Below are 140000 nucleotides of genomic sequence, written 5' to 3'. Positions count from 1 at the left end.
ACATTCAAGTACTTCAAGCACCTTGTAGGAATCCCACAGAATCTCAAAGACGATCACAATCTGTCCAACTAAAAACAGCTCGAGGATTTAAAGAGACAGACGACAAAACCGCAGAACATATTTACAATAAAAAGAACTACAAACATGATCCACATGAAGTTATTGTCAAAGTGATGGTTATTATCATCATTAGTTATAGTTATCATTGATTATCGTTGTTTGTGAACAAGCTTTACTCTGATGTGGAAATGAAAGTATGACACAGTGATGAAAGAATCCTCTTTTAATGTCCATAAAGTATCAAACATGTAAAGCACAAACACACGGGTGGAGTCTGACGGTCATCAGTCCTGATTGCGCTCGTTCCGACCCGTTCGTTTGCGTCTCTGTCTGATGGTGGTTCTTCCCTTCCGTAACTTTGTGTTGTGAGTGAACGATGACGGCTTCTCCTCGCTGTCTCTGTTTCTCTGCCTCATGTCCTGGTTAGGCTTCCAGTTCCTGTTCCTGTTCTTCTTCTGTTTAGTGAATCTGTTCAGTGACGCCGTGAGCTTCTGGATCCTACACACAGATAATGAGCAGATATGACTCCAGGTTTCCACAGATATGAACAACTGAAATTTAAGTCCTTTTATTAGGACAACATTAAGACATTTTAAGACTTTTTAAGGCCTTTTATTAGGAAAAGACATTAAGACTTTTTTATTAGGAAAACTTTATTGAAGACATTTTAATTAGGAAAATGTTATTTAAGACATTTTAAGGCCTTTTATTAGGAAAATGTTATTTAAGACATTTTAAAACTCTTTAATGCCTTTTATTAGGAAAACATTAATACATTAAGGCGTTTTGAGGCCTTTAATTAAGAAAACATTATTTTAAACTTAAGACTTTTTAGGGCCTTTTATAAAGAAAACATTAAGACATTTTAAGACTTTTTAAGGCCTTCTATTAGGAAAACATTATTTTAAACTTTTTAAGACTTTTAAGCCTTTTATTAGGAAACAGTTATTTAAGACATTTTAAAACTCTTTAATGCCGTTTATTAGGAAACATTTAAGACATTTTAAGGCCCTTTATTAGGAAAAGGTTATTAAAGACATTAAGACTTTTTAATTAAGAAACGTCATTAAAGACATTTTAAGGCCATTAATTAGAAAACGTTAAGACATTTTAATGCCTTTTATTAGGAAAACGTTATTGAAGAAATTTTAAAACTCTTTAATGCCTTTTATTAGGGAACATTTAAGACATTAAGCCTTTTAAGGCCCTTTATTAGGAAAATGTTATTTAAGACATTTTAAGGCCTTTAATTAGGAAAATGTTATTTAAGGCATTTTGAGGTCTTTCATTAAGAAAACGTTACTTTAAACTTAAGACTTTTTAGGGCCTTTTATAAAGAAAACATTAAGACATTTTAAGACTTTTTAAGGCCTTCTATTAGGAAAACATTATTTTAAACTTTTTAAGACTTTTAAGCCTTTTATTAGGAAACAGTTATTTAAGACATTTTAAAACTCTTTAATGCTGTTTATTAGGAAACATTTAAGACATTTTAAGGCCCTTTATTAGGAAAAGGTTATTAAAGACATTAAGACTTTTTAATTAAGAAACGTCATTAAAGACATTTTAAGGCCATTAATTAGAAAACGTTAAGACATTTTAATGCCTTTTATTAGGAAAACGTTATTGAAGAAATTTTAAAACTCTTTAATGCCTTTTATTAGGGAACATTTAAGACATTAAGCCTTTTAAGGCCCTTTATTAGGAAAATGTTATTTAAGACATTTTAAGGCCTTTAATTAGGAAAATGTTATTTAAGGCATTTTGAGGTCTTTCATTAAGAAAACGTTACTTTAAACTTAAGACTTTTTAGGGCCTTTTATAAAGAAAACATTAAGACATTTTAAGACTTTTTAAGGCCTTCTATTAGGAAAACATTATTTTAAACTTTTTAAGACTTTTAAGCCTTTTATTAGGAAACAGTTATTTAAGACATTTTAAAACTCTTTAATGCTGTTTATTAGGAAACATTTAAGACATTTTAAGGCCCTTTATTAGGAAAAGGTTATTAAAGACATTAAGACTTTTTAATTAAGAAACGTCATTAAAGACATTTTAAGGCCATTAATTAGAAAACGTTAAGACATTTTAATGCCTTTTATTAGGAAAACGTTATTGAAGAAATTTTAAAACTCTTTAATGCCTTTTATTAGGGAACATTTAAGACATTAAGCCTTTTAAGGCCCTTTATTAGGAAAATGTTATTTAAGACATTTTAAGGCCTTTTATTAGGAAAATGTTATTTAAGACATTTTATGGCCTTTTATTAGGAAAACATTAATACATTAAGGCATTTTGAGGCCTTTATTTAAGAAAACATTATTTTAAACTTAAGACTTTTAAGAGCCTTTTATAAAGAAAATTTATTTAAGACATTTTAAGACTTAAGGCCTTTTTTTAGGAAAACATTATTTTAAACTTAAGACTTTTTAGGGCCTTTTATAAAGAAAACATTAAGACATTAAGACTTTTTAATTAATAAAATGTTATTCAGGACATTTTAAGGCCTTTAATTAGAAAAATGTTAGGACATTAAGAATTTTAAGGCCTTTTATTAGAAATGTTAAGACATTTTAATATTTTTTAGTGCCTTTTATAAAGAAAACATTATTTAAGACATTAAGATTTTTTAAGGCCTTTTATTAGGAAAACGTTATTGAAGACATTTTAAAACTCTTTAATGCCTTTTATTAGGGAACATTTAAGACATTTCAAGCCTTTTAAGGCCCTTTATTAGGAAAACATTAATACATTAAGGCATTTTGAGGCCTTTAATTAAAAAAAACGTTATTGTAAACTTAAGACTTTTTAGGGCCTTTTATAAAGAAAACATTACAAGTCATTTTAAGACTTTTTAATTAATAAAACGTTACTGAAGACATTTTAAGGCCTTTAATTAGGAAAATGTTATTTAAGGCATTTTGAGGCCTTTATTTAAGAAAACATTATTTTAAACTTAAGACTTTTAAGAGCCTTTTATAAAGAAAAATTATTTAAGACTTTTTAAGGCCTTTTTTTAGGAAAACATTATTTTAAACTTAAGACTTTTTAGGGCCTTTTATAAAGAAAAATTATTTAAGACATTTTAAGACTTTTTAAGGCCTTTTTTTAGGAAAACATTATTTTAAACTTAAGACTTTTAAGGGCCTTTTATAAAGAAAACTTTAAGACATTTTAAGGCCTTTTATTAGGAAAATATTAATACATTAAGGCGTTTTGAGGCCTTTAATTAAGAAAACCTTATTTTAAACCTTTTAAGACTTTTAGGGCCTTTTATGAAGAAAACATTAAGACATTTTAAGGCCTTTAATTAGGAAATGTTATTGAAGACATTTTAAAACTCTTTAAACCCTTTTATTAGGAAAATGTTATTTAAGACATTTTAAGACTTTTTAATCAATAAAACGTTATTTAATACATTTCAAGGCCTTTAATTAGAAAAATGTTAGGACATTAAGAATTTTAAGGCCTTTTATTAGAAATGTTATTTAAGACATTTTAAGGCCTTTAATTAGGAAATGTTATTTAAGACATTTTAATATTTTTTAAGGAGCCGCGGCCACCCTGGACTCCTTCAGGAGTCAAATAACATGCTAATTCAACACAAATCAATCCGTACTTTTTGGACTTGAGAGGGTTTCCAGCTTTCCTCGGAAGGGCTGTCTTTTTTTCAGCATCCTCCTCCTCTTCCTGACGCTCTTCACCTCTCTGTAGAAACCACACACACACACACACAGTTAATGCATCTAACTCCTCGTTCATTAGCGAGCAGCTGATTGGTCAGTGGAGGTCACCTGATCTGGCTCCAGCAGTCTGTCCGCTGATAGGTCGAGGTCGCTGATGGTCGTCACGGTGACGGTGTGGTTGGGATGGTCGTACTGAACGCTCTCTGTAGTGGCTGTGATGGCGTCCACCAGCTCGTCTGCTTCATCTACACACAAACACACACGTCACATGACCTCTGACCTCAGCCACACACGCGTGTCACATGACCCACGAGCCGCACACTCACCCAGAGCCTGGCGCCGCTCCTCCAGCATCTTCAGATACTCTGTGTGTCTCTGGAGGAAGATGAGAGCCGTCAGCTCCTGCTTCATCATCATCATCATCACCTTCATCACGCTCACACTCACCTCGTCTCTGACGCGCTTCTGCTCCTCCTTCAGCTTGTTCCTCATCTCCTGCAGCGCTGCTTTCCGCCGCTCCTGCTTTCGCTTGTGGAAACCCGTCAGGAAGTCCCTAAATTAAACAGACATCAGAACTCAGGAAAACATCCACAAACAATGACGCTTCAGAAATAATGCAGAAAAGATCACACACACTCCGGTCAAATGTTTTTGAACTGCGAGATGTTTCATGTTTTCCAAAGAAGTCTCTTTTGTTTGATCCAAAATATTGAAAAAATTATTTATTTTATGCACGGCACGCAAAGTTCTGATCTGAATCAAATGATTTGTGAACTCACTCCACAGTCCTGATTTGACTCAAATGATTCACGATACACAAAGTTCCAATTTGAATCAATTCACGCACCTGCTCCAAATTCCTGATATGAATTAAATGTTTCACGAACCTGCTCCAAATGAATCAAATGATTCACGAACCTGCTTCAAATGATTCGCGATACGCAAAGTTCAAATCTGAATTAAATGATTTGCGAAATCACTCCAAAGTCCTGATTCGAATCAAATGATCCACAATACACAAAGTTCCAATCTGAATCAAATGATTTGCGAACCTGCTCCAAAATCTTGATTTGAATCAAATGATTCATGAACCTTCTCCAAATGATTCGCGATACGCAAAGTTGCAATCTGAATCAAATGATTTGTGAACTCCAAAATCCTGATTTGAATCAAATGATTTGTAATACACAAAGTTCCAGTTTGAATCAAATTATTCGCGAACCTGTTCCAAAATCCTGATTTGAATCAATTGTTTCACGATACACAAAGTTCAAATCTGAATTACATGATTTGCGAACTCAATCCAAAGTTCTGATTTGAATCAAATGATTCACGAACCTGCTCCAAATGATTCGCGATACGCAAAGTTCAAATCTGAATTAAATGATTCGCGAAATCACTCCAAAGTCCTTATTTGAATCAAATGATCCACAATACACAAAGTTCCAATCTGAACCAAATGATTTGCGAACCTGTTCCAAAATCTTGATTTGAATCAAATGATTCACGAACCTGATCCAAATGATTTGCGATATGCAAAGTTCAAATCTGAATCAAATGATTAACTCCAAAATCCTAATTCGACTCAAAAGATTCATGAACCTGCTCCAAAGTCCCGATTTGAATTAAAAGAATTACGAACCTGCTCCAAATGATTCGCATTACGCAAAGTTCAAATCTGAATTAAATGATTCGCGAAATCACTCCAAAGTCCTTATTTAAATCAAATGATCCACAATACACAAAGTTCCAATTTGAACCAAATAATTTGCGAACCTGCTCCAAAATCCTGATTCGACTCAAATGATTCATGAACCTGCTCCAAAATCTTGATTTGAATCAAATGATTCACGAACCTGCTCCAAATGATTCGCAATATGCAAAGTTCAAATCTGAATCAAATGATTTGTGAACTCCAAAATCTTAATTTGACTCAAATGATTCATAAACCTGCTCCAAAATCCCGATTTGAATTAAATGATAGGGATGTCCCGATCCGATATTGATATCGGAAATAGGTCCGATATCAGCCCAAAAAAACTCTATCGGATTATATCGGACTGCGTTAAAAATCTCCGATATAAGATGTCAGTTCCGCTCTAAACTCCGTTACAGCTATTCTATCCAGCAGCGTCCAGAGCCAGCGTGCAAAGCCCACGTGATCACAACACTGCTTGCTAGCGAAGTAGCAAAGAAAAAGAGCGATGTCGGCCGTGTGGCAGTATTTTTCATTAAAGTGGCTCAGTGCAACACTTGTCATGCACAAGTTTCCCGTGGTGAAACAGAACCGGGAAAGTTTAATACGTCCAACCTCATTGCGCATTTGAAGCAGCATCACAAAACTCTGCACTGAGTCTCCGCGCGCAGCCGTCTTGCCAGTCAAGAGGTGTCGCTCTCCAAATGCGAGATTCTTATATATTAATGTTTCTTATATGAGGCTCTTTTTACAACTAGAAGGTTAATATTGTTTTTAACTTGCGACAAAACAACGAATTAGCCGTGCATTTATATGGAAATATGCTTTAGGAGCTATCCATCTTCACTCCCCTCAGTATTACGTCGCATTCGGAGATCGATACCTCTTGACTGGAGAGACGGCCGCGCGCGGAGACTCAAACAGTGAAAGTGAGTTGTTCAAAAACGTTCTTTTTAGTAAACTCTGTGAACACAAACAATGTTCTCAATGCTGGAGTTCATGTGTAGAGACCCAGACAATACTTCGAGCAAAGTTTCATGGTGTGTCGAGTCTTCTCAGTGTTGTAAAAATATGGATTTTGATGCGCTCAAAAACTTGCCCCTAATTCTCCCATTCACCGGCCACTGACCACAAAAAGAAATCACTGTCAATCTCAAAAACGGCTTGTTTGTCGTAAGTATGCTTTTAGATATAAGTTTGTCTCGTTTACAGTAAAAACAAAAACAGCCCAGGTTGCATTTTGACAATAGTTATCCTTTAAAGAAACAATCCTCTGGCAACTTCAAGCAACCAACGCTGCCTGAAACCCTCGCAAAGCGTGCCAATAATAACAATAATGATCAATTATTTTTGAGGAGCATAGGAGCAGACTCACTGCTCAGCATGCAGACATGCTTATCTTCTTAAAAATAAAATCTCCACATCATGCTCGGACTGCAGAAAGTTGAGTTGGAGGAGTAGGAAGTGTAGTCATCCTTTTAGTTAAATATTTGTTTTCTGCCCTGTATTAGAGTTATATTTATTTTGTTTTCACTATTTTTTGTGGATAGCAAATGCAACGATCTCATTCTTTCAGGCAGTGTGTGTAAAATTGAAACTTTGGACACTCAACCTTTAGCAGTTGGTCAATTAACAATATTTTTTTTTTCTTATGTTCCTGCTCTCAGCTGTTCTTACCATTTGCTGACGGTAAAAAATAAATAACTGAAGTGACGTTTAATTAGTATTTTGCACTTTAAAAAATATATTTTTGTTTATTCAATTAAGATATTTTTCAGGGTCTTAATATTTATTCTTTAATTCTTTTTTTATATATTCTTATGTAAAAGGTTCACATTTATGCAACCAATAGTTAATAAATTGGTCGTTTTTTTCCATACTTACTGTTGCTGACTTTTGTTCTCAGTTTGATCTAGCCGTTCATACATTCCACACAAAAAAATAGGTAAAAGTATTCATGATTTGTGCTGATTACTGTATCGGATTTGTATCGGTATCGGTTAGTACTGAAGGCTGCAATATCGGTATCGTATCGGAAGTTAAAACGTTGTATCGGGACATCCCTATTAAATGATTCGCGATTTACAAAGTTCCAATCTGGATCAAATGATTCGTGAACTCACTCTGAAGTCCCAATGATTAGCGATACGCGATCCGATCGGTGAATCATTTTGCAACGCAATGGTTAAACTGATTCAGAGTTTTAAAAAGCTCCATTTGACCAATCACTATGTGCTTTTTTAAACCATTACAAGCAATGTTAAATACGAAAATGAATGGCTCTTTTAACTTGATCTGGTTTTTGCTAGTGAATCGCTTGAACTGAACGATCAAAGTCAGGAGTTTGAATCAATCGGAGCGGTTCCAGCATAAATGACTCACTCAGTTGATTTGGTTCATTGTTCCTCCAGTCACAAGTTTTTGAACAGTGAGATTTATGTTTCTTAAATCAGTCTCTTTTGCTCAACAAGCAGCATTTATTTGATCCAAAACAGAAAACTATTTAAAATGTGTGAACATGCATCATTACTTCAGTCTTCAGTGTCACATGATCCTTCAGAAGTCATTCTAATATTATTATTGTTATTAGTACGATCAATATTCAATATTTAAAACAGTTATTATACACTATACCATTCAGAAGCTTGAAATCAGTATAATTATATATATATATATATATATTTTTTTTTTTTTCTAAATTGATTTTAGGAACAGAAATGATAGAAATTCATAGTTTTATTTACCAAGGATGCTTTAAATTGAGACATTTATAATTTGTTTCAGATAATGCTGTTCTTATGAACTTTCTAATAATCAAAGAAATGTTGCTGAGCAGCAAATCAGTATATTAGAACGATTTCTGACGGATCACGTGACACTTTACATTTTATACATAATATAAACAGAAAGCGGTTATTTTAAACAGCAAAAAGATTTCACAATTTTGCTGTTTCTGCAGTACTTTGAATCAAATTAAGAAGAGACAAAATCATTAAAAATCCTACTATGGTAGAAGGTGTCTAATTTCAGTTTCTACAAATTCTAGTATGAACAATACATAAACTCATGATCACAGGCGGTTTTTAATAACTACATTGATGTTTTAATCACGTTTGTCCTATAAATTCCATTGGTTTTAAATAATATATAATAGTTTATCATCAAAAAACTGAATATGTTCACTATATTACATTTTCTGTTTTCAGCAACTTTAATTAAATACATTGCTAAACTATAAGAAAAATGTCCGCTTGGCAACTAGCTAAATACATTTTATTTATTTTATATCTATTTTATTTAATATTTTAAGTAATGAAACAAAAGGGGAAAATGTAAAGGAAGTCGAAAACACATATTCTGAAGTATATACTCTTGTAATTACAGACGATTCTTATTATTTTATGAGTATTAACGCATATGTGGGTGTGTAATTCAGTATGTTTATACATCAATGTTGCCGTGTTTAATCCCGTATAACGCGACTTACTGTCTGTCTTTGTCGTCGAACACCAGCACACACTTCCCACGCTTCTTCTTCTGCTTCCCGTCGCTCTTAGACTTAGATTTCTGATTAAATTTGCCGTTTTTCGCCATTTTTCTGTCTGAGTTTCAATCCACACGTGTGGCACACTGCAAAACTTCCGCTCCTCTGAGCTACTACCGGAAGCGCCAAAATAAAAGTCCTCCAGCGAACACTGAATAAAATCGGAGTCCTCTTCTTGTTTTCAGTTTATCTGCGGGTTGGCATCCAGCTTATTGCTGTAAAATTAAATTCCTCGTGAACAAAAGCTTCTATAATGCCTGCTAGCTTTGAGTTAATTTATAAATGAAAGCGTATTTATAAAAATAAATAAATAAATAAATAAAAAACACTATTGTTCGGATTTTTTTGACCAATAAAATGCTCTCTGTAGTCTGAATGTCAGCAGGTTTGATTATTCCAGTAATTTCTGTGAGACACAATTTCATTTTCAAAAGGAGGTCTGTTTTAGATTGATACTGAATATGTAATATTTAACTTTATGAATTAATTCAGTTCGATTCTCTGGCAAAGATATATTTTTGATGCATAAAAATAAGAGTTTGGAGCAAAACTGTGTGGTTAATTTAATGCTTATGTTTGGGAAATACCATATACAGAAATAAAAACATAACGTGATTTAAAGTTGCAGTAAACTTATTTACAAAAACGAACACTTGAACTTGTATCCGCATGATAAAAACTACATACAATGTGAAAAACATTTTTGAAGTCTAATTTATTTAGTTTGTCTCACGTCCCTTTAAATTAGATGGAGGGGGCGGGGCGATTGCTTTGTGCGCATGCGCGAGTGAGGAGGAGCTGTTCGGTGAGTGTGAGTCCTGTTTTCTTCCCTTTCTCCTCTATTATTTGCGTTTTGATGTCCTGCATATGTTGCAGTTTGCAAATGTTGTCGAGCATAATGTCAGTTTCTCGTGTGAATAGTGCTGTACTAGTCATTTTATAGATAACGCTGGCTGTTCGTCAAACTGAAGGCTGCATATTTAAACTTGGTCAAATTTATAACAAAATATGTGGTTGTGGCTCTTGAAAAGGTTTTCCATTTCTTTATTTTATGTGCAAAACTGCCTTAAATCTCCATTGTTCTCCTATTTTTCTTGTTGGATTTCTCTCGTTTCATCCCCGAGGCTTGTAAATGATTAAAAACAACATGCAAATTTTAATGCGTTATGTATGGCAAGCCGTTTTAGCCTAAAATATACCAAGCGTTACTCGTCGTAAACGCATTTTTACAAGTAATTAAAGTAATTAAATTAGAGAGCTCTCTAATCTGAATTGTTATTAGTAAAAACTGAATTAGAGAGATCTGTAATTGGAATTATTCCAATAAAAATTGATTTAGAGAGCTCTCTAATTGTAATTGTTACTAGTAAGAATTCAATTGTAGAGCTCCGTAATTAAAAATTAATGGAAGTCAATGGAGACATATGACTAGTAAAAATTAATTTGTAGAGCTCTGTAATTGAATTGTTACTAGTAAAAATGCAATTACGACAAGTAACACTTAGTATATTTTAGGCTGAAACGGCTTGCCATAATTATGACTATATGAATATTAACCCTACCTAGTACTTTCCCTCTTTGTTTGCAATATCCGTACAAAGAATGCATTGCTATACAACACCAACGCTTATTAATAATAATACTGATAAATGCTAACCACTAATTAATTGTATTTTTAGTAAAATAATCTACATGTATTTTTTTTTTATATGACGTATGCATGACAGTCACGTGAATACATCTCAATCCTCAGTCAAGTAATGAATTATTGCTATATTTTATTAACTGACAACAACAGAAAACATGAATAAATTGGTAAAGGAGTGAATAAAAAGTAACTTTTAATTTACCCTGATCTTCAAATTCCAAAAGTTTTCACCCCCCGGCTCTTAATTTGTGTTTTATTTCCTCTGGAGCATCAGTAATAAATAGTAATGTAACGATTCACAAAGACACAGCACTTAATGCCTCTTTGGTTTATTGTTGATTTTTGCAAATCTGCTTTTCCACACAGGAATTCATGTTTGGTGAATTCAGCAATAAATGTTGGAATATGTCCATCAGTTTACAAGAGAAGACGAGCAACAAATCATCAGGAAGAGCTGAAATCTGCAAATCTGAGTTTATGAAAGAGGACAGAGAGAAGATGAGAGATCCAGAACACACTGAAGATACTGAACAACAAACAGGTTGGTTTTATTCATTTTTTCCCATTAATAATGCTGACGGTTATAAAGTTTGTTGTAACGGGAACAATCTCTAGAGCTGTTAAATATAATTTTTCTGAAGCATCAAATAATAAGAGACACTTCCTATGTCCTGGGAACTTTATTTATTTTTAGTCTGCTAGATGTCTGTATAAATAAGAGATAAAAATGAAATATTAATGGGATGTTGTTGTGAATTAGTTTGGTCTCACATCCCATTTATTTGTGCCCATATATGGTTATCCTGTTCCTGTCCAGACTAGACTTGATGGGTTTTGATGGGTTAATGGTTTTGGGTATCAACAACCCTGTTGACTATTTATCCCGATACCAGACAAAATAGATGTTTTCTTAGAGGATCTGGCATCCCTCAGATCCTTCATGCTGTTGGTCAAACATATTTAATAGTTCTCCCTATAGAAACATGAGATTTGTATAATGTTTTAAACATATCTAGGGCTGCAGCGAATGATTATTCTGATAATTAGTTGGTCGATTATTTTTGTGATTTATCAGCTCAAAAAATCACTATAAGGCATTTTTACGTAGATAATTATAGCATTAAAAATAGCCTACTTTTACTGAAAAGCTATTGCATATTGGAGGACTATCAAATACAGAAATACATTTTGACTCTCCTGCAGCATCTCTTTCTGTTTCCTCCACTATTTAGGGGTTCGAGCACAAAGTGCTGAAACACTCTTGTAATTGTTAGGATTTTTATTATTATTCTTCTCCGGTAAAACTGAATGGGCAGCCCAAACCGTAAGGCCTTGAAAGCTGAAACTCGGTCAGATCGTAGTAGTATCTGATCCAAAGGCTCGAAACCTACTTTTGCGAACTAGTCCTAGGTTTTTCGCCCAATCAGAACCAATCCAGTGCAGGATTATTCTCTGGATATCAATATTTATCAAAAAAAAGTTGAACTTTTGACTCACGGTCGCAAAGGACCGCCAAAACGTTCAAAAACAGCGGGGCCACTTTTACTAAAATGGCTTTAACTTTTGAACGGAATGAGATATCTTCACCAAACTTGGTACACATGTGTATAAGCTTAATCTTTGGTTAAATCAAAAAAATTGCGGAGCTTGACCGCTTGGTGGCGCTATAAGACGGAAAAAAACATATAAACGGCTATAAATACGCAACCGTTGGTCCGATCGACTTGAAAATTGGTATGCAGTATCTTGGTCCAATATGGCACAAGTGTCTATGAGGACATTGGCGTATCTCAAAAAGCCAATGAAGTTTGAGCACCTATTAGACAAGGTTAATGGAGGTCGATCGGAACCAAACTTGGTGGGCATGTTTGACTCATTGCCCTAAAGGTCTGTAAGAATTTTGAAAGAAATCGGCCACTAGTTGGCGCTAACGAGTTTTATGGCTCTGTAATCACGTGGTGTTTCACACATCCACACAATATGCATATCATCGGATAGATCTCCTCATGGTAAACAACTTTGCCTCAAGAACATTGCTGTCAATCAAATCATTCATGAACTATTCTCAATTATGTTAAAAACTTACTTTTGCGAACTAGTCCTAGGTTTTTCACCCAATCTCGATCAAACCACTGTAGTGCAGTTCTCTGAAATCTCTAGATCAATAATTATCAAAACTTTTTTGAATTTTGTTCTTTGGTTTGCTATGACGGGGTCATTTTAAAAAGGGGCGTGGTCGCATATACCCAAAAGCCTATAGAACCTAAACAGAAACTCAAAACTTTATGTAAATTGGTGAAAACATGTACAAGATGACTCTTTACAAGCATGCAAAGTTTCATGACGATCGGACAATAGGTGGCGCTATAACAATTAAATAAGTGTCAAAAACATGATATTTCTACAGTAAGAGTACTAAAATTGCAAAAAAAATGTTGAATATTCATATATGCACTATATCTTTATATCATATGATAGATCTCCTCATTCTGAACAGATTTGCTTCTAGAACCATTGCTGTCAATCAAATTGTTCATTTAATATTTGCAATTATGTTAAAAACCTAGCTTTGCGAACTAGTCCTAGGTTTTTCACTCAATCTTGATCAAACCACTGCAGCACAATTCTCTGAAATCTCTAGATCAATAATTATCAAAACTTTTTTGAATTTTGTTCTTTGGTTTGCTATAACGGGGTCATTATAAAAAGGGGCGTGGTCGCATATACCCAAAAGCCTATAGAACCTAAACAGAAACTCAAAACTTTATGTAAATTGGTGAAAACATGTACAAGATGACTCTTTACAAGCATGCAAAGTTTCATGACGATCGGACAATAGGTGGCGCTATAACAATTAAATAAGTGTCAAAAAACATGATATTTCTACAGTAAAAGTACTAAAATTGCAAAAAAATGTTGAATATTCATATATGCACTATATCTTTATATCATACGATAGATCTCCTCATTCTGAACAGATTTGCCTCTAGAACCATTGCTGTCAATCAAATTGTTAATTAAATATTTGCAATTATGTTAAAAACCTAGTTTTGCGAACTAGTCCTAGGTTTTTCACTCAATCTTGATCAAACCACTGCAGCGCAATTCTCTGGACTCTCTAGATCAATAATTATACAAAAAAAAAAATTTATTTTGTCCTTTGGTTGGCTGTAACAGAGTCATTTAGAAAGGGACGTGGCAATATATACCCAAAAGCGTATAAAACCTAAACAAAAACTCAAAAATGTACAAAAATTTGTGAAAACATGTGTCAGATGGCTCTTAACAAGTAAGCAAAGTTTCATGGAAATTGAACCATAGGTGGCGCTATAACAGTTAAAAAATGAAAAGAGGATGGACATTTCAGCTAGACAAAGATCCCAAACAGAAGGCCAAGGAAACAATGAAGTGTTTTCAAAGAAAGAAAATCAAGTTGCTTGAATGGCCCAGTCAATCACCTGACCCAAATCCCATAGAAAATCTATGGAGAGAACTGAAAGTTCATAAAAGAGGCCCAAGGAACCTTCAAGATTTAGAGAGCGTTTGTGTGGAAGAATGGGCCAGAATCACTCCTGAGCAATGCAGACGACTGGCCTCTCCATACAAGAGGCAATAGGTGGCGCTACTGCCTTGAATTCATATTCCAAAAATATTGAATATGAATTCAATATTTGGCTTGATGGCTACATCTGGTGGGAATTTTGTGTCAATGGCCCACTTAGAAATACCCTTACTGATTAAAAAAAAAGCTGATGTGTCAAATACTTATTTTCCCCGCTGTATATTAAAGTCTTCTCACTTTACGTCTTTTCTGTTTTTGACACATTTGCTGTTTTCACTTTTGTTTCAGAGTTGATTGAAGACAATGAGGAGAAAGATTTAAAGAAAAGCAGAGACAAGACATCTTTGACCTGCACTCAGTGTGGAAATAGCTTCAGATACAAATGTCAACTTGATATTCACATGAGAGTTCACACTGGAGAAAAACCGTTCTCTTGTGATCATTGCGGGAAGAGTTTCAGACAAGCGGCCGACTGTAAGAGACACATGAACATCCACACCAGAGAGAAACTGTACACATGTGATCAATGCGGGAAGACATTTCTGACAAATTCAAACCTGACGCAACACCTGAAAGTTCATTCCAAGGAGAAGCCGTATTCATGCAAGTTTTGTGGAAAGAGTTTTTCATGTTTGGAATATTTAAAAGTTCATCAGAAAATACACAGTCCTGTGAGAGAGTACATGTGCTTTGAGTGTGAGAGGACTTTTATTACAGCAAGCCATTTGAAATTTCATGAGAGGATGCACACCGGAGAGAAACCTTACAAGTGTTCACACTGCGACAAGAGATTCAGACTGACAGGAGACATGAAAGCACACGAGAGGATGCACACCGGAGAGAAACCGTACGCATGTGATCAATGCGAGAAGCGTTTCAGACATAGAAGAAGCCTAAGATCACACATGAAAGTTCACGCTGGAGCGAATCCGTTCACATGCGATCGGTGCGGAAAGAGTTTCTCACAATCCGCACATCTTAAGGAACACATGAACATCCACGCTGGAGAGAAGCTGTACGCATGTGATCAATGCGATAAAGCATTTTCATGGCCTTCAGAACTGAAGAAACACCTGAGAGCGCATTCAAAGGAGAAGCCACATCCGTGTCATTTGTGTGGAAAGATTTTTTCAATACCATACCGTTTGAAAATGCATCAGAAAACACACTCTGGTGTGAGAGATTACATGTGTCTTGAGTGTGGGAAGGCTTTTAGTACATCGAGCAATTTAAGACTACACCAGAGGATCCACACTGGAGAGAAACCGTACAAGTGTTCACACTGCGACAAGAGATTCAGACGGTATGAAAATCAGAAAACACACGAGAGGATCCACACTGGAGAGAAACCGTTTCACTGCACTGAATGTGGGATACCTTTCAAACATGTAGCTTCTCTACGCAGACATATAAAAACCGATCACTGTAAGTAGATCCTCTTCAGATCTGATGATGAGACAATAATGAATCAAGCAATACAATATCTGCAAGCGACAAAGACAACAAAACGTTTTCACAGTGAATAAGGTTCTTCTTCAAAACCTGCAGATTCAACTGAGATTGAGATCAACTCAGAGACGGAGTTCCTCCCCAAAGAACAATTCCTGTACATCATAGTGATTTCTTAGGAGTTTCATATCATGTTTAATAGGTTTAATAAGCAGGATTGTATGAATAGTGAAACCATTAAAACTATCTTGAGCCACAAATAAACAAAAAAATTGGAATGATATCTTGATTTTATGTTAGTGTGACAAAAAAATTCAGGTTTGTGGTCTTTGGGGTCTCTGGAGCGGCTCACTGTAGCATCCCAAAAGCGGCTGTCCATAATACATGGCTAAAGTTAGGCGAATTGAATTTCAGAGGCGGGACTAACGTTGTGACATAATAGCCTCCGGAAAACAAACGCTGTAGTCACAAATGAGCCGTTCGTTGTAGTTCTTGAAAAGGGATTTTTTAAAAACTAAATATCTCGCTTTTGAGTGGACTTTGAGATTTGTAACTTTGTAGATGTTTTTTATGCCCAAACATACACACCACACACTGGCTGAAATTCAAAAAGTGAAAAAGCATAATAGCACACCTTTAAACTAAAGGGTCCGCGAACTGCTCCGGTAGCCACGCCATTCATGTGTGTTGTACAGAGGGTCCAAACACACGCAGATCCGCGGCTGCTGTAAACACCACAGACTGTAAAAAAATATGCGATTTTGAAGCCTATACTGCCCTCCAAAGGCAAAGTGCAGTAACTACACGAACACTCAAACTGAGAAAAATGCCTTTAAGGTTTTTGACAGCTAGTCAAACACTCTCGTTTCTCTGAAACGGGACAAAATTGAACCAGGAGACTTTGCCACGAGACAAAACAGTTGTCGCAAAGTCCACTTTAAGCCTTAACTCAATTTTGACCAAAATGTGTAGTTACTGCGCTTTGCCTTTGGAGGGCAGTATGGTGGGTGGGATTCAGCCATCGGCATCTTGAAATCACGCCATCACGCGTCACTCCCGGATAATCGGAAATGGGCAAAGAGGCGTGACGTGGGTGGAGCTGGGTGCTGAAACCACGCCCACCTAGCACAAAAGTGGTTACAATCCCCTGTCACTCAAGTGGCCACGCCCTTAATCATGCTGAACTTTACGGCTTAATATAACTTAAACGGATGAGTTATAAAAAAAAAATCACCCCCCTCACAGTTGACATGAACTATATGACCAAAACCACTTTTTGAACCAGGCTGTAAACATGTTTTTTCTGCTGTAAAGTTGGGCATTTTAACACGGGGCGTCTATGGGACTGACTCTCTCTAGCGGCCAGTCGATGAATTGCAGTTTAAGCCACTTCCTTGTTGGTTTCAATAGAGAGAGCGGGAGGTTGCCGCTTGGTAAACACCAACATTAACTTGTGATCATCTGTGGACGCGTCGTAGACGTGCAGTGTGTGGTTGGAGATTTATATTTATCATACAGTTGAGGACTCTCCTGCGCCTTAAGGTGACCTTGGGGGTCAAAAGAGGCCTAAAATATAGGCAGAGGATGTCTAAAGGGTGTCTGTCATGACTCTGGGTTGCGATCCTTTCCCTCCTCCTCCAGAGAGCGCTGTTTTCCCTTCCTCCCGCACTTCACTCCCCTGATTGTGTTCACCTGTACTGTGATCATGACACTCGTCTCACCCACACCTGTTCCGTGTTGGCCTTTTGTTTGTGTTTTGTTTTATTAAATATGTACTTACCTGCATTTGGACCCAGACATCATCTCTGAGCCCTGCAAACGTGACAGTGTCACATTTATGTCTGTTTTGGTACTTGGTTTCTCCCATTGTCTCCCCCCATTGATCTTTGTACTTTGGTTTAGCCCTCGTTTGTCTGAATTCCCTTCACCTGTGTGTAAGCAGTAGTTTAAGATTAATATTAAATATCTTGTTTGTTTATATATTGTCTATCGTCTCGTCTCGTTCAGCACGAATTACAACAAAGGGATGATGTATAGAGATGTCTTCCTATCCTTACATGAAAACACCAGCTGTTTTTAGTTTGCAACCTTGAGTTTGTCACATTCAGCAGGGCACTGGAACTGTTTTGACTGTGAAGTTTGAACCTTTCTTGCAAGAAATAAACCTTTAAAAGGCAATTGCTCGATTTGTCTTTATTGACGGAGAGTCTTGAACCAACACCAACAATACTGTAGCGTTTTATTTACTGCATCCTAGCTGTATGTGACTTCCTTCTTTCAGACGAATGCAATCGGAGTTATATTCAATCAATTCTGGCAGAACAGCATATTTACATGGCTACTCCGATGCCCCATTTGACTCTCACATTTCTTTTTTGAATTTCTTTATTTTGATGTAGCAGCTTAAACAACAGTACATTATTTCAAAACAGACGTAATGACATTGTTCTCTGCTAATCAAATTAGTTTTTTAACATAATACAAAACTAAATAAACAAAATTAAACAAAATTAACAACAAAAATAACTTGTATTATTCGGGGGAGGTCAGATATAAACTCAATATTCATACTCTGCACTGAATAATGTGAAGTGTTTGTTCTATGATTGGGGAATTATAGGAGAAAATCCCCTAGTTTCCGGTGTGGGAAAGGTATACAATAGAGATAACAACGACGTTTCCCATTCAAAAAAGGCAAAATCAATTGATTTATACCTCCACAAAGTCCAGTCGTAATGGCTTCATATATTTGACCCACTTAAACACATTCTTCTGAAAGAGAAGAGAAAAAGTAATCTTTTCCATAAAATAAATATCATTTACTATATCCATCCACTCTTGTATTGTGGCGGGTTCAGGAAGCAAGTTAGTACACTTCCATGGGAATTTACATACATTAAGCCAATCCTCATTTGATATAAAAAAGTTACCCTCTTTTTCCCATTTTTCTTTAATGTATTCTGTAGAATGATTTTTATTTTTTTTATCCTAAGACCTTTATAAAATTTAGATATGACACCCTTATTTAAATCACCTTGATACGCACATATAAATATCTTGACAACTGGGTCATCGAAGTCTGTTTTTACTTTTGATGTTGTTTTCATAATGATTGCGTAACTGAAGATATCTATAAAAATCACATTTCTTCAGACTTTCAAAGTCCTTCAAATCTCCCTTTTCCGTAAGAGAGTAGAATGTTGTTATTCCTTTTGAGACCCAAGATTTGAATCTATAATCCATTCGATTTGGCTTAAATTCAGGGTCGTAAGCACACCATTGAAGTATTTGTAATTTACAATCCAATTTATACTCTACTTTTATTGTATTCCAGATTTTTTGTTGGGTTTTAATCCATGTATTTTGCACCGTATCTATAAATCTTCCCAAGTTTTCAATGTGCAAATACTGCTTGAATTGGAGGATCATTCATTATTGAAAGGTCAATATCTGTCCACCTATAGCCTTGTACGTTGGATTACACATGTTAATTAAATATTTAGTCTGGGCCGCTTAAAAATAATCCCTAAAACTGGGTAATGCCATACCTCCTTCCTCCGTTGACAGCCGTAATGTTTTGAATTTAATCCTAGGTTTCTTCCCTTGCCAAACAAACCTGGAAATGATCTTATCTAATTCAGACCAGTGTTTTGAGTTAATTTCTACAGGGAGCGCTTGAAACAGATAGAGATACCGCGGAAGGATGTTGATTTTTATTGAGTCAATTCTATGACTAAGGCTAAGGAAAGATTTGTGGCGTTATTTAGTTCTGTCTCAGTTATCGCAGCTATTAATGTTTGATTTTGTTCCTCTGTTATAACTGGTAAGTTGAGGGAATCAAAGAATTGTCCAATCTGTTGCTCATCCTCTAGGGCGTGGTTGTGTATACAATAACTTGTAGTATTTTTTAAATGTTTTTAGTATTTCCTTTGGTTTATATTGTATATTTTTGGAATTTAAGTCCCTTATTTTATATATTGTATTATCCGTTTGTTGTTTCTGTAACTTCCTTGCCAAAAGTCTAGTTGATTTAGAGCCTGATTCGTAGTATTTCTGTTTCGTAAATGCCATCTTTCTTTCAATTTCTTGAGAGCACATTATATTTATTTCATTTCTAATTTTGAGTAAGTGCTTATTCATAGTCTTTTTTTTTGTTGGATAACAAGCTTAACTTCTCCCGGTGTTGCTATTGGTATTCATTTCACACATTACCAGTACCTCTCCCAAATTACAAGCAGTAAACAAGAACCAAACTAGAACAATTTCAAGCAACAAAACGCCACCATAACAAACAGGAACATGAATAAACATTTAAAAATATTCCTTTATACAATAGTTTCATTTTCGAAGTAGGCTACTCTAAACTATGTCAGTGATTCTCCGATGTTAAATATGATCAATCATTATCTTATTTCGATCTACAGTGTAATAAAAGTTAAGAAAAAGATTAGCCTATAGCCCTAAATATTAGAGACTAAAGCTCATTTTTTTCTTAACTTGTATTCTTCTGAAAAATTATCAAGAATATTCAATCAACTTAATAGGCTAGGTTAACGACTTTTCTTATACAAACATAACGAATGCACTTCAAAACGAAGTTTTCATATATAAAATCAGGAATCACGAATATGATATTATATATATATATATATATATATTAATTGTGTAGCTATAATAGTTGTTAATAATAGGAAATTATAGTGCCTTTAATTATTAAGTAATGTTTAATTTCGTTCGTTTCGCTCTCTGGAAATGTAAAGAAAAAATACAGTTTTTATTCGGAATTCGTTTTTAATCCCTGGTTTAAAACAAGCATATACATGAGATAATTTATATATTGTTACTTGAATAAACGTAAAAAAAAAAAAATAGTGCTGAATTTTATAATTAAGGAAATTAAACAGACCTAGGCATTTGAAAAGACAGTGAAATGTGTCTAATAATTCCAAAAAGAAAGAGAAGCATTGGACATAATCAAACTATTCGAGACATTTATTAGGAATATTTTCTTAACAATTAAGATGCTGCATGTGTTTATCCAGTCTAATCGAAGTGTGCGTCTTCCCAACAAAAATCCCACCCCCTTCTCAGAAAATACATAAAGCTGACATTACTGAGCTATATGCGTTTAGAAGTGGCCTATTAAAATGGTACAATGGCTTTGCTCGGTTCAACGTGTTGGAAATCGGGCATTTTGTCCCGCCTCAGCTTTTATTCAACAGTTAATAACGCTCAACTATCAAAAGGTAAATATTATTCAGCCAATAAAGTGTAGGTCTGTGTATTTCATAGAAAAGTGTGTCTAGTAGGCTACTATATAAATTACAAAGGTTTAATTGGCATCTTTATTTCAAACGACCCGACCGACAGCGACCCGAATATCATTAGAAATATTTTTGGATGACTGGTAACCGCGGGCACGCGCTCATTTCGGATCAACCCGCGCATCACTGATACCCACGACGGTGTAATTTTAGGATCAGTCAAATGAAATACAATAAATGTACAAATAAATATTACAAATTGAAAAACGATCGGAAAATAGTATTTTCTAATATTATTTGATGACAACAATACATTTGGAAAACAAAATACAGCCATTTCTGCTTTTTTTTCTTTTAAACAAAAAAACCAAGCTGCACCCTTTTTTAAATTTCATCTTTCATTCCAAAAAAGAATAATGAATGAACGAAAAAGTACACGGACCATTACCGTTCAGCGTTTTCTTACTCAAAAAAAAAAAAAAAAAAAAAAAGAAAGAAAAAAAGAATAAAGTCTTGATCTGGTAACCTACCTTGTTAGTCATAGCCAAGACAGCATCATCTTTTCTAGATTTTGGCCAAAAATGCTTTAAAGGGTTACGAAACCCCCCTGTTTCAGCACTGGCTACTCTCACCACAGTTTTGAAAAATGCTGCAGAAGTGGGCGTGGCGCGCTCACAGCGCTGCGTGGAGTAGAGGGGAGATCGGGGAGAGAGACCACACAGACAACTTTGGGTTCAGACAGTTTCATTTCGCTCCCCACGAGTTTAAAACACAAATAAATGTTCATTCTTTTGCACTATGCATCGAAAACCTATATATGAACACACTGTTGAACCACTAATAACTGTTAAGGCTTATTTTGGCGCGTTTATATAAGCCTTTTGATGGGTTGCGTCAAAGAAAAACCGCTTACACTTACTTTGTGAATGAATCGCGTGTGCCGGACTCTCACTCATGAACGTTCCTCTCAGTTAATGTAAGCGATCTCAGAGCCATAGAGAAACAAACGGCTCTGGGCGATCTCATAGACTGAGACTGAAGCGCCTGCCACAGCAAATCAGCAAGCGCTGTCGTGAATAATTAAGCGAATCGACTTCGCATAGGATAAGAACACGCAGCGGCATGAATATTTATGAGACACCGACGCGTCATCGATGTACTATAGTCCATCGCCACGTCACAAAAGCTGACGTCAGGACAATGTAGATTTTAAACCCGGAAGATGAAAATAGCGCAAAAAAGCTCAAAATTAACCAATTATCTCTAACAATTAATATTAGCAGATGCCAACGTTGCTTTCTATGATGTGCAACACAAACACTTCTGCTTAAATCTCAGAAAAAGTTGCCTGGGGTTTCATAACCCTTTAAAGACATTAAAGTATTTTTTCAATATATTTAGTTATTTTGAAAAAAAAAAAAAAACATACGTCGCATTTAATTATTACATTCAGAAATAGCCAATGTAGCCTAAATCAAAATGCACAAGCATTATAAACACCTAGGTTATTTTATTCCCTTCTCTCCACAACATTATCCTTCACAAAGACTATAACAGCACACTGTGAGGCGCAGCTTGCGCGAATGGACTATTAAAATTAAGAAACCTTTATATTTTTCTTAAAATGTATTTTATTTTGATAATCAACAAGCTGCAATGTTAATTAAGGTAGCAAAAATGCGTGTGTGCGTGGATCGTGTCACAATGAATCAAAACCCAGCACATTTTTCTCCTTTCCTTTTGTTAATCTGTTAATGGTTTAAGTGAAATATATTTATGTTTTGGGCTCTGGTCCGCTTCTGCGCTTCTGTGCTGTTCACTGGCGACTTGTCACCAGACTTTTCTATCCGATTTATCGTTCGTTCTCGAAACTGAAATGATCAAGACATTTCTCCGGAGCACAATAATGTTACAAGAAAGACTGTCCAGTTTAGCTCTTCGAAGTATTGAGAATGCCAGCGCTCGCAACATCCACATAAAATCTGTAGCCAAAGTCTTTGCACACCAAAACGCTCGCGATAGACTATTTATTCCTGCATGGATTTCAGTCTGATTGAAAAGCAATCAAATACGGACATTACAGGCTATGCTATATGCTAATAACGTCAAAAGCATCAATACAATGATAATTCACCACATTCATTACTGAGAGACAGTCTCAGGTGCACAATACATTTTCATGCATGACATCACAGCTGGTGGGAGGGGCCCCGTCTCGTTCTTTGCGGGGGCCTCTAAGACTATATAGTAGAGAAGTAGGCGATTTCGGACGCAGCCGGTGAGTCCTCTTCTCCTCTATTATTTGCTGTTTGCTGTCCTGCAAGTCTTGTTTTGTTTAATTAAATCTGATGATAACGAATTTGAGATTAAAGCCAGCTCTTCTGAATATGAATAGTGCTGTAGTAGGGCGTTTCTTCAACTAGGTGCACTTTTAGCCTTGAGAATTTGAAGAAAAAAAAAATGTTCAAAAGTCACATAACACAGTCTCATAAGTTTAAATAATTTGTCTAGTTTTAAGGTCTGTAAGAGGACAAACTTATATTACAAGAGAAATAGTTAATATTTTCTTTTTATTTTTGACCTGCAATGAACAAATGTGCGTCTCAATATACAGCTGTTATTTAAAAAATAGAATAACTTTGGTTTTTATATTAAGTAGAGCATGGTTCATAAATTGTGGATATTTTTTTTTTATGTGTGATGAGAACCTTTTAAATATTTTTTAAAGATGTGTGTGTGGTGGAAATGACAGCGTATTGTGGAAATGACAAGAAATTAAGGTAAATTTAAGGAAGCTTCGTCCCAATGCTGGAACATGACTGTTTCTGGATTGAAACATTTGCAGTCATGCAAATCTATTCTCACAACCCATGTAAATTGTACTTTGTAACCATAAATGTCATTTCCACCACATAGGGCAGTGTGGTGGAAATGACTGTGGTGGAAATGACATTTCTGTAGTTTTTTGTGAAAAAATGGAAGACAGCTTCACTGACTGGCTTTGAATTAGTACTTAGCATTTTGTGTATGTAAAATACTCTTATTTAACTTAACATTTTTAGCTTTTTAATAACACCCTTGATGGTACAGTACGTGGTGGAAATGACATAGAATAAATATATTCACTGATCAAGCAATATTTACTTTGATTTTTCTTCATTTGTTGTTGATGAAAATTTAAATTCTCTCCATGTCCAACATGTCCTCTGATGTCCCTGAACATTTCCATTGAAACCACCTAAAAAATCTTTCACACAAACTTTTTAAAGATACATTACAGTGTTGTGGTGGAAATGACACTAATACTGTGCGACAGCTATATTTTGTATAAAAAGTAATATTGATAGAGGTCTCACATTAAATACTATAATGTATTTTAATTATTTTACTAGTGCTTAGTTCAAGTACATTAATAGTTACCAGATAAGTCATATTTTTAAACTGTATTTTCATTGTTGAAGTTTAAAAGTCTGGGTGTGCGACAAGGAGAAAACAGTGATTTTGACACCTATAAGACGGTTGAAAAGTATGAAAAAATCATAATAGAAAGGTAGTAATTTTTTTTTAGATTGGTTTTATTGTTAGCTTGACAAAGAAAGAGAAATTTGTCCAAAATTGTATGTATTTTAAAAAATATGACCAAGGTACATAAAAGTGCCCATAGTCTAAGAATCACCCAGTAATGTTATAGATAGCGTGTGTTCAGTGCAGAAAGGAAACTTTTACTCCAGAAACGCCCTTCATTCAACCGGCAAAAACTATCACATTGTGTCTAATGTTTATTCCGTTCATAGAAGATGAGTTGAATACGGAATTGTTCAGGACAAATAGAATTAATAAATTCCAGCCATTGTGCAAAAAAAAAAAAAAAAAAACTATGTCCAATGATTCATTCAAATGGATGATTTTTTCAATGTTGTTGTAAACACTAGTGGCCAGACTGACTTACTGTTAGATTATGTGTGAATAAGTCGTGAGAATGAGTTTTCCTCTCTCCCTGCTGTTTAATGTATTTCACACTTGTTTCTGTTTGTTTAATACATAGTTGGTTGGAATAACAGGAAGAGCTCATTGTTCACCCAGATCTATTTCTGAGATTTCATTGTACACCCAATATTGTTTTTGTTCCATATGACGCACATAGATATTTTGGTTAGATGCGTAACATCCGTTAATATTCCTATATATATACTCTTGTATTAAACCAATAAACTTGAAGTAGGAAATACAGAACTTGTATCTATGTCTTGCTTCCTGGCCGTATCACATTGGGAGACTCAGAGTATAAGTTTGTAATTTGGGACCTACCTTCAATTTCTGAATGTTTTTGCATATCATTTGGGGCTGTGAGATTAGTGGTCCAGCTGTGAAATTACAGAGCACCAAGTCATAGATTGGTGGAAATGTGACGTCACTTTGTAGGTCGATCGGCTGTTGGCATGACACTGGTTTCCTCTATTCATTGTTATTTTGGCTTTTCCACACAGAGATTCATGTTGAGTGAAGCTCCTCCCACAGCAATCACACATTCAGCAATAAATGCTGGAATATTCCCATCAGTTTACAAGACGAGCATCAAATCATCAGGAAGAGCTGAAATCTGCAAATCTGAGTTTATTAAAGAGGACAGAGAGAAGATGAGAGATCCAGAACACACTGAAGATACTGAACAACAAACAGGTTGGTGTTGATTCTTCATTAATAATGCTGATGTTATAAAGCTTCAGGCAGGCTTAGATGGTGTTTGTTGTAACAGGAATGATCTCTAGAGCTGTTGAATAATATTGATGAAGCATCAAATGTTTGGGCCATATGTAAAACGCCAATCAGAGTAAAATTTTAGTCTTAAGTGTGTCAAAATTGCAAGAATGCTATAATTTGAGTCTTATTCCTAGACTTGTGATTCATAAAGGTTCCTAGGTGTTAAGACTAGGAGTAACAATAGATAAATAAGATAAGTAACAATAGTTACTTCATCAAGCAAGTTTTTGTTTGTAACTGGCCAAGTAAGAAAATTATTAACCTTTTATGTATATTAATAAATTATTCCACCCATGTGTTAAATGTTAGGTTACTTTCTGGGAAATGAGACTATTGTTATCACATGCATTTACTCCAGTCTATCCAAGTAGGGCATTGTTTTACATTCAGGTATGCCAAAATCAGTAAAAAAAATCCAATATATGCCAGAGTTTAAGAGGTTAAATAAGGTTCCAAAAGCAAATTAAAGCTGCAAGCAGCAATGAAAGGGCCCTCGCACCCGGGCTCACCACTGACCGATGGCTTAGGAAAACAGTGAACGGTGGGCAGTGTGCTTTTAATACAGTAAATATAGGAGAAATATGTCAAAGTCATTTAAATGTGCCAAACTTCCTGCTGCCAGCTGGTGGCGCTATGCCTATAACTGATTATTGGCATGTAGATTTGTTCAGACCAGCACTTTTATCAAACAAATGAAGTCTGGTGCAGATTGACTTTGGTATGCTTGAGTTATTGAAAGATATGATATATCCTGCTGCCAACAGGTGGCACTATGATAATATCTGAATATTGGCCTTTAGGTGTCTTCAGGCCAGGACTCTTACCAAACCTGTGAACTTTGTCAGGCTGCCATGGACACGCCCTATAAAGAAAACTCAAGATCTTCGCAATTTAATGTTGCAAAGGCCTTTAGATTTGACCTACCAAATATAATGTCGATATCATTAAATCTCTAGGAGGTGTTTGCTACAAGCCATTTCCTGTTGCCAACAGGTGGTGCTATGATTATGAGAGAATATTGGAGTTCAGATGTGTTCAGGCCTAGATTCTTATCGAACATGTGAAGTTTGAGGATGATTGGACAATTTATGGCAATTAAGTTATAACAACTTCTATTTCCATGGCGAAACTTGGTCAGGCCGCGACAGACATGCCCTTTACCGAAAACTCAAGATCTTCGCAATTTAATGTCACAAAGGGCTTTAGATTAGATTCACCAAATTTGGAGTTGATCGGAATAAATCTCTAGGAGGAGTTCGTTCAAATACGAGTGTTGCAATCTAAATAAGGTTTGTCCAAGTAACGTCTAGGTTACGTAGGTAACCCTCGTTCCCTGAAGGAGGGAATGGAGACGTTACATATTGGAACTCACAAAAAAAAGCCCAATGAAAATTGGCGAGTGGTATTTCCATGCCAGACCACTCCCCCGTACATACGGGTATATAAGATGGTGGCATGCAGCCACTCATTCAGGTTTTCGCTGAGGAGGCGAGCTGTAGCGCGGCGTCAGCGTGATGTAGGGTTGTGTTAGGGGATGTAACGTTCACTACGACGTTACATATGGGAACAGGCCCATGGAACAGGCCACGACTCAGACGCCGCGTTACACACAAACCCACGTGCTGACAAGCGGACATGTGAGCAGACAGATATGAACGTCACCTTAGGAACTACTCTGCATCTAGGTCTGCGGGGCATGGAGGACCCAAGGTTCACCGAAGGGAACAAATGAGGGATATAGCGCATGGATCCCGTAGGAATGGCGCAGCAAGCCAACACCAGCCGTGTGGAGTGGGCATGAACACCTAAGGGGCATGGCATGGCCAATGGGCCAACCTCTGTTTGGAGACAGCATTCCCTTTCTGCTGACCTCCAAAGCAGACAAAGAGCTGCTCGGTGCGTCTGAAGTGCCAAGTGCGGTCCACGTATATACGTAAGGCGCGGACTGGACACAGCAGCGCAAAGGCTGGATCTGCCTCCATGCCAGTGGCTCGAATGGGCATCCAACAAGCCCTGGAGGATGACGGAGAGATCCCAAGAGGGTACGAGGTGCGGTCTGGGGGGGATTAACCCTTCTCTTGCTTACCAAGGGATGTTCAGTTGGTGCTTACTAGTTGGTGCTTACCAAGCACTACTGCTATCGGATTCTCTTTGGGTCCTGTCCTCGAGAGGAGCACCAGTCGACAAACAGACCCCACCTCAGTGCATAAGCCTGCCTTGTAGAGGGAGGTCTGAAGTGAATGATAGTTTCTATCACGGCTTGTGGAAGGCCTGAGAGGTCTGACGCGTCCCGTCCAGGAGCCAGACGTGCAGGTTCCGTAGGTTGGGGTGCAGGTGCCAAATTGTGCCTCAATTGTGCCTTTCCTCAAGGGGATTTTCCAGGGAGGGGCTGCCGCGAGGGAAATGAGATCTGGAAACCAGGTCCGGATGGGCCAATATGGCGCAACCAGCAGAACCTACTCCTCATCCTCCCTAATCTTGCACAGTGTCTGTGTAAGGAGGCTCACTGGGGGAAAGGTTTACTTGGGCCCCGGAGGCCAGCTGTGTGCGATTGCATTCCTGCTGAGGGGAGCCTCGTTGAGGGAGTAAAACAGCTGGCAGTGGGAGGATTCGGAGGAGGCAAACATCTGGGCCTCGCCGAAATGGCTCCAAATCAGTTGGACTACCTAGCCCACAACTGTTTTTGGGCACGATGAAGTAGGGACTGTAGAACCCTGACTTCATCTCAGCTGGAGGGACAGGCTCGATTGCATCCTTCGCCATTAGGACTGCAACCTCGGCATGCAGGAAAGCGGCATGTGTGTCGGAGTGGACAGTAGTGTATAGAACGCCTCTGTACCTGGGCGGACGCCTGGCGAACTGAATCGCATAGCCCAGACGTACCGTCCGAATCAACCACTGCGAGGGGCTGGGAAGCTGAAGCCAGGCTTGAGGGGGAAGGGGAAGGGGACTGGTCCCAGAAGGATAAACGTCCTTGAAAAAAGTCTGACTACACTGGGCACCACTTACCTTCTTCCCTGTTTCCCGCGCTGGTGGTATCAGGCTCCGAGTCCAATTCTCAGGAACTTTTAGGGCGTTGCTCGAGAAGGGAGCTCGGGGCCGAGACCCCAGAGGTGAGGAAATTGGCTCTTTCTGTAAAATTGTGGGTACCGCCAACCCGTAGGTCGACGGCGGCATTTGAGTACACAGCAGTTCCCGTGCCTCTACCGGATTGGGGACGTGGGTGTTGTCGTCCCCCAAAGAGCAATCTCCTCCACCTCTGGGTTGCCCGTGTCAGGGATGCTCCGCAGCTCTTGTGTTTCTGGCCGGTCCCTGAGACAACAAGCTACCAGTCTGGCATCGTGAGCCTCGGCAGGGGACAGAGCTGGTTTTCTGGAGGCCGCAGGGGGGCGCCCTCGGCGACGAGCATGCGGAGGTTGAGGCCCCAGAGATGGTAGATGGTAGCTTTGCGGTGGGGCAAGATGTGTTTAATCGCCTGAGTCTGCTTCTGAACTGCCGAGAACTGCTGGGCAGCTGTTCGCTGGTAATGCAAAGACTTTCTTGTTGCTGTGAGAATGGCAGCCTACAGGATCTCGCTGGCGGCTGCCAAAAGCTCTTTTTTTTTAAATTGCTCTTTTAGATTGGCAGCACGCCAGCAGAGAGAGTGTGAACTCTCAATCAGGAACTCTTTTCTATATTCGTCTGTTTGTAGACAGGCTCGGCTCATGAGGCTCCGAAGCGAAAATCTGAATGAGTGGCTGCATGCCACCATCTTATATACCCGTATGTACGGGGGAGTGGCCTGGCATGCAAATACCACTCGCCAATTTTCATCAGCCTTTTGAATAAGGCTCGGAGATGATTGGTCTCTCAGGAGGGTTCCCATATGTAACGTCGTAGTGAAACGACTGAAGGGGAACTGATTTTGTTGCTAGGCTTTTGAATAAAGCCTCAAAAGGGGTCAGGAAGTCACTAAATTGGCAACATTGACATTGTCTGTGGTGTTTAGTATTGCTCTTATTCACACAGACAAAACCGTTAATGAAACCTCACAATTATTAGATTAAACAATGAAAAAACATAAGCAAGGAAAATAATAAGAAAAATAAAAACATGACATAATACAAATAAACATATAAATGGTAAATGATAAAACAGTCGAGCAGCAAATTATATAATCATTAAACGACTAATGATTATAAATGATTATATACATAAATAATTGTAAATGAATAAAAATGAGATAAATGTATGGTTGCTCTCTTGATGCAACACACACAATATAGTATTTGAGGATCCTCAGATCCTTCATGTTGTTGATCAAACTCATTTAATAGCTCTCCCTATTGAAACATGAGATTTGTGCCTATAATGCTTTAAAAATGTAAGATCAATGTAAACGTTTCAGGAACTTCGGGAATTAATAAAACTGCATCAAAATGATCAGAATTTTCTAATGCAATTGTCTACTTTCCGTTGTTATATCTTAATTTTTATGTCCTCTCACTTTGCGTCCTTTCATTTAAATTATTATTATTAGTATTATTTTTTTTTTTTACAAATTTACTGTATTAACTCTTGTTTCAGAGTGGATTGAAGACAATGAGGTGAAAGAAGAACTGAGTGAAGTTGAGGAGAAAGATGTCAGTAGTGGAGAAAAACCCAAACAGAAAGATTTAAAGAAAAGAAGAGACAAGAAGTCTTTCACCTGCACTCAGTGTGGAAAGAGTTTCACATGCAAACGTCATCTTGAGCTTCACATGAGAATTCACACTGGAGAAAAACCGTTCTCTTGTGATCAGTGCGGGAAGAGTTTTGTAAATAAAGGAAACCTTAAATCACACATTAGAGTTCACACTGGAGAGAAACCGTTCACTTGTGATCAGTGCGGGAAGAGTTTCTCACAATCATCAGCCCTTAAGAACCACATGTACATCCACACTGGAGAGAAACCACATACATGTGATCAATGCGGGAAAATATTTCTGAGAGCTTCATACCTGAAGAATCACCTGAGAGTTCATTCAAAGGAGAAACCACATTCATGTCATTTGTGTGGAAAGAGCTTTTCATGTTTACAATATTTAGAAAGACATCAGAAAAGACACACTGGTGTGAAAGAGTACATGTGCTTTGAGTGTGAGAAGACTTTTACTACAGCTGCAATTCTGAAAGCACATGAAAGGATTCACACTGGAGAGAAACCTTACAAGTGTTCACACTGCGACAAGAGATTCAGGCAGTCAACAGGTCTGAAAGAACATAAAAGGATCCACACTGGAGAAAAACCGTACGCATGTGATCAATGCGGGAAGAGTTTTACAAAAAAAGGACACCTTACATCACACATGAGAGTTCACACTGGAGAGAAACCGTATCACTGCACTGAATGTGGGATGTGTTTCAATCGTTCATCTTCTCTACACAAACATACAAATAACAATCACAGTAAATAGATCATCTTCAGATCCAGCACTTTCAGATCTGATGCTGCGTCCTCACCAAATGTGACACAATAATGCATCAAACAATAGAATATAATCTGGATCAATCTGTCATTACAAGAGCCATGAGAAAGAAACATGATCTAAAGTTTTCACAGTGAATAAAGTTCATCTTCATCTTCAGATTCAACTCAGATCAGATCAACTCAAAGATGGAGTTCCTCCCCAAAGAACAATGTTTTTTGTTTGTTTTATTCCTGTTTATCATTGTGCTTCATGTTTTAAACTAGATAAAAAGTTTGTTAGCAAACTTTAAGTTGGCTTGAGAAAGCCTAGCCAGTAAGTTTTAAGTAGTTTTAAAAGCTTTTAGTTTAAAGAAAGTTTAAAGGTTTTCAATATGAAATAGTTTTAGATTGATTGATAAAGTTTGAAGCTAGATAGGCTAGATAGATATAAATAGTTTGAAAATAGAAAGATTTATAGATATAAATAGTTAGAAGATATAGTTTGAATGTGAATAGATAGATATGAGGTTACTAGGGTACCCAGGGTGGTAGCATGATTAGCTAGTTGCTAGCATGATTTTAGTAAGACTAGCAAGTCGCTAGCATGATTTTAGCATGACTAGCAAGTCGCTAGCATGATTTACCATGATTAGCAAGTCGCTAACATGATTTTACCATGACTAGCAAGTCCCTAGCATGATTATAACATGACTAGCAAGTCGTTAGCATGATTCTAGCAGGACCAGCAAGTCACAAGCATGATTATAGCATGACTAGCAAGTCGCTAGCATGATTTTAACAAGACTAGCAAGTCGCTAGCATGATTTTAGCATGACTAGCAATTTGCTAGCATGATTTTAGAATGACTAGCAAGTCGCTAGCATGATTATAACATGACTAGCAAGTCGCTAGTATGATTTTTAGCATTACTAGCAAGTCGCTAGCATGATTTTAGCATTACTAGCAAGTCGCTAGCATGATTATAACATGACTAGCAAGTCGCTAGTATGATTTTTAGCATTACTAGCAAGTCGCTAGCATTATTTTAGCATGACTAGCAAGTCGCTAGCATTATTTTAGCATTATTATAGCATGACTAGCAAGTCGCTATCTTTATTTTAGCATGACTAGCAAGTTGCTAGCATTATTCTAGCATGACTAGCAAATCCCTAGCATGATTTTAGCATTACTAGCAAGTCACTAGCATGGTTTTAGCAAGACTAGCAAGTCGCTAGCATGATTTTAGCATTATTTTACCATGACTAGCAAGTCGCTAGCATGATTTTAGCATTTTTTAGCATGACTAGCAAGTCGCTAGCATGATTCTAGCATGATTAGCAAGTTGCTAGCATGATTTTAGCAAAACTAGCAAGTCGCTAGCATTATTGTAGTATGACTAGCAAGTCGCTAGCATGATTTTAGCATTACTAGCAAGTCGCTAGCATGATTTTAACATTACTAACAAGTCGCTAGCATGTTTTTAGCACAACTAGCAAGTTGCTAGCATGATTTTAGCAAGACTAGCAAGTCGCTAGCATGATTTTAGCAAGACTAGCAAGTCGTTAGCATGATTTTTCGCATGACTAGCAAGTCGCTAGCATGATTTTAGCACGACTAGCAAGTCGCTAGCATGATTTTAGCATTACTAGCAAGTCGCTAGCATGATTTTAGCACGACTAGCAAGTCGCTAGCATGATTTTAGCACGACTAGCAAGTCGCTAGCATGATTTTAGCATTATTTAACATGACTAGCAAGTCGCTAGCATGAATTTAGCATGACTAGCAAGTCGCTAGCATGATTTTAGCATTATTTAGCAATGACTAGCAAGTCGCTAGCATGAATTTAGCATGACTAGCAAGTCGCTAGCATGATTTTAGCATTATTTAGCAATGACTAGCAAGTCGCTAGCATGATTTTAACATTACTAGCAAGTCGCTAGCATGATTTTAGCATTATTTAGCATGACTAGCAAGTCGCTAGCATGATTTTAGCATGACTAGCAAGTCGCTAGCATGATTTTAGCAGATAGATAGATAAGGTTTGAAGATAGATAGATAGATAGATAGATAGATAGATAGATAGATAGATAGATAGATAGATAGATAGATAGATAGATAAGGTTTGAAGATAGATAGATAGATAGATAGATAGATAGATAGATAGATAAGGTTTGAAGATAGATAGATAGATAGATAGATAGATAGATAGATAGATAGATAGATAGATAGATAGATAAGGTTTGAAGATAGATAGATAGATGATAGATAGATAGATAGATAGATAGATAGATAAGGTTTGAAGATAGATAGATAGATAGATAGATAGATAGATAGATAGATAGATAGATAGATAGATAGATAGATAAGGTTTGAAGATAGATAGATAGATAGATAGATAGATAGATAGATAGATAGATAGATAGATAAGGTTTGAAGATAGATAGATAGATAGATAGATAGATAGATAGATAGATAAGGTTTGAAGATAGATAGATAGATAGATAGATAGATAGATAGATAGATAGATAGATAGATAGATAGATAAGGTTTGAAGATAGATAGATAGATAGATAGATAGATAGATAGATAGATAGATAGATAGATAGATAGATAGATAGATAAGGTTTGAAGATAGATAGATAGATAGATAGATAGATAGATAGATAGATAGATAGATAAGGTTTGAAGATAGATAGATAGATAGATAGATAGATAGATAGATAGATAGATAGATAAGGTTTATAGATAGATAGATAGATAGATAGATAGATAGATAAGGTTTATAGATAGATAGATAGATAGATAGATAGATAGATAGATAAGGTTTATAGATAGATAGATAGATAGATAGATAGATAGATAAGGTTTATAGATAGATAGATAGATAGATAGATAGATAAGGTTTATAGATAGATAGATAGATAGATAGATAGATAAGGTTTATAGATAGATAGATAGATAGATAGATAGATAAGGTTTATAGATAGATAGATAGATAGATAGATAGATAGATAGATAGATAGATAGATAGATAGATAAGGTTTGAAGATAGATAGATAGATAGATAGATAGATAGATAGATAGATAGATAGATAGATAGATAGATAGATAAGGTTTATAGATAGATAGATAGATAGATAGATAGATAGATAAGGTTTATAGATAGATAGATAGATAGATAGATAGATAAGGTTTATAGATAGATAGATAGATAGATAGATAAGGTTTATAGATAGATAGATAGATAGATAGATAGATAAGGTTTATAGATAGATAGATAGATAGATAGATAGATAGATAGATAGATAGATAGATAGATAGATAGATAGATAGATAAGGTTTGAAGATAGATAGATAGATAGATAGATAGATAGATAGATAGATAGATAGATAGATAGATAGATAGATAGATAGATAAGGTTTATAGATAGATAGATAGATAGATAGATAGATAGATAGATAGATAGATAAGGTTTATAGATAGATAGATAGATAGATAGATAGATAGATAGATAGATAGATAGATAAGGTTTATAGATAGATAGATAGATAGATAGATAGATAGATAGATAGATAGATAGATAGATAGATAGATAGATAGATAGTTTAAAGCTTAATTGAGTATCAATGGCTTCTAGCAGTTTACATTAAACATAGTTCAAACAGACATGGACTTTTGGTCAATGAAAGTCTATGGGACCTTTTTATGATTTTTAATATTAATTTTTAAGAAAACCATAACTCAAAACAGTCTGAAAAGATATAGCAACCTAAGTCTGAACAGTATGAAGATCTGACCCGAGTTTGGAGTATGTAGCTTGAACGGTCTAGGAGGAGTAGGTGTCTAAATATTTTCCGCTCAGAAAAATAAGAAGAAGAAGAAGAAGAAGAAGAAGAAGAAGAAGAAGAAGAAGAAGAAGAAGAAGAAGAAGAAGATGAAGAAGAAGAAGAAGAAGAAGAAGAAGAAGAAGTTTAAATAGGATTTCAGTAAGTTGGCTTTCCCAAGCCAACTTAATTATATCACCATTACCCATATACCCTTCTCTATTTGTAAGTCAGTAGGAGAGAGAGATCCAGCTCGTCTTTGGATTTGCTTTGAGTAATTATTGATCAAATGTTACCATTTTTATTAATACATTATCTTATATTTTGATTTTTAATTTTACAATTGTAATATTAATATCTAAGTTGGTTTCAGCTGAGTGTTTATTGTCCGATCTCAAGGTTATGTACTTGTGTGTTTTTTCTGCCCTTCATGTCTGGATTTACCGACTGAAGACTTGCCTTTGTGTTGTGCCTTTCTTACTCACCAATAAAGTTAAAGAAGTTACGTATGAAGTTATTTGTTTGATTTACCCAGTGACACAAGTAGTTGCAAATTATGTTGGAGACATGGAGACTGCATGCGTCTTTAGTTACTTAGAGGAAGAATCCATAAAACGCTTCTTTTAAAGGATTGCACATTAGCCCAAATGTTTTGAATTGATACTGAACATCTGATATTTTAATCTGTAAAATTAATGATTAAATGCTCTGGTAAAGATGTATTTTGTTGCATTTGGTGACTAATACCATATACACAAACAAAACCAAAAAAATAACAAGAACAAACTAAAACTAAAAATGATTACAGATCGACTAAGGTATAATATGGAGAAAAATAATTTTTTCTCTCCATATCAAAGTGGATTTCGACGTGAAAGAGGAACAATGGATTCAATCATTAACTTGGAATCAGGTATTAGGAAAGCCTTGATTAATAAAGAAACAGTTGTAGCAGTTTTCTTTGATGTTGAGAAAGCTTATGATATGTTATGGAAAGAAGGTTTGTTGATTAAATTAGGTGGTAGGTTATATAATTGGATTAAAGAGTTTCTAATAGAAGGAAATATGTGACCCTGGACCACAAAACCAGTCTTAAGTCGCTGGGGTATATTTGTAGCAATAGCCAAAAATACATTGCATGGGTCAAAATTATTGATTTTTCTTTTATGCCAAAAATCATTAGGAAATTAAGTAAAGATCATGTTCCATGAAGATTTTTTGTAAAATTCCTACTGTAAATATATCAAAATGTAATTTTTGATTAGTAAAATGCATTGTTAAGAACTTAATTTGGACAACTTTAAAGGTGATTTTCTCAGTGTTTTGATTTATTTGCACCCTCAGATTTCAGATTTTCAAAAGACATTAAAGTATTTTTCAAGATATTTAAAATATTTTGCTATATAGTTATAACACGCTACTTGTGTAAAATGTTTGAGAGGAAAAAACATACGTCGCATTTAATTATTACATTCAGAAATAGCCAATGTAGCCTAAATCAAAATGCACAAGCATTATAAACACCTAGGTTATTTTATTCCCTTCTCTCCACAACATTATCCTTCACAAAGACTATAACAGCACACTGTGAGGCACAGCTTGCGCTAAAGGACTATTAAAATTAAGAAACCTTTATATTTTTCTTAAAATGTATTTTATGTTGATAATCAACAAGCTGCAATGTTAATTAAGGTAGCAAAAATGCGTGTGTGCGTGGATCGTGTCACGATGAATCAAAACCCAGCACATTTTTCTCCTTTCCTTTTGTTAATCTGTCAATGGTTTAAGTGAAATATATTTATGTTTTTGGCGCTTCTGTGCTGTTCACTGACGACTTGTCACCAGACTTTTCTATCCGATTTATCGTTCGTTCTCGAAACTGAAATGATCAAGACATTTCTCCGGAGCAGTGCCGGCCCTCCCTATAGGCGAACTAAGCGGCTGCTTAGGGCCCCGCCGCCACTAGGGGGCCCCCACTAGTGGTCTGAGTCATTATGTTGCAAAGCGCGTGGCTGTCACTAGCCAAGTTTCCATCCAGTTTTTGCACTCGACAAAGAGACTATGTGTAAAAAAATGAACTGTCGCATAAGTTTTGGTGTATCGCAAAAAAAAAAAAAACTGCCCTTGAGCTGTTTCCATACATCATTTCATCTATATTGCGTAAAATATAGGCTAGTAGCCTGTTCTTTATCCATTTGAAACAAAACCTAATATTAAATTGTATGTTAGCTAATTTTTTATTAACAAGTGTCTTGGGGTTTTTTTTTTTTTTTTTTTTTTTTTTTTTTTTTGTACTTTGTTATAGACTATTTGCTTGATCATCAACAATAATCATAAACAGAAGCAGTTGTATGATCATCATCAGCGGGGGAGATCAAGTGATCGTGTCGGCGCCTCCTGCACGCAGTTAAGCATTACTAACTTGACAGATTTTTGCAACATTTGAAGTATGGATTTAGAATTTATGCGCTAAAGTTAAACGGAAAAAGATTATGACGACACATGAGAAATTTTATCGATAATGCATTTCCATCAGCTATATCTGTAAAAATTCCAAAGCGCTAAATTGTTTTGTGTTTTTGGTAACACTTTCTATGAAGCCCCTATTTATAATACATTATAAGGGTATTTCTAAGGCATTATAATGAATGCATAATGCATTATAATAAACCTTATAATATGTTATATCATGTCATAAATAATCATAACAACAATTATAATACATTATAATACTTGAGTATTTGAGGTTATAACTTTTAAGATTATGATTATTGACGGCATATTAAATCTACTTAATTTATAATGGATTATATCATATTACATTTATTTTTTTACATTATATTACGTTTCATTTTGATGGTCCACTTAGTCCATTTACTATATGCTTAAACTTTCCACCTACATGTCTCCTTAGAGTATTAGTAGACTTAGTTTATGGTTAGGTAGAAGGTTCATGTACTTGCAAAGTTACTTAATATAATATAATATAATATAATATAATATAATATAATATAATATAACATAATATAATATAATATAATATAATATAATATAATATAATATAATATAATAGTTTGTCTTTTGGTGAAACATCAAAATTCAGTGTTAGCATATATTTAGCATACTACTAATAATAATTACTGCTAGCTGACATGCAGTTGCAGAGTTACCAATCAAAAGCTGTCTAAAGGGTACTATCAAAATAATCAAACTGATAATACAAATGTGTCATATTACACATTCATCTGATCTGATGCATGATCTTAAGGTTCTTTGGGAAATATTATTATAATTATTATAAAGTGGTCTTTGTATGCTTTAAGTAAAGTGACATGAGAAAGATGACAAGATATGAGACTTATAATTCGTTATAACTACGAGGAGGAAATCATACTCTTAAAAGCTATAATCACAAAAAAGTAAAAATTATAATACATTAAAACTGTTCTTATGAATACTCCTGAGATGATATAACATATTATAAGGTTTTTTATAATGCATTATGCATTCTTTATAATGCCTTAAGAATACCCTTATAATGTATTATAAATCCAGGCTTCATAGAAAGTGTTACCGTGTTTTTTTTCCACAAACAAAATCTTTGGATGGAAACCTGGCTACTGGCAATACTCCACTAGTATTCACTGCAAGGCAGGGCCCCAAAATTATCCTGTTTAGGGCCCCCAGATGTACAGGGCCGGCCCTGCTCCGGAGCACAATAATGTTACAAGAAAGACTGTCCAGTTTGTCCAGTTTAGCTCTTCGAAGTATTGAGAATGCCAGCGCTCGCAACATCCACATAAAATCTGTAGTCAAAGTCTTTGCACGCCAAAACGCTCGCGATAGACTATTTATTCCTGCTTGGATTTCAGTCTGATTGAAAAGCAATCAAATACGCACATTATATGATAAATGCTATTAATAATAACGTCAAATGCATCAATACAATGATAATTCACCACATTCATTACTGAGAGACAGACTCAGGTGCACAATACATTTTCCTGCATGACATCACAGCTGGTGGGAGGGGCCCCGTCTCGTTCTTTGCGGGGGCCTCTAAGACTATATAGTAGAGAAGTAGGCGATTTCGGAGCTGGTGAGTCCTCTTCTCCTCTATTATTTGCTGTTTGCTGTCCTGCAAGTCTTGTTTTGTTTAATTAAATCTGATGATAACGAATTTGAGATTAAAGCCAGCTCTTCTGAATATGAATAGTGCTGTAGTAATGTTATAGATAATGTGTGTTCAGTTAAGAAAGGAAACTTTTACTCCAGATACGCCCTTCGTTCAACCGGCAAAAACGATCACATTGTGTCTAATGTTCCTTCCGTTCATAGAAGATGAGTTGAATACGGAATTGTTCAGGACAAATAGAATTAATAAATTCCAGCCAATGTGCAAAAAAAAAAAAAAAACACTATGTCCAATGATTCATTCAAATGGATGATTTTTACAATGTTGTTGTAAACACTAGTGGCCAGGCTGACTTACTGTTAGATTATGTGTGAATAAGTCGTGAGAATAAGTTTTCCTCTGTCCCTGCTGTTTAATGTATTTCACACTTGTTTCTGTTTGTTTAATACATAGTTGGTTGGAATAACAGGAAGAGCTCATTGTTCACCCAGATCTATTTCTGAGATTTCATTGTACACCCAATATTGTTTTTGTTCCATATGACGCACATAGATATTTTGGTTAGATGCGTAACATCCGTTAATATTCCTATATATATACTCTTGTATTAAACCAATAAACTTGAAGTAGGAAAATACAGAACATGTGTCTATGTCTTGCTTCCTGGCCGTATCACATTGGGAGACTGAGAGTATAAGTTTGTAATTTGGGACCTACCTTCAATTTCTGAATGTTTTTGCCTATCATTTGTGGGTCTGTGAGATTAGTGGTCCAGCTGTGAAATTACAGAGCTCCAAGTCATAGATTGGTGGAAATGTGACGTCACTTTGTAGGTCGATCGGCTGTTGGCATGACACTGGTTTCCTCTATTCATTGTTATTTTGGCTTTTCCACACAGAGATTCATGTTGAGTGAAGCTCCTCCCACAGCAATCACACATTCAGCAATAAATGCTGGAATATTCCCATCAGTTTACAAGACGAGCATCAAATCATCAGGAAGAGCTGAAATCTGCAAATCTGAGTTTATTGAAGAGGACAGAGAGAAGATGAGAGATCCAGAACACACTGAAGATACTGAACAACAAACAGGTTGGTGTTGATTCTTCATTCTTCATTAATAATGCTGACGGTTATAAAGCTTCAGGCTGTTTTAGATTGTGTTTGTTGTAACAGGAATGATCTCTAGAGCTGTTGAATAATATTGCTGAAGCATCAAATGTTTGGGCCATATGTAAAACGCCAATCAGAGTAAAATTTTAGTCTTAAGTGTGTCAAAATTGCAAGAATGATATAATTTGAGTCTTATTCCTAGACTTGTGATTCATAAAGGTTCCTAGGTGTTAAGACTAGGAGTAACATTAGATAAATAAGATAAGTAACAATAGTTACTTCATCAAGCAAGTTTTTGTTTGTAACTGGCCAAGTAAGAAAATTATTAACCTATTATATATATATTAATAAATTATTCCACCCATGTGTTAAATTTTAGGTAACTTTCTGGGAAATGAGACCATTTTTATGACATGCATTTACTCCAATCCATCCAAGTAGGGCATTGTTTTACATTCAGGTATGCCAAAATCAGTAAAAAAATCCAATATATGCCAGAGTTTCAGAGGTTAAATAAGGTTCCAAAAGCAAATTAAAGCTGCAAGCAGCAATGAAAGGGCCCTCGCACCCGGGCTCACCACTGACCGATGGCTTAGGAAAACAGTGAACGGTGGGCAGTGTGCTTTTAATACAGTAAATATAGGAGAAATATGTCAAAGTCATTTAAATGTGCCAAACTTCCTGCTGCCAGCTGGTGGCGCTATGCCTGTAACTGATTATTGGCATGTAGATTTGTTCAGACCAGCACTTTTATCAAACAAATGAAGTCTGGTGCAGATTGACTTTGGTATGTTTGAGTTAGTGAAAGATATGATATATCCTGCTGCCAACAGGTGGCGCTATGATAATATCTGAATATTGGCCTTTAGGTGTCTTCAGGCCAGGACTCTTACCAAACCTGTGAACTTTGTCAGGCTGCCATGGACACGCCCTATAAAGAAAACTCAAGATCTTCGCAATTTAATGTTGCAAAGGCCTTTAGATTTGACCTACCAAATATAATGTCGATATCATTAAATCTCTAGGAGGTGTTTGCTACAAGCCATTTCCTGTTGCCAACAGGTGGTGCTATGATTATGAGAGAATACTGGAGTTCAGATGTGTTCAGGCCTAGATTCTTATCGAACATGTGAAGTTTGAGGATGATTGGACAATTTATGGCAATTAAGTTATAACAACTTCTATTTCCATGGCGAAACTTGGTCAGGCCGCGACAGACATGCCCTTTGCCGAAAACTCAAGATCTTCGCAATTTAATGTCACAAAGGGCTTTAGATTAGATTCACCAAATTTGGAGTTGATCGGAATAAATCTCTAGGAGGAGTTGGTTCAAATACGAGTGTTGCAATCTAAATAAGGTTTGTCCAAGTAACGTCTAGGTTACGTAGGTAACCCTCGTTCCCTGAAGGAGGGAATGGAGACGTTACATATTGGAACTCACAAATAAAGCCCAATGAAAATTGGCGAGTGGTATTTCCATGCCAGACCACTCCCCCGTACATACGGGTATATAAGATGGTCTGACGCATCCCGTCCAGGAGCCAGACGTGCAGGTTCCGTAGGTTGGGGTGCAGGTGCCAAATTGTGCCTCAATTGTGCCTTTCCTCAAGGTGATTTTCCAGGGAGCGGCTGCCGCGAGGGAAATGAGGTCTGGAAACCAGGTCCGGATGGGCCAATATGGCGCAACCAGCAGAACCTACTCCTCGTCCTCCCTAATCTTGCACAGTGTCTGTGTAAGGAGGCTCACTGGGGGAAAGGTTTACTTGGGCCCCGGAGGCCAGCTGTGTGCGATTGCATTCCTGCTGAGGGGAGCCTCGTTGAGGGAGTAAAACAGCTGGCAGTGGGAGGATTCGGAGGAGGCAAACATCTGGGCCTCGCCGAAATGGCTCCAAATCAGTTGGATTACCTGGGGGTGGAGTCGCCATTCTCTAGGATGGGTGGACTGCCGTGAGAGCTGGTCGGCTGCATGGTTGAGTTCTCCTGGAATGTGCATAGCGATTTCACCCACGTCTGACAAATACAACAACAAATCTCGCGAGCCATGAGAAGCCAGTCGTCGAGATAGTTGAGGGTGCGAATGCCCTTCCGCCAGACGGGGGAGAGGGCAGCCTCCGTGACTTTCGTGAAGACACAGGGAGAGAGGGACAGGCCAAATGGTAGCACTTTGTATTGATACGCTCGACCCTAGAAAGCAAACCATAGGAAGGGTCTGTGTCGAGGTAGGATCGAGATCGAGGTTGATGGCTGCAAACCAATCCTGGCGACAAATGCATGTTAGCATGCGCTTCAGTTGTGAGCTTCTTGAATGGCAGCCTGAGAAGGGAGCGATTCAGGGCTCGAAGATCCAGGATGGGTCTTAGCCCACAACTGTTTTTGGGCACGATGAAGTAGGGACTGTAGAACCCTGACTTCATCTCGGCTGGAGGGACAGGCTCGATTGCATCCTTCGCCATTAGGACTGCAACCTCCGCACGCAGGAAAGCGGCATGTGTGTCCGAGTGGACAGTAGTGTATAGAATGCCTCTGTACCTGGGCGGACGCCTGGCGAACTGAATCGCATAGCCCAGACCTACCGTCCGAATCAACCACTGCGAGGGGCTGGGAAGCTGAAGCTAGGCTTGAGGGGGAAGGGGAAGGGGACTGGTCCCAGAAGGATAAACGTCCTTGAAAAAAGTCTGACTACACTGGGCACCACTTACCTTCTTCCCTGTTTCCCGCGCTGGTGGTATCAGGCTCCGAGTCCAATTCTGAGGAACTTTTAGGGCGTTGCTCGAGAAGGGAGCTCGGGGCCGAGACCCCAGAGGTGAGGAATTTGGCTCTTTCTGTAAAATTGTGGGTACCGCTGACCCGTAGGTCGACGGCGGCATTTGAGTACACAGCAGCTCCCGGGCCTCTACCGGATTGGGGACGTGGGTGTTGTCGGCCCCCAAAGAGCAATCTCCTCCACCTCTGGGTTGCCCGTGTCAGGGACGCTCCGCAGCTCTTGTGTTTCTGGCCGGTCCCTGAGACAACAAGCTACCATTCTGGCATCGTGAGCCTCGGCAGGGGACAGAGCTGGTTTTCTGGAGGCCACAGAGGCGGGATGGTAGATGGTAGCTTTGCGGTGGGGCAAGATGTGTTTAATCGACTCCGTCTGCTTCTGAACTGCCGAGAACTGCTGGGCAGCTGTTCGCTGGTAATGCAAAGGCTTTCTTGTTGCTGTGAGAATGGCAGCCCGCAGGATCTCGCCAGCAGAGGTAGTGTGAACTCTCAATCAGGAACTCTTTTCTATATTCGTCTGTTTGTAGACAGGCTTGGCTCATGAGGCTCCGAAGCGAAAATCTGAATGAGTGGCTGCATGCCACCATCTTATATACCCGTATGTACGGGGGAGTGGCCTGGCATGCAAATACCACTCGCCAATTTTCATCAGCCTTTTGAATAAGGCTCGGAGATGATTGGTCTCTCAGGAGAGTTCCCATATGTAACGTCGTAGTGAAACGACTGAAGGGGAACTGATTTTGTTGCTAGGCTTTTGAATAAAGCCTCAAAAGGGGTGAGGAAGTCACTAAATTGGCAACATTGACATTGTCTGTGGTGTTTAGTATTGCTCTTATTCACAGACAAAACCGTTAATGAAACCTCACAATCATAAGATTAAACAATGAAAAAACATAAGCAAGGAAAATAATAAGAAATATAAAAACATGACATAATACAAATAAACATAAATGGTAAATGATAAAACAGTCGAGCAGCAAATTATATAATCATTAAACGACTAATGATTATAAATGATTATATACATAAATAATTGTAAATGAATAAAAATGAGATAAATGTATGGTCGCTCTCTTGATGCAACACACACAATACAGTATTTGAGGATCCTCAGATCTGTCATGTTGTTGATCAAACTCATTTAATAGCTCTCCCTATAGAAACATGTGATTTGTGCCTATAATGCTTTAAAAATGTAAGATCAATGTAAACGTTTCAGGAACTTCAGGAATTTGTAAAACTGCATCAAAATGTTCAGAATTTTCTAATGCAATTCTCTGCTTTCCGTTGTTATATCAGAGTTAATTTTTATGTCCTCTCACTTTGCGTCCTTTCTTTTTTTTTTTGACAAATTTACTGTATTAACTTTTGTTTCAGAGTTGATTGAAGACAATGAGGTGAAAGAAGAACTGAGTAAAGTTGAGGAGAAAGATCATGTCAGCAGTGGAGAAAAACCCGAACAGAAAGATTTAAAGAAAAGAAGAGACAAGAAATCTTTCACCTGCACTCAGTGTGGAAATAGTTTCAGATACAAATGTCAACTTGATGTTCACATGAGAGTTCACACTGGAGAAAAACCGTTCTCTTGTGATCAATGCGGGAAGAGTTTCTCACAATCAGCAACCCTTAAGGGTCACATGAACATCCACACTGGAGGGAAACCGTTCAGTTGTGATCAGTGCGGGAAGAGTTTCTCACAATCATCACATCTTAAGAAACACATGAAGATCCACACTAGAGAGAAAATGTACACATGTGATCAATGCGGGAAAACATTTATGTGTGCTTCATACCTGAAGAATCACCTGGGAGTTCATTCAAAGGAGAAACCACATGTGTGTCATTTGTGTGGAAAGAGCTTTTCATGTTTACAATATTTAGAAAGACATCAGAAAAGACATACTGGTGTGAAAGAGTACATGTGCTTTGAGTGTGAGAAGACTTTTACTACAGCTGGAATTCTGAAAGCACATGAAAGGATCCACACTGGAGAGAAACCTTACAAGTGTTCACACTGCGACAAGAGATTCAGGCAGTCAACAGGTCTGAAAGAACATAAAAGGATCCACACTGGAGAGAAACCGTACGCATGTGATCAATGCGGGAAGAGTTTTACAAAAAAAGGACACCTTACATCACACATGAGAGTTCACACTGGAGAGAAACCGTATCACTGCACTGAATGTGGGATGTGTTTCAATCGTTCATCTTCTCTACACAAACATACAAATAACAATCACAGTAAATAGATCATCTTCAGATCCAGCACTTTCAGATCTGATGCTGCGTCCTCACCAAATGTGACACAATAATGCATCAAACAATAGAATACAATCTGGAGCAATCTGTCATTACAAGAGCCATGAGAAAGAAACATGATCTAAAGTTTTCACAGTGAATAAAGTTCATCTTCATCTTCAGATTCAACTCAGATCAGATCAACTCAAAGATGGAGTTCCTCCCCAAAGAACAATGTTTTTTGTTTGTTTTATTCCTGTTTATCATTGTGCTTCATGTTTTAAACTAGATAAAAAGTTTGTTAGCAAACTTTAAGTTGGCTTGAGAAAGCCTAGCCAGTAAGTTTTAAGTAGTTTTAAAAGCTTTTAGTTTAAAGAAAGTTTAAAGGTTTTCAGTTTGAAATAGTTTTAGTTTGATTGATAAAGTTTGAAGATAGATAGGCTAGATAGATATAAATAGTTTGAAAATAGAAAGATTTATAGATATAAATAGTTAGAAGATATAGTTTGAATGTGAATAGATAGATATGAGGTTACTAGGGTACCCAGGGTGGTAGCATGATTAGCTAGTTGCTAGCATGATTTTAGTAAGACTAGCAAGTCGCTAGCATGATTTTAGCATGACTAGCAAGTCGCTAGCATGATTTACCATGATTAGCAAGTCGCTAACATGATTTTAGCATGACTAGCAAGTCCCTAGCATGATTATAACATGACTAGCAAGTCGTTAGCATGATTCTAGCAGGACTAGCAAGTCACAAGCATGATTATAGCATGACTAGCAAGTCGCTAGCATGATTTTAACAAGACTAGCAAGTCGCTAGCATGATTTTAGCATGACTAGCAATTTGCTAGCATGATTTTAGAATGACTAGCAAGTCGCTAACATGATTATAACATGACTAGCAAGTCGCTAGTATGATTTTTAGCATTACTAGCAAGTCGCTAGCATGATTTTAGCATTACTAGCAAGTCGCTAGCATGATTATAACATGACTAGCAAGTCGCTAGTATGATTTTTAGCATTACTAGCAAGTCGCTAGCATGATTTTAGCACGACTAGCAAGTCGCTAGCATTATTTTAGCATTATTATAGCATGACTAGCAAGTCGCTATCTTTATTTTAGCATGACTAGCAAGTTGCTAGCATTATTCTAGCATGACTAGCAAATCCCTAGCATGATTTTAGCAAGACTAGCAAGTCGTTAGCATGATTGTAGTATGACTAGCAAATCGCTAGCATGATTTTTAGCACGACTACCAAGTCGCTAACATGATTATAACATGACTAGCAAGTCGCTAGTATGATTTTTAGCATTACTAGCAAGTCGCTAGCATGATTTTAGCACGACTAGCAAGTCGCTAGCATTATTTTAGCATTATTATAGCATGACTAGCAAGTCGCTATCTTTATTTTAGCATGACTAGCAAGTTGCTAGCATTATTCTAGCATGACTAGCAAATCCCTAGCATGATTTTAGCAAGACTAGCAAGTCGTTAGCATGATTGTAGTATGACTAGCAAATCGCTAGCATGATTTTTAGCACGACTACCAAGTCGCTAACATGATTTTAGCACGACTAGCAAGTCGCTAGCATGATTTTAGCATGACTAGCAAGTCGCTAGCATGATTTTAGCATTATTTTACCATGACTAGCAAGTCGCTAGCATGATTTTAGCATTATTTAACATGACTAGCAAGTCGCTAGCATGAATTTAGCATGACTAGCAAGTCGCTAGCATGATTTTAGCATTATTTAGCAATGACTAGCAAGTCGCTAGCATGATTTTAACATTACTAGCAAGTCGCTAGCATGATTTTAGCATTATTTAGCATGACTAGCAAGTCGCTAGCATGATTTTAGCATGACTAGCAAGTCGCTAGCATGATTTTAGCATTACTAGCAAGTCGCTAGCATGATTTTAGCAGATAGATAGATATGTAGATAAGGTTTGAAGATAGATAGATAGATAGATAGATAGATAGATAGATAGATAGATAGATAGATAGATAGATAGATAGATAGATAGATAGATAGATAGAAGAAGTTTAAATAGGATTTCAGTAAGTTGGCTTTCCCAAGCCAACTTAATTATATCACTATTACACATATACCCTTCTCCACTTGTAAGTCAGTAGGAGAGAGAGATCCAGCTCATCTTTGGATTTGCTTTGAGTAATTATTGATCAAATGTTACCATTTTTATTAATACATTATCTTATATTTTGATTTTTAATTTTACAATTGTAATATTAATATCTAAGTTGGTTTCAGTTGAGTGTTTATTGTCCGATCTCAAGGTTATGCACTTGTGTGTTTTTTCTGCCCTTCATGTCTGGATTTACCGACTGAAGACTTGCCTTTGTGTTGTGCCTTTCTTACTCACCAATAAAGTTAAAGAAGTTACGTATGAAGTTATTTGTTTGATTTACCCAGGGACACAAGTAGTTGCAAATTATTTTGGAGACATGGACACTGCATGCATCTTTAGTTACTTAGAGGAAGAATCCAAGAAACGCTTCTTTTAAATGATTGCACATTAACCAAAATGTTTTGAATTGATACTGAACATCTGATATTTTAATCTATAAAATTACTGATTAAATGCTCTGGCAAAGATGTATTTTGTTGCATTTGGTGACTAATACCATATACACAAACAAAACCAAAAAAATAACAAGAACAAACTAAAACTAAAAATGATTACAGATCGACTAAGGTATAATATGGAGAAAAATATTTTTTTCTCTCCATATCAAAGTGGATTTCGACGTGAAAGAGGAACAATGGATTCAATCGTTAACTTGGAATCAGATATTAGGAAAGCCTTGATTAATAAAGAAACAGTTGTAGCAGTTTTCTCTGATGTTGAGAAAGCTTATGATATGTTATGGAAAGAAGGTTTGTTGATTAAATTAGGTGGTAGGTTATATAATTGGATTAAAGAGTTTCTAATAGAAGGAAATATGTGACCCTGGACCACAAAACCAGTCTTAAGTCGCTGGGGTATATTTGTAGCAATAGCCAAAAATACATTGCATGGGTCAAAATTATTGATTTTTCTTTTATGCCAAAAATCATTAGGAAATTAAGTAAAGATCATGTCCCATGAAGATTTTTTTGTAAAATTCCTACTATAAACATATCAAAATGTAATTTTTGATTAGTAATATGCATTGTTAAGAACCTAATTTGGACAACTTTAAAGGTGATTTTCTCAGTATTTCGATTTTTTTGCATCCTCAGATTCCAGATTTTCAAACAGATGTATCTCGACCAAATATTGTCCTATCCTAACAAACCATACATCAATAGAAAGCTTATTTATTGAGCTTTCATATATTGTATACATCTCAGTTTAGTAAAATTTAACCTTATGACTGGTTTTGTGGTCCATGGTCACATATTAGAGTAAAGGTTGGGGAAATATATATCAAGGAAAGGAATTATTGATAACGGAACACCACAGGGTAGTGTCATCCGCCCTTTGTTATTTATAATTATGATTAATGATGCATTTGCTACTATAGAGAGACATATTAATAAGTCACTGTCCGCAGATGATGGAGCTCTGTGGCTGAGAGGTTGTCAGTATTTTGTCCTGTTCTGTTTTCCCAGTGTTTTCCCCCTCTGTTTCTAGTTTATATGGTTTAGTTCATTGCCTTTGGTTCAGCATCTAAGACACAATTAGGAAGACTGGAAAAGATTCATTCACAAGTTTTGAGAATCTGTCGCGGGGCTTTTTCTTCCTCTGCAGTAAAATCATGCTAGCGACTTGCTAGTCATGCTAAAAATCATGTTAGCGACTTGCTAGTCTTGCTTAAATAATGCTAGCGACTTGCTAGTCTTGTTAAAATCATGCTAGTGACTTGCTAGTCATGCTAATATCATGCTAACAACTTGCTAGTCATGCTAGAATCATGCTAGCGACTTTGCTAGTCATGCTAAAATCATGCTAGCGACTTGCTAGTCGTGCTAAAATCATGCTAGCGACTTGCTAGTCATGCTAGAATAATGCTAGCGACTTGCTAGTTGTGCTAAAATAATGTTAAAATCATGCTAGCGACTTGCTAGTCATGCTAAAATCATGCTAGCGACTTGCTAGTCATGCTAAAATCATGCTAGCGACTTGCTAGTCATGCTAAAATCATGCTAGCGAATTGGTAGTCATGCTAAAATCATGCTAGCGACTTGCTAGTCATGCTAAAATCATGCTAGCGACTTGTTAATCATGGTAAAATCATGCTAGCGACTTGCTAGTCATGCTAAAATTATGCTAAAATCATGCTAGCGACTTGCTAGTCGTGCTAAAATCATGCTAGCGACTTGCTAGTCGTGCTAAAATCATGCTAGCGACTTGCTAGTGGTGCTAAAATCATGCTAGCGACTTGCTAGTCATGCTAAAAATCATGTTAACAACTTGCTAGTCTTGCTTAAATAATGCTAGCAACCGCATAGCAACACCTTAGCAACCACCCTGGGTACCTTAGCAACCGCATAGCAACACCTTAGCATCTATTCACATTCAAACTATTTATATCTTCTAACTATTTATATCTATAAATCTATTTTCAAACTATTTATATCTATCTAGCCTATCTATCTTCAAACTTTATTAATCAAACTAAAACTATTTCAAACTGAAAACCTTTAAAATTTATTTAAACTAAAAGCTTTTAAAACTACTTAAAACTTACTGGCTAGGCTTTCTCAAGCCAACTTAAAGTTTGCTAACAAACTTTTTATCTAGTTTATAATTATGATTAATGATGTATTTGCTACCATAGAGAGAAATATTAATAAGTCACTGTCCTCAGATGATGGAGCTCTGTGGCTGAGAGGTTGTCAGTATTTTTGTCCTGTCTTGTTCTGTTTTCCCAGTGTTTTCCCCCTCTGTTTCTAGTTTATATGGTTTAGTTCATTGCCTTTGGTTCAGCATCTAAGACACAATTAGGAAGACTGGAAAAGATTCATTCACAAGCTTTGAGAATCTGTCGCTGGGCTTTTCCTTCCTCTCCAGTTCCAGTATTGCAGGTTGAAATGGGGGCGTTGCCAGTTCATCTAAGAAGGATGCAACTGTTATTGACTTATTTAATAGGACAAAAAGACAATCATCCAATAAAAAGATTGCTTGAGGCAAGTTGGGAGCATGGGAAAAAGCTTAATAGCTTTGGTTGGATCATCATGGAAGTAGCGCGTGAGATGGAATTAAATGAGTATGAAGTTATCCCAAAAAAAAACATACAATAAAGAACTAGCGCGAATTAAAATTGGGCCTACTGAGATGCTTCAGTTAACAACAGCAACATTTTTAGGAGTTATTATTGATGAAGGTTTGAGTTGGAGAGGACACATAGGCTTTGTTCGTGGCAAAATTAATAAATCAATTGGTATAATAAGGAAGATTAGCCATCTTGTTACTACTAAATGTCTCCGTACCCTATATTATAGCTTAATTTATCCGTATTTGTCATATTCTAACGTGGTGTGGGGGAGCACATTTCCAACAAAGCTACGTAGAACTCTAACTCTCCAGAAGCGGTTTGTCAGGATAGCGGCTCGTTCAGATTCACACACATCTTCCGCTTCGCTATTTAAGAAATTGCAGATTTGATCAATTTTTGACATTAACATCTTCCAAATATGTGTTTTCATGTACAAATTATTTTTATCGGAAGGGTCATTTCATGTCATACTTTAAAGCCAACTCAGCTGTCCATGCCCATAATACTAGGCAGGTAATGGATCTCCATCCTCCAAATTTCACCACATGTAGAGGCCAATTTTCAATAAGATTTAAAGGTACACGGATATGGAATAAATTTCTCATGCGGCGAGACAATGCACCTCAATAGAGAGCTTTAAAAGAGTTTTAAGAGGTTTGCTGATGAACTAGCTTGTGCAAATAGTTGATTCTATATTGTTCAGAGTATTTTCATTTAACTGTGGAATGCTTGTTGTTTTATCACTAGTATTATCGTGACATATTTTTTGTTTGTTGTATGAGTTGTATTATATTGTGTTTTGCATTCTTTGGCTAAGTTTTATCTTTCTTTGGTGGAGGCTTTAGATAAGCCATACTGGCTTTTTGCCTTCTCCGGCACTTAATATGCATCAGTATGTCCTTGGTGTTGTTGTTTTTTTTTTTTTGTGCAAAAAAAAAAAAAAAAAAAAAAATGTTCATTGTCAAACTCCAAAATTAGACCATTTTTATTTTTTTAAAAAAACGTCATTACTTCATTTGAAAAAGTTAACACATGTATTTTACTGACAAAATATTTTAGTTTGTTGTGTATATTTTTTTCATTCGATCAGATAACATTTTAAGCTGTCATATTATGGTCGTGTTACAACGTGCCCCACATACGGACAGTGTTGCCAGATTGGGCGGGTTTCCGCCCAATTGGGCTTCTTTTGATCGGCTCGGACCGGAGAATAACGCATTGGGCGGGTTATATATAAGCCGCCCAATCAGCCGCTTTTTTCTTCGCTTTTATCATTAGTCATTGTTATTTTAATACCTTCGAGCTCAAAGTATCACAGTAATATAATGCGTAGCGCAGTCATCAACTCATTTTTGCTTAACGCAACCCTTACTGGTTTAGTTTAACAGAGACCTGTCAATCAATTTACGTCTTTTACGTTAGTGAGACGTGATGACTTGTGAGTGACGTTTTTTTTTGGCGCTATAACGGGCAAGATTTTGAATACGCAGTTTTTCATTCACAAACAAAAATTTTCAAATAGTTCCCCTTCTTATCCCCTTTTTAAAATTGAAATAAAATCACTTCTAAAATCTCTTCACCTGATAAAAAATAAAAAAAAAAATACAAGATTCCTGAATTATTATACTGAGTTATTTAAAGAAAACCTGAATTTGTAGAAGCTTTCCTTATATGTGTTTGTTTCAATTTCTTTGTAACATCATTGTAATTTCATGTAAATTCGGGTGTTTTTTTTTTTCTTTTCTTTTTTCTTTGTATCAATGTTTATTTACTTTTAATGTGTATATGTTTGTGTTTGTCATCATTTTAATTTAAATTATTGGTCATTATTTTATGGATTTGTATGTGATCCCTTGGCTTTGTTCTTTTTGTATTATCTGTTCAAGCATTAATAAAAAATAAAAAAAAGCCTTCAAATAACAAAAAAAAAAAAAAAAAAAAAAATGTTCATTGTCAAACTCCAAAATTAGACCATTTTTATAAAAAAAATAAATAAATAAATAAAAAATTGAAAAAGTTAACATGTATTTTACTGACAAAATATTTTAGTTTGTTGTGTATATTTTTTTCATTCGATCAGATAACATTTTAAGCTGTCATATGGTCGTGTTACAACGTGCCGCTCAGATGTTACAATGTACCCCACCTACGGACAGTGTTGCCAGATTGGGCGGGTTTCCGCCCAATTGGGCTTCTTTTGATCGGCTCGGACCTGAGAATAACGCATTGGGCGGGTAGACAAAATTTGGGATGCTTTAAAAAAATAAAAAGCTTCGCTTTTATCATTAGTCATTGTTATTTTAATACCTTCGAGCTCAAAGCATCACAGTAATATAATGCGTATTGCAGTCATCAACTCATTTTTGCTTAACGCAACCCTTACTGGTTTAGTGTAACAGAGACCTGTCAATCAATTTACGTCTTTTACGTTAGTGAGACGTGATGACTTGTGAGTGACGTTTTTTTGGCGCTATAACGGGCAAGATTTTGAATATGCAGTTTTTCATTCACAAACAAAAATTTTCAAATAGTTCCCCTTCTTATCCCCTTTTTAAAATTGAAATAAAATCACTTCTAAAATCTCTTCACCTGATAAAAAATAAAAAAAATACAAGATTCCTGAATTATTATACTGAGTTATTTAAAGAAAACCTGAATTTGTAGAAGCTTTCCTTATATGTGTTTGTTTCAATTTCTTTGTAACATCATTGTAATTTCATGTAAATTCGGGTGTTTTTTTTTTCTTTTCTTTTTTCTTTGTATCAATGTTTATTTACTTTTAATGTGTATATGTTTGTGTTTGTCATCATTTTAATTTAAATTATTGGTCATTATTTTATGGATTTGTATGTGATCCCTTGGCTTTGTTCTTTTTGTATTATCTGTTCAAGCATTAATAAAAAATAAAAAAAAGCCTTCAAATAACAAAAAAAAAAAAAAAAAAAAAAATGTTCATTGTCAAACTCCAAAATTAGACCATTTTTATTTATATAAAAAAAAATAAATAAATAAAAAATTGAAAAAGTTAACATGTATTTTACTGACAAAATATTTTAGTTTGTTGTGTATATTTTTTTCATTCGATCAGATAACATTTTAAGCTGTCATATGGTCGTGTTACAACGTGCCCCTCAGATGTTACAACGTACCCCACCTACGGACAGTGTTGCCAGATTGGGCGGGTTTCCGCCCAATTGGGCTTCTTTTGATCGGCTTGGACCGGAGAATAACGCATTGGGCGGGTAGACAAAATTTGGGCTGCTTTAAAAAAATAAAAAGCTTCGCTTTTATCATTAGTCATTGTTATTTTAATACCTTCGAGCTCAAAGCATCACAGTAATATAATGCGTATTGCAGTCATCAACTCATTTTTGCTTAACGCAACCCTTACTGGTTTAGTGTAACAGAGACCTGTCAATCAATTTACGTCTTTTACGTTAGTGAGACGTGATGACTTGTGAGTGACGTTTTTTTTTTTGGCGCTATAACGGGCAAGATTTTGAATATGCAGCTTATTCATTTATTCATTTGAAGTAATTGCGATGGCAAAGTGGCCTAAATATAAGTTACACGATAAAAAGTCTAAAGTGGATTACATGTGGTGAGAGATGAATAGAAGACTTCTAAATATAATTGTAACTGAAATAAGAAAACGTGGGTGTGATTAGCATATTTTTAGTGTGGACATTGAAAATGATGCATGTGTTTTTCCAAGGGTTAAAGTCATCGGTTAATTTCCACTTTGAAAAGATCTTTGGACATTTTACGCATATTTTCAGACCGTTTTGACCCATGTTCCTTGTGAAATTGATTTATCTTTATTTTATTTTGTCATTATTCTTTTTTTCAAAGAGATAAAAATGGTCCTTATCAACCTTGACATGGCAATAAAATTCGCATTATTTTGGCTGTTAAAAATTTGGGCTGGTTTTTGTTGAAGTGGGCGGGTTTTGGTGAGCTTTTGGGCTGGAAATCGTCAACCCGATCTGGCAACACTGCCTACGGGGCATGTTGTCACATCTCACTTCCTTTCTTTTGAGGTAAATAACGAAAAACGTATACGCTGTAAATATGAAACAAAGCGATATATTTGTACTAGACAAGTGTGGAAATAATGTGGATAAAAATTGCACTCTGAACCCCAAGTGGATTTACATAAACCGCGAAATTCAAAAAGTGTTAGGTTGTGCCCCGCTCTCCCCTAATAGTATTATTATTATTAGTCTGAATAGTCTGGGTTGAGGGAAATTACACGTGTCTGATTCATTGCTCACAGTAGATGGCGGTAATGCTCTATCTAAGAAGCGAGCCGCCAATAAAAACGAGAAAGAAGAAGAAGAAGAAGAGAGTTACGGTGAGTCCTCTTCTCTGTTATTAGCTTTTGCTCTGAATTCTCTGAGTTCAATGCAAACCTGCGGCGAGTTTAAGTCTATGCCAAGTTTAATGTACAAAGCATGACAAACAATGCAGACTGCATATGGATACAAAGTCTCAGCGGATCAATAAAAAAAAAGTAATATGTCTATGGTAACATATTAACGACTGGTGTAAAAAAAAAACATGATACTACACTAAAATTCTAGTTTTTCACAAATACATTTCACATTCCAGCCTGAAAGTACTAAAAGGTAGTCAAAAAGAAGCTATAAAATTAATAATAGCATTAATTAAACTAGCCCAAATAAAAAAAAGACAATAGAAAACGTAAATCTAGGACTCAAAACAAGTTTGTTAGAGGTGCTCTGTGGATGGGAAAATACAGTCGAAAAAGCAACAGGAACTCTTTAAATATTTTTGAATATTAAAAAAATTAAGAAAAATATTTTTTCCTGTTTATTAATGTTTTTACTCGTCATTTGAGCCGTTTTCGTAGGATTTATGCTATTTTTTAAATATATATAAATTAATAAATATTTTTTTAATAGGTTTTTATACAAAAACTTGCCTTTTTTATGTAAAATTAACTTCTACTAGCATGTCTAAAAAAATATATATTTTTCTGTTTATTAATGTTTTTACTCGTCATTTGAGCCGTTTTCGTAGGATTTATGCTATTTTTTAAATATATATAAATTAATAAATAATTTTTTAAATAGGTTTTTATACAAAAACTTGCTTTTTTTATGTAAAATTAACTTCTACTAACATGTCTAAAAAAAAAATATATTTTCCTGTTTATTAATGTTTTTACTCGTCATTTGAGCCGTTTTCGTAGGATTTATGCTATTTTTTAAATATATATAAATTAATAAATAATTTTTTTAATAGGTTTTTATACAAAAACTTGCTTTTTTTTAATGTAAAATTAACTTCTACTAACATGTCTAAAAAAATATATATTTTTCTGTTTATTAATGTTTTTACTCGTCATTTGAGCCGTTTTCGTAGGATTTATGCTATTTTTTAATATATATAAATTAATAAATAATTTTTAATAGGTTTTTATACAAAAACTTGTTTTTTTATGTAAAATTAACTTCTACTAACATGTCTAAAAAAAAATATATATATTTTCCTGTTTATTAATGTTTTTACTCGTCATTTGAGCCGTTTTCGTAGGATTTATGCTATTTTTTAAATATATATAAATTAATAAATAATTTTTTTAATAGGTTTTTATACAAAAACTTGCTTTTTTATGTAAAATTAACTTCTACTAACATGTCTAAAAAATATATATTTTCCTGTTTATTAATGTTTTTACTCGTCATTTGAGCCGTTTTCGTAGGATTTATGCTATTTTTTAAATATATCTAAATTAATAAATAATTTTTTAAATAGGTTTTTATACAAAAACTTGCTTTTTTTATGTAAAATTAACTTCTACTAACATGTCTAAAAAAAATATATATATATTTTTCTGTTTATTAAAGTTTTCACGCCACATTCGTGGAGTTTTTCTCTTTTCACAAATACATTTCACATTTCAGCCTGAAAGTACTAAAAGGTAGTCAAAAAACGTAAATCTAGGAGCGTTTCTTGTGCTCAAAACAAGTTTGTTAGAGGTGCTCTGTGGATGGGAAAATACAGTCGAAAAAGCAACAGGAACTCTTTAAATATTTTTGAATATTACAAAAATTAAGAAAAATATTTTCCTGTTTATTAATGTTTTTACTCGTCATTTGAGCCGTTTTCGTAGGATTTATGCTATTTTTTAAATATATATAAATTAATAAATAATTTTTTTAATAGGTTTTTATACAAAAACTTGCCTTTTTTATGTAAAATTAACTTCTACTAGCATGTCTAAAAAAATATATATTTTTCTGTTTATTAATGTTTTTACTCGTCATTTGAGCCGTTTTCGTAGGATTTATGCTATTTTTTAAATATATATAAATTAATAAATAATTTTTTTAATAGGTTTTTATACAAAAACTTGCTTTTTTTTAATGTAAAATTAACTTCTACTAACATGTCTAAAAAAATATATATTTTTCTGTTTATTAATGTTTTTACTCGTCATTTGAGCCGTTTTCGTAGGATTTATGCTATTTTTTAATATATATAAATTAATAAATAATTTTTAATAGGTTTTTATACAAAAACTTGTTTTTTTATGTAAAATTAACTTCTACTAACATGTCTAAAAAAAAAATATATTTTCCTGTTTATTAATGTTTTTACTCGTCATTTGAGCCGTTTTCGTAGGATTTATGCTATTTTTTAAATATATATAAATTAATAAATAATTTTTTTAATAGGTTTTTATACAAAAACTTGCTTTTTTTTATGTAAAATTAACTTCTACTAACATGTCTAAAAAAATATATATTTTCCTGTTTATTAATGTTTTTACTCGTCATTTGAGCCGTTTTCGTAGGATTTATGCTATTTTTTAAATATATATAAATTAATAAATAATTTTTTTAATAGGTTTTTATACAAAAACTTGCTTTTTTTATGTAAAATTAACTTCTACTAACATGTCTAAAAAAATACATATATATTTTTCTGTTTATTAATGTTTTTACTCGTCATTTGAGCCGTTTTCGTAGGATTTATGCTATTTTTTAAATATATATAAACTAATAAATATTTTTTTTAATAGGTTTTTATACAAAAACTTGCTTTTTTATGTAAAATTAACTTCTACTAACATGTCTAAAAAAATATATATTTTCCTGTTTATTAATGTTTTTACTCGTCATTTGAGCCGTTTTCGTAGGATTTATGCTATTTTTTAAATATATATAAATTAATAAATAATTTTTTTAATAGGTTTTTATACAAAAACTTGCTTTTTTTATGTAAAATTAACTTCTACTAACATGTCTAAAAAAATATATATTTTCCTGTTTATTAATGTTTTTACTCGTCATTTGAGCCGTTTTCGTAGGATTTATGCTATTTTTTAAATATATATAAATTAATAAATAATTTTTTTAATAGGTTTTTATACAAAAACTTGCTTTTTTTATGTAAAATTAACTTCTACTAACATGTCTAAAAAAATACATATATATTTTTCTGTTTATTAATGTTTTTACTCGTCATTTGAGCCGTTTTCGTAGGATTTATGCTATTTTTTAAATATATATAAACTAATAAATATTTTTTTTAATAGGTTTTTATACAAAAACTTGCTTTTTTTATGTAAAATTAACTTCTACTAACATGTCTAAAAAAAAAATATATATTTTCCTGTTTATTAATGTTTTTACTCGTCATTTGAGCCGTTTTCGTAGGATTTATGCTATTTTTTAAATATATATAAATTAATAAATAATTTTTTTAATAGGTTTTTATACAAAAACTTGCTTTTTTTTATGTAAAATTAACTTCTACTAACATGTCTAAAAAAATATATATTTTCCTGTTTATTAATGTTTTTACTCGTCATTTGAGCCGTTTTCGTAGGATTTATGCTATTTTTTAAATATATATAAATTAATAAATAATTTTTTTAATAGGTTTTTATACAAAAACTTGCTTTTTTTATGTAAAATTAACTTCTACTAACATGTCTAAAAAAATACATATATATATTTTTCTGTTTATTAATGTTTTTACTCGTCATTTGAGCCGTTTTCGTAGGATTTATGCTATTTTTTAAATATATATAAACTAATAAATATTTTTTTTAATAGGTTTTTATACAAAAACTTGCTTTTTTTATGTAAAATTAACTTCTACTAACATGTCTAAAAAAAAAATATATATTTTCCTGTTTATTAATGTTTTTACTCGTCATTTGAGCTGTTTTCGTAGGATTTATGCTATTTTTTAAATATATATAAATTAATAAATATTTTTTTTAATAGGTTTTTATACAAAAACTTGCTTTTTTATGTAAAATTAACTTCTACTAACATGTCTAAAAAAATATATATTTTCCTGTTTATTAATGTTTTTACTCGTCATTTGAGCCGTTTTCGTAGGATTTATGCTATTTTTTAAATATATCTAAATTAATAAATAATTTTTTAATAGGTTTTTATACAAAAACTTGCTTTTTTTATGTAAAATTAACTTCTACTAACATGTCTAAAAAAATATATATATTTTTCTGTTTATTAAAGTTTTCACGCCACATTCGTGGAGTTTTTCTCTTTTCACAAATACATTTCACATTTCAGCCTGAAAGTACTAAAAGGTAGTCAAAAAACGTAAATCTAGGAGCGTTTCTTGTGCTCAAAACAAGTTTGTTAGAGGTGCTCTGTGGATGGGAAAATACAGTCGAAAAAGCAACAGGAACTCTTTAAATATTTTTAAATATTAAAAAAAATTAAAAAAAATATTTTCCTGTTTATTAATGTTTTTACTCGTCATTTGAGCCGTTTTCGTAGGATTTATGCTATTTTTTAAATATATATAAATTAATAAATAATTTTTTTAATAGGTTTTTATACAAAAACTTGCTTTTTTTATGTAAAATTAACTTCTACTAACATGTCTAAAAAAATACATATATATTTTTCTGTTTATTAATGTTTTTACTCGTCATTTGAGCCGTTTTCGTAGGATTTATGCTATTTTTTAAATATATATAAACTAATAAATATTTTTTTTAATAGGTTTTTATACAAAAACTTGCTTTTTTTATGTAAAATTAACTTCTACTAACATGTCTAAAAAAAAAATATATATTTTCCTGTTTATTAATGTTTTTACTCGTCATTTGAGCCGTTTTCGTAGGATTTATGCTATTTTTTAAATATATATAAATTAATAAATAATTTTTTTAATAGGTTTTTATACAAAAACTTGCTTTTTTTTATGTAAAATTAACTTCTACTAACATGTCTAAAAAAATATATATTTTCCTGTTTATTAATGTTTTTACTCGTCATTTGAGCCGTTTTCGTAGGATTTATGCTATTTTTTAAATATATATAAATTAATAAATAATTTTTTTAATAGGTTTTTATACAAAAACTTGCTTTTTTTATGTAAAATTAACTTCTACTAACATGTCTAAAAAAATACATATATATATTTTTCTGTTTATTAATGTTTTTACTCGTCATTTGAGCCGTTTTCGTAGGATTTATGCTATTTTTTAAATATATATAAACTAATAAATATTTTTTTTAATAGGTTTTTATACAAAAACTTGCTTTTTTTATGTAAAATTAACTTCTACTAACATGTCTAAAAAAAAAATATATATTTTCCTGTTTATTAATGTTTTTACTCGTCATTTGAGCTGTTTTCGTAGGATTTATGCTATTTTTTAAATATATATAAATTAATAAATATTTTTTTTAATAGGTTTTTATACAAAAACTTGCTTTTTTATGTAAAATTAACTTCTACTAACATGTCTAAAAAAATATATATTTTCCTGTTTATTAATGTTTTTACTCGTCATTTGAGCCGTTTTCGTAGGATTTATGCTATTTTTTAAATATATCTAAATTAATAAATAATTTTTTAATAGGTTTTTATACAAAAACTTGCTTTTTTTATGTAAAATTAACTTCTACTAACATGTCTAAAAAAATATATATATTTTTCTGTTTATTAAAGTTTTCACGCCACATTCGTGGAGTTTTTCTCTTTTCACAAATACATTTCACATTTCAGCCTGAAAGTACTAAAAGGTAGTCAAAAAACGTAAATCTAGGAGCGTTTCTTGTGCTCAAAACAAGTTTGTTAGAGGTGCTCTGTGGATGGGAAAATACAGTCGAAAAAGCAACAGGAACTCTTTAAATATTTTTAAATATTAAAAAAAATTAAAAAAAATATTTTCCTGTTTATTAATGTTTTTACTCGTCATTTGAGCCGTTTTCGTAGGATTTATGCTATTTTTTAAATATATATAAATTAATAAATAATTTTTTTAATAGGTTTTTATACAAAAACTTGCTTTTTTTAATGTAAAATTAACTTCTACTAACATGTCTAAAAAAATATATATATTTTTTTCTGTTTATTAATGTTTTTACTCGTCATTTGAGCCGTTTTCGTAGGATTTATGCTATTTTTTAAATATATATAAATTAATAAATAATTTTTTTAATAGGTTTTTATACAAAAACTTGCTTTTTTTAATGTAAAATTAACTTCTACTAACATGTCTAAAAAAATATATATATTTTTTTCTGTTTATTAATGTTTTTACTCGTCATTTGAGCCGTTTTCGTAGGATTTATGCTATTTTTTAAATATATATAAATTAATAAATATTTTTTTAAATAGGTTTTTATACAAAAACTTGCTTTTTTTATGTAAAATTAACTTCTACTAACATGTCTAAAAAAATATATATTTTCCTGTTTATTAATGTTTTTACTCGTGATTTGAGCCGTTTTCGTAGGATTTATGCTATTTTTTAAATATATATAAATTAATAAATAATTTTTTTAATAGGTTTTTATACAAAAACTTGCCTTTTTTATGTAAAATTAACTTCTACTAGCATGTCTAAAAAAATATATATTTTTCTGTTTATTAATGTTTTTACTCGTCATTTGAGCCGTTTTCGTAGGATTTATGCTATTTTTTAAATATATATAAATTAATAAATAATTTTTTTAATAGGTTTTTATACAAAAACTTGCTTTTTTTTAATGTAAAATTAACTTCTACTAACATGTCTAAAAAAATATATATTTTTCTGTTTATTAATGTTTTTACTCGTCATTTGAGCCGTTTTCGTAGGATTTATGCTATTTTTTAATATATATAAATTAATAAATAATTTTTAATAGGTTTTTATACAAAAACTTGTTTTTTTATGTAAAATTAACTTCTACTAACATGTCTAAAAAAAAAATATATTTTCCTGTTTATTAATGTTTTTACTCGTCATTTGAGCCGTTTTCGTAGGATTTATGCTATTTTTTAAATATATATAAATTAATAAATAATTTTTTTAATAGGTTTTTATACAAAAACTTGCTTTTTTTTATGTAAAATTAACTTCTACTAACATGTCTAAAAAAATATATATTTTCCTGTTTATTAATGTTTTTACTCGTCATTTGAGCCGTTTTCGTAGGATTTATGCTATTTTTTAAATATATATAAATTAATAAATAATTTTTTTAATAGGTTTTTATACAAAAACTTGCTTTTTTTATGTAAAATTAACTTCTACTAACATGTCTAAAAAAATACATATATATTTTTCTGTTTATTAATGTTTTTACTCGTCATTTGAGCCGTTTTCGTAGGATTTATGCTATTTTTTAAATATATATAAACTAATAAATATTTTTTTTAATAGGTTTTTATACAAAAACTTGCTTTTTTATGTAAAATTAACTTCTACTAACATGTCTAAAAAAATATATATTTTCCTGTTTATTAATGTTTTTACTCGTCATTTGAGCCGTTTTCGTAGGATTTATGCTATTTTTTAAATATATATAAATTAATAAATAATTTTTTTAATAGGTTTTTATACAAAAACTTGCTTTTTTTATGTAAAATTAACTTCTACTAACATGTCTAAAAAAATATATATTTTCCTGTTTATTAATGTTTTTACTCGTCATTTGAGCCGTTTTCGTAGGATTTATGCTATTTTTTAAATATATATAAATTAATAAATAATTTTTTTAATAGGTTTTTATACAAAAACTTGCTTTTTTTATGTAAAATTAACTTCTACTAACATGTCTAAAAAAATACATATATATTTTTCTGTTTATTAATGTTTTTACTCGTCATTTGAGCCGTTTTCGTAGGATTTATGCTATTTTTTAAATATATATAAACTAATAAATATTTTTTTTAATAGGTTTTTATACAAAAACTTGCTTTTTTTATGTAAAATTAACTTCTACTAACATGTCTAAAAAAAAAATATATATTTTCCTGTTTATTAATGTTTTTACTCGTCATTTGAGCCGTTTTCGTAGGATTTATGCTATTTTTTAAATATATATAAATTAATAAATAATTTTTTTAATAGGTTTTTATACAAAAACTTGCTTTTTTTTATGTAAAATTAACTTCTACTAACATGTCTAAAAAAATATATATTTTCCTGTTTATTAATGTTTTTACTCGTCATTTGAGCCGTTTTCGTAGGATTTATGCTATTTTTTAAATATATATAAATTAATAAATAATTTTTTTAATAGGTTTTTATACAAAAACTTGCTTTTTTTATGTAAAATTAACTTCTACTAACATGTCTAAAAAAATACATATATATATTTTTCTGTTTATTAATGTTTTTACTCGTCATTTGAGCCGTTTTCGTAGGATTTATGCTATTTTTTAAATATATATAAACTAATAAATATTTTTTTTAATAGGTTTTTATACAAAAACTTGCTTTTTTTATGTAAAATTAACTTCTACTAACATGTCTAAAAAAAAAATATATATTTTCCTGTTTATTAATGTTTTTACTCGTCATTTGAGCTGTTTTCGTAGGATTTATGCTATTTTTTAAATATATATAAATTAATAAATATTTTTTTTAATAGGTTTTTATACAAAAACTTGCTTTTTTATGTAAAATTAACTTCTACTAACATGTCTAAAAAAATATATATTTTCCTGTTTATTAATGTTTTTACTCGTCATTTGAGCCGTTTTCGTAGGATTTATGCTATTTTTTAAATATATCTAAATTAATAAATAATTTTTTAATAGGTTTTTATACAAAAACTTGCTTTTTTTATGTAAAATTAACTTCTACTAACATGTCTAAAAAAATATATATATTTTTCTGTTTATTAAAGTTTTCACGCCACATTCGTGGAGTTTTTCTCTTTTCACAAATACATTTCACATTTCAGCCTGAAAGTACTAAAAGGTAGTCAAAAAACGTAAATCTAGGAGCGTTTCTTGTGCTCAAAACAAGTTTGTTAGAGGTGCTCTGTGGATGGGAAAATACAGTCGAAAAAGCAACAGGAACTCTTTAAATATTTTTAAATATTAAAAAAAATTAAAAAAAATATTTTCCTGTTTATTAATGTTTTTTCTCGTCATTTGAGCCGTTTTCGTAGGATTTATGCTATTTTTTAAATATATCTAAATTAATAAATATTTTTTTTAATAGGTTTTTATACAAAAACTTGCTTTTTTTATGTAAAATTAACTTCTACTAACATGTCTAAAAAAATATATATATATTTTCCTGTTTATTAATGTTTTTACTCGTGATTTGAGCCGTTTTCGTAGGATTTATGCTATTTTTTAAATATATATAAATTAATAAATAATTTTTTAAATAGGTTTTTATACAAAAACTTGCTTTTTTATGTAAAATTAACTTCTACTAACATGTCTAAAAAAATATATATATTTTTCTGTTTATTAAAGTTTTCACGCCACATTCGTGGAGTTTTTCTCTTTTCACAAATACATTTCACATTTCAGCCTGAAAGTACTAAAAGGTAGTCAAAAAACGTAAATCTAGGAGCGTTTCTTGTGCTCAAAACAAGTTTGTTAGAGGTGCTCTGTGGATGGGAAAATACAGTCGAAAAAGCAACAGGAACTCTTTAAATATTTTTGAATATTAAAAAAATAAAAAAAAAATATTTTCCTGTTTATTAATGTTTTTACTCGTCATTTGAGCCGTTTTCGTAGGATTTATGCTATTTTTTAAATATATATAAATTAATAAATAATTTTTTTAATAGGTTTTTATACAAAAACTTGCTTTTTTATGTAAACTTAACTTCTACTAACATGTCTAAAAAAAATATATATTTTCCTGTTTATTAATGTTTTTACTCGTCATTTGAGCCGTTTTCGTAGGATTTATGCTATTTTTTAAATATATCTAAATTAATAAATAATTTTTTAAATAGGTTTTTATACAAAAACTTGCCTTTTTTATGTAAAATTAACTTCTACTAACATGTCTAAAAAAATATATATTTTCCTGTTTATTAATGTTTTTACTCGTCATTTGAGCCGTTTTCGTAGGATTTATGCTATTTTTTAAATATATATAAATTAATAAATATTTTTTTAATAGGTTTTTATACAAAAACTTGCTTTTTTAATGTAAAATTAACTTCTACTAACATGTCTAAAAAAAATAAATATTTTCCTGTTTATTAAAGTTTTTACTCGTCATTTGAGCCATTTTCGTAGGATTTATGCTATTTTTTAAATATATATAAATTAATAAATAATTTTTTAATAGGTTTTTATACAAAAACTTGCTTTTTTTATGTAAAATTAACTTCTACTAACATGTCTAAAAAAAAAATATATATTTTCCTGTTTATTAATGTTTTTATTCGTCATTTGAGCCGTTTTCGTAGGATTTATGCTATTTTTTAAATATATATAAATTAATAAATAATTTTTTTAATAGGTTTTTATACAAAAACTTGCTTTTTTTATGTAAAATTAACTTCTACTAACATGTCTAAAAAAAATATATATATTTTTCTGTTTATTAAAGTTTTCACGCCACATTCGTGGAGTTTTTCTCTTTTCACAAATACATTTCACATTTCAGCCTGAAAGTACTAAAAGGTAGTCAAAAAACGTAAATCTAGGAGCGTTTCTTGTGCTCAAAACAAGTTTGTTAGAGGTGCTCTGTGGATGGGAAAATACAGTCGAAAAAGCAACAGGAACTCTTTAAATATTTTTGAATATTAAAAAAATTAAGAAAAATATTTTCCTGTTTATTAATGTTTTTACTCGTCATTTGAGCCGTTTTCGTAGGATTTATGCTATTTTTTAAATATATATAAACTAATAAATATTTTTTTTAATAGGTTTTTATACAAAAACTTGCTTTTTTATGTAAAATTAACTTCTACTAACATGTCTAAAAAAATATATATATTTTCCTGTTTATTAATGTTTTTACTCGTCATTTGAGCCGTTTTCGTAGGATTTATGCAATTTTTAAATATATATAAATTAATAAATAATTTTTTTAATAGGTTTTTATACAAAAACTTGCTTTTTTATGTAAAATTAACTTCTACTAACATGTCTAAAAAATATATATTTTCCTGTTTATTAATGTTTTTACTCGTCATTTGAGCCGTTTTCGTAGGATTTATGCTATTTTTTAAATATATACAAATTAATAAATATTTTTTTAATAGGTTTTTATACAAAAACTTGCTTTTTTTATGTAAAATTAACTTCTACTAACATGTCTAAAAAAATATATATATTTTTCTGTTTATTAAAGTTTTCACGCCACATTCGTGGAGTTTTTCTCTTTTCACAAATACATTTCACATTTCAGCCTGAAAGTACTAAAAGGTAGTCAAAAAACGTAAATCTAGGAGCGTTTCTTGTGCTCAAAACAAGTTTGTTAGAGGTGCTCTGTGGATGGGAAAATACAGTCGAAAAAGCAACAGGAACTCTTTAAATATTTTTAAATATTAAAAAAAATTAAAAAAAATATTTTCCTGTTTATTAATGTTTTTTCTCGTCATTTGAGCCGTTTTCGTAGGATTTATGCTATTTTTTAAATATATATAAATTAATAAATATTTTTTTAAATAGGTTTTTATACAAAAACTTGCTTTTTTATGTAAAATTAACTTCTACTAACATGTCTAAAAAAATATATATATTTTTCTGTTTATTAATGTTTTTACTCGTCATTTGAGCCGTTTTCGTAGGATTTATGCTATTTTTTAAATATATATAAATTAATAAATATTTTTTTTAATAGGTTTTTATACAAAAACTTGCTTTTTTTATGTAAAATTAACTTCTACTAACATGTCTAAAAAAATATATATATTTTCCTGTTTATTAATGTTTTTACTCGTCATTTGAGCCGTTTTCGTAGGATTTATGCTATTTTTTAAATATATATAAATTAATAAATAATTTTTTAAATAGGTTTTTATACAAAAACTTGCTTTTTTTATGTAAAATTAACTTCTACTAACATGTCTAAAAAATATATATATATTTTCCTGTTTATTAATGTTTTTACTCGTCATTTGAGCCGTTTTCGTAGGATTTATGCTATTTTTTAAATATATATAAATTAATAAATATTTTTTTTAATAGGTTTTTATACAAAAACTTGCTTTTTTTAATGTAAAATTAACTTCTACTAACATGTCTAAAAAAATATATATTTTTCTGTTTATTAAAGTTTTCACGCCACATTCGTGGAGTTTTTCTCTTTTCACAAATACATTTCACATTTCAGCCTGAAAGTACTAAAAGGTAGACAAAAAACGTAAATCTAGGAGCGTTTCTTGTGCTCAAAACAAGTTTGTTAGAGGTGCTCTGTGGATGGGAAAATACAGTCGAAAAAGCAACAGGAACTCTTTAAATATTTTTGAATATTAAAAAAATTAAGAAAAATATTTTCCTGTTTATTAATGTTTTTACTCGTCATTTGAGCCGTTTTCGTAGGATTTATGCTATTTTTTAAATATATATAAATTAATAAATAATTTTTTTAATAGGTTTTTATACAAAAACTTGCTTTTTTTAATGTAAAATTAACTTCTACTAACATGTCTAAAAAAATATATATATTTTTTTCTGTTTATTAATGTTTTTACTCGTCATTTGAGCCGTTTTCGTAGGATTTATGCTATTTTTTAAATATATATAAATTAATAAATAATTTTTTTAATAGGTTTTTATACAAAAACTTGCTTTTTTTAATGTAAAATTAACTTCTACTAACATGTCTAAAAAAATATATATATTTTTTTCTGTTTATTAATGTTTTTACTCGTCATTTGAGCCGTTTTCGTAGGATTTATGCTATTTTTTAAATATATATAAATTAATAAATATTTTTTTAAATAGGTTTTTATACAAAAACTTGCTTTTTTTATGTAAAATTAACTTCTACTAACATGTCTAAAAAAATATATATTTTCCTGTTTATTAATGTTTTTACTCGTCATTTGAGCCGTTTTCGTAGGATTTATGCTATTTTTTAAATATATATAAATTAATAAATAATTTTTTAATAGGTTTTTATACAAAAACTTGCTTTTTTTATGTAAAATTAACTTCTACTAACATGTCTAAAAAAATATATATATTTTCCTGTTTATTAATGTTTTTACTCGTCATTTGAGCCGTTTTCGTAGGATTTATGCTATTTTTTAAATATATATAAATTAATAAATAATTTTTTAATAGGTTTTTATACAAAAACTTGCTTTTTTTATGTAAAATTAACTTCTACTAACATGTCTAAAAAAATATATATTTTCCTGTTTATTAATGTTTTTACTCGTCATTTGAGCCGTTTTCGTAGGATTTATGCTATTTTTTAAATATATATAAATTAATAAATAATTTTTTTAATAGGTTTTTATACAAAAACTTGCTTTTTTTATGTAAAATTAACTTCTACTAACATGTCTAAAAAAATACATATATATTTTTCTGTTTATTAATGTTTTTACTCGTCATTTGAGCCGTTTTCGTAGGATTTATGCTATTTTTTAAATATATATAAACTAATAAATATTTTTTTTAATAGGTTTTTATACAAAAACTTGCTTTTTTTATGTAAAATTAACTTCTACTAACATGTCTAAAAAAAAAATATATATTTTCCTGTTTATTAATGTTTTTACTCGTCATTTGAGCCGTTTTCGTAGGATTTATGCTATTTTTTAAATATATATAAATTAATAAATAATTTTTTTAATAGGTTTTTATACAAAAACTTGCTTTTTTTTATGTAAAATTAACTTCTACTAACATGTCTAAAAAAATATATATTTTCCTGTTTATTAATGTTTTTACTCGTCATTTGAGCCGTTTTCGTAGGATTTATGCTATTTTTTAAATATATATAAATTAATAAATAATTTTTTTAATAGGTTTTTATACAAAAACTTGCTTTTTTTTATGTAAAATTAACTTCTACTAACATGTCTAAAAAAATATATATTTTCCTGTTTATTAATGTTTTTACTCGTCATTTGAGCCGTTTTCGTAGGATTTATGCTATTTTTTAAATATATATAAATTAATAAATAATTTTTTTAATAGGTTTTTATACAAAAACTTGCTTTTTTTATGTAAAATTAACTTCTACTAACATGTCTAAAAAAATACATATATATATTTCTGTTTATTAATGTTTTTACTCGTCATTTGAGCCGTTTTCGTAGGATTTATGCTATTTTTTAAATATATATAAACTAATAAATATTTTTTTTAATAGGTTTTTATACAAAAACTTGCTTTTTTTATGTAAAATTAACTTCTACTAACATGTCTAAAAAAAAAATATATATTTTCCTGTTTATTAATGTTTTTACTCGTCATTTGAGCCGTTTTCGTAGGATTTATGCTATTTTTTAAATATATATAAATTAATAAATAATTTTTTTAATAGGTTTTTATACAAAAACTTGCTTTTTTTTATGTAAAATTAACTTCTACTAACATGTCTAAAAAAATATATATTTTCCTGTTTATTAATGTTTTTACTCGTCATTTGAGCCGTTTTCGTAGGATTTATGCTATTTTTTAAATATATATAAATTAATAAATAATTTTTTTAATAGGTTTTTATACAAAAACTTGCTTTTTTTATGTAAAATTAACTTCTACTAACATGTCTAAAAAAATACATATATATATTTTTCTGTTTATTAATGTTTTTACTCGTCATTTGAGCCGTTTTCGTAGGATTTATGCTATTTTTTAAATATATATAAACTAATAAATATTTTTTTTAATAGGTTTTTATACAAAAACTTGCTTTTTTTATGTAAAATTAACTTCTACTAACATGTCTAAAAAAAAAATATATATTTTCCTGTTTATTAATGTTTTTACTCGTCATTTGAGCTGTTTTCGTAGGATTTATGCTATTTTTTAAATATATATAAATTAATAAATATTTTTTTTAATAGGTTTTTATACAAAAACTTGCTTTTTTATGTAAAATTAACTTCTACTAACATGTCTAAAAAAATATATATTTTCCTGTTTATTAATGTTTTTACTCGTCATTTGAGCCGTTTTCGTAGGATTTATGCTATTTTTTAAATATATCTAAATTAATAAATAATTTTTTAATAGGTTTTTATACAAAAACTTGCTTTTTTTATGTAAAATTAACTTCTACTAACATGTCTAAAAAAATATATATATTTTTCTGTTTATTAAAGTTTTCACGCCACATTCGTGGAGTTTTTCTCTTTTCACAAATACATTTCACATTTCAGCCTGAAAGTACTAAAAGGTAGTCAAAAAACGTAAATCTAGGAGCGTTTCTTGTGCTCAAAACAAGTTTGTTAGAGGTGCTCTGTGGATGGGAAAATACAGTCGAAAAAGCAACAGGAACTCTTTAAATATTTTTAAATATTAAAAAAAATAAAAAAAAATATTTTCCTGTTTATTAATGTTTTTACTCGTCATTTGAGCCGTTTTCGTAGGATTTATGCTATTTTTTAAATATATATAAATTAATAAATAATTTTTTTAATAGGTTTTTATACAAAAACTTGCTTTTTTTAATGTAAAATTAACTTCTACTAACATGTCTAAAAAAATATATATATTTTTTTCTGTTTATTAATGTTTTTACTCGTCATTTGAGCCGTTTTCGTAGGATTTATGCTATTTTTTAAATATATATAAATTAATAAATAATTTTTTTAATAGGTTTTTATACAAAAACTTGCTTTTTTTAATGTAAAATTAACTTCTACTAACATGTCTAAAAAAATATATATATTTTTTTCTGTTTATTAATGTTTTTACTCGTCATTTGAGCCGTTTTCGTAGGATTTATGCTATTTTTTAAATATATATAAATTAATAAATATTTTTTTAAATAGGTTTTTATACAAAAACTTGCTTTTTTTATGTAAAATTAACTTCTACTAACATGTCTAAAAAAATATATATTTTCCTGTTTATTAATGTTTTTACTCGTCATTTGAGCCGTTTTCGTAGGATTTATGCTATTTTTTAAATATATATAAATTAATAAATAATTTTTTAATAGGTTTTTATACAAAAACTTGCTTTTTTTATGTAAAATTAACTTCTACTAACATGTCTAAAAAAATATATATATTTTCCTGTTTATTAATGTTTTTACTCGTCATTTGAGCCGTTTTCGTAGGATTTATGCTATTTTTTAAATATATATAAATTAATAAATAATTTTTTAATAGGTTTTTATACAAAAACTTGCTTTTTTTATGTAAAATTAACTTCTACTAACATGTCTAAAAAAATATATATTTTCCTGTTTATTAATGTTTTTACTCGTCATTTGAGCCGTTTTCGTAGGATTTATGCTATTTTTTAAATATATATAAATTAATAAATAATTTTTTTAATAGGTTTTTATACAAAAACTTGCTTTTTTTATGTAAAATTAACTTCTACTAACATGTCTAAAAAAATACATATATATTTTTCTGTTTATTAATGTTTTTACTCGTCATTTGAGCCGTTTTCGTAGGATTTATGCTATTTTTTAAATATATATAAACTAATAAATATTTTTTTTAATAGGTTTTTATACAAAAACTTGCTTTTTTTATGTAAAATTAACTTCTACTAACATGTCTAAAAAAAAAATATATATTTTCCTGTTTATTAATGTTTTTACTCGTCATTTGAGCCGTTTTCGTAGGATTTATGCTATTTTTTAAATATATATAAATTAATAAATAATTTTTTTAATAGGTTTTTATACAAAAACTTGCTTTTTTTTATGTAAAATTAACTTCTACTAACATGTCTAAAAAAATATATATTTTCCTGTTTATTAATGTTTTTACTCGTCATTTGAGCCGTTTTCGTAGGATTTATGCTATTTTTTAAATATATATAAATTAATAAATAATTTTTTTAATAGGTTTTTATACAAAAACTTGCTTTTTTTTATGTAAAATTAACTTCTACTAACATGTCTAAAAAAATATATATTTTCCTGTTTATTAATGTTTTTACTCGTCATTTGAGCCGTTTTCGTAGGATTTATGCTATTTTTTAAATATATATAAATTAATAAATAATTTTTTTAATAGGTTTTTATACAAAAACTTGCTTTTTTTATGTAAAATTAACTTCTACTAACATGTCTAAAAAAATACATATATATTTTTCTGTTTATTAATGTTTTTACTCGTCATTTGAGCCGTTTTCGTAGGATTTATGCTATTTTTTAAATATATATAAACTAATAAATATTTTTTTTAATAGGTTTTTATACAAAAACTTGCTTTTTTTATGTAAAATTAACTTCTACTAACATGTCTAAAAAAAAAATATATATTTTCCTGTTTATTAATGTTTTTACTCGTCATTTGAGCCGTTTTCGTAGGATTTATGCTATTTTTTAAATATATATAAATTAATAAATAATTTTTTTAATAGGTTTTTATACAAAAACTTGCTTTTTTTTATGTAAAATTAACTTCTACTAACATGTCTAAAAAAATATATATTTTCCTGTTTATTAATGTTTTTACTCGTCATTTGAGCCGTTTTCGTAGGATTTATGCTATTTTTTAAATATATATAAATTAATAAATAATTTTTTTAATAGGTTTTTATACAAAAACTTGCTTTTTTTATGTAAAATTAACTTCTACTAACATGTCTAAAAAAATACATATATATATTTTTCTGTTTATTAATGTTTTTACTCGTCATTTGAGCCGTTTTCGTAGGATTTATGCTATTTTTTAAATATATATAAACTAATAAATATTTTTTTTAATAGGTTTTTATACAAAAACTTGCTTTTTTTATGTAAAATTAACTTCTACTAACATGTCTAAAAAAAAAATATATATTTTCCTGTTTATTAATGTTTTTACTCGTCATTTGAGCTGTTTTCGTAGGATTTATGCTATTTTTTAAATATATATAAATTAATAAATATTTTTTTTAATAGGTTTTTATACAAAAACTTGCTTTTTTATGTAAAATTAACTTCTACTAACATGTCTAAAAAAATATATATTTTCCTGTTTATTAATGTTTTTACTCGTCATTTGAGCCGTTTTCGTAGGATTTATGCTATTTTTTAAATATATCTAAATTAATAAATAATTTTTTAATAGGTTTTTATACAAAAACTTGCTTTTTTTATGTAAAATTAACTTCTACTAACATGTCTAAAAAAATATATATATTTTTCTGTTTATTAAAGTTTTCACGCCACATTCGTGGAGTTTTTCTCTTTTCACAAATACATTTCACATTTCAGCCTGAAAGTACTAAAAGGTAGTCAAAAAACGTAAATCTAGGAGCGTTTCTTGTGCTCAAAACAAGTTTGTTAGAGGTGCTCTGTGGATGGGAAAATACAGTCGAAAAAGCAACAGGAACTCTTTAAATATTTTTAAATATTAAAAAAAATTAAAAAAAATATTTTCCTGTTTATTAATGTTTTTTCTCGTCATTTGAGCCGTTTTCGTAGGATTTATGCTATTTTTTAAATATATCTAAATTAATAAATATTTTTTTTAATAGGTTTTTATACAAAAACTTGCTTTTTTTATGTAAAATTAACTTCTACTAACATGTCTAAAAAAATATATATATATTTTCCTGTTTATTAATGTTTTTACTCGTGATTTGAGCCGTTTTCGTAGGATTTATGCTATTTTTTAAATATATATAAATTAATAAATAATTTTTTAAATAGGTTTTTATACAAAAACTTGCTTTTTTATGTAAAATTAACTTCTACTAACATGTCTAAAAAAATATATATATTTTTCTGTTTATTAAAGTTTTCACGCCACATTCGTGGAGTTTTTCTCTTTTCACAAATACATTTCACATTTCAGCCTGAAAGTACTAAAAGGTAGTCAAAAAACGTAAATCTAGGAGCGTTTCTTGTGCTCAAAACAAGTTTGTTAGAGGTGCTCTGTGGATGGGAAAATACAGTCGAAAAAGCAACAGGAACTCTTTAAATATTTTTGAATATTAAAAAAATAAAAAAAAAATATTTTCCTGTTTATTAATGTTTTTACTCGTCATTTGAGCCGTTTTCGTAGGATTTATGCTATTTTTTAAATATATATAAATTAATAAATATTTTTTTAATAGGTTTTTATACAAAAACTTGCTTTTTTAATGTAAAATTAACTTCTACTAACATGTCTAAAAAAATATATATATTTTCCTGTTTATTAATGTTTTTACTCGTCATTTGAGCCGTTTTCGTAGGATTTATGCTATTTTTTAAATATATATAAATTAATAAATAATTTTTTTAATAGGTTTTTATACAAAAACTTGCTTTTTTATGTAAACTTAACTTCTACTAACATGTCTAAAAAAAATATATATTTTCCTGTTTATTAATGTTTTTACTCGTCATTTGAGCCGTTTTCGTAGGATTTATGCTATTTTTTAAATATATCTAAATTAATAAATAATTTTTTAAATAGGTTTTTATACAAAAACTTGCCTTTTTTATGTAAAATTAACTTCTACTAACATGTCTAAAAAAATATATATTTTCCTGTTTATTAATGTTTTTACTCGTCATTTGAGCCGTTTTCGTAGGATTTATGCTATTTTTTAAATATATATAAATTAATAAATATTTTTTTAATAGGTTTTTATACAAAAACTTGCTTTTTTAATGTAAAATTAACTTCTACTAACATGTCTAAAAAAAATAAATATTTTCCTGTTTATTAAAGTTTTTACTCGTCATTTGAGCCATTTTCGTAGGATTTATGCTATTTTTTAAATATATATAAATTAATAAATAATTTTTTAATAGGTTTTTATACAAAAACTTGCTTTTTTTATGTAAAATTAACTTCTACTAACATGTCTAAAAAAAAAATATATATTTTCCTGTTTATTAATGTTTTTATTCGTCATTTGAGCCGTTTTCGTAGGATTTATGCTATTTTTTAAATATATATAAATTAATAAATAATTTTTTTAATAGGTTTTTATACAAAAACTTGCTTTTTTTATGTAAAATTAACTTCTACTAACATGTCTAAAAAAAATATATATATTTTTCTGTTTATTAAAGTTTTCACGCCACATTCGTGGAGTTTTTCTCTTTTCACAAATACATTTCACATTTCAGCCTGAAAGTACTAAAAGGTAGTCAAAAAACGTAAATCTAGGAGCGTTTCTTGTGCTCAAAACAAGTTTGTTAGAGGTGCTCTGTGGATGGGAAAATACAGTCGAAAAAGCAACAGGAACTCTTTAAATATTTTTAAATATTAAAAAAAATTAAAAAAAATATTTTCCTGTTTATTAATGTTTTTTCTCGTCATTTGAGCCGTTTTCGTAGGATTTATGCTATTTTTTAAATATATATAAATTAATAAATATTTTTTTAAATAGGTTTTTATACAAAAACTTGCTTTTTTATGTAAAATTAACTTCTACTAACATGTCTAAAAAAATATATATATTTTTCTGTTTATTAATGTTTTTACTCGTCATTTGAGCCGTTTTCGTAGGATTTATGCTATTTTTTAAATATATATAAATTAATAAATATTTTTTTTAATAGGTTTTTATACAAAAACTTGCTTTTTTTATGTAAAATTAACTTCTACTAACATGTCTAAAAAAATATATATATTTTCCTGTTTATTAATGTTTTTACTCGTCATTTGAGCCGTTTTCGTAGGATTTATGCTATTTTTTAAATATATATAAATTAATAAATAATTTTTTAAATAGGTTTTTATACAAAAACTTGCTTTTTTTATGTAAAATTAACTTCTACTAACATGTCTAAAAAATATATATATATTTTCCTGTTTATTAATGTTTTTACTCGTCATTTGAGCCGTTTTCGTCGGATTTATGCTATTTTTTAAATATATATAAATTAATAAATATTTTTTTTAATAGGTTTTTATACAAAAACTTGCTTTTTTATGTAAAATTAACTTCTACTAACATGTCTAAAAAAATATATATTTTCCTGTTTATTAATGTTTTTACTCGTCATTTGAGCCGTTTTCGTAGGATTTATGCTATTTTTTAAATATATATAAATTAATAAATATTTTTTTTAATAGGTTTTTATACAAAAACTTGCTTTTTTTAATGTAAAATTAACTTCTACTAACATGTCTAAAAAAATATATATTTTTCTGTTTATTAAAGTTTTCACGCCACATTCGTGGAGTTTTTCTCTTTTCACAAATACATTTCACATTTCAGCCTGAAAGTACTAAAAGGTAGACAAAAAACGTAAATCTAGGAGCGTTTCTTGTGCTCAAAACAAGTTTGTTAGAGGTGCTCTGTGGATGGGAAAATACAGTCGAAAAAGCAACAGGAACTCTTTAAATATTTTTGAATATTAAAAAAATTAAGAAAAATATTTTCCTGTTTATTAATGTTTTTACTCGTCATTTGAGCCGTTTTCGTAGGATTTATGCTATTTTTTAAATATATATAAATTAATAAATAATTTTTTTAATAGGTTTTTATACAAAAACTTGCTTTTTTTAATGTAAAATTAACTTCTACTAACATGTCTAAAAAAATATATATATTTTTTTCTGTTTATTAATGTTTTTACTCGTCATTTGAGCCGTTTTCGTAGGATTTATGCTATTTTTTAAATATATATAAATTAATAAATAATTTTTTTAATAGGTTTTTATACAAAAACTTGCTTTTTTTAATGTAAAATTAACTTCTACTAACATGTCTAAAAAAATATATATATTTTTTTCTGTTTATTAATGTTTTTACTCGTCATTTGAGCCGTTTTCGTAGGATTTATGCTATTTTTTAAATATATATAAATTAATAAATATTTTTTTAAATAGGTTTTTATACAAAAACTTGCTTTTTTTATGTAAAATTAACTTCTACTAACATGTCTAAAAAAATATATATTTTCCTGTTTATTAATGTTTTTACTCGTCATTTGAGCCGTTTTCGTAGGATTTATGCTATTTTTTAAATATATATAAATTAATAAATAATTTTTTAATAGGTTTTTATACAAAAACTTGCTTTTTTTATGTAAAATTAACTTCTACTAACATGTCTAAAAAAATATATATATTTTCCTGTTTATTAATGTTTTTACTCGTCATTTGAGCCGTTTTCGTAGGATTTATGCTATTTTTTAAATATATATAAATTAATAAATAATTTTTTAATAGGTTTTTATACAAAAACTTGCTTTTTTTATGTAAAATTAACTTCTACTAACATGTCTAAAAAAATATATATTTTCCTGTTTATTAATGTTTTTACTCGTCATTTGAGCCGTTTTCGTAGGATTTATGCTATTTTTTAAATATATATAAATTAATAAATAATTTTTTTAATAGGTTTTTATACAAAAACTTGCTTTTTTTATGTAAAATTAACTTCTACTAACATGTCTAAAAAAATACATATATATTTTTCTGTTTATTAATGTTTTTACTCGTCATTTGAGCCGTTTTCGTAGGATTTATGCTATTTTTTAAATATATATAAACTAATAAATATTTTTTTTAATAGGTTTTTATACAAAAACTTGCTTTTTTTATGTAAAATTAACTTCTACTAACATGTCTAAAAAAAAAATATATATTTTCCTGTTTATTAATGTTTTTACTCGTCATTTGAGCCGTTTTCGTAGGATTTATGCTATTTTTTAAATATATATAAATTAATAAATAATTTTTTTAATAGGTTTTTATACAAAAACTTGCTTTTTTTTATGTAAAATTAACTTCTACTAACATGTCTAAAAAAATATATATTTTCCTGTTTATTAATGTTTTTACTCGTCATTTGAGCCGTTTTCGTAGGATTTATGCTATTTTTTAAATATATATAAATTAATAAATAATTTTTTTAATAGGTTTTTATACAAAAACTTGCTTTTTTTTTATGTAAAATTAACTTCTACTAACATGTCTAAAAAAATATATATTTTCCTGTTTATTAATGTTTTTACTCGTCATTTGAGCCGTTTTCGTAGGATTTATGCTATTTTTTAAATATATATAAATTAATAAATAATTTTTTTAATAGGTTTTTATACAAAAACTTGCTTTTTTTATGTAAAATTAACTTCTACTAACATGTCTAAAAAAATACATATATATTTTTCTGTTTATTAATGTTTTTACTCGTCATTTGAGCCGTTTTCGTAGGATTTATGCTATTTTTTAAATATATATAAACTAATAAATATTTTTTTTAATAGGTTTTTATACAAAAACTTGCTTTTTTTATGTAAAATTAACTTCTACTAACATGTCTAAAAAAAAAATATATATTTTCCTGTTTATTAATGTTTTTACTCGTCATTTGAGCCGTTTTCGTAGGATTTATGCTATTTTTTAAATATATATAAATTAATAAATAATTTTTTTAATAGGTTTTTATACAAAAACTTGCTTTTTTTTATGTAAAATTAACTTCTACTAACATGTCTAAAAAAATATATATTTTCCTGTTTATTAATGTTTTTACTCGTCATTTGAGCCGTTTTCGTAGGATTTATGCTATTTTTTAAATATATATAAATTAATAAATAATTTTTTTAATAGGTTTTTATACAAAAACTTGCTTTTTTTATGTAAAATTAACTTCTACTAACATGTCTAAAAAAATACATATATATATTTTTCTGTTTATTAATGTTTTTACTCGTCATTTGAGCCGTTTTCGTAGGATTTATGCTATTTTTTAAATATATATAAACTAATAAATATTTTTTTTAATAGGTTTTTATACAAAAACTTGCTTTTTTTATGTAAAATTAACTTCTACTAACATGTCTAAAAAAAAAATATATATTTTCCTGTTTATTAATGTTTTTACTCGTCATTTGAGCTGTTTTCGTAGGATTTATGCTATTTTTTAAATATATATAAATTAATAAATATTTTTTTTAATAGGTTTTTATACAAAAACTTGCTTTTTTATGTAAAATTAACTTCTACTAACATGTCTAAAAAAATATATATTTTCCTGTTTATTAATGTTTTTACTCGTCATTTGAGCCGTTTTCGTAGGATTTATGCTATTTTTTAAATATATCTAAATTAATAAATAATTTTTTAATAGGTTTTTATACAAAAACTTGCTTTTTTTATGTAAAATTAACTTCTACTAACATGTCTAAAAAAATATATATATTTTTCTGTTTATTAAAGTTTTCACGCCACATTCGTGGAGTTTTTCTCTTTTCACAAATACATTTCACATTTCAGCCTGAAAGTACTAAAAGGTAGTCAAAAAACGTAAATCTAGGAGCGTTTCTTGTGCTCAAAACAAGTTTGTTAGAGGTGCTCTGTGGATGGGAAAATACAGTCGAAAAAGCAACAGGAACTCTTTAAATATTTTTAAATATTAAAAAAAATTAAAAAAAATATTTTCCTGTTTATTAATGTTTTTTCTCGTCATTTGAGCCGTTTTCGTAGGATTTATGCTATTTTTTAAATATATATAAATTAATAAATATTTTTTTTAATAGGTTTTTATACAAAAACTTGCTTTTTTTATGTAAAATTAACTTCTACTAACATGTCTAAAAAAATATATATATATTTTCCTGTTTATTAATGTTTTTACTCGTGATTTGAGCCGTTTTCGTAGGATTTATGCTATTTTTTAAATATATATAAATTAATAAATAATTTTTTAAATAGGTTTTTATACAAAAACTTGCTTTTTTATGTAAAATTAACTTCTACTAACATGTCTAAAAAAATATATATATTTTTCTGTTTATTAAAGTTTTCACGCCACATTCGTGGAGTTTTTCTCTTTTCACAAATACATTTCACATTTCAGCCTGAAAGTACTAAAAGGTAGTCAAAAAACGTAAATCTAGGAGCGTTTCTTGTGCTCAAAACAAGTTTGTTAGAGGTGCTCTGTGGATGGGAAAATACAGTCGAAAAAGCAACAGGAACTCTTTAAATATTTTTGAATATTAAAAAAATAAAAAAAAAATATTTTCCTGTTTATTAATGTTTTTACTCGTCATTTGAGCCGTTTTCGTAGGATTTATGCTATTTTTTAAATATATATAAATTAATAAATATTTTTTTAATAGGTTTTTATACAAAAACTTGCTTTTTTAATGTAAAATTAACTTCTACTAACATGTCTAAAAAAATATATATATTTTCCTGTTTATTAATGTTTTTACTCGTCATTTGAGCCGTTTTCGTAGGATTTATGCTATTTTTTAAATATATATAAATTAATAAATAATTTTTTTAATAGGTTTTTATACAAAAACTTGCTTTTTTATGTAAACTTAACTTCTACTAACATGTCTAAAAAAAATATATATTTTCCTGTTTATTAATGTTTTTACTCGTCATTTGAGCCGTTTTCGTAGGATTTATGCTATTTTTTAAATATATCTAAATTAATAAATAATTTTTTAAATAGGTTTTTATACAAAAACTTGCCTTTTTTATGTAAAATTAACTTCTACTAACATGTCTAAAAAAATATATATTTTCCTGTTTATTAATGTTTTTACTCGTCATTTGAGCCGTTTTCGTAGGATTTATGCTATTTTTTAAATATATATAAATTAATAAATATTTTTTTAATAGGTTTTTATACAAAAACTTGCTTTTTTAATGTAAAATTAACTTCTACTAACATGTCTAAAAAAATATATATTTTCCTGTTTATTAAAGTTTTTACTCGTCATTTGAGCCATTTTCGTAGGATTTATGCTATTTTTTAAATATATATAAATTAATAAATAATTTTTTAATAGGTTTTTATACAAAAACTTGCTTTTTTTATGTAAAATTAACTTCTACTAACATGTCTAAAAAAAATATATATATTTTCCTGTTTATTAATGTTTTTATTCGTCATTTGAGCCGTTTTCGTAGGATTTATGCTATTTTTTAAATATATATAAATTAATAAATAATTTTTTTAATAGGTTTTTATACAAAAACTTGCTTTTTTTATGTAAAATTAACTTCTACTAACATGTCTAAAAAAAATATATATATTTTTCTGTTTATTAAAGTTTTCACGCCACATTCGTGGAGTTTTTCTCTTTTCACAAATACATTTCACATTTCAGCCTGAAAGTACTAAAAGGTAGTCAAAAAACGTAAATCTAGGAGCGTTTCTTGTGCTCAAAACAAGTTTGTTAGAGGTGCTCTGTGGATGGGAAAATACAGTCGAAAAAGCAACAGGAACTCTTTAAATATTTTTGAATATTACAAAAATTAAGAAAAATATTTTCCTGTTTATTAATGTTTTTACTCGTCATTTGAGCCGTTTTCGTAGGATTTATGCTATTTTTTAAATATATATAAACTAATAAATATTTTTTTTAATAGGTTTTTATACAAAAACTTGCTTTTTTATGTAAAATTAACTTCTACTAACATGTCTAAAAAAATATATATTTTCCTGTTTATTAAAGTTTTTACTCGTCATTTGAGCCATTTTCGTAGGATTTATGCTATTTTTTAAATATATATAAATTAATAAATAATTTTTTAATAGGTTTTTATACAAAAACTTGCTTTTTTTATGTAAAATTAACTTCTACTAACATGTCTAAAAAAAATATATATATTTTCCTGTTTATTAATGTTTTTATTCGTCATTTGAGCCGTTTTCGTAGGATTTATGCTATTTTTTAAATATATATAAATTAATAAATAATTTTTTTAATAGGTTTTTATACAAAAACTTGCTTTTTTTATGTAAAATTAACTTCTACTAACATGTCTAAAAAAAATATATATATTTTTCTGTTTATTAAAGTTTTCACGCCACATTCGTGGAGTTTTTCTCTTTTCACAAATACATTTCACATTTCAGCCTGAAAGTACTAAAAGGTAGTCAAAAAACGTAAATCTAGGAGCGTTTCTTGTGCTCAAAACAAGTTTGTTAGAGGTGCTCTGTGGATGGGAAAATACAGTCGAAAAAGCAACAGGAACTCTTTAAATATTTTTGAATATTACAAAAATTAAGAAAAATATTTTCCTGTTTATTAATGTTTTTACTCGTCATTTGAGCCGTTTTCGTAGGATTTATGCTATTTTTTAAATATATATAAACTAATAAATATTTTTTTTAATAGGTTTTTATACAAAAACTTGCTTTTTTATGTAAAATTAACTTCTACTAACATGTCTAAAAAAATATATATATTTTCCTGTTTATTAATGTTTTTACTCGTCATTTGAGCCGTTTTCGTAGGATTTATGCAATTTTTAAATATATATAAATTAATAAATAATTTTTTTAATAGGTTTTTATACAAAAACTTGCTTTTTTATGTAAAATTAACTTCTACTAACATGTCTAAAAAATATATATTTTCCTGTTTATTAATGTTTTTACTCGTCATTTGAGCCGTTTTCGTAGGATTTATGCTATTTTTTAAATATATACAAATTAATAAATATTTTTTTAATAGGTTTTTATACAAAAACTTGCTTTTTTTATGTAAAATTAACTTCTACTAACATGTCTAAAAAAATATATATATTTTTCTGTTTATTAAAGTTTTCACGCCACATTCGTGGAGTTTTTCTCTTTTCACAAATACATTTCACATTTCAGCCTGAAAGTACTAAAAGGTAGTCAAAAAACGTAAATCTAGGAGCGTTTCTTGTGCTCAAAACAAGTTTGTTAGAGGTGCTCTGTGGATGGGAAAATACAGTCGAAAAAGCAACAGGAACTCTTTAAATATTTTTAAATATTAAAAAAAATTAAAAAAAATATTTTCCTGTTTATTAATGTTTTTTCTCGTCATTTGAGCCGTTTTCGTAGGATTTATGCTATTTTTTAAATATATATAAATTAATAAATATTTTTTTAAATAGGTTTTTATACAAAAACTTGCTTTTTTATGTAAAATTAACTTCTACTAACATGTCTAAAAAAATATATATATTTTTCTGTTTATTAATGTTTTTACTCGTCATTTGAGCCGTTTTCGTAGGATTTATGCTATTTTTTAAATATATATAAATTAATAAATATTTTTTTTAATAGGTTTTTATACAAAAACTTGCTTTTTTTATGTAAAATTAACTTCTACTAACATGTCTAAAAAAATATATATATTTTCCTGTTTATTAATGTTTTTACTCGTCATTTGAGCCGTTTTCGTAGGATTTATGCTATTTTTTAAATATATATAAATTAATAAATAATTTTTTAAATAGGTTTTTATACAAAAACTTGCTTTTTTTATGTAAAATTAACTTCTACTAACATGTCTAAAAAATATATATATATTTTCCTGTTTATTAATGTTTTTACTCGTCATTTGAGCCGTTTTCGTCGGATTTATGCTATTTTTTAAATATATATAAATTAATAAATATTTTTTTTAATAGGTTTTTATACAAAAACTTGCTTTTTTATGTAAAATTAACTTCTACTAACATGTCTAAAAAAATATATATTTTCCTGTTTATTAATGTTTTTACTCGTCATTTGAGCCGTTTTCGTAGGATTTATGCTATTTTTTAAATATATATAAATTAATAAATATTTTTTTTAATAGGTTTTTATACAAAAACTTGCTTTTTTTAATGTAAAATTAACTTCTACTAACATGTCTAAAAAAATATATATTTTTCTGTTTATTAAAGTTTTCACGCCACATTCGTGGAGTTTTTCTCTTTTCACAAATACATTTCACATTTCAGCCTGAAAGTACTAAAAGGTAGACAAAAAACGTAAATCTAGGAGCGTTTCTTGTGCTCAAAACAAGTTTGTTAGAGGTGCTCTGTGGATGGGAAAATACAGTCGAAAAAGCAACAGGAACTCTTTAAATATTTTTGAATATTAAAAAAATTAAGAAAAATATTTTCCTGTTTATTAATGTTTTTACTCGTCATTTGAGCCGTTTTCGTAGGATTTATGCTATTTTTTAAATATATATAAATTAATAAATAATTTTTTTAATAGGTTTTTATACAAAAACTTGCTTTTTTTAATGTAAAATTAACTTCTACTAACATGTCTAAAAAAATATATATATTTTTTTCTGTTTATTAATGTTTTTACTCGTCATTTGAGCCGTTTTCGTAGGATTTATGCTATTTTTTAAATATATATAAATTAATAAATAATTTTTTTAATAGGTTTTTATACAAAAACTTGCTTTTTTTAATGTAAAATTAACTTCTACTAACATGTCTAAAAAAATATATATATTTTTTTCTGTTTATTAATGTTTTTACTCGTCATTTGAGCCGTTTTCGTAGGATTTATGCTATTTTTTAAATATATATAAATTAATAAATATTTTTTTAAATAGGTTTTTATACAAAAACTTGCTTTTTTTATGTAAAATTAACTTCTACTAACATGTCTAAAAAAATATATATTTTCCTGTTTATTAATGTTTTTACTCGTCATTTGAGCCGTTTTCGTAGGATTTATGCTATTTTTTAAATATATATAAATTAATAAATAATTTTTTAATAGGTTTTTATACAAAAACTTGCTTTTTTTATGTAAAATTAACTTCTACTAACATGTCTAAAAAAATATATATATTTTCCTGTTTATTAATGTTTTTACTCGTCATTTGAGCCGTTTTCGTAGGATTTATGCTATTTTTTAAATATATATAAATTAATAAATAATTTTTTAATAGGTTTTTATACAAAAACTTGCTTTTTTTATGTAAAATTAACTTCTACTAACATGTCTAAAAAAATATATATTTTCCTGTTTATTAATGTTTTTACTCGTCATTTGAGCCGTTTTCGTAGGATTTATGCTATTTTTTAAATATATATAAATTAATAAATAATTTTTTTAATAGGTTTTTATACAAAAACTTGCTTTTTTTATGTAAAATTAACTTCTACTAACATGTCTAAAAAAATACATATATATTTTTCTGTTTATTAATGTTTTTACTCGTCATTTGAGCCGTTTTCGTAGGATTTATGCTATTTTTTAAATATATATAAACTAATAAATATTTTTTTTAATAGGTTTTTATACAAAAACTTGCTTTTTTTATGTAAAATTAACTTCTACTAACATGTCTAAAAAAAAAATATATATTTTCCTGTTTATTAATGTTTTTACTCGTCATTTGAGCCGTTTTCGTAGGATTTATGCTATTTTTTAAATATATATAAATTAATAAATAATTTTTTTAATAGGTTTTTATACAAAAACTTGCTTTTTTTTATGTAAAATTAACTTCTACTAACATGTCTAAAAAAATATATATTTTCCTGTTTATTAATGTTTTTACTCGTCATTTGAGCCGTTTTCGTAGGATTTATGCTATTTTTTAAATATATATAAATTAATAAATAATTTTTTTAATAGGTTTTTATACAAAAACTTGCTTTTTTTTATGTAAAATTAACTTCTACTAACATGTCTAAAAAAATATATATTTTCCTGTTTATTAATGTTTTTACTCGTCATTTGAGCCGTTTTCGTAGGATTTATGCTATTTTTTAAATATATATAAATTAATAAATAATTTTTTTAATAGGTTTTTATACAAAAACTTGCTTTTTTTATGTAAAATTAACTTCTACTAACATGTCTAAAAAAATACATATATATTTTTCTGTTTATTAATGTTTTTACTCGTCATTTGAGCCGTTTTCGTAGGATTTATGCTATTTTTTAAATATATATAAACTAATAAATATTTTTTTTAATAGGTTTTTATACAAAAACTTGCTTTTTTTATGTAAAATTAACTTCTACTAACATGTCTAAAAAAAAAATATATATTTTCCTGTTTATTAATGTTTTTACTCGTCATTTGAGCCGTTTTCGTAGGATTTATGCTATTTTTTAAATATATATAAATTAATAAATAATTTTTTTAATAGGTTTTTATACAAAAACTTGCTTTTTTTTATGTAAAATTAACTTCTACTAACATGTCTAAAAAAATATATATTTTCCTGTTTATTAATGTTTTTACTCGTCATTTGAGCCGTTTTCGTAGGATTTATGCTATTTTTTAAATATATATAAATTAATAAATATTTTTTTTAATAGGTTTTTATACAAAAACTTGCTTTTTTATGTAAAATTAACTTCTACTAACATGTCTAAAAAAATATATATTTTCCTGTTTATTAATGTTTTTACTCGTCATTTGAGCCGTTTTCGTAGGATTTATGCTATTTTTTAAATATATATAAATTAATAAATATTTTTTTTAATAGGTTTTTATACAAAAACTTGCTTTTTTTAATGTAAAATTAACTTCTACTAACATGTCTAAAAAAATATATATTTTTCTGTTTATTAAAGTTTTCACGCCACATTCGTGGAGTTTTTCTCTTTTCACAAATACATTTCACATTTCAGCCTGAAAGTACTAAAAGGTAGTCAAAAAACGTAAATCTAGGAGCGTTTCTTGTGCTCAAAACAAGTTTGTTAGAGGTGCTCTGTGGATGGGAAAATACAGTCGAAAAAGCAACAGGAACTCTTTAAATATTTTTGAATATTAAAAAAATTAAGAAAAATATTTTCCTGTTTATTAATGTTTTTACTCGTCATTTGAGCCGTTTTCGTAGGATTTATGCTATTTTTTAAATATATATAAATTAATAAATAATTTTTTTAATAGGTTTTTATACAAAAACTTGCTTTTTTTAATGTAAAATTAACTTCTACTAACATGTCTAAAAAAATATATATATTTTTTTCTGTTTATTAATGTTTTTACTCGTCATTTGAGCCGTTTTCGTAGGATTTATGCTATTTTTTAAATATATATAAATTAATAAATAATTTTTTTAATAGGTTTTTATACAAAAACTTGCTTTTTTTAATGTAAAATTAACTTCTACTAACATGTCTAAAAAAATATATATATTTTTTTCTGTTTATTAATGTTTTTACTCGTCATTTGAGCCGTTTTCGTAGGATTTATGCTATTTTTTAAATATATATAAATTAATAAATATTTTTTTAAATAGGTTTTTATACAAAAACTTGCTTTTTTTATGTAAAATTAACTTCTACTAACATGTCTAAAAAAATATATATTTTCCTGTTTATTAATGTTTTTACTCGTCATTTGAGCCGTTTTCGTAGGATTTATGCTATTTTTTAAATATATATAAATTAATAAATAATTTTTTAATAGGTTTTTATACAAAAACTTGCTTTTTTTATGTAAAATTAACTTCTACTAACATGTCTAAAAAAATATATATATTTTCCTGTTTATTAATGTTTTTACTCGTCATTTGAGCCGTTTTCGTAGGATTTATGCTATTTTTTAAATATATATAAATTAATAAATAATTTTTTAATAGGTTTTTATACAAAAACTTGCTTTTTTTATGTAAAATTAACTTCTACTAACATGTCTAAAAAAATATATATTTTCCTGTTTATTAATGTTTTTACTCGTCATTTGAGCCGTTTTCGTAGGATTTATGCTATTTTTTAAATATATATAAATTAATAAATAATTTTTTTAATAGGTTTTTATACAAAAACTTGCTTTTTTTATGTAAAATTAACTTCTACTAACATGTCTAAAAAAATACATATATATTTTTCTGTTTATTAATGTTTTTACTCGTCATTTGAGCCGTTTTCGTAGGATTTATGCTATTTTTTAAATATATATAAACTAATAAATATTTTTTTTAATAGGTTTTTATACAAAAACTTGCTTTTTTTATGTAAAATTAACTTCTACTAACATGTCTAAAAAAAAAATATATATTTTCCTGTTTATTAATGTTTTTACTCGTCATTTGAGCCGTTTTCGTAGGATTTATGCTATTTTTTAAATATATATAAATTAATAAATAATTTTTTTAATAGGTTTTTATACAAAAACTTGCTTTTTTTAATGTAAAATTAACTTCTACTAACATGTCTAAAAAAATATATATTTTCCTGTTTATTAATGTTTTTACTCGTCATTTGAGCCGTTTTCGTAGGATTTATGCTATTTTTTAAATATATATAAATTAATAAATAATTTTTTTAATAGGTTTTTATACAAAAACTTGCTTTTTTTTATGTAAAATTAACTTCTACTAACATGTCTAAAAAAATATATATTTTCCTGTTTATTAATGTTTTTACTCGTCATTTGAGCCGTTTTCGTAGGATTTATGCTATTTTTTAAATATATATAAATTAATAAATAATTTTTTTAATAGGTTTTTATACAAAAACTTGCTTTTTTTATGTAAAATTAACTTCTACTAACATGTCTAAAAAAATACATATATATTTTTCTGTTTATTAATGTTTTTACTCGTCATTTGAGCCGTTTTCGTAGGATTTATGCTATTTTTTAAATATATATAAACTAATAAATATTTTTTTTAATAGGTTTTTATACAAAAACTTGCTTTTTTTATGTAAAATTAACTTCTACTAACATGTCTAAAAAAAAAATATATATTTTCCTGTTTATTAATGTTTTTACTCGTCATTTGAGCCGTTTTCGTAGGATTTATGCTATTTTTTAAATATATATAAATTAATAAATAATTTTTTTAATAGGTTTTTATACAAAAACTTGCTTTTTTTTATGTAAAATTAACTTCTACTAACATGTCTAAAAAAATATATATTTTCCTGTTTATTAATGTTTTTACTCGTCATTTGAGCCGTTTTCGTAGGATTTATGCTATTTTTTAAATATATATAAATTAATAAATAATTTTTTTAATAGGTTTTTATACAAAAACTTGCTTTTTTATGTAAAATTAACTTCTACTAACATGTCTAAAAAAATACATATATATATTTTTCTGTTTATTAATGTTTTTACTCGTCATTTGAGCCGTTTTCGTAGGATTTATGCTATTTTTTAAATATATATAAACTAATAAATATTTTTTTTAATAGGTTTTTATACAAAAACTTGCTTTTTTTATGTAAAATTAACTTCTACTAACATGTCTAAAAAAAAAATATATATTTTCCTGTTTATTAATGTTTTTACTCGTCATTTGAGCTGTTTTCGTAGGATTTATGCTATTTTTTAAATATATATAAATTAATAAATATTTTTTTTAATAGGTTTTTATACAAAAACTTGCTTTTTTATGTAAAATTAACTTCTACTAACATGTCTAAAAAAATATATATTTTCCTGTTTATTAATGTTTTTACTCGTCATTTGAGCCGTTTTCGTAGGATTTATGCTATTTTTTAAATATATATAAATTAATAAATAATTTTTTTAATAGGTTTTTATACAAAAACTTGCTTTTTTTATGTAAAATTAACTTCTACTAACATGTCTAAAAAAATACATATATATTTTTCTGTTTATTAATGTTTTTACTCGTCATTTGAGCCGTTTTCGTAGGATTTATGCTATTTTTTAAATATATATAAACTAATAAATATTTTTTTTAATAGGTTTTTATACAAAAACTTGCTTTTTTTATGTAAAATTAACTTCTACTAACATGTCTAAAAAAAAAATATATATTTTCCTGTTTATTAATGTTTTTACTCGTCATTTGAGCCGTTTTCGTAGGATTTATGCTATTTTTTAAATATATATAAATTAATAAATAATTTTTTTAATAGGTTTTTATACAAAAACTTGCTTTTTTTTATGTAAAATTAACTTCTACTAACATGTCTAAAAAAATATATATTTTCCTGTTTATTAATGTTTTTACTCGTCATTTGAGCCGTTTTCGTAGGATTTATGCTATTTTTTAAATATATATAAATTAATAAATAATTTTTTTAATAGGTTTTTATACAAAAACTTGCTTTTTTTTATGTAAAATTAACTTCTACTAACATGTCTAAAAAAATATATATTTTCCTGTTTATTAATGTTTTTACTCGTCATTTGAGCCGTTTTCGTAGGATTTATGCTATTTTTTAAATATATATAAATTAATAAATAATTTTTTTAATAGGTTTTTATACAAAAACTTGCTTTTTTTATGTAAAATTAACTTCTACTAACATGTCTAAAAAAATACATATATATTTTTCTGTTTATTAATGTTTTTACTCGTCATTTGAGCCGTTTTCGTAGGATTTATGCTATTTTTTAAATATATATAAACTAATAAATATTTTTTTTAATAGGTTTTTATACAAAAACTTGCTTTTTTTATGTAAAATTAACTTCTACTAACATGTCTAAAAAAAAAATATATATTTTCCTGTTTATTAATGTTTTTACTCGTCATTTGAGCCGTTTTCGTAGGATTTATGCTATTTTTTAAATATATATAAATTAATAAATAATTTTTTTAATAGGTTTTTATACAAAAACTTGCTTTTTTTTATGTAAAATTAACTTCTACTAACATGTCTAAAAAAATATATATTTTCCTGTTTATTAATGTTTTTACTCGTCATTTGAGCCGTTTTCGTAGGATTTATGCTATTTTTTAAATATATATAAATTAATAAATAATTTTTTTAATAGGTTTTTATACAAAAACTTGCTTTTTTTATGTAAAATTAACTTCTACTAACATGTCTAAAAAAATACATATATATATTTTTCTGTTTATTAATGTTTTTACTCGTCATTTGAGCCGTTTTCGTAGGATTTATGCTATTTTTTAAATATATATAAACTAATAAATATTTTTTTTAATAGGTTTTTATACAAAAACTTGCTTTTTTTATGTAAAATTAACTTCTACTAACATGTCTAAAAAAAAAATATATATTTTCCTGTTTATTAATGTTTTTACTCGTCATTTGAGCTGTTTTCGTAGGATTTATGCTATTTTTTAAATATATATAAATTAATAAATATTTTTTTTAATAGGTTTTTATACAAAAACTTGCTTTTTTATGTAAAATTAACTTCTACTAACATGTCTAAAAAAATATATATTTTCCTGTTTATTAATGTTTTTACTCGTCATTTGAGCCGTTTTCGTAGGATTTATGCTATTTTTTAAATATATCTAAATTAATAAATAATTTTTTAATAGGTTTTTATACAAAAACTTGCTTTTTTTATGTAAAATTAACTTCTACTAACATGTCTAAAAAAATATATATATTTTTCTGTTTATTAAAGTTTTCACGCCACATTCGTGGAGTTTTTCTCTTTTCACAAATACATTTCACATTTCAGCCTGAAAGTACTAAAAGGTAGTCAAAAAACGTAAATCTAGGAGCGTTTCTTGTGCTCAAAACAAGTTTGTTAGAGGTGCTCTGTGGATGGGAAAATACAGTCGAAAAAGCAACAGGAACTCTTTAAATATTTTTAAATATTAAAAAAAATTAAAAAAAATATTTTCCTGTTTATTAATGTTTTTTCTCGTCATTTGAGCCGTTTTCGTAGGATTTATGCTATTTTTTAAATATATCTAAATTAATAAATATTTTTTTTAATAGGTTTTTATACAAAAACTTGCTTTTTTTATGTAAAATTAACTTCTACTAACATGTCTAAAAAAATATATATATATTTTCCTGTTTATTAATGTTTTTACTCGTGATTTGAGCCGTTTTCGTAGGATTTATGCTATTTTTTAAATATATATAAATTAATAAATAATTTTTTAAATAGGTTTTTATACAAAAACTTGCTTTTTTATGTAAAATTAACTTCTACTAACATGTCTAAAAAAATATATATATTTTTCTGTTTATTAAAGTTTTCACGCCACATTCGTGGAGTTTTTCTCTTTTCACAAATACATTTCACATTTCAGCCTGAAAGTACTAAAAGGTAGTCAAAAAACGTAAATCTAGGAGCGTTTCTTGTGCTCAAAACAAGTTTGTTAGAGGTGCTCTGTGGATGGGAAAATACAGTCGAAAAAGCAACAGGAACTCTTTAAATATTTTTGAATATTAAAAAAATAAAAAAAAAATATTTTCCTGTTTATTAATGTTTTTACTCGTCATTTGAGCCGTTTTCGTAGGATTTATGCTATTTTTTAAATATATATAAATTAATAAATATTTTTTTAATAGGTTTTTATACAAAAACTTGCTTTTTTAATGTAAAATTAACTTCTACTAACATGTCTAAAAAAATATATATATTTTCCTGTTTATTAATGTTTTTACTCGTCATTTGAGCCGTTTTCGTAGGATTTATGCTATTTTTTAAATATATATAAATTAATAAATAATTTTTTTAATAGGTTTTTATACAAAAACTTGCTTTTTTATGTAAACTTAACTTCTACTAACATGTCTAAAAAAAATATATATTTTCCTGTTTATTAATGTTTTTACTCGTCATTTGAGCCGTTTTCGTAGGATTTATGCTATTTTTTAAATATATCTAAATTAATAAATAATTTTTTAAATAGGTTTTTATACAAAAACTTGCCTTTTTTATGTAAAATTAACTTCTACTAACATGTCTAAAAAAATATATATTTTCCTGTTTATTAATGTTTTTACTCGTCATTTGAGCCGTTTTCGTAGGATTTATGCTATTTTTTAAATATATATAAATTAATAAATATTTTTTTAATAGGTTTTTATACAAAAACTTGCTTTTTTAATGTAAAATTAACTTCTACTAACATGTCTAAAAAAAATAAATATTTTCCTGTTTATTAAAGTTTTTACTCGTCATTTGAGCCATTTTCGTAGGATTTATGCTATTTTTTAAATATATATAAATTAATAAATAATTTTTTAATAGGTTTTTATACAAAAACTTGCTTTTTTTATGTAAAATTAACTTCTACTAACATGTCTAAAAAAAAAATATATATTTTCCTGTTTATTAATGTTTTTATTCGTCATTTGAGCCGTTTTCGTAGGATTTATGCTATTTTTTAAATATATATAAATTAATAAATAATTTTTTTAATAGGTTTTTATACAAAAACTTGCTTTTTTTATGTAAAATTAACTTCTACTAACATGTCTAAAAAAAATATATATATTTTTCTGTTTATTAAAGTTTTCACGCCACATTCGTGGAGTTTTTCTCTTTTCACAAATACATTTCACATTTCAGCCTGAAAGTACTAAAAGGTAGTCAAAAAACGTAAATCTAGGAGCGTTTCTTGTGCTCAAAACAAGTTTGTTAGAGGTGCTCTGTGGATGGGAAAATACAGTCGAAAAAGCAACAGGAACTCTTTAAATATTTTTGAATATTACAAAAATTAAGAAAAATATTTTCCTGTTTATTAATGTTTTTACTCGTCATTTGAGCCGTTTTCGTAGGATTTATGCTATTTTTTAAATATATATAAACTAATAAATATTTTTTTTAATAGGTTTTTATACAAAAACTTGCTTTTTTATGTAAAATTAACTTCTACTAACATGTCTAAAAAAATATATATATTTTCCTGTTTATTAATGTTTTTACTCGTCATTTGAGCCGTTTTCGTAGGATTTATGCAATTTTTAAATATATATAAATTAATAAATAATTTTTTTAATAGGTTTTTATACAAAAACTTGCTTTTTTATGTAAAATTAACTTCTACTAACATGTCTAAAAAATATATATTTTCCTGTTTATTAATGTTTTTACTCGTCATTTGAGCCGTTTTCGTAGGATTTATGCTATTTTTTAAATATATACAAATTAATAAATATTTTTTTAATAGGTTTTTATACAAAAACTTGCTTTTTTTATGTAAAATTAACTTCTACTAACATGTCTAAAAAAATATATATATTTTTCTGTTTATTAAAGTTTTCACGCCACATTCGTGGAGTTTTTCTCTTTTCACAAATACATTTCACATTTCAGCCTGAAAGTACTAAAAGGTAGTCAAAAAACGTAAATCTAGGAGCGTTTCTTGTGCTCAAAACAAGTTTGTTAGAGGTGCTCTGTGGATGGGAAAATACAGTCGAAAAAGCAACAGGAACTCTTTAAATATTTTTAAATATTAAAAAAAATTAAAAAAAATATTTTCCTGTTTATTAATGTTTTTTCTCGTCATTTGAGCCGTTTTCGTAGGATTTATGCTATTTTTTAAATATATATAAATTAATAAATATTTTTTTAAATAGGTTTTTATACAAAAACTTGCTTTTTTATGTAAAATTAACTTCTACTAACATGTCTAAAAAAATATATATATTTTTCTGTTTATTAATGTTTTTACTCGTCATTTGAGCCGTTTTCGTAGGATTTATGCTATTTTTTAAATATATATAAATTAATAAATATTTTTTTTAATAGGTTTTTATACAAAAACTTGCTTTTTTTATGTAAAATTAACTTCTACTAACATGTCTAAAAAAATATATATATTTTCCTGTTTATTAATGTTTTTACTCGTCATTTGAGCCGTTTTCGTAGGATTTATGCTATTTTTTAAATATATATAAATTAATAAATAATTTTTTAAATAGGTTTTTATACAAAAACTTGCTTTTTTTATGTAAAATTAACTTCTACTAACATGTCTAAAAAATATATATATATTTTCCTGTTTATTAATGTTTTTACTCGTCATTTGAGCCGTTTTCGTCGGATTTATGCTATTTTTTAAATATATATAAATTAATAAATATTTTTTTTAATAGGTTTTTATACAAAAACTTGCTTTTTTATGTAAAATTAACTTCTACTAACATGTCTAAAAAAATATATATTTTCCTGTTTATTAATGTTTTTACTCGTCATTTGAGCCGTTTTCGTAGGATTTATGCTATTTTTTAAATATATATAAATTAATAAATATTTTTTTTAATAGGTTTTTATACAAAAACTTGCTTTTTTTAATGTAAAATTAACTTCTACTAACATGTCTAAAAAAATATATATTTTTCTGTTTATTAAAGTTTTCACGCCACATTCGTGGAGTTTTTCTCTTTTCACAAATACATTTCACATTTCAGCCTGAAAGTACTAAAAGGTAGACAAAAAACGTAAATCTAGGAGCGTTTCTTGTGCTCAAAACAAGTTTGTTAGAGGTGCTCTGTGGATGGGAAAATACAGTCGAAAAAGCAACAGGAACTCTTTAAATATTTTTGAATATTAAAAAAATTAAGAAAAATATTTTCCTGTTTATTAATGTTTTTACTCGTCATTTGAGCCGTTTTCGTAGGATTTATGCTATTTTTTAAATATATATAAATTAATAAATAATTTTTTTAATAGGTTTTTATACAAAAACTTGCTTTTTTTAATGTAAAATTAACTTCTACTAACATGTCTAAAAAAATATATATATTTTTTTCTGTTTATTAATGTTTTTACTCGTCATTTGAGCCGTTTTCGTAGGATTTATGCTATTTTTTAAATATATATAAATTAATAAATAATTTTTTTAATAGGTTTTTATACAAAAACTTGCTTTTTTTAATGTAAAATTAACTTCTACTAACATGTCTAAAAAAATATATATATTTTTTTCTGTTTATTAATGTTTTTACTCGTCATTTGAGCCGTTTTCGTAGGATTTATGCTATTTTTTAAATATATATAAATTAATAAATATTTTTTTAAATAGGTTTTTATACAAAAACTTGCTTTTTTTATGTAAAATTAACTTCTACTAACATGTCTAAAAAAATATATATTTTCCTGTTTATTAATGTTTTTACTCGTCATTTGAGCCGTTTTCGTAGGATTTATGCTATTTTTTAAATATATATAAATTAATAAATAATTTTTTAATAGGTTTTTATACAAAAACTTGCTTTTTTTATGTAAAATTAACTTCTACTAACATGTCTAAAAAAATATATATATTTTCCTGTTTATTAATGTTTTTACTCGTCATTTGAGCCGTTTTCGTAGGATTTATGCTATTTTTTAAATATATATAAATTAATAAATAATTTTTTAATAGGTTTTTATACAAAAACTTGCTTTTTTTATGTAAAATTAACTTCTACTAACATGTCTAAAAAAATATATATATTTTCCTGTTTATTAATGTTTTTACTCGTCATTTGAGCCGTTTTCGTAGGATTTATGCTATTTTTTAAATATATATAAATTAATAAATAATTTTTTTAATAGGTTTTTATACAAAAACTTGCTTTTTTTAATGTAAAATTAACTTCTACTAACATGTCTAAAAAAATATATATATTTTTTTCTGTTTATTAATGTTTTTACTCGTCATTTGAGCCGTTTTCGTAGGATTTATGCTATTTTTTAAATATATATAAACTAATAAATATTTTTTTTAATAGGTTTTTATACAAAAACTTGCTTTTTTTATGTAAAATTAACTTCTACTAACATGTCTAAAAAATATATATTTTCCTGTTTATTAATGTTTTTACTCGTCATTTGAGCCGTTTTCGTAGGATTTATGCTATTTTTTAAATATATATAAATTAATAAATAATTTTTTAAATAGGTTTTTATATAAAAACTTGCTTTTTTATGTAAAATTAACTTCTACTAACATGTCTATAAAAAAATATATATTTTTCTGTGTATTAAAGTTTTCACGCCACATTCGTGGAGTTTTTCTCTTTTCACAAATACATTTCACATTTCAGCCTGAAAGTACTAAAAGGTAGTCAAAAAACGTAAATCTAGGAGCGTTTCTTGTGCTCAAAACAAGTTTGTTAGAGGTGCTCTGTGGATGGGAAAATACAGTCGAAAAAGCAACAGGAACTCTTTAAATATTTTTGAATATTAAAAAAATAAAAAATAAATATTTTCCTGTTTATTAATGTTTTTACTCGTCATTTGAGCCGTTTTCGTAGGATTTATGCTATTTTTTAAATATATATAAATTAATAAATATTTTTTAAATAGGTTTTTATACAAAAACTTGCTTTTTTATGTAAAATTAACTTCTACTAACATGTCTAAAAAATATATATATATTTTCCTGTTTATTAATGTTTTTACTCGTCATTTGAGCCGTTTTCGTAGGATTTATGCTATTTTTTAAATATATATAAATTAATAAATAATTTTTTAAATAGGTTTTTATACAAAAACTTGCTTTTTTATGTAAAATTAACTTCTACTAACATGTCTAAAAAATATATATATATTTTCCTGTTTATTAATGTTTTTACTCGTCATTTGAGCCGTTTTCGTAGGATTTATGCTATTTTTTAAATATATATAAATTAATAAATAATTTTTTAAATAGGTTTTTATACAAAAACTTGCTTTTTTATGTAAAATTAACTTCTACTAACATGTCTAAAAATATATATATATATTTTCCTGTTTATTAATGTTTTTACTCGTCATTTGAGCCGTTTTCGTAGGATTTATGCTATTTTTTAAATATATATAAATTAATAAATAATTTTTTAAATAGGTTTTTATACAAAAACTTGCTTTTTTATGTAAAATTAACTTCTACTAACATGTCTAAAAATATATATATATATTTTCCTGTTTATTAATGTTTTTACTCGTCATTTGAGCCGTTTTCGTAGGATTTATGCTATTTTTTAAATATATATAAATTAATAAATAATTTTTTAAATAGGTTTTTATACAAAAACTTGCTTTTTTATGTAAAATTAACTTCTACTAACATGTCTAAAAAAATATATATATATTTTCCTGTTTATTAATGTTTTTACTCGTCATTTGAGCCGTTTTCGTAGGATTTATGCTATTTTTTAAATATATATAAATTAATAAATAATTTTTTAAATAGGTTTTTATACAAAAACTTGCTTTTTTATGTAAAATTAACTTCTACTAACATGTCTAAAAAAATATATATTTTCCTGTTTATTAAAGTTTTCACGCCACATTCGTGGAGTTTTTCTCTTTTCACAAATACATTTCACATTTCAGCCTGAAAGTACTAAAAGGTAGTCAAAAAACGTAAATCTAGGAGCGTTTCTTGTGCTCAAAACAAGTTTGTTAGAGGTGCTCTGTGGATGGGAAAATACAGTCGAAAAAGCAACAGGAACTCTTTAAATATTTTTGAATATTAAAAAAATAAAAATAAAATATTTTCCTGTTTATTAATGTTTTTACTCGTCATTTGAGCCGTTTTCGTAGGATTTATGCTATTTTTTAAATATATATAAATTAATAAATATTTTTTTTAATAGGTTTTTATACAAAAACTTGCTTTTTTATGTAAAATTAACTTCTACTAACATGTCTAAAAAATATATATTTTCCTGTTTATTAATGTTTTTACTCGTCATTTGAGCCGTTTTCGTAGGATTTATGCTATTTTTTAAATATATATAAATTAATAAATAATTTTTTAAATAGGTTTTTATACAAAAACTTGCTTTTTTATGTAAAATTAACTTCTACTAACATGTCTAAAAAAATATATATATATTTTTCTGTTTATTAAAGTTTTTACTCGTCATTTGAGCCGTTTTCGTAGGATTTATGCTATTTTTTAAATATATATAAATTAATAAATAATTTTTTAAATAGGTTTTTATACAAAAACTTGCTTTTTTTATGTAAAATTAACTTCTACTAACATGTCTAAAAAAATATATATATATTTTCCTGTTTATTAATGTTTTTACTCGTCATTTGAGCCGTTTTCGTAGGATTTATGCTATTTTTTAAATATATATAAATTAATAAATAATTTTTTAAATAGGTTTTTATACAAAAACTTGCTTTTTTATGTAAAATTAACTTCTACTAACATGTCTAAAAAAATATATATATATTTTTCTGTTTATTAAAGTTTTTACTCGTCATTTGAGCCGTTTTCGTAGGATTTATGCTATTTTTTAAATATATATAAATTAATAAATAATTTTTTAAATAGGTTTTTATACAAAAACTTGCCTTTTTTATGTAAAATTAACTTCTACTAACATGTCTAAAAAAAATATATATTTTTCTGTTTATTAATGTTTTTACTCGTCATTTGAGCCGTTTTCGTAGGATTTATGCTATTTTTTAAATATATATAAATTAATAAAAAAAAAATTAATAGGTTTTTATACAAAAACTTGCTTTTTTATGTAAAATTAACTTCTACTAACATGTCTAAAAAAATATATATTTTCCTGTTTATTAATGTTTTTACTCGTCATTTGAGCCGTTTTCGTAGGATTTATGCTATTTTTTAAATATATATAAATTAATAAATAATTTTTTAAATAGGTTTTTATACAAAAACTTGCTTTTTTTGCTTTTTTTTACTAAAAGGTAGTCAAAAAACGTAAATCTAGGAGCGTTTCTTGTGCTCAAAACAAGTTTGTTAGAGGTGCTCTGTGGATGGGAAAATACAGTCGAAAAAGCAACAGGAACTCTTTAAATATTTTTGAATATTAAAAAAATTAAAAAAAATATTTTCCTGTTTATTAATGTTTTTACTCGTCATTTGAGCCGTTTTCGTAGGATTTATGCTATTTTTTAAATATATATAAATTAATAAATAATTTTTTAAATAGGTTTTTATACAAAAACTTGCTTTTTTATGTAAAATTAACTTCTACTAACATGTCTAAAAAAATATATATTTTCCTGTTTATTAATGTTTTTACTCGTCATTTGAGCCGTTTTCGTAGGATTTATGCTATTTTTTAAATATATATAAATTAATAAATAATTTTTTAAATAGGTTTTTATACAAAAACTTGCTTTTTTATGTAAAATTAACTTCTACTAACATGTCTAAAAAAAAAAATATATTTTTCTGTTTATTAATGTTTTTACTCGTCATTTGAGCCGTTTTCGTAGGATTTATGCTATTTTTTAAATATATATAAATTAATAAATAATTTTTTAAATAGGTTTTTATACAAAAACTTGCTTTTTTATGTAAAATTAACTTCTACTAACATGTCTAAAAAAATATATATTTTCCTGTTTATTAATGTTTTTACTCGTCATTTGAGCCGTTTTCGTAGGATTTATGCTATTTTTTAAATATATATAAATTAATAAATAATTTTTTTTAATAGGTTTTTATACAAAATCTTGCTTTTTTTATGTAAAATTAACTTCTACTAACATGTCTAAAAAATATATATTTTCCTGTTTATTAATGTTTTTACTCGTCATTTGAGCCGTTTTCGTAGGATTTATGCTATTTTTTAAATATATATATAAATTAATAAATAATTTTTTTATAGGTTTTTATACAAAAACTTGCTTTTTTATGTAAAATTAACTTCTACTAACATGTCTAAAAAAATATATATTTTTCTGTTTATTAAAGTTTTCACGCCACATTCGTGGAGTTTTTCTCTTTTCACAAATACATCTCACATTTCAGCCTGAAAGTACTAAAAGGTAGTCAAAAAACGTAAATCTAGGAGCGTTTCTTGTGCTCAAAACAAGTTTGTTAGAGGTGCTCTGTGGATGGGAAAATACAGTCGAAAAAGCAACAGGAACTCTTTAAATATTTTTGAATATTAAAAAAATTAAGAAAAATATTTTCCTGTTTATTAATGTTTTTACTCGTCATTTGAGCCGTTTTCGTAGGATTTATGCTATTTTTTAAATATATATAAATTAATAAATAATTTTTTAATAGGTTTTTATACAAAAACTTGCTTTTTTTATGTAAAATTAACTTCTACTAACATGTCTAAAAAAATATATATATTTTTCTGTTTATTAAAGTTTTCACGCCACATTCGTGGAGTTTTTCTCTTTTGACAAATACATTTCACATTTCAGCCTGAAAGTACTAAAAGGTAGTCAAAAAACGTAAATCTAGGAGCGTTTCTTGTGCTCAAAACAAGTTTGTTAGAGGTGCTCTGTGGATGGGAAAATACAGTCGAAAAAGCAACAGCAACTCTTTAAATATTTTTGAATATTACAAAAATTAAAAATAAATATTTTTCTGTTTATTAATGTTTTTACTCGTCATTTGAGCCGTTTTCGTAGGATTTATGCTATTTTTTAAATATATATAAATTAATAAATATTTTTTTTAATAGGTTTTTATACAAAAACTTGCTTTTTTATGTAAAATTAACTTCTACTAACATGTCTAAAAAATATATATTTTCCTGTTTATTAATGTTTTTACTCGTCATTTGAGCCGTTTTCGTAGGATTTATGCTATTTTTTAAATATATATAAATTAATAAATAATTTTTTAAATAGGTTTTTATACAAAAACTTGCTTTTTTATGTAAAATTAACTTCTACTAACATGTCTAAAAAAATATATATATATTTTTCTGTTTATTAAAGTTTTTACTCGTCATTTGAGCCGTTTTCGTAGGATTTATGCTATTTTTTAAATATATATAAATTAATAAATAATTTTTTAAATAGGTTTTTATACAAAAACTTGCTTTTTTTATGTAAAATTAACTTCTACTAACATGTCTAAAAAAATATATATATATTTTCCTGTTTATTAATGTTTTTACTCGTCATTTGAGCCGTTTTCGTAGGATTTATGCTATTTTTTAAATATATATAAATTAATAAATAATTTTTTAAATAGGTTTTTATACAAAAACTTGCTTTTTTATGTAAAATTAACTTCTACTAACATGTCTAAAAAAATATATATTTTCCTGTTTATTAATGTTTTTACTCGTCATTTGAGCCGTTTTCGTAGGATTTATGCTATTTTTTAAATATATATAAATTAATAAATAATTTTTTAAATAGGTTTTTATACAAAAACTTGCTTTTTTATGTAAAATTAACTTCTACTAACATGTCTAAAAAAATATATATATATTTTTCTGTTTATTAAAGTTTTTACTCGTCATTTGAGCCGTTTTCGTAGGATTTATGCTATTTTTTAAATATATATAAATTAATAAATAATTTTTTAAATAGGTTTTTATACAAAAACTTGCTTTTTTTATGTAAAATTAACTTCTACTAACATGTCTAAAAAAATATACATATATTTTTCTGTTTATTAAAGTTTTTACTCGTCATTTGAGCCGTTTTCGTAGGATTTATGCTATTTTTTAAATATATATAAATTAATAAATAATTTTTTAAATAGGTTTTTATACAAAAACTTGCTTTTTTATGTAAAATTAACTTCTACTAACATGTCTAAAAAAAAATATATATATTTTTCTGTTTATTAAAGTTTTCACGCCACATTCGTGGAGTTTTTCTCTTTTCACAAATACATTTCACATTTCAGCCTGAAAGTACTAAAAGGTAGTCAAAAAACGTAAATCTAGGAGCGTTTCTTGTGCTCAAAACAAGTTTGTTAGAGGTGCTCTGTGGATGGGAAAATACAGTCGAAAAAGCAACAGGAACTCTTTAAATATTTTTGAATATTACAAAAAATTAAGAAAAATATTTTTCTGTTTATTAATGTTTTTACTCGTCATTTGAGCCGTTTTCGTAGGATTTATGCTATTTTTTAAATATATATAAATTAATAAATATTTTTTATACAAAAACTTGCTTTTTTATGTAAAATTAACTTCTACTAACATGTCTAAAAAAAAATATATATTTTCCTGTTTATTAATGTTTTTACTCGTCATTTGAGCCGTTTTCGTAGGATTTATGCTATTTTTTAAATATATATAAATTAATAAATATTTTTTATACAAAAACTTGCTTTTTTATGTAAAATTAACTTCTACTAACATGTCTAAAAAAATATATATTTTCCTGTTTATTAAAGTTTTCACGCCACATTCGTGGAGTTTTTCTCTTTTCACAAATACATTTCACATTTCAGCCTGAAAGTACTAAAAGGTAGTCAAAAAACGTAAATCTAGGAGCGTTTCTTGTGCTCAAAACAAGTTTGTTAGAGGTGCTCTGTGGATGGGAAAATACAGTCGAAAAAGCAACAGGAACTCTTTAAATATTTTTGAATATTACAAAAAATTAAGAAAAATATTTTTCTGTTTATTAATGTTTTTACTCGTCATTTGAGCCGTTTTCGTAGGATTTATGCTATTTTTTAAATATATATAAATTAATAAATATTTTTTATACAAAAACTTGCTTTTTTATGTAAAATTAACTTCTACTAACATGTCTAAAAAAAAAATATATATTTTCCTGTTTATTAATGTTTTTACTCGTCATTTGAGCCGTTTTCGTAGGATTTATGCTATTTTTTAAATATATATAAATTAATAAATATTTTTTATACAAAAACTTGCTTTTTTATGTAAAATTAACTTCTACTAACATGTCTAAAAAAAATATATATATTTTTCTGTTTATTAATGTTTTTACTCGTCATTTGAGCCGTTTTCGTAGGATTTATGCTATTTTTTAAATATATATAAATTAATAAATATTTTTTATACAAAAACTTGCTTTTTTATGTAAAATTAACTTCTACTAACATGTCTAAAAAAAAAATATATATTTTCCTGTTTATTAATGTTTTTACTCGTCATTTGAGCCGTTTTCGTAGGATTTATGCTATTTTTTAAATATATATAAATTAATAAATAATTTTTTTAATAGGTTTTTATACAAAAACTTTTTTATGTAAAATTAACTTCTACTAACATGTGTAAAAAAATATATATTTTCCTGTTTATTAATGTTTTTACTCGTCATTTGAGCCGTTTTCGTAGGATTTATGCTATTTTTTAAATATATATAAATTAATAAATAATTTTTTTTTAATAGGTTTTTATACAAAAACTTGCTTTTTTATGTAAAATTAACTTCTACTAACATGTCTAAAAAAATATATATATTTTCCTGTTTATTAATGTTTTTACTCGTCATTTGAGCCGTTTTCGTAGGATTTATGCTATTTTTTAAATATATATAAATTAATAAATAATTTTTTAAATAGGTTTTTATACAAAAACTTGCCTTTTTTATGTAAAATTAACTTCTACTAACATGTCTAAAAAAATTTATATATTTTTCTGTTTATTAATGTTTTTACTCGTCATTTGAGCCGTTTTCGTAGGATTTATGCTATTTTTTAAATATATATAAATTAATAAATAATTTTTTTAATAGGTTTTTATACAAAAACTTGCTTTTTTTATGTAAAATTAACTTCTACTAACATGTCTAAAAAATATATATTTTCCTGTTTATTAATGTTTTTACTCGTCATTTGAGCCGTTTTCGTAGGATTTATGCTATTTTTTAAATATATATAAATTAATAAATAATTTTTTAATAGGTTTTTATACAAAAACTTGCTTTTTTTATGTAAAATTAACTTCTACTAACATGGCTAAAAAAATATATATTTTCCTGTTTATTAATGTTTTTACTCGTCATTTGAGCCGTTTTCGTAGGATTTATGCTATTTTTTAAATATATATAAATTAATAAATAATTTTTTAATAGGTTTTTATACAAAAACTTGCTTTTTTTATGTAAAATTAACTTCTACTAACATGTCTAAAAAAATATATATTTTCCTGTTTATTAATGTTTTTACTCGTCATTTGAGCCGTTTTCGTAGGATTTATGCTATTTTTTAAATATATATAAATTAATAAATATTTTTTTAATAGGTTTTTATACAAAAACTTGCTTTTTTTATGTAAAATTAACTTCTACTAACATGTCTAAAAAAATATATATATTTTCCTGTTTATTAATGTTTTTACTCGTCATTTGAGCCGTTTTCGTAGGATTTATGCTATTTTTTAAATATATATAAATTAATAAATAATTTTTTAAATAGGTTTTTATACAAAAACTTGCTTTTTTATGTAAAATTAACTTCTACTAACATGTCTAAAAAATATATATTTTCCTGTTTATTAATGTTTTTACTCGTCATTTGAGCCGTTTTCGTAGGATTTATGCTATTTTTTAAATATATATAAATTAATAAATCATTTTTTAAATAGGTTTTTCTACAAAAACTTGCCTTTTTTATGTAAAATTAACTTCTACTAACATGTCTAAAAAAAAATATATATTTTTCTGTTTATTAATGTTTTTACTCGTCATTTGAGCCGTTTTCGTAGGATTTATGCTATTTTTTAAATATATATAAATTAATAAATATTTTTTTAATAGGTTTTTATACAAAAACTTGCTTTTTTATGTAAAATTAACATCTACTAACATGTCTAAAAAAATATATATATATTTTCCTGTTTATTAATGTTTTTACTCGTCATTTGAGCTGTTTTCGTAGGATTTATGCTATTTTTTAAATATATATAAATTAATAAATATTTTTTTTAATAGGTTTTTATACAAAAACTTGCTTTTTTTATGTAAAATTAACTTCTACTAACATGTCTAAAAAATATATATTTTCCTGTTTATTAATGTTTTTACTCGTCATTTGAGCCGTTTTCGTAGGATTTATGCTATTTTTTAAATATATATAAATTAATAAATATTTTTTTAATAGGTTTTTATACAAAAACTTGCTTTTTTTATGTAAAATTAACTTCTACTAACATGTCTAAAAAAATATATATATATTTTCCTGTTTATTAATGTTTTTACTCGTCATTTGAGCCGTTTTCGTAGGATTTATGCTATTTTTTAAATATATATAAATTAATAAATATTTTTTTAATAGGTTTTTATACAAAAACTTGCTTTTTTATGTAAAATTAACATCTACTAACATGTCTAAAAAAATATATATATATTTTCCTGTTTATTAATGTTTTTACTCGTCATTTGAGCTGTTTTCGTAGGATTTATGCTATTTTTTAAATATATATAAATTAATAAATATTTTTTTAATAGGTTTTTATACAAAAACTTGCTTTTTTTATGTAAAATTAACTTCTACTAACATGTCTAAAAAATATATATTTTCCTGTTTATTAATGTTTTTACTCGTCATTTGAGCCATTTTCGTAGGATTTATGCTATTTTTTAAATATATATAAATTAATAAATATTTTTTTAATAGGTTTTTATACAAAAACTTGCTTTTTTTATGTAAAATTAACTTCTACTAACATGTCTAAAAAAATATATATTTTCCTGTTTATTAAAGTTTTCACGCCACATTCGTGGAGTTTTTCTCTTTTCACAAATACATTTCACATTTCAGCCTGAAAGTACTAAAAGGTAGTCAAAAAACGTAAATCTAGGAGCGTTTCTTGTGCTCAAAACAAGTTTGTTAGAGGTGCTCTGTGGATGGGAAAATACAGTCGAAAAAGCAACAGGAACTCTTTAAATATTTTTGAATATTAAAAAAAATTAAGAAAAATATTTTCCTGTTTATTAATGTTTTTACTCGTCATTTGAGCCGTTTTCGTAGGATTTATGCTATTTTTTAAATATATATAAATTAATAAATAATTTTTTAATAGGTTTTTATACAAAAACTTGCTTTTTTTATGTAAAATTAACTTCTACTAACATGTCTAAAAAAATAAATATTTTCCTGTTTATTAATGTTTTTACTCGTCATTTGAGCCGTTTTCGTAGGATTTATGCTATTTTTTAAATATATATAAATTAATAAATATTTTTTTTTATAGGTTTTTATACAAAAACTTGCTTTTTTATGTAAAATTAACTTCTACTAACATGTCTAAAAAAATATATATTTTTCTGTGTATTAAAGTTTTCACGCCACATTCGTGGAGTTTTTCTCTTTTCACAAATACATTTCACATTTCAGCCTGAAAGTACTAAAAGGTTATTATTATTATTACATTATATAAGTTTATATATTTTATGTTTATATATATTTTTATTTACGACGCTGTTAATGCTATATTTAATGTATTTGATCGGTAATGAACAGCAGCACATTGCGGTTGTGAAAGTGCTGTAATTGTTTGCGTGATCTCTCTGCTTATAGAAGGTTGTGAACAGACCCAAATTATTACTGCTGCGTAGTTGCATTGTTTCCAGTTGCCAAATAAGTTCATGTAATAAATCACATGCCTCATGTTTTGTCAATGTTCTCCACTGCTAAAGAAACTCGAAAGCCTATTAAGTCCCTACTCCTAACAATTTGGACCTTAAGACTTCTTTTAAGGGTTAAGATGCTTTCTGTACTAGGATCTTTTCTTCAATTTTAAGAAAAAGTTTTGGTTTGCCTAACATTAGTGCAATGATTGCAGTGGTGGCATTTATAGCAACCCTTGGGTCTGGTGCTCAACCGTGTTTGTTAGATAACTATGGAGCAGTTTATCTTGTAGAGGAGGACATCTTCTAAAGCTTACCAGAGGTGGATCGGGAAAAAAACTTGCTTAAACGATTGCCACTCTCAATAATACCCCAGTTTTTTCTTAGGATTTGTTAAATTTGTTCAGCCTCTGTGCTGTACCTAGTGACAAATACTGGTCTGTCCTTTGTCTGTTTCTCTGTATTTCTTTTCAGTAGTGATATTCTAGTCGCTAGCATGATTTTAGCAAGACTAGCAAGTCGCTAGCATTATTTAAGCAAGACTAGCAAGTCGCTAGCACGATTCTAGCATGACAAGTAAGTCGCTAGCATGATTCTAGCATGACTAGCAAGTCGCTAGCATTATTTTAGCATGACTAGCAAGTCGCTAGCATGATTTTAGCACGACTAGCAAGTCGACTAGCATGATTTTAGCACGACTAGCAAGTCGCTAGCACGATTCTAGCATGACAAGTAAGTCGCTAGCATGATTCTATTTCACTTAAATTTACAGGTAAATACCGTAATTTCATACTAAAAACCATAACTCATATTATGGTAATGTACCAACTTTTTGAAGCACTGAAATCTGTTTTGTACCTTTGTAATACAATGAGAACCACTAAAAGCAGGTGATGATGACAACATCACATGATCAACCAAAGCCCATCACACGGAGGTTTTAAATAATAATATATATAGAAGGTGCACAGTGTCATTCACACCATCAGTAAACACCATCATGGTAACAAACTGAAATAATGCAAAAAAAACATTAATTTAACAACATCAGATGTAACATACAACCCTAATGTACAAAACTGCCAAGAAAAAAATGAGAAGAAAAAGTTATTTCAACAAAAAAACATCAACTAAAAAAAATGAAATTTACGGTTATTCACTGTAAATTTTACGGTCTTTTTCACTTCCAAAAACGGTATCCTACCGTAAAATTAAATGCAATGTCCAACACAGTTTTTCACCGTATATAAAAGGGGAACTTACCGTTAACCATTTCACAGGTTTTTACCATAGCATTTTTACAGTTTTTTTTTTACCGTTAAATTCACCGTCATTTTTTACAGTGTAGCTCTAGTAGAGGCTTTTTGGAGAATAGTGTTCTTGGGTCATTGACGTGACGCCTACATTTTTTTGTCCGATTTATTTTTTTCTGTTAAAAAATTGGTTTAAATGCAAAAAAAGATGCCATTTGTAAGAATTACCTCTCCCGAATATGGACCAACTTTAACTTTTCTAAAAACATTAAGTTATTTGTAATTTTTTTTTTTTTTGTTATTCAAAGTGTCAAAATATCATGTGGTGCAACCGTCCGGCCATAACTTTTTTTTGATAAACATCTTTGAAATCACCTTAAATTTATTCGAATTAATTGTCTGCACTATTTGGCATGATTTTGGCAGTGTTTTGTAATTGTGTATAAAATTGCAAAGCATTTGTATTTATATTTCCATCATTATATACAAACAAACTTTGTCCGATGATTTCCATTTTATAAAATATCATGTGCACTGTAAAAAAATGACAGTGAATTTAATGGTAAAAAACTGTAAAAATACTACGGTAAAAACCTGTGAAATGGTTAACGGTAAGTTCCCCTTCTATATACGGTGAAAAACTGTGTTGGACATTGCATTTAATTTTACGGTAGTATACCGTTTTTGGAAGTGAAAAAGAACGTAAAATTTACAGTGAATAACCGTAAATTGACATTCCCAGAATTCCCTTTATTTCATGTTTTTTTTGTTGTTGAAATAACTTCATCTTAATTTTTTTCTTGCCAGTTTTGTACATTAAGGTTGTATGTTACATCTAATGTTGTTAAATTAATGTTTTCTGCATTATTTCAGTTTAATGTATGTTACCATGATGGTGTTTAGTGTGTTTTACAGTGTGGTGCGACCATCAAGAAACTACAATTTTGGAACTTTTATGTTGAAATACATTCAAGGACAGGATGTTGCATCATATTGCAATTCTGCCAAGGAGCAACTGAAGCAGAAAGCACATGTGTAACTCTCTTTCAAATTTTGAAAAAAAAAAAAAAAAAAACTTTTTTAACAGCTGTTATGTAGTGACCACATTTGGATATCATGTGGTATGACCTCAAAAAAATCAATGAATATCAAGTTTTCTCTTCAAATATATTTTTTTATTATACATTTCATAGTAGCATTTTTTGGGACAGCTAGCTTATTTTTTTAGGTGGCCAATTATGTGCCTGTAAATTTTAAATGAATTTGAAAACATCATGCGGTGCGACCAAATATCATGTGGCGTGACCACTGCAGAGTGTTTTTCATGATAGATATATGTCCTAGATAGGCAGGTTTTCTAATTTTATATTCAATTAATGGGTTAGATACTGTACCTAAAGTACTTTATTTCAGTCTAATTTGGAATAGAGTTTATGCAATTTGGGTCATTTTTTAAACATCTGTATTTTAGATGGTTTATATTGAATCTGTTTACAATATGAGGGAAAAAAGAACATTTAGAGCATGTACTTTCAGGTTTTTTCAGGTACTTTTGATGTTTTATGATGTTTAGTTATGATCATACTAATCGTTGTCATACTGATACGTGATCGTTCCGATCAAAAAGTATTTGTGACGCTTGTGAATGTTTACATAAAATGTTTTATAAAATGTTTATTAATGTTTGTGTTAATGACATTTCTGAGAAATTTGAATAAAATGTAGTTTAAATCTTTTTTTTTGTATAAGATCTCTTTAAATAGATTCAAGGTCTTTGTGTCATTTGGAGCGACCTCTCATCATGTGGTGCGACCAATAACACCAATAACTGTATTAAATAAAAACATATATATATATATATATATATATATATATATATATATATATATAATTTCTGTGGCTCAAATATGAATGACTGCCACAATATGCTTAAGTAAATGGTATTTTTAAAACTTTTTTATCAGTTTCATGCAATTTACAGAAAAACTAAGTCTGCTGACTACATTTAACTCTGGCAACTCTGAAATTATAGAACAAACGTGAGATTGTTAATTGCAAAAAAACAAAAGAAATGCAAATACTTTGTTTCTAAACACTTCAGTTACTGAGAACATATAAAAGAAATGTTAAGCATGTTAAGGGATTTAATCAATTTTAATATAAATCATGGTCGCACCACATGACATTTAAGGCTGCGGCCAGTTCTTCAAGCTGAAAACCCCCCCCCCCCCCAATAAAATCACTTAATTTAAAATTGTAATATGAATTTAACATTCTTATTGTTTGAACAACTACAAAAGATATTATTAGTTTTTGCGTTTTAAAATTTGCTTGTTGAAAATCCTTATACGTCAATGACCCTCTTATATCCCCGTTCTACAAATCCTGACATCATTTCTTTGGATTTATTTTCAAAAACCTTGTCTTGAACTGTTTGTCCTTTCGCAATTAAATACAAAATCTTCTTCCCATTTGCCCAAGAAAAGACCTGCATATGAAGGACTATAACAAGCCCCCATGGCACACCCTTTTGTCTGTTTGAAAATCTTGTCCTGGAAAATAAAGATGTTGTTAGTTAAAGTCCATTCAGTCAATGAGAGTAAAAAGTCAGTGGGTGGCATTTCAGATGCTGGCCGTACACTCAAGAAATGTGTGAGAGCTTCAAGACCCTGTTGATGGTCAATATTAGTATACAATGCTTCCACATCCATTGTGACAAGGAAAGTATCAGGGCCTGTATTTTGCAGTTCTTCAACCTTGTTCAAAACATCAGTTGTGTCTTGAACATATTCTGGGAGGGAAGGCAAAAAAGGTTTGATAAAATAGTCTATTTACTCAGGGTTCGAAATGAACTTTTTGAAGTTACCAGCCAATCAGAATTTCCATTAGACAAATTTTTACGTGACTTGCATGATTGGCTCATGCATCACCGGCCAAACTGGCTGGTAAGTTTTTATCAATACCCGCCAAAATGATTTTTAACCCGCATTTGGCGGGTTGGCGGGTGTTAATTTCAAATCAAGTACTTAGATACTGGTTCAGTGAGGCTTTCATTTCCTGAGATGACCGGTCTACCTGGAGGGTTCTCAAGACATTTATGTATCTTAGGTAGCATATAGAATGAAGCCATCCTAGGGTTTTCATTACCCAAAAATCTAAGTTCAGACTCAGATATCCAACCTTTATCTTTTGCCTCAGAAAGTATTTTTCCCAATTCCTGTTTGAGCGACTCCGTTGGATTGAAAGTCAGTGGTTGATAAAACTCTGTGTTATTTAGCTGACGAAATGCCTCTTTTATATACATTGTTTTGCCCCACACAACTACAGCACCCCCTTTATCTGCCTTTTTAATGACTATTTCATCATCCTTAGATAAAGCTTCCAATGCTGCCCTTTCTATGCGGGAGAGGTTACTTTGTTTGTGAGTCCTCTTGTCCTTAAATAGATCGTCAATCTCGAAATTTACCTTTTTAGTAAATGTACTTAATGCAGCATTTTGAAACAAAGGACAGAAAGTAGATTTGGGCAGTAATCGACATCTCTGGCAAGGCAGGGACTATCTTTTGCCCCAACCCATTCAGCCAAGGAGTTTGACACGAAGATTGACCTTTTTCGTTTTTATAGGAATCTACATCTAAAGGCATGGTACAAGCAAAATGCTACAACATCTGCAAGCTACACAGCCACAGGTCAGACAGACTCTTTTACGATTAGAGGGCAGTTTAAGCCCAAGTCTACTTTCTGTCCTTTGTTTCAAAATGCTGCTAAATGCAAAATGAGTTTTTAGAAAGGTTTAATGTGTCCAAGCCGCTACAATAAAGGCTTTTTAACTTTTTCTAAATGAGAGTGCCTTGGAGTTCCTCTTGATTTTTAAAAAACACAATATTTTTTAATATAGAAATTCAGTGTCTAAATGTCAATCAAAAATATTTTCAATAAACAAACAAACAAATATGAAGGAATTCATTTTTTTGTCACTATTTACAGTGCATCTTTGAATTTTAATTATCAATTTAAGGCAATGTATGACCCTTTTTAAGAGCTGCACAAGTAAAATGATCACAGTATGAGTTGGGTTGGACAATGTACGGTAACATATTAAGCCATAAATTGACATGACTAATAATTCAGATTTTCACAAAAACAAAACGTCTTATACAATGGCATTTCGGACTTTATACCATTAAAAGGGATAAATCAAGTATATAATTGATTATATTTATTTAAAACATAAATATTACTGTCTTAATCGTTTAGATTTTTAGAAAGCACATTAACTTCTTTCACATTTACAACTCTATGTGTTTGCTGCATAAAAACGTGGGTCGATAAAACTCATAAATAACTACAAATAAGTAATGTTAGGGAAATCTGTTAATGTTTTGTTTCGCGTTTCTGAAATATCGGCCGATATATCGGAATATCGGATTTTAAAACCAACAGATATTTGTATCGGTATCGGCCTTAAATCCTTTATCGGTCGGGCTCTAGGTAAAACTCATAAATATCTACAAATAACTAATGTTAGGGAAAGCTGTTAATGTTTTGTTGCATGTTTCTGAAATTTAAGAAAATGATTAAAAAATATCGCCAATATATCGGAATATCAGATTTTAAAATCAACAAATGCTTGTATCGGTATCGGCCTTCAAAATCCTTTATCGGTCAGGCTCTAATTAAAACTCATAAATAACTACAAATAACTAATGTTAGGGAAATCTGTTAATGTTTTGTTGGGTGTTTCTGAAATAAAAAAATATAATTAAAAATTATCGGCCGACATATCGGAATATCTGATTTTAAAACCAACAAATATTTGTATCGGCCTTAAATCCTTTATTGGTCGGGCTCTAGTTAAAACTCATAAATAACTACAAATAACTAATGTTAGGGAAATCTGTTAATGTTTTGTTTAGCATTTCTGAAATTAAAAAAATTATAAAAATATATCGGCCAATATATCGGAATATCGGATTTTAAAACAAACAAATATTTGTATCGGTATCGGCCTTCAAAATCCTCTATTGGTCAGGCTCTAATTAAAACTCATAAATATCTACAAATAACTAATGTTAGGGAAATCTGTTAATGTTTTGTTTAGCATTTCTGAAATTAAAAAAATTATAAAAATATATCGGCCAATATATCGGAATATCGGATTTTAAAACAAACAAATATTTGTATCCGTATCGGCCTTCAAAATCCTTTATCGGTTGGGATCTAGTTAAAACTCATAAATAACTACAAATAACTAATGTTAGGGAAATCTGTTAATGTTTTGTTGCTCGTTTCTGAAAAAAAATTAATAATTTTTTTTTTAAATATCTGCCGATATATCGGATTTTAAAACCAACAAATATTTGTATCGGTATCGGCCTTCAAAATCCTTTATCGGTCGGGCTCTAGTCGATATTTGCAATAATTTGACTATAAACAGCTTCAATTTGCAAATTCATTCTTTGTCATGAGGTGTCGCTTTAGGAGCGCTGAAATATTATGGTTTCTCTAGTAACGGCTGTACACAAAGCTCCCTTGGTTTCCAGGGCGACGCTGATAGATGACTGGGACGCTCGTCACACTTTACCCTATTTTTATGTCATCAAAATACAGAGTCGAGTTTTTCACTCCAAATGTTGACTACTGTGTAGAATAGGCAATTTGGGACATACCTTCAATTTCTGAATGTTTCTGCCTAGTGTTTGTGTCTCTGTGATTGGTGGTCTAGCCGTGAAATTACAGAGGTGGAAATCTGACGTCACTTTGTAGTTCGATCGGCTGTTGGCATGACACTCCCTCCATTCATTGTTTATTTTGGCTTTTCCACACAGAAATACATGTTCAGTGAAGCTCCTCCAACAGCAATCACACATTCAGCAATAAATGCTGGAATATTCCCATCAGTTTATAAGATGAGCGTCAAATCATCAGGAAGAGCTGAAATCTGCAAATCTGAGTTTATCGAAGAGGACAGAGAGAAGATGAGAGATCCAGAACACACTAAAGATGCTGAACAACAAACAGGTTGGTGTTGACTCTTCATTCTTTATTAATAATGCTGATGGTTATAAAGCTTCAGGCAGTTTTAGATTGTGTTTGTTGTAACAGGAATGATCTCTAGAGCTGTTGAATAATATTGCTGAAGCATCAAATGTTTGGGCCATATGTGTAGAGCCACTCAGTAAAATTTTAGTCTTAAGTGTGTAAAAATTTCCAAGAATTTCACTCTTATTCCTAGACTTCATTGTTTCATAAAGGTTCCTAAGTGTTAAGACTAGGTCTCAGCTCCTAGTTAGGAGTAATAATATGGCAGTAAAGAGGAGGCGATGCACACTTTCCAATCTAAAACAACTCATGTAACAGCTTAATCATATTATTGTCTTATTCAGAATAAGGTCATTAATAATTAGATTACTGGTGTCCATGTAAACATAGTCAATGTAGTCCTTAGTTCACAAAACTTAAGTGCAGAAGTGTCTTGGACTTTACCGAAAGTTGCTTTTTAGCGTCTCCAACTCATTGGATTGAATTTTTAAATGATTGTAAATGAATAAAAACGATACATATAATACAAAAAATACAGTTAGTATTTGAGGATCCTCAGATGCGTCATGTTGTTGATCAAGCATATTTAATAGCTCTCCCTATAGAAACATGAGATTCGTGCCTATAGTGCTTTAAAAATATAAAGTTGAAGATCAATGTACCTCGATCATGAAAAGTTTCAGGAACTTCAGGAATTTACAAATCTGCATCAAAATGATCAGAATTTTCTAATGCAATTGTCTACTTTCCGCTGTTATATCAGGGTTCATTTTTATGTCCTCTCACTTTGCGTCCTTTCATTTTTCAGTTTTTTTTTTTGGACAAATTTACTGTTTTTACTTTTGTTTCAGAGTGGATTGAAGACAATGAGGTGAAAGAAGAACTGAGTGAAGTTGAGGAGAAACATGTCAGTAGTGGAGAAAAACCCGAACAGAAAGATTTAAAGAAAAGAGACAATAAGTCTTTCACCTGCAAACGTGATCTTGAGCTTCACATGAGCGTTCACACTGGAGAGAAACCGTTCACTTGTGATCAATGCGGGAAGAGTTTCGTTCAGTCATCAACCCTTAGGAAACACATGATCATCCACACTGGAGAGAAACTATACGCATGTGATCAATGTGAGAAGACATTTCTGAGAGCTGCAGACCTGAAGAAACACCTGAGAGTTCATACAAAGGAGAAACCGCATTCATGTCATTTGTGTGGAAAGAGTTTTTCATGTTTAGATTATTTAAAAGTACATCAGAAAACACATTCTGGTGTGAGAGAGTACAGGTGCTTTGAGTGTGAGAAGGCTTTTAGTACATGGAGCAATTTAAGACTTCACCGGAGGATTCACACTGGAGAGAAACCTTACAAGTGTTCACACTGCGACAAGAGATTCAGTCAGCCAGCAAATCTGAAAACTCATGAAAGGATCCACACTGGAGAGAAACCGTATGCATGTGATCAATGCGGGAAGAGTTTTACAAAAAAAGGACACCTTACATCACACATGAGAGTTCACACTGGAGCGAAACCATTCACATGCGATCAATGTGGGAAGAGTTTCACTCAATCATCAAACCTTAAGGAGCACATGAACATCCACACTGGAGAGAAACTGTTTACTTGTGATCAGTGCGGGAAGAGTTTCACTCAGTCATCAAACCTTAAGGAACACATGAACATCCACACTAGAGAGAAACTGTACATATGTGATCAATGTGGGAAGACATTTCTGAGAGCTTCATACCTGAAGAAACACCTCAGAGTTCATTCGAAGGAGAAACCGCATTCATGCCATTTGTGTGGAAAGAGTTATTTACATCTACAAAGTTTTAAAGAACATCAGAAAATACACACTGGCGTGAGAAACTACATGTGCTTTGAGTGTGAGAAGACTTTTACCTCTGCAAAGTGTTTGAAACAGCACCAGATGATCCACACTGGAGAGAAACCTTACAAGTGTTCACACTGCGACAAGAGATTCAGTCAGACATCAGGTCTGAAAACACATGAAAGGATCCACACTGGAGAGAAACCGTATGCATGTGATCAATGTGGAACGAGTTTTACAAAAAAAGGACACCTTACATCACACATGAGAGTTCACACTGGAGCGAAACCATTCACTTGTGATCAGTGCGGGAAGAGTTTCACTCAATCATCAAGCCTTAAGGAGCACATGAACATCCACACTAGAGAGAAACTGTATGCATGTGATCAATGCGGGAAGACATTTTTGTGTACTTCATATCTTAAGAAACACCTGAGAGTTCATACAAAGGAGAAGCCACATGTGTGTCATTTGTGTGGAAAGAGTTTTTTACATCTACAAAGTTTTAAAGAACATCAGAAAATACACACTGGTGTGAAAGAGTACATGTGCTTTGAGTGTGAGAAGACTTTTACTTTAGCTAAACATTTGAAACAGCATGAGAGGATCCACACTGGAGAGAAACCTTACAAGTGTTCACACTGCGACAAGAGATTCAGACAGTCATCAATTCTGAAAACACATGAGAGGATCCACACTGGAGAGAAACCGTACGCATGTGATCAATGCGGGAAGAGTTTCTCAAAATCATCAACCCTTAAGGAACATATGAACACCCACACTAGAGAGAAACTGTACGCATGTGATCAGTTCAGGAAAATGCCTCAGGTTACGTATGTAAACCTAGTTCCCTGAAGGGAACGAGACACTGTGTCGAAACGCTTTGGGAACGCCTTCAGCGTGACCACGCTCTGAATCATGTGCGTAATCAGTCCAATGGAATTGTGAGATGTCACATACGTGGTGACGTCACCGACCAGGAAGCTTAAAAGCACGTACAGTGAAAGCAGCGCTAGCTTTCTGGAAGCAGCAAGCCCCGCAGGGAGACCGGAAGTATGGCCTCGAGACTCAGCGTCTCGTTTCCTTCAGGGAACTAGGGTTACATATGTAACCTGAGACGTTCCGTTCCAGGTAACTCGAGCTGCCTCGAAACCCTTTGGGAACGAGAATGCCCACGCCGCCATACTAAGGGGTGTGCCTGCTGGATTAGGGTGAGAGAACGAAGGAGCTGCGAGCGACGAGTTGAGTGAGCCTTGACTCCCAATGGTGAGGGGAGACCAGAAGTCTCATACGAAAGGGAAATGGCATCCACCGGCTTATGGAAGGCAGGGCGGCCTCTCCTCGGAGGGCCGTAACAGACCAAAAGTTGGTCAGCCTTCCTCCACAGGGCAGTTCTGTGGACGTATGCTCACACTGGACACATACAGTTAAGCTTCTGCTGGCCGGGCTCCCTAAAGGGAGGAGGATGAAAAGCCTGCCGTACGACAGGTCGTGGTGCAACGGTGGGGACCATCGGAATGTATCCCGCCTTGGGATACAGAAATGCTTTAGCCATTCCAGGTGCGAATTCAAGGAAAGAAGGGGCCACTGAGAGGGCCTGAAGGTCCCCAACCCTCTTAAGCGAAGTGATTGCTAGGTGCAGAGAAGAGTGAGAAGACGATCAGAGATCTCTTCTAAAGGTTCAAAAGGAGGCTTACACAGGGCCTCAAGCACCACAGCCAGATCCCACGTAGGGATACGAGAGCGTACTGGAGGCCTCAACCTCAGTGCACCACGGAGGAAACGTGTAACTAATGGGTGTCTACCCACTGAGGTACCACTAAGAAGGGCGTGGTAAGCTGCTATGGCCGCCACATAAACCTTCAGGGTGGATTGGGTTAACCCGGCGGAGAGATGGGCCTGTTAGAACTCCAGTACTGTACCAACTGGGCAGTTAACTGGGTCAAACTGGCAGTCTCCGCACCAAGAAGAGAAGTGCCTCCAATTCAAGGCGTACAGTTTGCGCACCAACACATGGTGGCCTCTTAGGTCCGAGAGAAAGTGTCTCAGAGCCTGAGACACCGCCAACATTTCCAGGCAATTGATGTGCCACGTGAGATGATGACCCCTCCACAGCCCAACCGGTGAGAGATGTGTCTGTCGCAGGTGTGACACGGCGACAAGGAGCTCCCAACACCAGGCCCTGATTCAAAAACCAAGGTTTCCTCCACATGTCTAAGGCACGAAAGCATCGCCGCATGACCTTGATCATGCGAAGTTGGTTTCCCCTCGGGGAGAACCCCTTGGTTTTGAGCCTCCACTGTAGGGGTCTCATGTACAGCAGGCCAAGAGGGAATTACGTTGGACACAGCTGCCATCAGACCCAGCAGTTTCTGGAACCACTTCACAGTGATTGACCGGCCTTCTCTTACTCTCGCGACCTCTGTGAGGATTGACTCTACACGAGCAGTAGACAGATGTGCCTGCATCGTGGATGAATCCCACACTATGCCCAGATAAGTGGTTCTCTGTAATGGAGAAAGCACACTTTTCTTGGCGTTTAGTCTTAACCGCAGCTCTTTCATGTGTGACAGAACAACATCTCGATGTTGAACCTCCATCTGCTCGGACTGGTCCAGAATTAGCCAGTCGTCTATGTATGTATGTATGTGTATGTGTATGTATGTCTATGTATGTGGATGCCCTGGAGTCGCAGCAGAGCCAGAGCTGCATCCACACACTTTGTGAAAGTGCGGGGTGAGAGTGCAAGGCTGAAAGGAAGAACCCGATATTGATATGCTTTGCCCCTGAAAGCAAACCTCAGGAACCTCCAGTGTTGGGGAAGGATGGAGACATGAAAGTAGGCATCTTTCAGGTCTATTGTCACAAACCAGTCCTCAGACCTGATTTGTGACACAACCTGCTTGACAGTCAGCATTCTGAATTTGAGGCACATGACTGAATGATTTACGATAGAACGCGCAGGTCTAAGATGGGCCTCAGGCCCCCATCCTTCTTGGCAACAATGAAGTACCTGCTGTAGAAGCCGGACTCTTGCTCGTGAGGAGCAGTGTTGTTTTTGACAACCATCTTAGATTTAGTCTTAGTCTTAGTCTTTTGGACTAAAATGCTTCTTAGTTTTAGTCAAATTTTAGTCACTTCTATATGTGATAGTTTTAGTCCAATTTTAGTCGACGAAAAGTCAAAAAGGTTTTAGTCTAGTTTTAGTCGACGAAAAGTCAAAAAGGTTTTAGTCTAGTTTTAGTCGACGAAAAGTCAAAAAGGTTTTAGTCTAGTTTTAGTCGACGAAAAGTCAAAAAGGTTTTAGTCTAGTTTTAGTCGACGAAAAGTCAAAAAGGTTTTAGTCTAGTTTTAGTCGACGAAAAGTCAAAAAGGTTTTAGTCCAATTTTAGTCGACGAAAAGTCAAAAAGGTTTTAGTCCAGTTTTAGTCGACGAAAAGTCAAAAAGGTTTTAGTCCAATTTTAGTCGACGAAAAGTCAAAAAGGTTTTAGTCCAGTTTTAGTCGACGAAAAGTCAAAAAGGTTTTAGTCTAGTTTTAGTCGACGAAAAGTCAAAAAGGTTTTAGTCTAGTTTTAGTCGACGAAAAGTCAAAAAGGTTTTAGTCTAGTTTTAGTCGACGAAAAGTCAAAAAGGTTTTAGTCTAGTTTTAGTCGACGAAAAGTCAAAAAGGTTTTAGTCTAGTTTTAGTCGACGAAAAGTCAAAAAGGTTTTAGTCCAATTTTAGTCGACGAAAAGTCAAAAAGGTTTTAGTCCAATTTTAGTCGACGAAAAGTCAAAAAGGTTTTAGTCTAGTTTTAGTCGACGAAAAGTCAAAAAGGTTTTAGTCTAGTTTTAGTCGACGAAAAGTCAAAAAGGTTTTAGTCTAGTTTTAGTCGACGAAAAGTCAAAAAGGTTTTAGTCTAGTTTTAGTCGACGAAAAGTCAAAAAGGTTTTAGTCTAGTTTTAGTCGACGAAAAGTCAAAAAGGTTTTAGTCCAATTTTAGTCGACGAAAAGTCAAAAAGGTTTTAGTCTAGTTTTAGTCGACGAAAAGTCAAAAAGGTTTTAGTCCAATTTTAGTCGACGAAAAGTCAAAAAGGTTTTAGTCTAGTTTTAGTCGACGAAAAGTCAAAAAGGTTTTAGTCCAGTTTTAGTCGACGAAAAGTCAAAAAGGTTTTAGTCTAGTTTTAGTCGACGAAAAGTCAAAAAGGTTTTAGTCTAGTTTTAGTCGACGAAAAGTCAAAAAGGTTTTAGTCTAGTTTTAGTCAAAAAAAGGGAAAAAGGTAGTCTTTTAACAAATTAATGTAGGTCAGTAAGTATTTTGCTGTTTGGTAGTGTCACTTATAAGTTCTGAAAATAGCAGATCTATAGTTCAACACAATGTGAGCTTCCGGATCGACTATTTTCACCAATAATTACAATAATGAAGGAATGTTTTAGAACATAAAAGACAAACAAGGATGGAATGCTAAAACGGCTTGCCATACTAGTATAGCAAAGAGTATTTAATGCTAAAACGGCTTGCCATAGCGTCAGATACTTTTTAAGTTTTAATTGGCATGCACAATAAGCGGAAATGTCATGCATTTTAAACGTCTGACGGACCACCCACTAACATTTTCGTCTATTCTCGTCTCGTCAACAAAAACTCACACACGTCTCGTCATGTTTTAGTCATCAACGAGCCATTTTTATCTCGTCATCGTCTCGTTATCGTCATGAAAAAAAGTGGCGTCAACGAAAAGATTTCGTCATCGTCATCGTTGACGAAAACAACACTGGTGAGGAGGGACCACCTCGATGGCCTCCTTCCCCAGAAGAGTGTTTACTTCTTGTTCCATAACCAGAGCCTGCTCGGGACCCACGTATGTGACGTCTCGCAATTCCCTTGGGCTGATTACACACATAATTCACAGCCTGGTCATGCTGAAGGCGTTCCCAATAGTGTTGTTTTTGGCGGCCGATTTTCATTTTAGTTTTAGTCTAGTCTTTGTGTGAACCTGACATTTTAGTTTTTATTAGTTTAAGTCAAGTTCATACACCTTTTAGTCTAGTCAAGTTTTAGTCGACTAAAAGTCTGAGCATTTTAGTCTTATTTTAGTCAGAATTACCCATGACTATTTTAGTCTAGTTTTAGTCGACGAAAACTAATGACATTTTAGTCTAGTTTTAGTCGACGAAAACTGATTACATTTAGTCTATTTTTAAGTAATGCAATTTTATTTAACCAAGTCAATATAGTTTAAGTACCTAGTATAGACAAAACCAAAGTTTTCTTTTAGCTAAACCCATTTCAAACAAGGTTATATTATTATTTTTTTGTTACCTTATAGGCTTATAGGCATCCATTGCAGAAGATGCTCTAATTTGAATTTACAACATTTATTTTACCTACCAAACATGTTAGAAGTACACACACATAAATAAAAATTTAATAAAAACAATAAATAAAATAGCATCACATGACAATGCCAGGAAAAACAAAAACAAAACAGAGAAACAAGGTTTGAATGGTCAAGCTACAATTTACTAAAAATGAATGATGTGACGTTCGAATAATAAACACAGAAGCTTCGAATAATAAAATTAATCAACTTAACAATATTCTTAATTTACTTGATCATCTATGCATACAAGAATCTTTTGTACTTTTGTTTTTTTAAGTTTATTTACAGATTAACTCATTTATACCTTCTGTAAGTAAAATATTTCTTACGGTTTTCTCAGCAGAAATTTATTTATTTTATGAAATTGTCCAAAAATTGCTTGGACAACTGGAATGCAAAAGAAACGTTTTCCACCTTTGACCACAAGATGTCAATAGTGCACAACGTGTTGAAAAGCTTCCAGTAATGAACCCTTTTAGATACAGTTGATCCCGTTGGTGCTTCGAACAGCTTTTTTTTTTTTTTAGTAGAAAAAAATGTATGTGTTCTTCCTTCTTTTCCCCCCAAATATGAACCCTATCTGGCCGGGCATTGGTCCCTTTATCTGTGTCAGACTTAACTTTGTTCGTGGGCGTCTTCTAGATAATGCAGCGAGGGAGTGACGCCGCTCGCTTGCGGTTTAGGCTAGAAGTGATACAGCTCTGACTACAATCTAACATTCTAACATTTCGTTTCGTCTCGTTTTCGTCAACGAAAATAAAGAGACATTTTAGCATAGTTTTTATTTTGTAAACAACATTTAGTCTCGTTTTTAATCGGCAACGATATTTCATAATACATTTTATATAGTCATCGTCACATGACCAGCATTTTCGTTTCGTCTCGTCTCGTCTCGTTTTCGTCACGTGATAAAGGTTCGTTGACGACTATATTTAGTCATAATTTTCGTTGACGAAAGCAACACTAGTTCCCCAAAGCGTTTCGACGCAGCTTGAGTTGCCTGGAATGGAACATTTGTGTGTGCTTCAGATCTGAAGAAACACCTGAGAGTTCATTCAAAGGAGAAGCCGCATTCATGCCATTTGTGTGGAAAGAGTTTTTTTACATCTACAAAGTTTTAAAGAACATCATGCGGGAAGAGTTTTACAAAAAAAGGACACCTTACATCAAACACGAGAGTTCACACTGGAGCGAAACCGTTCACTTGTGATCAGTGCGGGAAGAGTTTCACACAAGCTTTTCTGCCCTTCATGTCTGGATTTACCGATTGAAGACTTGCCTTTGTGTTGCGCCTTTCTTACTCACCAATAAAGTTAAAGGAGTTACGTATGAAGTTATTTGTTTGATTGCAGTGACACAAGTAGTTGCAAATTATTTTGGAGACATGGAGACTGCATGCATCTTTAGTTACTTAGAGGAAGAATCCAAGAAATCCAAGTTTTGCACTGATGTTGAAAATATAATATTAATGATTAAATGCTCTGGTAAAGATATATATTTTTGTTGCATAAAAATAAGAGTTTGCAGCGTGAATAAAAAAAAAAAAAAAAATGCAATTGTCAACAAAAACATCTTTGTTAAAACATAGGAGGTGTGATTTGATGATTTATTTTGTCGAAGGAATGCGGTAAATCAATTAAAAGCAGACATAAAGCATTTAAAGTGCTAAAAAGGACACTGATACCAGAAGCCGTAATAGAATATCAAAGGGAAAGAGCAAAGGCAAGGAAAACAATTAAACAGGTTAAAAAGAAACATTGGAGAGAGTATTGTAATTCCATAGGGAAGGAAACTGAATATGTTAAAGAAAATGATTGGAATACATAAAAACAGAAATATGCCAGTAATTTCAGGAGAAGGAAGGACAGCTGTTACAGAAAAGGATAAGGCGGAATTATTAGTTAAGACCTTTCAGAAAGCGCATAGTAAAGAAAATCTCGATGAGAATTACAGAATAAAAAGACAGGACATTTTTAAATCAGCATCAAGACATTTATAATAAACGACCTGATGGCGAAGGAGCATTAGATACTGATTTTAACATATGGGAACTTAAAAGAGTATTACACAAAATAAAACAATCAGCACCTGGACAAGATGGAATTTATTATATTATGATTAAATATGCAAATGATATGCAATAATAGTTCCTATAGCTAAACCAGGTAAAGATGCGTCGAATTACAGGCCAATTGCACTTACATCAAATTTATGTAAATTAATGTAAATGATTGTAAATAGATTAAATGATATACTTGAAAGTAAGGGAGTATTGGCACCTAATCAATATGGTTTTAGGAAAGGTCGATCAACATTAGATGCTTTGGTAAAGCTGGAAACGGATGTAAAAAAAGCTGCAGCAATTAAAGAGGGATTAGTGGCGGTTTACTTTGACATGGAAAAAGCACATGATATGTTATGGAAAGAGGGGTTGCTTATTAAAATGAAGAGAATTGGAATAGAAGGGAGAATGTATAATTGGTTTTTAAGTTTTTTATTCGACAGAACAGTTCAAGTTCAAGTCGGTGGTGAAGTATCCCAGACCATAAGTGTGGAAAATGGAACACCTCAGGGAAGTGTAATTGAAATGAAAAAAATGACCGTGAATTTAACGGTAAAAAAACTGTAAAAATGCTACGGTAAAAACCTGTGAAATGGTTAACGGTAAGTTCCCCTTCTATATACGGTGAAAAACTGTTTTGGACATTGCATGTTATTTTACGGCAGTATACCGTTTTTTTAAGTGAAAAAGAAGGTAAATTTTACAGTGAATAACCGTAAATTGACATTCCCAGAATTCCCTGTGTTTCATTTTTTTATTTGATGTTTTTTTTGTTGAAATAACCTTTTCTTCTTAGATTTTTCTTGGCAGTTTTGTACATTAGGGTTGTATGTTACATCTAATTTTGTTAAATTAATGTTTTTCGCATTAAATCAGTTTTATGTGCGTTACCATGATGGTGTTTAGTGTTTGTGTGAACGCTGTGCACCTTCTCTATATGTTATTATTTAAAACCTCCTTGTGATGGGCTTTGGTTCGTCCACCACCTGCTTTTGGTGGTTATCAGTGTATTGCAAAGGTACAAAACAGATTTCAGTGCTTCAAAAGGTTGGTACATCACTGTTATATCAGTTAAAAAAAAATCAGAAATTACGGTATTTACCTGTATATTTAAGTGAAAACCGTAAAATGTAAAACATTGCTACCGTATTTTTTTACAGTAAAACTCTGGTAACCACAGCTGCCAGGTTTTTCCCGTAAATTTTACGGCTTTTTTTTTTTACAGTGTATTTAATATTATGATAAACGATATTTTTGGAAATGTGGCACCAGGAATTAGCACTGGATTATATGCAGATGATGGAATCACGTGGAAAAGAGGAAGGAATGTATCTTTTAATACAGATAAAATTCAGGAAGCCATAGAAATGGTTGAAAAGTGGTCAGCAGAATGGGGATTCAAATTTTCAGTATCTAAAACATGCTATCAGATATTTACAAGGAAGAAAATTAAAGGGGAGAAAAGGTTAAAATTACAGTATATGGGGCTTCTTTAGAGAAGGTGTCAAAATTTAGGTGTCTAGGTTTGTGGTTTGATGATGAATTAACTTGGAAGGATCAAATAGGTTATATATTAAAGAAATGTGCTGAAGTTTTAACCCTAATGAGGGCAGGACAAGACTGAAGAAAGGATGATTCTTAAGGAAGAGCTTCAAGCAGTAGGGAGACTAAACCAGTCTTAAGTCGCTGGGGTTTGTTTGTAGCAATAGCCAAAAATACATTGCATGGGTCAAAATTATTGATTTTTCTTTTATGCCAAAAATCATTAGGAAATTAAGTAAAGATCATGTTCCATGAAGTTTTTTGTGAAATTCCTACTGTAAACGTATCAAAATGTAATTTTTGATTAGTGATATGCATTGCTAAGAACTTATTTTGGACAACTTTAAAGGTGATTTTCTCAGTATTTTGAATTTTTTGCATCCTCAGATTGCAGATTTTCAAATAGATGTATCTCGGCCATCCACTCGCTAAAAACAACCCAGCGCTGGGTGAAATATGGACAGACCCAGCGATTGGCTTGTTTTGACCCGGCAGTCGGGTTAAATGTTTAACCCATCCTTCTGGCTAGTTTTATTTAACTCAAATATTGCTTTAAAATTACTATATTCCTTGCTTAAAATATGCCCAAATAGCTTGGAAAGTAATCTAGGCATCAGCAATAATCAAAAAGGTGAACGTTTATTTATTATTATTTATTATTTATTACTTATTAAGCAATTAACTTTTTTTTATTTAATTATTATTTATTCAACTTATTAATAAATGTTCATTTTTAAATGATTAATAAATGTTACTTTCCAAGCTATTTAGTCATATTTTACGCAAGGAATATAGTAATTTTAAAGCAATTTTTGAGTTAAATAGTTGTTTTTAACCCAGCATTTTTTAGAGTGCAAATATTGTCCAATCCTAACAAACCATACATCAATAGAAAGCTTATTTATTGAGCTTTCATATGATGTATACATCTATAAAATTTAACCTTATGACTGGTTTTGTGGTCCAGGGTCACATATATTAAATGACAATATAAATTCAAGGAAACAGATAAATGCAGTTATAAAACTCATCAAGAATTGTGGGTTATATTATAGGATATAGAAGTTAGATCATTTTCTTCACACTCCATCACAGTAGGTGGCGGTATGCACCTTTGAAGTTGGCAACCCGCCATAAAACCAACAGAAGAAGAAGAAGAAGAAGGACGCCGCTCAGACTCTCTCTCTGATGACGCTTGATCTCCCGCTTCTGCGCGCGCGCGCTCACGTGAGGAGTAACGGAACAACAGAATTCAAATCAACGGCAGTTGAATAAATTAATATTTGTATTTATAGCTTCCTGAGCTTTCAGTTCGCAGTTTAGTTTACAGCGTTTGGACACAGAAACGTGAGTGCACTTGCTTATATTCAGATACAGGTGTTGTAAAACCATTTTTAGTGAACTAAACTTAATATTAGCCCACTTAATATGGTCACTTTCCGTCTGTCAGATTGTGAACCAGAGCTTTGTGAACTTGTTTAGGTTAGAAATCTCTTAAAAGTATGTGTTCTGTTTTTGTACAAATAATATAGCGTCATTCTAACTAGTTGATCAGTATTATTAGTCCCTTTCCACAAATATTCCACCATTTGAATAGGATATTTCACTTTCAGAGGTTGCTATTGTTTGTAATATGACTTGGAAATCTCTGTAAGATTCGAAATGCTGCGACAGAAACAGTGGCGATTCTAGACTTTTTTAACAGGGGTGGCCTTAGTGGAGCACTGATTAATTCAAGGGTGGCATCATAAAATCATGCATCAAACACCATACTCATAAATTGAAGGACAAAGACCGTACTCTTACATCAAATTTCTTTTTATTTGAATAAAATCAAATATAAATAAACAAACTTATCATACTGCAGTGCAATGAAGTCAGATTTCCTTCCATTTACATTATTAGTAATTATTACTTACATTATTATTAGAAATTGAAATGAAACGAACAAGAAATGGCACAATGAACAACAAAGAACGTATTATTTACAATTAATTACACAAAATTAAAGCTTAATCAAAGGCCACATCTGTCCTGTGAGCTAAACTATTAGTATTTATAAAGTTTAAACTATATAGACTACTCTTTCATGTCATTACTGCATTGGTGATGTGCAAGTCGAATTCAGTGCCTGTCACTTTAAGGCCCTGCTGACGGCCGTGAGGTTTGCTTGATTCTCACGGTTTAAGCTAAACTGTTGTGCATTGTGCAGAAGGATATGTGGATGAAATGAATTATGTTTGTTTCCATGTCATTTGTTAAACTAAATACTCTAAAGCCTATAACTCGAAGAAAATCTGTCTTGGATTACAGGAGCTACTGTAAGTGTCTTGTAATGATAATTTCTATGATTTTGGCGAGCACAAAGAACTATCTCCAGATGTAAATTGGTTTCCTATTGCTCAAATTCAATTAAACCCACCAGTAGGCTAGACCTTAATTTCACAGCCTAGGTATGTTAGCAACATAGGGCTTGAAAACATTGACTGTATATAACGTTATAACGTTAGAACAAACAAAAACGAAACCGTGCGTGGAATTTATCTGGGAATATAGCCTAAACCTAACTTACTGAAGGTAGGGGCCGGCGAGCTAACGTTACCTTGCTGGCGTGTTTTATTTGGTTCCTTGGTTAAAATATAATGTAGGCTACGTTTTTTTTGCATAAAATTGCGTCTGCTAATCTGCTAATGATAAATCGTTAAATCCTTTTTACAAAAGTAGCCTACAGTTAACAGTTAATGACCTAGCAAATGTCGACTGAGTAGGCAGAAAAGCAGAAAAAAGGCAGGTACAGTAGATAAATTAGCCTTGCATACATGACGTGATTCAACAGACTTAATACTGGGCTGTGTGTGCGATTAGATATCAAGGCAGATGTGACAGGTAAATAGATATCTTTGCGTGCTAGCACAAGTAGTAGTGCTGTAAACTCACATGCTAAAAAACAGTAAGCCATGTATTGTTGGTTACCTTACATCAAACATTTGCTACTTACATTTCTGAGTTCTGGTGTCTGACTGTCCAAGCCCCCGCGCTGATTTAAAGGCAGCAAGTGCGTCAACAACGGTTCCGCCTTTGAGCACGTTAATGGCCAATCGTAGAGTAGGATTTTGGGGTGGCACCTGGGGTGGCCAATCAATTCTCAGGGGTGGCGTGGGCCACCCCTCTGGCTCCGCCCCTGGACAGAAAACCCTTAAGGGTTTATTTCTTAAAAGTACTAGGATAGAATAATAGTTCTTAGGGATTTCCGTTTCTGATCCATTAATTACAGATGGCGCTAATGCTCTATTTAAAATGTCCAATCAAAAATGTCCAAAAACTGTCATAAAAATATGATTTGTTTATCTTTTTTTTCCACTTTCGCTAATGTCGATTTGTAACCAGCATCTGTTCTATCCATAGATACCAAACATGCATTAATTTTCAGAATTGTAACCCCTTAAATGCTGGTTTGTTTGCATAATGCCACAAGTGTTTTTTTTTTTCTTGTGTATTAGATTCTTGGGTGTGTCAGTTAAGAACAACGTTAATTTTGAGGCATTTATATTTTTATGTAGTGTTAGATTTAAAAAAAAAAAAAAAAAAAAGTATATGCCAAATTTGATTTAAAAAAAAAAATGGCACAATCTAGTAAAAAATAGTACAAATTTGACATTTGAAGCCTTGCCGATAGAACAAATGCCTATCAGCAAATATTGCATCTTTCTATAGTCAAATGGCCCTGGCTAAAAAATTGCATTTCAATGTGGACATTTTTGTCCTTAAGGCTTAAGCTCCTGAGTGTGACTATTTTTTTTTTTTTTTGTACGGAAGGTAAAATATATTTTTTTGAAGGAAATGATGGTGAAATATTAATATTTCGATAAAAATAAACACCTGAGCCAAAATGTATGCAGTTGGCATTGACACAGGCACACTTACAACAACAACAACAAAACTCAAATGGACAAGAATGTCCATAAGGTCGCACAAGGGTTAAGAATGAAGAAATATAATGACTCTTTTAACTTTTTCCTTTTTCTTTCTTGCTTTATTGTGGGAAATTGATATCTTACACCTATTTGATTTGCACAAAGGCGCAACTTACCCCTGTTCTTTACGTTCAAATCAACATACCAACAAATAATAGAAAAACTTAAAACAGATTCAATAAAACATCTTCATAAAAGAAACATCCATTTGAAAAGTTTGGAGTTTTATAGTATTTGTTGATTTTCCTTCGGCTAAAATCCCTTTCTTAGATTTAAGTTTGAGATTTTGGGCTTTTAATAATAACTAGTAAGAAAACATACAAATGATACAGTTAAGTCTTTCTTTTATAGTACTTTATCTATTTGTGTCAATAGATGTCAATTACAATTACAATACATATTTTCTCCTACACTGAGTCATAAATCTCCACTTCAGCAACACTTTACATTTGTATTCCTCTCTATATTCTGAAGCTTTTTACAGAGGGATGTTCTTATATAATTACCATGATTTCATACAGTTTATTCCCCAAAAATGGTACAAAATATTGTTTTCTGAATTATGGACACAAATGAGATCCCCAAAATCCCCTCTGTAAAAACATTTGACTCTAATATTTCCAAAAAATTTAACATGAATTTTGAAACTGACTTCATCCAGTGTTTAGATCTTAGTACTTAGAAATGTATGCAAATGAGCGCATGTTTCATTAAATAATGCTCATTTGCATATTAAAATCTGACATTTTAGAAAAATTGTAATACAAAAAAATGTTTGCAATTGTCAACGTAATCAATCAACCGGGTAAATAAGGTGATAACTATTAGTTAATTTTTTTTTTTTTAGCCTATTCACATTTTTTTCCAAAGATTTCAAAGGCGCCACACCCCAGGACTGTTTGTTATGTGCCCATATTTGGTTATGTTCCTCTTTCCAGTTCTGGTTATGTCATTATTAGTTGATCCTCCTCACCTGTCTGTATCCACTTTAGTAGATTTACCCAGTGACACAAGTAGTTGCAAATTATTTTGGAGACATGGAGACTGCATGCGTCTTTAGTTACTTAGAGGAAGAATCCATAAAACGCTTCTTTTAAATGATTGCACATTAGCCCAAATGTTTTGGACTGATATTCAATATCTAATATTTTAAATCTAGAAAATTAATGATTTAATGCTCTGGTAAAGATTTTTGTTGCATAAAAGTAAGAGTTTGGAGCAAAATTTGGTGACTAATTTAATAGGTTTGGGAAATACCATGTACACAAACAAAAACAAAACACTTGAAGTTACACCTGTCGCATGAATAAAAAAAAATAAAAAAACTATGCAATTGTCAACAAAAACATCTTTGGTAAAACATATAGGAATGTAATTTAATTATAATAACACTTGAGTATATATTGGGAAAAAAATCTGGGAAGGTGCACAAGGTATTAATAAATTACTTAAAAAAAAATATTGGGTTAATTGAAAGAATTTAAAATGCATATGCAATCCAAAGAAGTCTTTTTTAATTTTTTTTATTTAATTTAGTTTAAGTTAGTTTCACCGTCCTCAACGCCATTCTACTGCCCACACTCCATTCTAAGTGAGGTGCCAACCGCCATAAAACCAGAAAGAAGAAGAAGAAGAAGAAGAAGAGAGATGACCGGAATGGATGGTGGAGAAGTAGAAATGTTAGAAAGCAACTGGAAAGTTGTAGAAAGTCGGAAAAGGAAGAAGTCGTGGGATCAAACCCTTGGACAGCAGACTCAAAGACCTAAAGTAGAGCATAAGGTAAAGCTGCAATTCGTGGCAGAATCAGATAAAACAGCTAACCCATTTAAATTAACTAAGGCATTGAATGAAGCCACAATGTAAAAAATGACCGTGAATTTAACGGTAAAAAACTGTAAAAATGCTACGGTAAAAACCTGTGAAATGGTTAACGGTAAGTTCCCCTTCTATATACGGTGAAAAACGGTGATGTAGTTTTACGGTAGTATACCCTTTTCAGAATCTATTAAGGAAAAGTTAACAGGAGCAAAATTAATTGATGAGAGGAGATTAAAACATGTTAAAGAGAAACAAAAGTTCGGCAGTCTATCAGTCATGATTCAGTTCGATGCAGAAAGGCTCCCAGAACAAGTATATCTGGGATCTGTTAGCTACAGAGTAAAACAATATATTCCACCGGCGATTAGACGCTTTAAATGTCAGAAATAATCCTCAGGGCAGCTGGGAAATACTTGAATGCAGAAGAAATTACTGTAGAACAAATAAATGAGAAATTAAGGGCACAAGCAACTAATTCGCAGACAGTATGTGGTGGATCTTAATGGTGGGAACAATAATTCAGTGGAAGGCCAGAAGTCTTTTAGCAAATGGACAAGAGTTTAAGAAATTCATCTCAGACAAAACTGATAAAGTTATTTGTATTCAAGAATCATGGCTTAAACCACACTTTAGTTTTGTGCTGAATGGCCATATGGCAGTTAGGAAAGATGTTTCTGAAGATATGAAGGAAATAAGACAACACCTAATTAGAGAAAATTCTAGATCACTAGCCAAAAACTAGTACATGCTCTATCTATAGGGAATTAATCATACCTCTCCAGGAAAGGATCAAACATCTATCAACAAATACATTACTTACAATATTAAGTCTTTACAACAAAATATGGAGGCAAGGGGAATTACCATATTCATGGAAATTAGGGATAATCATACCAATAGCAAAGCCTGGGAAGGACCATTCAATACCTAGCAATTATAGGCCAATTGCTCTGACGTCTAACTTGTGTAAAATTACGGAGAAAATGGTAATATCTCGATTAAATTATTTTTTGGAATCAATGAAACTAATACACGAGCAACAAAGCGGGTTTAGAAAGAGACGTAGCACATGGGATGCAATGATATGTTTAGAAAATGAAATCAGGAAAGCTCAAGTGAATACAGAAATGGTCATAGGAGTGTTTTTCGATTTTGAAAAAGCCTATGGAAAGAAGGATTGCTAATTAAATTAAATCAGAATGAACGACAGATAATGTATCACTGTAAAAAATGACCGTGAATTTAAAGGTAGAAAAACTGTAAAAATGCTACGGTAAAAACCTGTGAAATGTTTAACGGTAAGTTCCCCTTCTATATACGGTGAAAAACGGTGATGTAGTTTTACGGTAGTATACCGTTTTTGGAAGTGGAAAAAGAATGTAAAAATTACAGTGAATAACCGTAAATTGACATTCCCAGAATTCCCTGTGTTTCATTTTTCTTTATTTGATGTTTTTTTTTGGCGGTTTTGTACATTAGGGTTATATGTTGTATGTAATGTTGTTAAATTAAAGTTTTTTTTGCATTATTTCAGTTTTATGTGTGTTATCATGATGGTGTTTAGTGTTTGTGTGATTGGCACTGTGCAACTTCTATATATGTTACTATTTAAAGTCTCTTTGTGATGGGATTTGGTTCATCATGTGATGTTATCATCACCACCTGCTTTTGGTGGTTATCAGTGTATTACAAAAGTACAAAACAATTTTCAGTACTTCAAAAGGTTGGTACATTACCATTATATCAGTGAAATTACGGTATTTACCTGTAAATTTAACTGAAAATGGTAATACGTAAAACATTGCTACTGTATATTTTACAGTAAAATTCTGGCAACCACAGCTGCCAGTTTTTTACCGTAAATTTTACGTTTTTTTTTCTTTGTTTTTTACAGTGTACAGCAGAGATGGTGGCCATTATGATGGCATTGCAATGGATTGAAGCAACAAAACAAACATGCACAATAATTTGTTCTCTATCAGCTCTTAATAGTCTAATGAGTGGAAAATCAGATACTAGACAAGACATTCTAACAGAAATATTACAGAACCTATACAGAATCAATCAAATGAACATAACAGTAGCATTTATGTGGGTTCCGGCACATGTAGGAGTAGAAGTGGATAAACTGGCAAAGACGGCTCTAAGGCATGATAACATAGAAATAGATCTCCCTCTGGGGAAATCTGAAGTCAAGAGAATAATAAAAACCACTCTAAATCAAATTTGGCAAGAAAAGTGGGATAAAGGATATAAAGACATATGTGACCCTGGAGCACAAAACCAGTCTTAAGTCGCTGGGGTATATTTGGAGCAATAGCCAAAAATACATTGCATAGGTCAAAATTTTAGATTTTTCTTTTAGGCCAAAAATCATTAGGAAATTAAGTAAAGATCTTTGCTAGTCATGCTAAAATACTGCTAAAATCATGCTAACGACTTGCTAGTCGTGCTAAAATCATGCTAGCGACTTGCTCTTCGTGCTAAAATCATGCTAGCGAGCATGATATTAGCATGACTAGCAAGTCGCTAGCATGATTTTAGCAAGACTAGCAAGTCGCTAGCATTATTTAAGCAAGACTACCAAGTCGCTAACATGATTTTTAGCAAGACTAGCAAGTCGTTAGCATTATTTTAGCATGACTAGCAAGTCGCTAGCACGATTCTAGCATGACAAGTAAGTCGCTAGCATGATTGTAGTATGACTAGCAAGTCGCTAGCATGATTTTAGCACGACTAGCAAGTCGCTAGCTTGATTTTAGCTTGACTAGCAAGTCGCTAGCATGATTTTAGCATGACTAACAAGTTGCTAGCATGATTTTAAACATGACTAGCAAGTCGCTAGCATGATTTTAGCATTACTAGCAAGTCGCTAGCATGATTTTAGCATGACTAGCAAGTCGCTAGCATGATTTTATCATTATTTTAACATGACTAGCAAGTCGTTAGCATGATTTTATCATTATTTTAGCATGACTAGCAAATCGCTAGCATGATTTTAGCATGACTAGCAAGTCGCTAGCATGATTTTAGCACGACTAGCAAGTCGCTAGCATGATTTTAGCACGACTAGCAGGTCGCTAGCATGATTTTAGCATGACTAGCAAGTTGCTAGCATTATTTTAGCACGACTAGCAAGTCGCTAGCATGATTTTAGCATTATTTTAGCATGACTAACAAGTTGCTAGCATTATTTTAGCATGACTAGCAAGTCGCTAGCTTGATTTTAACAAGACTAGCAAGTCGCTAGCATGATTTCAGAACGACTAGCAAGGCGCTAGCATTATTTTAGCATTATTTTAGCATGACTAGCAAGTCGCTAGCATGATTCTAGCATGACTAGCAAGTCGCTAGCATGATTTTAGCATGACTAGCAAGTCGCTAGCATGATTTTAGCACGACTAGCAAGTCGACTAGCATGATTTTAGCATGACTAGCAAGTCGCTAGCATGATTTTAGCAAGACTAGCAAGTCGCTAGCATGATTTTAGCACAACTAGCAAGTCGCTAGCATTATTTAAGCAAGACTAGCAAGTTGCTAGCATTATTTTAGCATGACTAGCAAGTCGCTAGCACGATTCTAGCATGACAAGTAAGTCGCTAGCATGATTCTAGCATGACTAGCAAGTCATGCTAGCATGATTTTAGCACGACTAGCAAGTCGTTAGCATGATTTTATCATTATTTTAGCATGACTAGCAAATCGCTAGCATGATTTTAGCATGACTAGCAAGTCGCTAGCATGATTTTAGCATGACTAGCAAGTTGCTAGCATTATTTTAGCACGACTAGCAAGTTGCTAGCATGATTTTAGCATTATTTTAGCAAGTTGCTAACATTATTTTAGCACGACTAGCAAGTCGCTAGCATGATTTTAGCATGATTTTAGCACGACTAGCAAGTCGCTAGCATGATTTTAGCATGACTAGCAAGTCGGTAGCATGATTTTAGCACGACTAGCAAGTCGACTAGCATGATTTTAGCAAGACTAGCAAGTCGCTAGCATTATTTAAGCAAGACTAGCAAGTCGCTAGCATTATTTTAGCATTATTTTAGCATGACTAACAAGTTGCTAGCATTATTTTAGCATGACTAGCAAGTCGCTAGCATGATTCTAGCATGACTAGCAAGTCGCTAGCATGATTTTAACATGACTAGCAAGTCGGTAGCATGATTTTAACATGACTAGCAAGTCGGTAGCATGATTTTAGCAACGACTAGCAAGTCGACTAGCATGATTTTAGCATGACTAGCAAGTCGCTAGCATGATTTTAGCATTATTTTAGCATGACTAGCAAGTTGCTAACATTATTTTAGCATGACTAGCAAGTCGCTAGCTTGATTTTAACAAGACTAGCAAGTCGCTAGCATGATTTCAGAACGACTAGCAAGGCGCTAGCATTATTTTAGCATTATTTTAGCATGACTAGCAAGTCGCTAGCACGATTCTAGCATGACAAGTAAGTCGCTAGCATGATTTTAGCATGACTAGCAAGTCGCTAGCACGATTCTAGCATGACAAGTAAGTCGCTAGCATGATTTTAGCATGACTAGCAAGTCGCTAGCACGATTCTAGCATGACAAGTAAGTCGCTAGCATGATTTTAGCATGACTAGCAAGTCGCTAGCACGATTCTAGCATGACAAGTAAGTCGCTAGCATGATTTTAGCATGATTTTAGCACGACTAGCAAGTCGCTAGCATGATTTTAGCATGATTAGCAAGTTGCTAGCATTATTTTAGAACGACTAGCAAGGCGCTAGCATTATTTTAGCATTATTTTAGCATGACTAGCAAGTCGGTAGCATGATTTTAGCACGACTAGCAAGTCGACTAGCATGATTTTAGAATTACTAGCAAGTCGCTAGCATGATTTTAGCAAGACTAGCAAGTCGCTAGCATGATTTTAGCACGAAGAGCAAAATCAAGATTTTTTGTAAAATTCCTACTGTAAACATATCAAAATGTAATTATTGATTAGTAATATGCATTGTTAAGAACTTAATTTGGACAACTTTAAAGGTGATTTTCTCAGTATTTTGATTTTTTTGCACCCTCAGATTCCTGATTTTCAAATAGATGTATCTCGGCCAAATATTGTCCTATCCTGACAAACCATACATCAACGGAAAGCTTATTTATCGAGCTTTCAAATGATATATACATCTCAGTTTTGTAAAATTTAACCTTATGACTGGTTTTGTGGTCCAGGGTCACATATGCACAACATACAAAATAAAGTAGGTTTAATCAGAACAAGCTTTGGCAATAGAAAGGAAGATACAATAATTTCTCGCCTGAGAATTGGACATACAGCACTAGATAAATCACTCCAGTTGATAGGGAAACACGACAATGGACAATGTAGCAAATGTGGTCAGCCAGAGACTATAGAACATGTCGTATTTCATTGCGGAGCATACAATAGAGAAAGACTACAATTTAACAATGACTTGATGCAAATAGGAATCAACACAATAAATATGGAAAATGTTCTAAGTGGTTCATATAAAGGATATGAAGTATTGATTCATTTTTTAAAATCAACAGATCTCTATTAGAGAATTTAGTTTTATTTTCCTCTTCTCATCTCCCCCCAGTAGATGGCGATATGCACCAAAGTTGGATGCCAACCGCCATAACTGAAGAAGAAGAAGAAGAAGAAGAAGAAGAAGAAGAAGAAGCTCCGGAGCGGAAGGTGGCGGTAATGCACCAAAACGCTGGATGCCAACCGCCGTAAAAATACAAGAAGAAGAAGAAGAGAGTTACGGTGAGTCCTCTTCTCTGTTATTAGCTGTTTGCTCTCCTGCAAGTCTTATTTCGTGTGATTAAATCTGATGATAACGAATCTGAGGTAAAGGCCAGCTCTTCTGAATATGAATAGTGCTGTAGTAATGTTATAGATAATGTGTGTTCAGTGCAGAAAGGAGACTTTTACTCTAGAAATGTTCTTCCGGCAACAACAAACATTGTCTAATGCTCCTCTGTTCATAAAAGATGAGTGAAATACGGAGCTTTTTAGAACAAATAGTTTCACAAACGAGAAAAGTACATCTCAGTTAGACACTGTCTTGTTTTCATCAACTGAATAACGTTAAAATAAAGAACATCAGCAACAAGCATGAGACGAAAATTAGTTTCATTAAAACCTGTTTAGTTTGTTCGTCTGAATGATCGTTTCGATGTTTGAAGGGATAATGTTCCTAATACCGAATGTAAAAGGAACTGATATTCAGTCTTGCTGCTGTTTCCCTTTTGAAATGTATTTTTTGCTGATCAAATTTGTTATAGTCACTTTTAAGACATGATAAAGTTAGTTTAAATTCTGATATCAAAAAACGTCCAATCTTTCATTCAAATGGAAGACTTTTCCAATGTTGTTGTAAACACTAGTGTTCAGACTGACTTACTAAATGTGAAATACAACATTATGGAACGCGAGAAAATATATTTTGGAGGATTACAGCCTTTTTTCCCCACTATAAATGTTTTCTACTGTAGAATAGGGCTTAAATACACAATTTTGACCTTACTTTATAAGTGTACTACAAAAAATAAAAACAATTTCTGAATGTTTCTGCCTAGCTTTTGTGGCTCTGTGATTCCCAGCTAACAATTTTTGGTTACCAGAACGTTCTGGGAACATTAGTTTTTGGTTCCCGGAACATTTGCTATTGGTTAGCCAGGACAGTTTTCTTAACATAAATAGAATGTTCCCTTTAGGTTCTGGGAACGTTTCGGGAAAAAAAAAGAGAACCTACAGGGAATGTTCTCAAATGGGAACCATATGGGAACGTTCTGTGTTTGCTGGGTTGGTGGTCCAGCTGTGAAATTACAGAGGGCCAAGCAATAGATTGGTGAAAATGTGATACTGGTTCCCTCTATTCACTGTTTATTTTGGCTTTTCCACACAGAAATACATGTTCAGTGAAGCCCCTCCCACAACAGTCACATCATCAGTGAAGCCCCTCCCACAACAGTCACATCATCAGTGAAGCCCCTCCCACAACAGTCACATCATCAGTGAAGCCCCTCCCACAACAGTCACATCATCAGTGAAGCCCCTCCCACAACAGTCACATCATCAGTGAAGCCCCTCCCACAACAGTCACATCATCAGTGAAGCCCCTCCCACAACAGTCACATCATCAGTGAAGCCCCTCCCACAACAGTCACACTTTCAGCAATAATCCGTGTATCAGTGAAGATGAGCGTCAAATCCTCAGGAAGAGCTGAAATCTGCAAATCTGAGTTTATTAAAGAGGACAGAGAGAAGATGAGTGATCCAGTACACACTAGAGATGCTGAACAACAAACAGGTTGGTGTTGATTCTTTATTAATAATGCTGACCATTATAAAGCTTCAGGCAGGTTTATTTGTTGGAACAATCTGTAGGTTAAAACCCATTAACATCAAGTCTGTTCTAGAAGCCAAAACTGATTTCTATAACTGTATTTCGACTTTATTTTCGTAGTATTTCAACTTTATTCTTGTATTTCGATTTTATTCTCGAAATATTACAACTTTACTCAAAATATTTCAACTTTATTCTCGTTGTATTTCAACTTTATTTTCATAATATTTAGACTTTATTCTTGTAGTCTTTTACATTTATTCTCATAGTATTTCAACTTTATTTTCATAGTATTTTCGACTTTATTCTTGTATTTTGAAATTATTCTCGAAATATTCCAACTTTACTCTCGAAATATTTCGACTTTATTCTCGTAGTATTTCAACTTTATTTTCATAGTATTTCAAATTTATTCTCATAGTATTTCGACTTTATTGTAGGATTTTGAATTTATTCTCGAAATATTACAACTTTACTCTCGAAATATTTTAACTTCTCATTGTATTTCGACCTTATTCTCGTAGTACAGTGTTTCTCAACGGGGGCGGTACCGCCCCCCAGGGGGCGTTGGGAGAGCATCGGGGGGGGCGCTGAAAGCAATAATTTTGAAAGGGGGGCGCTGAGGTGGTTTTGGGGGGCGTTTGATTAAGACGAGTTTAAACCGAATATGTTGAGCTGAAACTTGCAGAAGAAAATGGTCTGCCTCATCCTAATGCCATTTCTACACTGGATGCATCAAAGCGCACTTTTCTGTATCTATTTGTCAACTTGTCTGCAGCATAAGCGCGCAGAATGCGTTTACTGTAGCGCTCGCGCTCAGTTACTGAATGACAGATTATAACGGGATCTATGTGCTTGTTGCGCCGTTCGCGGCCAGTGTAGCAGTGTTAAAGGCATTGCACACTGAGTCCAAAATTTTCGTGTGCGTTTTTTCGTATTCATAATCCTAAAAATTCGTCACACACAGAAAGTCCGATGGGTATTAATTCATCCCTTGTGAAAAAAACGCAAAACAACACAAAATAGAAGATGTTGTTGTCCACTGTCTTCTTAAAAAGAGAAACAGATATAGAGGAATGAGGGAATACTTTTAAGGCGCACCTCCTTATTAATAAACTGCGGGATTATCCCGGGTGATTCAAAGTTTATATCAGGATGTCTGTAATCTTTAATGCTTTGCTAGCATTACTGGAGCCACATATTAAAGAAGACCACTAATTTATTTGGGAACTCAGTGTACAATGACCTTTACAGTGCTTTGTGCTGCGGGACAAGGTGAATGAATTTAACAGACGCAATTCTGGATTTTGGCGTTCGCTTGTACGGTGGCTCTGAACTGTCAAAACACCTCTCAAAATGCTTGCTACAGATGCGAAAAACGCAAAAAATCAAACCCGATCCGATTTTTTTTTTTTTATGTTGGACTAAAATTAAGGAGGCAGTGTGCAAGTGTGATTAACATTACGTGAGGTATTTATTTTTGAACGTGCGAAAAATTCGGACGAAATATTTGGACTCTGTATGACTCATATTTGAAATAAAATTATGTATGGGTTAATGTGGGCTGTGCTATGGGTTTAGATAGGCTTATTTTAAAAGCATGTAACCTATGTATTATAAATAAAATATACATTACTATTAAAAAAAGGCAAATACGATTTTTTAATGGATGAATAAAAAAGGTTGCATTTGTTTGTTTAAAAAAAAATACCATTAAAAAAGCTTTTTAATTGAATATATTTTAAAATGTGTTTTCCTCTTATGCTAAGCTTCATTACTCTAGCTATCAGTGTCACATGATCTTTCAGAAATCATGCTGAATGCCATAAAATCAAGAATAGGTAATTTGATCTCTTTAACATTTATTAATTGACTGAAGTACAAAGAAACAAATTCCAATGTTTACACTGGCCAACATATTTTTGTTAATATAAACAAATTTTGAGCCACGATCTAGCTTTGCTTGCAAAGACTGAGAATCTCCTTTTATACCCAAAGATGATCCCCTCACCTATTACCAATTCATCTGGCTCCTGTCAACTGTTTCAAAACAGTTTAGCTTATTCTATAACCTTTTCACTTTTATTTTTCTTCTGTCCCAATTGTTTTGGAGTGTGTTGCACTTTTTTTACTTAAAAAAAAAAATGTTTATATTTAATAAAATACATGTTAGTTGGTCAGTGAGAACTTTGGAAATCTTTTCTTTGTAATTTTGTCAATTAAATAAAAGTTAAATAGAATTAACAAATCATAGATTTTATCATTTTACAAAACATCCCAACTTTTAGTGTTGTACTTAGTTTTATTTAAGGTATTTGTAAGCAAACTTTGAAATATTCTAAAAATTGTGAAATATAGTAAAGTAGAGTTTACATTTCTTCCATTTGCATGTGTAAATGTGGTATTACCCACAAAATTAACCATGTCTACTATCTCAGAAAAAAGGGAATTCAATAAATTCTCAAAAAGGAGGGTATTTTCCAAGGGATATTTATTTTTTTTTTTTTT

General features: G+C 30.4%; 3 protein-coding genes and 1 long non-coding RNA gene across 4 annotated transcripts; 3 read left to right on the top strand and 1 right to left on the bottom strand.

Moving 5' to 3' along the window:
• Nucleotides 1–265: 265 nt before the first annotated feature.
• Nucleotides 266–9075, bottom strand: LOC141328086 (nucleolar protein 12-like). Its single transcript, XM_073835385.1, has 6 exons — nt 8930–9075; nt 4194–4299; nt 4073–4121; nt 3855–3991; nt 3680–3768; nt 266–558 (listed from the first exon to the last, which is right to left on the bottom strand). The coding sequence occupies exons 1-6, from the start codon at nt 9034–9036 to the stop codon at nt 345–347; spliced, it is 702 nt and encodes a 233-aa protein (XP_073691486.1). The 5' UTR covers nt 9037–9075; the 3' UTR covers nt 266–344.
• Nucleotides 9076–14837: 5762 nt separating this feature from the next.
• Nucleotides 14838–31276, top strand: LOC141343002 (uncharacterized). The gene is made up of 8 exons (XM_073847599.1): nt 14838–15621; nt 15745–15812; nt 27241–27380; nt 27579–27712; nt 28713–28889; nt 28988–29193; nt 29298–29349; nt 30237–31276. Exons 1-8 carry the CDS (start codon nt 14880–14882, stop codon nt 31103–31105), a joined length of 2388 nt encoding a protein of 795 aa, XP_073703700.1. The 5' UTR covers nt 14838–14879; the 3' UTR covers nt 31106–31276.
• A 10971-nt stretch (nt 31277–42247) lies between these two features.
• LOC141342995 (uncharacterized) lies at nt 42248–116233 on the top strand. The gene is made up of 4 exons (XM_073847590.1): nt 42248–42326; nt 42903–43406; nt 44308–45077; nt 114545–116233. The coding sequence occupies exons 1-4, from the start codon at nt 42248–42250 to the stop codon at nt 116231–116233; spliced, it is 3042 nt and encodes a 1013-aa protein (XP_073703691.1).
• Nucleotides 116234–129984: 13751 nt separating this feature from the next.
• On the top strand, nt 129985–137122 carry LOC141328267 (uncharacterized). Its single transcript, XR_012355175.1, has 3 exons — nt 129985–130100; nt 135738–135907; nt 137052–137122. It is a non-coding gene; the product is annotated as an uncharacterized lncRNA (long non-coding RNA).
• The last annotated feature ends 2878 nt before the right edge of the window (nt 137123–140000 follow it).

The sequence above is a fragment of the Garra rufa genome, chromosome 1 (genome assembly GCF_049309525.1).
Source record: "Garra rufa chromosome 1, GarRuf1.0, whole genome shotgun sequence".
NCBI lineage: Eukaryota > Metazoa > Chordata > Actinopteri > Cypriniformes > Cyprinidae > Garra > Garra rufa.
This window is presented reverse-complemented; position numbering and strand designations above follow the sequence as displayed.

Coding starts and splice junctions, on each gene's coding strand:
- LOC141328086 (XM_073835385.1), bottom strand. CDS start 9,036: ATGGCGAAAAACGGCAAATTTAATCAGAAATCTAAGTCTAAGAGCGAC. Junction 3,769..3,854: donor GACTGCTGGAGCCAGATCAG/GTGACCTCCACT, acceptor TGGTTTCTACAG/AGAGGTGAAGAGCGTCAGGA. Junction 559..3,679: donor AACCCTCTCAAGTCCAAAAA/GTACGGATTGAT, acceptor ATCTGTGTGTAG/GATCCAGAAGCTCACGGCGT.
- LOC141342995 (XM_073847590.1), top strand. CDS start 42,248: ATGCCCTTCCGCCAGACGGGGGAGAGGGCAGCCTCCGTGACTTTCGTG. Junction 42,327..42,902: donor AGAGAGGGACAGGCCAAATG/GTAGCACTTTGT, acceptor TGGTGGTATCAG/GCTCCGAGTCCAATTCTGAG. Junction 43,407..44,307: donor GCAGGATCTCGCCAGCAGAG/GTAGTGTGAACT, acceptor CTTTTGTTTCAG/AGTTGATTGAAGACAATGAG.
- LOC141343002 (XM_073847599.1), top strand. CDS start 14,880: ATGTGCTTTGAGTGTGAGAGGACTTTTATTACAGCAAGCCATTTGAAA. Junction 15,622..15,744: donor ACATATAAAAACCGATCACT/GTAAGTAGATCC, acceptor CAAAACCTGCAG/ATTCAACTGAGATTGAGATC. Junction 27,713..28,712: donor GACGGAGAGATCCCAAGAGG/GTACGAGGTGCG, acceptor TGGTGGTATCAG/GCTCCGAGTCCAATTCTCAG.